We start from the raw sequence: 144,179 nt of genomic DNA on the forward strand, positions 1-144,179 counted from the left end.
AATCAGCAGCAGCCATGGATGCGAGGAGGACAGTACTCAACACTAATAGTGGATGCTTTTGTTTTACTTTCAGACTACTCCAAATAAATCACAATGGAAGGATTTTACTTTTAGCAGAGGTTACAGTTGAGATCATCAGTTTATGAGGACTATCATTGGAATATTATATCTGTAATTCATTACGCTTCATGGTTCTTCCTGCATTCGGTTCACAAGTTGTTGCACTGTGCTTTGGCACTGCAGACAAACCAATTCAAGTTTTGTTTGGAACCTAACCAAGACCCTCATTTTTAAGTGAACTGAAAAGCTCTGGTTTGAATGCGAACTTTGACTCAATCTTCAGTTGTAATGTGGAGTCTTACGATGGTGTCTTGTTAACGGGACACACATTTGTTTGGACAATTTGTTGGGTGTTTTTGGATTGGAAGAGAGATAGAAGAGAAAAGAATTCAAGGAAATTCAGCAAAGGATGTTGTTTGGCTGTTGAAAGCTGCTAAGTTGTGGTAGCAGCTAATGTGCTCACGAGCTATCTTCAAGTTAACAGTGCTAATGTAAAGCTAAGTGCTGTTGTTTATATGTAATGTAGGCATATATTGTACAACTGACTGCATGTGTGTTTGGAAAAGCTCACAATTTTCATTTTGTGTATTTAGACAGCTCACACAAAGACAAATCAAAGGACGTCTTTCTGCCGTCATATTAAAGGATTGCAATAAGGAAAACGACCCTAAAGTCACGCATACTTTTTACAGAAACACAAATAAGCTCAGTGACATGAAAATATGGAAAAATGGTTCAAACTGCATCATGTCTAACCGAGATGACGAAGAGAAAAAGAAACTTCACTTCACGGGAGACCAGACAGTCTAAGTTTCTGTCTGATAACCTAATAAGATGCTAACGACTACAAACAACAGGATGAAACTGAAATTAGAGTCACAGGAAATCATCAAGAAGTTGTTTTTAGTTGCAGCCTGTCGATCTAACATGGTTCTGCTGCAAAGGAAAAAAAAATGCCTGGAAAGCAGAAGGGTTTTCAGCAGTTTTAGACACTGTACTGGATGGGAAAATGTGCTTTTCAATTGTTCAAATCCAAATCCTCCTCAGCATGATCCTTCAACTTCAAACAGCCAAGAGTCTCTCTGATCTGGGCCAGAAACCAAAGATCCTGACAGGGTCTAATGTCCTGTCTAAATCCCCTCCTCATTCATCCTCACATGGTGTCTCTCTCTGCAGGAGGTGTGAGAGTTTTAACCCTGTAGATTTGCAGGTTGAAAGTCAGCCCAACAGCCATGAAAACAGTATGGAACAAAGGGAAACATGCTTTTTTACTAAAACGTTCAAATGTTTTCCTTTTCTTTGGGGTTTGTTTTTAACATTTATTCTGTATTTGATGCTTATAGGTGAAAGTAGTTAATTACTTCTTAAAAACAGATTAGGAGTACTATTTATCGTGACCTATAAAGGAGAAAATCCCACATTCATATCGAAGGAAGCAAAGCCCTCAAAGACCCTCCTGTAAATATAAAATATCAATAGTAGTGTTTATTGACAAAATCTCAACATAATGGACCAACATACACTTTTTATTGATAAAAAATGTTTGTATAAACTATCTATTATTACAGTGGTGTATTAGGGTCATTATAAAAAAATAATAATAACACAGGACTGAAGGGCTGCACAGCACTATAGAGGTTAGCGTTGTTGCCTCAGAGCAAGAAGGTTCTTGGTTCGCATCCTGGTCAGGACCTTTACATGTTCTCCCTTTGCATGCATGGGTTCTCTCCAGGTACTCCGGCTTCCTCCCACCACCAAAAACATGCTCGTTAGGTTAATTGGTGACTCTAAAATTGGTCGTAGGTGTGAATGTGAGCGTGCCTGGTTGTCTGTCTCTATATGTCAATCCTGTGATTGATTGGCGACCAGTCCAAGGTGTGCCCCACCTCTCGCCCAATGACAGCTGGGGTCGGCTCCAGCCCCCTAGGATCCTGGAATGGCAGTTTTTGAAGGATACCACATCATCGACTGCCATCAGAGGGCTGTTCCAGTGTTGAGGATCCTCAAAATTGTTTGTTTTCCTTTTTTATGTTAGGAATAATCCCATTTCCACCTTAAAATATTGTCATAATTTGATGCCATCAAAGTAAAGCTGGATGGGGGAAAATAGCACCATTAAATAATAGAATTATTTAAGTAAATGTATTTATTCTGGGCATGTAAAAGGGAGAAAAATACCTTTGAAATAAGATCACCGAGGTCCTGCTGGTCCCTTAAATCCCTTCTCTCTCTTTACACTCTGTATACCTGTTAATTATTACCTTCTCCTTTGGAGTGGGAGGATGATGAACCTCCGACATGTCAGATCCTGGTTTCAAGACTCCCGCTGGGCTAAGATGCTTGCTCTGAATTAACAGCAGGAAGTGCCATCACATGAAAATGTCAAGGTGAGGCAGTGAGAATGATTAGATAATGTTACGGCCGTCTGAAGGGCTTAAGAGTTTGGATTTGACCAGGAAAGGCTAAGCTTATTTCTGCATTTTCATTAAAACCTGCAAAGTGAGATACATGAAAGGTCGTGATGAAACATGGACAGTGTTCTTCTTCTGAGCGGTATTGCAAAAGTCACGTTAATGTGGGAAAACCTTTGTCCAGAACATCACATTATAACTAAACAAGCCAGCTGTGGAGGTTTTATTAGACTGCATGAAAACATAAGCTTGATGTCTGAAAACATTTTTCTCCCTCCAACTAAAATGAAACTTTCCCCTCTCCTCGCTCTGCACCAATTACTTCTACTGGCACTATCAAAGCAGCTGGAGTTGCTTCAGTAGCATCCAATATTAACTTATAATAACGCCGAGCTGAATCTCCAAGATAGGACAACAATTTGCTCAGAAAAAGATTAGGGCTAGTTGTGCAGAATAAATATATGCATATAGCAGAGAGGAGACCATTAGACATGCTCAACATCGTCAGTGCAACAAACAAGCTGGGAGGGCTGCAGTGCCCCCGCTTCATTGTCTTCTCTTACTCCCTAAAGGTAAATTGCAGGGAAATTAGACTTAATTATTCTGTTTTAACATACTGTCATGGAGGGACAATAGCAGAGGGCCATGCTGGGTGGAGATCTGACTGCCACTAAAAGGCTGAAATGGTTCCTTTTTTCCGTGTGGCTTCACATGGGCTGCTTTTCTGTGACACTCTCATTTTGGCTTGTCACAGTTGTAACTGGGGAGCCTGCTAACAGAGCCGCGTTCACTCCAGAGCTGTCAGACACCTGCTCATTTGCCAAATGCTAAAATACAGGATGCCGTTTGTACAGCGCATCTGAAGAAAAATTAGAATATCATGAAAAATCTTTTTGATGTGATTTATTTCAAAAGTTAAAAGTTAAACCTCTAAATATATTCTAGATTCACCTCATACAAAGGGAAACATTTCAAGACTTTATTTTTGGTTTAATCTTGATGATTACAGCCAGAAACAGGGATTTATTATCTTCTGAAAAATAATGCTTATTTATGCACTCAGTAATTGGTTGAAGCTCCTTTTGTACAATTTACTCTAATTATGCAATGTGGCATGGAGGCGGTCAGTCTGTGGCACTGAAGCCCAGGTTGCTCCCCTTGTCTGCATAGTTGAGTCTCATTCTTATCTTGTCATTTCTTTTGAGATTCTCTATGGGGTTCAGGTTAGGCCAGTTGGTAGGCCAGTCAAGCACAGTAAAATCACGGTCAGTAAACCAGTTTCTGGGAGTTCTGGCTTCACTGTGACCAGGTGCCAAGTCCTGTTGGAAAAGGAAATCAGTGTCTTCATAAAGCTTCTCAGCAGATGGAAGCATGGCTCTAAATTTCCTGGTAGATAGCAGACAGCATTGACTCGGGACTTGATAAAGACCAGTGGACCAACAGCAGCAGATGACATGGCACCCCAAACCATCTGTGGGAACCAAAAACACTGGACTTCATGCATCTCAGATTCTGGGCCTCTCTGATCTTCCTCCAAACTGTGGGACTTTGATTTCAACATGAAATCCAAAATGTACTTTCATGTGAAAACAGGACCTTGGACCACTGAGCAACAGTCTGGATCTTTTTCTCCTTAGCCCAGGTGAGACGCTAACATTGCATGTGGTTCAGGAAGGGCTTGCCACTAAGAAGGTCAGGACTCTGTGCTGGCCAGTCAAGTTCATCCACACCAAACTCTCTCATCCATGTCTTTATGGACCTTGCTTTGTCCACTGGTGCACAGTCATGTTGGAACAGGAAGGGGCCATCCCCAAACTGTTCCCACAAAGTTGGGAGCATGGAATTGTCCAAAAGCTCTTGGTATGCTGAAGCATTCAGAGTTCCTTTCACTGGAACTAAGGGGCCAAGCCCAGCTCCTGAAAAACAAGCCCACACCATAATCCCCCCTCCACCAAACTTAACACTTGGCACAATGCAGTCAGACAAGTATCATTCTCCTGGCAACCGCCAAACCCAGACTTGTCCTTCAGATTGCCAGATGGGGAAGCGCGATTCATCACTCCAGAGAACGCGTCTCCACTGCTCTAGAGTCCAGTGGCGGCGTGCTTTACACCACTGCAATAGATGCGTTGCATTACACTCAGTGATGTATGGCTTGGATGAAGCTACTCGACCTTGGAAACCCATTCAGCTCTCTACACACTGTTCTAGAGCTAATCTGAAGGCCACATGAAGTTTGGAGGTCTGTAGTGATTGACTCTGCAGAAAGTTGGTGACCTCTGCACACTATGCGCCTCAGCATCCGCTAACCCTGCTCCATCAATTTACATGGCCTACCACTTTGTGGCTGAGTTGCTGTTGTTCCCAATCGCTTCCACGTTGTTATAATACCACTGACAGTTGACTGTGGAATATTTAGAAGCGAGGAAATTTCACCGCTGGTCTTGTTGCACAGGTAGCATCCTATCACAGTACCACGCTGGAATTCACTGAGCTCCTCAGAGCGACCCATTCTTTCACAAATGTTTATAGAAACAGTCTGCATGCCTAGGTGCTTGATTTTATACACCTGTGGCCGTGGAAGAGACTGGAACACCTGATTTCAATTATTTGGATGGGTGAGTGAATACTTTTGGCAATATAGTGTATCTAGCAGTACAGATACTCAGAACTACGCTGATCATATGAGGAATCAATCTGAAGGTCAGGGCCTTGCAGCCACCTTGCTATAAAGAAACGTAAATAAAAGAAACAGTATTACAGCAAAAACAGCCGACTCATCTGAGATTATACTACACCAGTCCATGGATCTTTATGAATGTAATCCTGTTTTTAAACTGAATATTTGACTACATTTGTTTAGATTTTTTAATGTCTTTATTCGCGGCTTAAGATAATTACCAGCCAGATTAAAAAGAAAGCACCAAAGCCATCCTTGGATCATTTGTCTGCAATAGAAGTTTAAGCCAAACTGATTTATGCAGGCTTGTGCAACTCCAGTACACTGAATTTGTAATCACAGTGAATAATTTAATATTGTTTGATGCTAAAGTCTAGGTTTGTAATGAAAATTCAAATGAAAAGAGGAGATTATATTGTTCATATATTGTTATTGACTTTATCTGTCGATACAACAAGCTCTGCTTTATTGCCTGCAGGATGCCAGGAGAATATATTTGATGCTTCCCTCCATATAATAACCTGGAAGCCTTTCTTTTATCTGGTCAGTGACTGAATTAGTTTATAAATATTTAACCCAATCTTTCTATTGACCTAAGCATAATTCTCAGGATTCACTGTCTGAGTAAAGGGGTCCCTCGGTGTTTCAGTGTCCCTGCTTCATATGGACTCCTCACCTGCGTCTGCAGAGCTCTGCAGTTTCACCTAAAATACCAGGGAAGAGCGTCTCGTCACCAGGGGGTGATTTTTGTTCCAGCACACACTTCCTCATCAGCGATGTCACCTCGTTGACAGCGAACAACTGAGCAGCTGGGGAGTATTAGTCGTCCGAAACACCTCCTGAGTCTCCTGTGACAGTCAGAGCTGCGGGCGTCTCTCAGGCTGAGCTTAGGGACCGTTGAACAATTACTGTACAGGGATAGAGCTGGCAATGTAAGATTTATAAAAACATTAGTTATTGATATTTAGAGTGATTTTTATATCCTCTGACTTTAAAAGATGACTGCAGGGAGGGGCAGGCTGAGAGGTCAGTATACATCCAAATCAACAGTAAAGATTCAAACATATTAACCCTTAATTATACTTCTGATTGAAGCTATGCTGTAGCATAGATAGAGCCGGCCTTAGCTGTTTTGACTCCTTAGGCAAAATAATGATTTGGTGCCCCCCACCACCCCACACACCCCCATTTGACTGACCTGATTTCATGATTTCAACTTTACAGTGTGCAAGGATAGGAGGACCTAATCACTGGGTTAATTAGGGCACAACCCAACGGAGCTCATTATCATCCCAGCCAGTCCCACTATGGAACCGCAGATCAGTATCCAGCTTGGATCAAATAATCTCTTGCCCACTAAGTCAGCCCGGAATCTGGGTGTCATGATTGATGACCAGCTAACCTTCAAGCTCCATGTGGCCTCGATTGCTCGGTCCTGCCGTTTCGCCCTCTACAACATCAAGAGGATCAGACCCTACTTGACAGAGCATGCTACACAACTCCTAGTACAGGCTTTTATAATATCACGTATTGACTACTGTAACTCATTACTGGCAGGCCTACCTGCATGCACAGTTATACCTCTGCAGTTGATCCAGAACGCAGCAGCACGTCTGGTCTTCAACCAACCCAAGAGAGCTCATGTCACGCCTCTTTTAATCTCTCTACACTGGCTTCCAGTTGCAGCTCGCATTAAATTCAAAACTCTAATCATTGCTTACAAAGCAGTAACTAAAACTGCTCCTGTTTACCTGGAGTCCCTCATCCAGGTCTACACCCCTTCTCGCCCACTACGCTCAGCCAGCGAAAGGCGCCTGGTACTTCCAGCACATCATGCTCCTAAGTCACTAGCTCGACTCTTCTCCTCTGTTGTCCCTAAATGGTGGAATGAATTACCCAACTCCATTCGATCTACAGACTCTCTGTCTACTTTCAAGAGAAGGCTAAAGACCCAGCTCTTCAGAGAACACTTTGCACTTAGCTAGGCAATTTTCTACTGTTGTCCCCAGTAGTAGATTGAGTCTCAGCCAGACTATTCTCCACTGCTGCCCCCAGTGGTTGAATGAGTTTCCCAACTATAATTAGCTCGCACTGTCCTGCTCTACTTCTGGGATTTCTTTGCCCAGCTCTTTGGGAATGATCCAGCACTTGGTACTTGGTAAATAGTTGTTGTTAAGTCTAATGAATGGCGATTAGTGATCCCACATTTTCCTTGATTCATTGTTGCTGTCTAATAACAAAAAAAAAACAAAAAAAAAAACAAACAAAACAAAACAAAACAAAACAAAACAAAAAAAAAAACTCCACAAACAACGTATATTTTAGGTACTCTGCCTTAAACTCTACATGGCAGCACTTACGTCCAATTGGACCTGAAGCACTTGATGGCACTTACTGATGTTGTTTCTTCTTGTCTAGATCATTGCTTGTGTTGTTCTTGCTCTCAAATGTACGTCGCTTTGGAGAAAAGTGTCTGCTAAATGACATTGTAACATTGTAACCCAGACCTCTATCAGGGGTCTGGAGGTTTCTCCCCAGGGTTTTTTGATAAAAGTGCTACTTTTATGCTGTTTTATGCGCTGAACACTTTATTTAACAACAATTTACCAGTGATCAAAGTGGCGCCTACTTTGAACTATTACTGAATGTCTGTGCTGTTTTCACAATTTAATCGCAAAACTTTATGATTACAAAAAATAATGATAATACAAGTAATAAAACTAAAACTAAAAATAATACAAATAACAATAATTATAAAAAATATGCAAATAATAATAACATAAAAAGTTATGTAAATAAAAAAGGAATAATAATTATGTTATAAATAACAATAATAATAATAAAGTTAATTATGTTGAAAATAGTTATGTTGAAAACAAACTGAAAGATGATCATGTTAATATTAGAAATAATAAAATTTATAATAACTTAGTGTTAACAATAATTATGTTTATAATAATAAAACAAAGTAAGATAAATAATAAGAGATTCAATTATGTTATTTACAATTATGTTATTAATGTTAATAATAATTATGTTAATAATTACAATCATAATACTTAGTCAAATATGTCAACAACAATTATGTTAGAAATTATAAGAAAACAATATATTAATATTGATAATAATAATAATAATAATAATAATAATAATAATAATAATAATAAAGTACATGATTTTAATAATAATTATATTCATAATAAATTTAACAACAACAACAACAACAACAATAATAATAATAATAATAAATAATAATAATAACAGAAATCTTAATCATAATAATTCTAATATTGCAAAATTATTTTTTTTAAATATAATAACTTTTTTAAAAAATAAATTATTATGATAAAGTTGATAATAATAGACAAATGACCTGAGCTGGAGAAAAAAGGGTAAATGTGTTACAGTATCATGACACCAACCCAAGGCTCATTAAAAATATTTCCTGGTTTTGACCTGGCTCTTTCTGTTTTGTGCGTGACAGTCTCACTGCAGACCGTCGATCTCATGAGCCTTCTTTTGCAGACCATCCCTGTGACATGTCGTCTTTGTCAGGAGAGAAGTGCCTGTGTCTTCTGATGATGTAACACGTGATTGGCTGGATGACGTATTGCATTTTTACTGGCTGGAAGCTTACGCGGTGGGACAGCGAATCTGTTAGCTTTCTATGAAGCTAACTTGGAAGGAGGACACATCTGGTACCTACATCGGTACAACACATTTTCTGCCCAGCAACAGCAGGGCCAGAAAATTCTGATAGGGAGAAAAGTGGTTCTCCTTCATTTTAACACTTTTTACATTATAACTCTACTGAAATGGCATGTTTGAGGGGTCTAGTTTCTGAGGAACCATTTTGTTTAGTTGCTGATTTTTAAATAATGAAATGATGTGCACTGATGACAGCATATAAACTAGTTTTTTAAAACACTTAGGTCTTCTGGGAGAGCCTGGTTCCTGTCAGGTTCTTACTCATCAGTTTTTATCTTCTGTAATTTGCGTGCAGTCCCTTGGATCTTCTGTTAAAGGAGATCTTGGGACTGACTCACTGTTATCCATTATCCTCCCTCACTTTAACAGTGAGGCAGGCTAACGTGTGGAGCAGAATCACTGCTGCTGTAAAACTGAAACACTCCCAGTTTCTTCCCTTGATGCCCGAGTCACGCAATGAATGAGAGTGTGATCATCCTCCCAGAGCCCTGTCTCTCTTCCTCCTCTCTCCATCCTGAATCCTCCGTCTCTGCTCTCTCATCTCAATCAATAAGTGTAACTTTGCCCACTGAGAGACCCTTAGGCTCCCCTCTGCCCATCTCAGGGAGTAAAGCCTCCAGGTCTGTCTGCCTGTGTGCAGGGTTCTCCCTGGTTTCAGTCCTCCTGCCTTCCTCTCCTTTGTTTCTGACTCTTTGTACTCGTCTTTAAAAATACATGTCCCTATCATCTGGCTACTCAGAGCCATCACAACAACCTCTGGCAGGTGCTTTGTTCCTCTAATTTTTTTAGCAACAGCACGCTCACTTTTCAGGGAGAACTCTTCCAAAGTGTTCATGCTTTGAATTCATAGACAGGTGCTGTGATTTCTGCTGCTGCCACTGGAAGAATAATCTCAGCTCCAGAGTGTAGACAGTACAGCAGAGGGGAAAGTAGCCTTTATGCTCCAAAGATAAAATAGATTATGAAGTTTCTCTAAACTGCTTTTATGACTGGGTGCCAAGAGAAGTTTGATTTCATAGAAGTCATAGAAGAAGAGGTTATGATTAACTTGATATTTAATTTGCTGTAAAATTATGTGTTATGACACACTTTTAATACATGCACGCTACCTGATGCTTTTGAAAATGAGTGCAGCACAAAGCCTGCTGGGATACAAGTGGACCAGGATTGCAGGGCACGTTTGATTAGGTCAAAGCATCTGCTATAACTAACTGCTAAATCAAAGAAAGATTTTTCACTGGGCAGAAGAAGTCTGGCTTTTTTTCAAGGTGAAACACAAAAGGAAATGTTGGTATAGTTCCATCCCAACAAAAGAAGTGGTTAAAGAGAATCAATATAGGCCCTAAAATTTATAGTTGGTGCATTTCTAATCATAACCATGCATCTAAAGAAAGCAGTGATGTCAATGAAATTTTACTCCATTCTCAGAACTGATCAAGCTCTGTCAGATTGCACAACGATCAGGTAAAAACAGGCTTTTTTTCAAATCCAGCCCAAGAGGCAACCTCCTGAAATAAAGCCAATGTGGAATTGCAAAAAATTGCTATATAGCGAGTGTCCACTTGAGGCCGGCTGCAAAATCACCGGACGTCACGTGCACAACACATGTTAAAAAGCCGTTTTTTTTTACCCTAGAATGAAACTAGTTTACAGCCTGGTTGAAAAAACAAAATATGTCTCATTAGCTAATGTCTTCATGAGCACACTGGGGAGTGTTGTGCTACAGTTGTTTCAATTATATTTAGGAAAAACCTCAACGATGCACTGATTGGCGCATCTCATTTGACTGACAGATAGCTTGACAGGAAGACACTACCTATCTGTCAGCCAGAAGGCTAGCTTTAGTGCTAGCTTAGCTGACAGGTAGTCAGCTCAATGGGTGGGCTCTTTCCTGCTGTCGTCAGTTAAGACAACAATTTCAATATGGAAGCCGCCACTGATTGGCTTCAAAGACTGTTTGAGTCTGCCTATAGTAAGAAAACAACTGACGCCATACAGGCTTTGTCCAATTATTTTTTCAGTCTGTGGTTTAGCCACAAATTCTCTATTGGGCTTTGGCTCAGCCACTCCTGAACATTCACCTTGTTTTATTTAAACCATTTCTGTGCAGCTTTCACTGTATGCTTTGAGTCATTGTCTTACTGGAAAATAAATCCACTCCCAAGCCATAGTTCTCTTGCAGACTAAATAACATTTTCCTCCAGGAGTTTCCTATGTTTTGCCACATTCATTTTACCCTCTACCTTTACAAGCCTTCTAGGGCCAACTGCTGAGGAGCATCCCAAAAGCATGATGCTGCTGCCACCGTGCTTCACAGTGGGAATGATGATAGGCTATGCAGTGTTTGGTGTCCGCCAAACCATCTTGTCCAATGGCCAACAAGCACATTTTTCTTCCACTTGACCATAGAGTCTACTACATGCCTTCTGATGAACCCTAGTCCAGGTTCAATCTGAGTTTTCTCCAACAGTGACTTTCTCTTTGCCATTCTCCCATAAAGCTTTGAGTGGTGATGAAGAACCAGGGTAATAGTTGTTTGTATCCATCACCTGACTTATACTTTTCAACAAGCTTTTCTCTGAGTATCTCGGGGTGTTCTTTTGCCTTCATGGTGTAATGGTAGCCAGGGATACTAATCAACCAGTGACTGGACCTTCCAGACACAGGTGTCTTTATACTACAATCACTTCAGACACATAAAAGTTATTGAACATTTTGTAACCTGTGTCTCTTCTTGATGTATCCAACATTGGTCTTAAATGGTTAATTTATAATAATTACATTATAATTTATATATAATGATAATTATAATAATAATTACCAACTGGCTCCACTAAGACTGAAGAATCATGGCTAGGTAGTTTACTCCTCTGCAGCAGTGCAGGCCTACTTCATCATACATTTTGTTGCTGTTATTGGCCTGTAATGAATTTGACAGACAGATCGTTGGTCCAATCCCCCTCTGGGGTCTTCATTTGAAAGGTTCTGTGAAATATCTACCGTAGATGTATAATATAGTCTATCTGGAGTGTCAGGTCAGTGAGAACAAGCACACACACTTTATCAAGCTATCGTAATATTCATCATAATATTTGGACAGAATAACAAACACAGCATAGTACAGTAAATACAGTCTAATTTGGTCCAGGTATTTGTTATCAGGTAAGAGGCATCTTTGAAAGACTTGTAAATTAAATAAGTAAGAGACAAATGTTTCCTGTGCGAATATGAATTATCTGTTCATCAGCCTGTGGAGATAACATGGCTGCAGTCACTCTCTAATAGGACGCTCCTCGCTCTGGGCCTTGATCTTGAATGAGGAAAAACTCTAAGTGGCTCCATTAGTCCATCATCATAATTGGCTCTTTATACAGAGCTCCTACAGGGAGAGAACCTCTGCTAATGAAGATCTCTACCAGCTTGTTTCATCTCACATTTGGCAACACCTGCATGGCAGTCGACTTGCCAACAGCACCTGTCAGAGCCAATCAGACCAAGCTGAGCGACGGGAGCCAAGGCAGACGGTAGCTTGAGGGCCTATGATTAATTTACACCTAGATTCACTTAACTCGTCTCCTCACTCTTTCTCTGTCTTAGCCTCTATCACGCTGTTGTTCCAGACTGAAATAACCTCAGAAACAAGCTTCTATGATCATTTATGGACAATAAAGATTTAGAGAAATAAAGATCTGGTTAGCGCTGTCACCGCACCAGAAGGAATTAAGGTTGGAAATTAAAAGTGTCAATCAACATGGAGGCTGTTTTACATAGTTTACCTCAGTCCAGGCTGCTGCATCCTCAGATAACCTGTTGAGTCAAGTCAGCCTACTTTTAAGTGATTGTTAAGGGATTGACTGTCAGCATAGCCCTTTCTAAGAAGCCAGAGTGTGGGCATGTAGATCAGATTAAGATCACCCCATGTAGTGAATTAAAAGTGCCCCTTATTGACATCTTTTATCGGAAAGAGTCCCAAAGCCATGTCTAAGGCTTTGGGGCTCCAGTTAACCAGGGTGAGAGCCATTATCCACAAATGGGAAAAACTTGGAACAGCTGTGAACCTTCCCAGGAATGGCTGACCTAACAAAAGTCCTACCAGAGTGCAAGGACAACTCATCCTGGAGGTCACAGAAGAAACCAGATCAACATCTAAAGACCTGCAGACCTGACTTGCCAAGCAACGTTTATGTCTACTGATTCTGGGGTTCCATGAGAGTCCATGGGGGGAGGGCTGGAGGTCATATTGCCGACAGCAGAGGGGAAGAAACTGTTATTGCGGCAGGAGGTTTTGGTCCGGATTGACCCTAACCTCCTTCCTTGAGGCCTCAAAAAGTTGGTGTTCGAGGCGAGTGGGATTGTAATGCTACCTGCATGCCACAGAGTCCTGGAGGTGTACAGGTCATGAAGAGATGGTAGGTTGCAGCCAATCACCCTCTCTGCAATGTACCAGACTGGAATCGCTGAAGTAAGCATGGTCTTGATGATGGCGGTGTAGAAGTGCACCATCATCGTTTTTGGCCGGTTGAACTTCCTCAACAGGAAGTACATCTTCTGTTGGGATTTCTTGATGATCTAGCTGATGTTGTGCTCTCCCTTGAAGTCCTGGGTGATGAGGGTCCCCAGGAAGTGGAAAGAGTCCACTATGGAAACTGGGATGTATCAGAGAGTTATGGTGTCAATCTACAACCATCTCCACTGTCTTCAGAGCGTTGAGCTCCAGGTTGTTCTGACGAAACCAGGTCACCAGATGGTCCACCTCCCACATGTAGGTGGACTCGTCCTCACTGGAGTTGAATCCGATGAGGGTCATGTTGTCCGTGACCTCAAGAGCTTGATGGACTGGTGACTGGAGGTGCAGCTGTTGGTGTACTGGGAGAAAAGCAGAGGAGGAAGAATGAAGCCTTGGAGGGAGCCGGTGCTGGTGGTTTTGCTGACATGTTTAACCAGCTTCACTTGCTGCTTCCTGTCAGACAGGAAGTCTGTGATCCACCTGCAGGTTGAGACAATCGAGATCCTGGTGTGGGTTCCTGATGAGTCCAGAGACTTAAGAGCAAACTGGGCTACGTCTACACACAAAGTAATGCCAACCTGTGAAATGCCTCTGTTACTGATGTCTAAATGATCTGTTTGAATACATCACAGATACCTTTTAAAAGCACTGCTCAGACCAGCAAAGAGCCGCCATGAAAGCCAAATGATCAAACTAATCTCACTGTTCTATTATAGAAATGATAATCAGTCTTCAGGCAGCTTATTGATCCCAGTATCATTTCAGAGTTCAATTAGCCTGGTTGAGTGCACTTAAAACAGTCAATTTATTCAGCAAATCAAAACAAAGCTCAAATGTATCAGCCACATTTATCCTCTTTATTTAAACTGCCTGTGTAATAATAAAGCCAAACATTTACAGGCTGGTCCTTTATCTCTTTGCAGAAACTGCAGAAGTCATAACTTTCCAGATGATCTTTAGACCTCAGTTTGCTTTGAACAACAATTATTGTTTTAATAGCTAATTATGAGATATGAATGGTATCATTCACTTACATTAATGATTTGATTTCCTGACACTTTCAATTTACACAAATGGACAAAATTGTTGGTACACTTCCATTAAAGAAATAAAAACCCACAATGCTTACGGAAACCTGAGACCGGCAAAAGTAATGATAGATTAAAAATGTACTGAAAATTAACTAAAGAATATCACACAGACTGATGTTGAGTCGCGGTTCAACAGAGCCATTCTAAAAACAAACTAGTAAAACTGGCCTGGATGAAAATGATGGTACCCCCATACAAGATGTAAAATAATGTGACCATAGGGGCGTGTTAAACTAAGGCAATTAGCATCACAGGTGTCTGCAAACTTTTAATCAGTCAGTCTGGCTATCTAAAGGGTGACCAGTAGTCACTGTGCTGTTGGCGTGTACAATGCTGATCATGGAGCACAGAAAGCTAAGGAGACAGTTGTCCCAGGAGATTAGAAAGAACCCCTTTCTTCAGTTTTGCCCATTTTCGCCATTGTTTGGTTCCTTTTTGACCAATTTTGTTACATCAACCCATTTTTCAAAATTTTACCCATTTGTTGGGTCTTTTTGAAATTATTCAGTTCTTCTAAATTAAAGTTGTTTCCATTTGTTCTGGCCCAGTTTTGCCATCTTTTTGCCACTTTTCGCCCAGTCTTAACCCCATTTTTTCCACCTTTCCCTATTTTTCCCGTTGTTTGGCTGCTCTTTGACCACTTTTGTTGCATCAACAAGTTTTTCAAATTTTCACCTATTTGTTATATCTTTTCCTAACTACTTATTTCATCTTGATTAAAGTTGTTTCAATTTCTTCTGGCCAAGTTTTGCCACTTAAAAAAAATCTCTTTTCACCCATTTTTGCCACTTTTTGACAAGTTTTGCTGCTTAAAAAACACTTTTAATCCATTTTTGCCACCATTTTGTTGCATTTTGCCAAGTTTTGCCACAATTTTTAATCACCCTTAACTCCTTTTCCACTTTTGCCCATTTTGTTTGTTTGGCCACTTTTTGACCAATTTTTCCACATCAACCAATTTTTCCAATTTTTCCCGATGCCTGCCTTCTTTATCACCTGTACTGCATTGTTTACTGATGTGTAAAATAAGGTTCAGAAGGAATTAAACTATTTGTACTAGGATTGTGTGATTTATGAGGAGCTGAGGGGTCTATGATAGGACGTTTTTAAGGAGTACTTTCTGGTGGCAACACCTAGAGGGCTTACTCTGAAAGTAGAAAAGGGGGATTTTGACAACAGCCCCCACATGTAACCTTTTTTGACTTCTTTTCTGAGGAGCTTGTCTACCACTGAGTTACTTTTGGAAGCCAACATAATCCTGCTAAGAAAACTTGCACTAAGCCAGGGATGAGGGAGTTTACAAAACATCTATTAGGATGAACAGACAAGGCTTTGGAAAGCGTGGAACATTCTCTGGGGTCGAGAGGTGCTTCATTTTTATTTGCCCGATTTTGCAGGACGGAGCCTCCTGGGACACACAGAGCAAGGATGGCTGTCTGCACACCAACTGCATGCATGCAGAAATTTGCAGTTAGCATAGGAACAAACACCTCCATTGAAATTAATACAGAGAGGATTTTAGCCAGGTTGATGTTTTACCTGTCGCCTTGAGGGGTAATTTTGCTGATTGGGTGCTGTCCATTTTCTGAGGGACTGAGATTTGGGGGTGGATAGTTCACCCATAGCTGTTCTTGGACATAATGAGGAAGTGTGGGAAAAGGATCCACAAATAGAGCATACCAGGGTCTTGTGACCAGGGAAGTGTCGGCTTATTAAGGCCAGATCAACAATAGCTACTACTCTTTGATTAAACTTTTGGATGTACATTGCAGCTTTTGCAGAGAAAGATTTATGATACTCATAGAAAAGAGAGCCACCGTAGGAGAGAGCCAGATCTGATATAATTGCCAAAAAAGTATCGAGCTCCTCGCTGTGATGTGGATGCACTTCGCATATAGTGTCTCTAAATACTCTGAAAGCAACATTAAATTCAGCAAGAGTTAGAGTTTTTGACAGTCTTGGATGGCTATCTTTTAAAACGACTGAAAAGTCTCCACAGTCCACAAATCTTTTGCAGGCTGGCTCAGTTCTGCAGAATCATCACTAGATGAATGTCTTAGCCCATCGAAATGAGAATAGAATTACTTGTATTCATTTATGCCAATGTTAATTTTATACATTTATTTATTTTTATTAATTTGAGTTATTTATTTGAGTCATATGTTATTTATTTTAATTTAAAAAGCTGTGAACTATAATTATTTTAGGTAATGACTTCATATAATTAAGTATGATTTAAATAAATCTTAAAGCTAAACGGGGTGACAATTCCTGCTAATACTAAGAAATGGATGAAAAAAAAACTTGGTTTTTAAAGACAACTGCACATTATTCATTTATTGTTTCAAATAATACCATTCCCCTTATACCCGCATAAATGAATCATTTCTACCAGGAAACAATAACAAGAAACCTTACGCTACTGAAACATTTACCTTAATTTATTAATTATTTCCATTTATCATGAATCATTTATCATGCATATTTTCATTTATCATGCATCATCATCATTTCAATTTTAATGCAGCATCATTATCATATATTAATATTGATTCCATTTTAACATGAATCATATTTACAGTGCTTAAAAAAATTTATTAGACCACCCTAACCCTAACCAAAGTAAGGTTTATGCCACAGCTGCCCTAAATTAACAGCATTGGTACTCTTTAGCTCTTTAACCCAAATGATATTTTTAATGCTAAAATATTATTATTATTGTTATCCATGAATTTTCAAATTTATCGATTTACAAAAAAACTGAAAAAATAGTAAAGCACATTAATATTTCTTGATTAATATGTCAAATTATAGTTATTTACTTGCATTCCTGAACAGAAAAATGAGTTTTAGTGGTTGAATGTTATGCTTGATTCATTTCTGACTTCTCAGAGAAGCCCAGTGAGCTGGCTCTAATTTGGGTGAATTCAGTTTGAAATTCCTCGTTCCTGTTCAAAATGGTAAAACGTGGAGAGCTCTGGGATTGCGGCTGCAGGTGTCAGGAACCGCGAGCCCATCGATGGCACCGGAACTGCAGTACCCAGTGTCCTATGGGGTGTGACGTTGATTGGATCAATCAATCAACTGGATCCGGGTTAGAGGATGAAGTGGATGGCCCTGTGTTGTTTTAAATAGAATCGATTCTGGCTTTCATGGTGTTCAGCACAGATTTCACCTCTAGGAGAGAGGACAGAATGGAGTCTTGAACTGACGAACCGCTGGTGGATGGCTTGGATCTTTTGGCTGGGGGCTCCGGAACTGCCGACTGGGACACTTGCTTTTTTGCCGGCATTTTCCCTTTGGATGGGACGTTCTTTGGATTGATGGTGGAAGAGGTGCACTGAGGGTTTTTCGTCAGAGCTTTGGTTTGTGAAGAAGTTGAAGAGTTGGTCATTCTGGATGGAACTGGAATATTTTTTGCGTAAAGCTCTTGAACTTTAGATGCGATGAACAGGACAGCTGGGCAGTCTCCTGCGGGACGCTCAGGGGGTGTTTCGGCTTTGCCGACCAGATGCAATATCGGGAGAATCTTCAGTGATTTGAGCTTGATTGTTGGGAATCAAATCCAACTCTCCCTCTTAAGGCTGGGACTCACTCCCTGAGTCTGAGACTGCGAGAGACATGGCGATCCACGCGATCAGCAGGTAAGAAACTATTTGCATTCTACGCTGGTAGCAGACTTACGACAGCAGCACTGACAAAGGCTGCATGGCAAGGGAGGCAGAGGAAGAGACTGGAAATTATTGAGTTTAAATAAGCCGCGGCATTAGGAGGAATGTTTGTGAGGAGAATGTGACAAGGATGTAAATGGATTTGATTGGCGCTTCTCAAGGTACTGACAGAACTAGCTTGCTTGCTTCGCTTTATTTCTTGTTAATTTAAGTTGTCTAATTTTCTTCTGGTTATTATTTTTTTGCATTGTTAGATTGGTTATTAATTGGCTTTGATCATGGTTTTGCTGACCTCCATGATCCCCCTGTTAGCTGGGACTTAGAAAGATCTTCCCTTTATTCCTTCTTATGGACGGCCTTGACTGTAACATTATTTAAATAGTCTATATTGTATCGATTTGAATGTGGTGTGCCTTTAGTTTTTTGTCTTAACCTTAGGAGTGCTGGACAAAATAAAAGGTTGAAAACCACTGATTTAGAGAGACACAATGAGTTTTAAAGTCTGGTTTAACAAGAAGTAACACGATACATCCTCTTTTTCTAGTTGCAAGTTTGAAAGCGTGTTTCTGAAAACATCTCAATGTTCTGACATTATAAAATATCAGCAGTCCAGCATGAAAAGGGTTAAATGCTGGGATTGGCCTGGGTGGTACACACAGTGGAGGCTTAACTTTCACACTCATACTCCCAAACACACACTCTGTAATAGAGGGCGGGGCAGTGGGAGGTTTTGAGAGCGTGTATGCAGACGGGTCGATCAGCACACCTCTGACTCTCCATCACTCTTGTGCGAGTCTCTGAGGCCCTGAGCAGCATCGAGAAGCCCCACGGGGTTTAGCTAAGAGCTGCCCATCAGTCAGAGATGACATCTGAGATGTACACCATACAAGCTGCTGAGAGCAAGGAGCTCTAAAGAGAAAGCATGGCCCGCCCAAGGTCAAGCATATGTACGACGGGATTGAGCCTGGCTGTCAGAGTGAGAGTATCACGCTCTTTTAAGGCAGAAAAAGTGTGCCGATTTTACATCAGAACAGTTTAGGAAAGTTTCAGGTTATGTTTTATTCATTTAGTCATTCTTAACACCTTATGAATCCAGCCTGTTGTAACCAAGCTCTTTAAATTAACAGATTCCCCTTCTTTTAGTCATGTGTGACAGCTGTAGAGCAGCCTGGAGGAAAGACGGCGCTTTAGAAGTAACGCAATCAAAAATGAACCGAGGCAGACTTCCAGCTGAGGAGAAAACCCATGATGCAGGCGTCTTCAGTCCTAAGTTTCCACAGTGGCTTTGGAATAATCGTTTCTTCCTACAGAGGAGCGGGAGTTTTTTCAAATGTGTCGACATATTCAATAATGACAAATCTGAATCAGGATAAAATCAAGTGAGTGGGATTTCACTTTCTATTGTAAGACTTTCAATCAATCTTTAAATTTTGACTACACTATCAGGATTTTGTGCTCCAGAAACAGAAACAGTCAGCTTTGACAGGGCCTGTATTTAGTGCTTGATAGCATGGCGGAGATGTTGGCGTGATTTGAAGCCCCTCAGGGGATTTAATGAAGGAGTAAAGCTGAAGTGAATTATAAAGTACTGATTGAGGAGTTTACATGCAACCACAGTATTTAGATGGTCCCTTATATACTCTATATGGGCAAAAGTATTCGGCCAGCCATTCCCAAGCTTCAGCGAGCTTCGGCCCACTTTGAGGCCTGAAACTATCCTGGGACCAACCAAAACCCTTATACCAGGGGTTCTCACCGTTGGGGTCAGGACCCCATTGGGGGGTTGTGAGACACTGAGTTAGAGTCTCCAGGTGCCTTAAAAACCTACATATATTTTTCAGATTACACTGTTGCCACTTACACCAATTTTGCCAAATATTAACACATTTTTGCCACTTAAAACCCATTTTTCTCAATTTTAATCCCCTTTCCACCACTTTTTTCTGCCTGTTTTTGCCACTTCTACACCAAATCTTGCCAATCTCTGTCTATTGTTGGCTCTGTTGTCCCATTATTTTCACTATTAACCCCTTTTACCACTTTTTACGCCATAGTTTACAATTTGATATGCACATTTTTGCCAGTTTAACCCATTTCTTCCAATTTCTGCCTAAGCTAACCCTTTTTTGCCAGTTTATATCATTTTTGTTAATCCCATTTCACCAAATTTCCACCTGTTTTTGGCACTTTAACACCATTTCAAGCACTTCTTAATCCCTTTTCACCACTTGATATGCTCGTTTTTCCACTTTAACCTATTTTTGCCATTTTTATCTAATTTTTGGCACTTCTAACCCATTTCTGCTACTTTTAAAATTAAATTTCACCACATTTTCCACCATTTTTGGCCATTATTAACCAATTTTAGCTATTCTGAATGTATTTTTATTCTGTTTATGACAAAGGGATTTACATTTTTAAGAGGGCTACTTACTACTAATGAATTAAAAAGATATTGTTTTTTGATAACAGTGGTTATTATTCAGGTTAAATATAAAATACCAGGACTTAACTTTAACATGGACCATGATTTTGCTGGCCCCCAGTTTGGCTGGGCCCCAGAAAGCCCTCCCATTTATCCCCCTTTATGGGCAGCCTTGTCTCCACATGACTATTCTTAATTGTTCATGGCTGTGTTCAACCATCTTCAGGTACAGTGGGGGTCCCCGGTCTCTGGAACCATTATTTTGAGGGTCACGGGCTGAAAAGGTTGAGAACCCCTGCCTTATACAACCATTTTTAAGACTGGATTTTGAAAATAGCAGGAATAGGTTAAAAGAGACAAAAATTTGAAAAAGTGGCAAAAAAATGAGAAAAAGGTGTCAAGGATGGGTTAAAGTGGCATAAACAGGCATATAAAGTAGTATATGGAATAAAAGGGGAAGAAAAGGGTGGACAATTTGGTGAAACAGGATTTAAAAGTGCGGAAAGAATAGTTAAAACAGCCAAAAATGAGATCACTGAGGCAGAAAAATAGAAATTGGCAGATATGTGTTAAACTTACAACAATGGGCATAACAACTTGTGGTTAAAATATGCAAAAATGGGAATAAACAGAGGTTAATAGTTGCAATAAAGGGTCAACAGAGGCATCAATAGGCAGAAACTCAAAAGAATTCATTTAGACGTGGCAAAACAGGCAGAAAAAACATGGTGGAGAAGGTTTAAAAGTGACAAAATGTCTTAAAGGAGGAAGAACTGTGCAGAAGAGGTGTTGAAATAGGATTAAAGTGGCAAAAATGTCAAAAAATGATGGGAAAAAGTGATGAAAACAGGTTCAAATGTGGCAAAATTGGTGTGAAGTGGCAAGAATTGGTAAAAAGTTGTCAAGAATTAATGAATGCTCCTTAGGGTCTTTTGTATATCTCTTTCAGTCTTTTATCCTGTAAGTCCTTTTAAGCCTAAGCTATATCAGTATTCACTTTTTTAGGTCTTACTGTGTGTTTTAGCTTACAATTACTGTTGTCGTCTTTGTCACTGTGTTTTTATCTATCTGAGATAGATAGATTTTATCTATCTGTGTTTTTATGTACTAGCTGCTCTGAACCAACTGCCCCTTGAGGGATAAATACACTGCGTTCCACATTATTATGCAAACGACGTTTTTCTCTGATTTTCTAAATATCAATGCAAATGACAGTCATAATATTTTTCAAGTCATCAGCAGTTACAGTATAATTCAAATGTTTTTGAACAAACTTCATAATGATAACTATTATTTTTTTAAAAATAAAAACCTCAAAATGCACTTTTCCACATGTTCCACATTATTAAGCAGGCCACAGGTTTCAGCAATATGGGAAAGAAAAAGGATCTCTCTGCTGCTGAAAAGTGTCAAATAGTGTAATGCCTTGGACAAGGAATGAAAACATTCGATATTTCAGGAAAAATTAAGCATGGTCATCGTACTTTGAAGAAATTTGTGTCTGATTCAGAGCACAGACAGGTTTGTGCAGATAAAGCCATAATGAGGAAGGTTTCTGACAGACAAATACATCAGATTAAGAGAGCAGATGCTAAAATGCCATTACAAAGCAGCAAACAGGTATTTGAAGCTGCTGGTGCCTCTGGAGTCCCACCAACCTCAAGGTGTAGGATCCTCCAGAGGCTTGCAGTCGTGTATAAACCTACTATTCAGCCACCCCTAACCAATGCTCACAAGCTGAAATGGTTGCAGTGGGCCCAGAAATACATGAAGACTCATTTTCAAACAGTCTTGTTGACTGATGGGTGCCATGCAACCCTGGATGGTCCAGATGGAGGAGTAGTGGATGGTTGGTGGATGGCCACCATGTCCCAATGAGGCCGGGACGTCAACAAGGAGGGGGCGGAGTCATGTTTGGGCCGGAATCATGAGGAGAGAGCTGGTAGGCCCCTTTAGGGTCCCTGAAGGTGTGAAAATGACCTCGGCAAAGTATATAGAGTTTCTGACTGACCACTTTCTTCCATGGTACAAAAAGAAGAACCATGCCTTCTGTAGCAAAATTTTCTTCAAGCATGACAATGCTCCATCTCATGCTGCAAAGAACACCTCTCTGTCATTGGCTGCTATGGGCATAAAAGGAGAGAAACTCATGGTGTGGCCCCCATCCTCCCCTGACCTCAACCCTACTGAGAATCTTTGGAGCATCCTCAAGCTAAAGATCTATGAGGGTGGGAGGCAGTTCACATCAAACCAGCAGCTCTGGGAGGATATTCTGACATCCTGCAAAAAAATTCTAGCAGAAACTCTCCAAAAACTCACAAGTTCAATGGATGCAAGAATAGTGAAGATGATATCAAAGAAGGGCTCCTATGTTAACATGGAACTTGGCCTGTTAAGATGTTTTTGATTGAAATAGCTTTGATTTCAGTCAATATGACCCCCTGATGCTGCAATTTCTTCAAATGAGCATTTTCAGTTCTTTACAACCTACGAAGATTTTTGCTTTAAAATTTCCCACTTTTGAGTAAATAATAGTGTGCACTTTATCCTGATGTAAAGAATGAGGCTCATTATGTCTTCCTTGTTTGCCTCTATAAGCCTGTGGAGTCGTTTCTCTGTGAAGAACTCGGGCCGAATTTTCCGCGAAATCTCAACGGAAGTGATGTCAGGTACTATATAATGCGCGCACCCCGTTGCTAGTAAATGACCCGCTAGCTCAGCCCAAACACCCACACAAACTCTGCGAAAACATAAAAACTAAGACAGTTTTATCTGCTGAAGCCTGTCAAGCTAAAAGAGAGTGTAACTGATGCAGGGGGAAATGGAGGATAAATATCGGTGGAGCATTTGAGAAATAGAGGGAGCTACGCTCAGCGCTCAGGATAAATACCGATCCAGAGATGGCCGTCTTTCTGTGGAAAAGGTAAAGCATCACTCCGGACCATGAAATACAATGTCGTGTTTAATGTTGTATAAACCATATGCTACATCACGTTAGCTTGCTTACAAAGATGCTATCCAAACAACGAGAATGTCACGTTACTCATTTAGTGTTTTCCGGTTAATATTTTATCTTTTTCTTGCTTCCTGGCACTGGACTCAACTTACTGAGTTTATGTTTTTGATACTTAGTTCGTAAAATATCTTCAACACATAATGTCAGCTATCTGATATCCGGGGTCGAGGCACCATTATCAGAGCTAAGCAATGTTGGCCCTGTTGCTTCTGCTCTAAAACGCGTCCCATTCAATACACATCACACATTACACACGTAAAAAGATGATAAAATTGGTCAGTGCTGCACTAAGTCGCTAAGTTGTTCATTAATAGTAATGGTTGCGACAATATCATCCTTTTTTAATAGCCTTTGTGCCGTGTCCGCACTAGAGGTTCAAATATGCTTTATTCATTTTCATTTTTAGTTGGTGGAACTTTTAAGTGTTACTTCACTTACCTCCTCTGTATACATGATGCTGGTAAATCACCTCGGTCTGTGTGTGTATCAGCTGATAAACTGGAGGCTCGTTCATGAGCAAAGAGCGTGCCGTCGTGGACGAGCAACACAATATTGTTGTAGTTCGCCTAATGGCCGGCGGTGTCACTACACTGATATTTTTCTAAATCTTGCATAGAGCCCCTTTAAAACATATTCTTAGTTATTTTAAGCTACCTGGCAACCCCCCTCTCAGTGCCTCATGACCCCCAAGGGGGTCCTGACTCCCACTTTGAGAACCACTGATTTAAAACATAATTTAACAACACAAATATTAGGTTATTTTAATGTAAGTAAATGACCTCCTGCGGCCAGCCCGCAGTAACTCTGGGGCCCACCAGGGGGACCTGGCGGGGGAGTTCTGCTGTAGAGCATTTTTGAGGTCAGGCACTGACGTTGGACAAGAAGGCGTGGCTCACTCACTCAGATGCTCAGCGGGGTTAAGGTCAGGGTTCCTCCAACCCAAACTCATCAAAGCAAGTCTTTACAGCAGAGAGAAAGCAGAGAGAGGTCCATGAAGCTGGCACAGACTCCAGCAGAAAGACTTGGTAAGGAAGTTGTTCCTTCTGTCTCCTCTGGTTTCCTTTTTTTCTTATCCAGTCAGGTATATCTATTCATCCCTATGCATGTTTAAATGGCTGTGTTTTGTTTTTTTAGTCAGGGCTCGAGATTACCGGTAGTTCTATTTTCAGTCTTTTTTAGTCTCTCTTATGTTTGTTCTGGTTTGGCTGTTTTAGGCAAAGACACTGAGTCCTACTGCTCACTGCCGGGACGGTTCTGTTATCTTCCAATCTTTTGGTCTGCCTGCCCAACAGCTCCAGCCCCTGTTGTTTTATTTTGTCAGGCTTGTTCATTGATTGCTTTATTGAGTGTATTTTGGAATAATGCTTTGACCTTATTTCCTGCCCTCGTGATCTTCTGTAGGTTCCCCTTTAGATGTTTCAGATGTCTTTGTGTTCAGAGCCTCAGTTATTTTGATTTATAAAGGCGGCAAAGGTTTTGAAACAAAGGAGGCAAACTGGATAACTCATGAGTCTGTGCATTCTTGTTTAAAGAGACAATTTCATCATGTCTACCTTTCCCTAACTCATCATAAATCTGCCTCTGTCATCCAAGAATGCGTGCCGAGTCTGTTACCTATCATCCATGTGTGTCTCACATTTGTTTTCTACTGGTGTTTTAGTTCCTTCAGCCAGAGACAAAAAGAGAGATGCAAAAAAGATTTGGAGAAAATAGGAAATATTAGATATGCAAGAGACTCTTCATCTGTAGCATCATGTAAAGTGACACCTGTCTGTGATGAGAGCTTCAGCTGTCTGTAAGGTCCAGTCAATGGTTAATCAGTATTCCTGGCTACTATTATGACATAAAGGGAAAAGAACACTCCAAGTCACTCAGAAAAAAAAGGTTACTTTAAAGTATGTCAGGGGATGGATACAAAAAAACTTCAAAGACACTGAACATCCCCCAGAGTTCTGTGAAATCCATCATCAAGAATGTTAGAAATATAGCACGTGTAAATCTGCCTAGATCAGACATCCTCACAAACTCAGAGACCGTGCAAAAAGGAGACTAGTGAGAGAGGCCACCAAGATACCAATGAATACTCTGAAGGAGTTACAAGCTGCAGCAGCTGGGATGGGAGAGACTCTGCATACAACAACTGCTGGCCAGGGTCTTCACCTGCAAAGCTTTATGTGGGGTGCTTCTCAGCAGCCAGTCCTGGGTCATAGGGGGGTGTCAAAGATCTTAGGGGGGGAGGGGGCTTTGTCTTCTCTGAGTCTGCTCAAATTAGATTTGCAAATAATGACTAAAACCATGATAAAGCAGTTGTATAGGAGTTTATACACAGGTATTTTGATAACAAACCCATGCACAGGCCTTTTTAAGGGTTTTATCAGTGAAACAATTAAAATCTATGTTGATTTCTGATTTCTGCAGTGTGTCACTGTTTCTTCTCTCTTGGGTCATGTGGGGCTCCGCTTCTTAGCTAATGTAGGAAGGGCTTCAAAGAAAAATGGTTGGGAAACACTGATTTAAAACCTAATATATGTGTTATTTTTTACTTCAACGATAAATCTAAAAAGAAATTAAAAAATATCAGGTACAACTCATGACTAGTATCCTGAAATCATAAAATGTATAGGCCTGTCATTATTATTTTTTTTATTTTTATTTTTATTATGTAAACACTTATTTTAAAATCCCAGTTTATCCCATACTGACTCATCCAAAACTGGCATATGCTTATAATCTGTCCATTCAGCACCTCTTTAAGGTGTTTTTTTCTCAGTTGTTGAACTCTGTGGGTGTTGTGAAGTTTGAGAAGGGCCTGCTGCAGTGTTCAATCAGTGATTAATATCAATATAATAAGGGGCCTTGTCTGTCAGTGGAAAGAGTTCTGAAAAATCTGATGTAGGACGCTTCATTTAAGAGATTTAGGGTGCCAGGCATGACTTCCATGACTGTTCCACGTGTGTGTCACATAACCACCATGATCATTTTCACTGCAAGGTCTGAGTAAAGCATTTGACTGGGTTAGTAGTGTCATGAGTGACAGGCTGGAGAAACCATGCAGTTCAGGCATGGTTACCTTAAAAGCATCAGTGTTTAAACTGGATTAAAACGGTGTCCAGACTCGGACCAGAGTCTGGCACCTCATGCTCCTCCTCTGTAATCATTACTAGCGCTTCAACAATTAACTTACCTTGGGTAAAGATGATGTTACCATGATTTAAGTTGCACCTCATGTTCGGAGAACTTAATGTTCTTGTTCTTATAAAAAGTGGCGACGCCCCCGCTGACATTCTCGGCTGTTCTCCAGAGGCTATCGGTGTCCAGCGTCTGTCTGCAGAAAGATAACACTCTGCGGCTGCTGATGCATCACTTCATATCCTCTGCTTGTCTATGAATCATACATTAATGGATGAGACGCCCATTATCTCCATACATGTCTGCTTCCTGATACTTCAACAGACAAAATGAGTATGCAGCACACTCTGCCTGCCTCTCTTTCACACCTTTACCTCGAACCTTTTCAACCCCCTAACACTCTGCTTCTCTTATCCAGGAGCTCAGCATCATACGTTGCTATATTTAAACTAAATTTGTTCTGTTGTCTTCCTCATCCTCTAATCCCTCTTCTTCTTTCTTAGCCTTAGAATCATCTCCAGAAACTTGTAGCTCTTCCAGAAACCCCGCTGAGCCGCTCCCGGGGCTACGTGCACAAAAACTGTGGAGATTCAAGACTAAAAAGGCAGAAACATAAATACTGACTCTGTTTGGTAAAATTAATAAAGTTTTGTGTATACATGGCTCTCTTTTATCCATCTCAGTGGTTTTTAAAACTTTCTGCATTTTAAAAAACTACACCCACACTTCGTTATAAATAGATATCACTCAGTTAGCATGCCGCCTTAAAATGATATTTTTCCTCTCTTTTAGCAATCTTGAAATCTTTTCCAGTTTTTGGCAAAGTGAAGCTGTCACATTTTATGTGCATGAGGCATCGTGTCTCAATGTCCAAACATTAAAAAGAAGGTGGCGTTTAGCCTGCATTTTCACAGGGCAGTTACAGGTTGTACCTACTGACAACCTGGAAGTGGGACAACCTGCAACCCAGAGCTAGGTCGCTAATGAAGATGACATGGATCTTTGCAGCTCGTGTACATTCTGTACATATGGCAAATTGGAGTCACCAGCATGTCCACTGTGCTTCAAGCATTGATCACGGGAGCACATCCAGGCTCTGGGGGAAAGGTGGTATCATTGGAGGTACAACCATGTCCAGAGGGCAACTGCAGAATCCATCAGCACACAAGCTGAATGGGCCATGTGTTTCTGCTTCTACAAGCATACTATCACCTTTGCAAGAGTGAGGGAGCATCCATGGCCCAGTGCAAATACATCTGCTCGTATCCTGACCTCAGCAAGGGACTGGGAGGTGTGAGTCCACGTTGGACAGCAACTTACGATCCTTAACCACATTGTGACCCCCACCTTGACACCAGACATTGTCATCATGTCTGAGTCTCCACAAGGTCAGGAACAGTCAACTCTAGCAGACAGTGACTTGGAAAGACCAATTTGAGGCCTTCTCACCAGGACTGGTCAGTGCTTGCTAACAAGCAGGATGCAAAGAGTAAGGTGCTACCTAGTAGAGGTTGGTTACAGGGGATTTTTCGCCAGTTCCCCTCCCAGTGCCTTCAATTCATTGGGCATTAAAGGAGTGAGGATTTGGAGAGCAATTCTCAAAACAACCAAACCAGCAGAAAACGCCTCAGGACGGCTGTGGCTCAAAGAGGAGAACCATGAGCAAAGCAGCTATAATTTGCTTGAAAGACCCGACCCGCAACACCAGATGATTCCAGGTACATCACTGAAGATGTGTCCAGAAACATCAGCAGATGTACTTGCACAGTCGGTGGGTTGAGATTTTGATCTTGAACTTGGGTGTGCCTTGGACAGAAAATGTCGAAAACCACTGGACAAGAAAGGTTTCTCAAGAGTGCGTGGCACAGATGGAAGAGTTAACAAGGTTAATAAGGACGCCGATGGTTATAGACTTGGAAAAGTGCTTTGACAGCATTTTAAGAGTATGCTCACAAATTACTTAATTTATATCTTTTTATCTGTATCGTCCAACCATGGATGCATCTCTGCTGTCTTAATTAAACTTAGCATAGGTTCAAGCAGAAGGACTGGTTCCATTCATGCTTTCATTTATGAATAGTCACTAATTCATGTCTCCTTCTGTTTTCCTTCTCTGCTGAACAGCTGGAATAGGTGTCCACTCACTTTCAAATTTCAAAATGTTTCCTCTCCTCTGCAGTCAAGCTGCTGTTCCAGTGTAAGTATTGCAACCCTCCTCCAGCCCAGCTACCTCCATTTCCTGCCATCAGTACCAAGGCTGCCCCTCATCTCTGTTTGGGATTTTCTTGGATAGGATCTTAGGGTGCAGCCAGCCAAAATTTCTTAATTGAAATCCTTGGAAACAAAATTCAAGTAGACAGCATGCTATCATGTTTTTTTTTTTAAATTCCATAAAATCCACCTGTTATGTTTCTAGCCTTACTCTGAATAAGTAAACCCCAATGGTTTAATTTTTATACAATGCCTCATCAGACCTGAAGCCCAAAAAAAGTTTTTTTCAGTTTAGGAACCTCAGTGTCACATCTCCAGGTTGACCTAGTTAAGTTACTTTTTCCCTCATGTTTCTAGTCTGTCATTTCCTGTTTTATTTTGGATACTTACCTTGTGTCTCTTTTCCAGATCACTCCTTCCTGCCCATCCCTACCTGTTTCCCTGTGTCCTGATCATCCTCATGTGTCTCACCTGTGTTGATTGTCGAGTGACTGCACCTGGTGATCCCCGGCTGAGTGTTCCCCTCCTCGTGTATTTAGCTCATTCACTCCCTGTCTGCTGTGCGAGATCGTCTTGTTTCCTTTGTGTCCAATTCCTTCGAGCCTTACTTCTGATTGACCTTCGTGATTTATTTGACCCAGTTTCCCGTCCTAGTTTCCGAGTTAGCCTGCCGTTTTTGTACCTCTGCCTGCTTGTTTTGGACCTCCCGTGTATCGAACCTTTTTCCTGATTAAACGGACTTGAAAGTGCTTGATTCCTGTGTCTGCTTTTGGGTCCTTTGGTCCGGCATATCGTTACACTCAGTGTTCACCTCTGCTTTTTGAAGATTTTTCTGTTGGCTTGCTCAGCTGGGGACCTCCAGCAGGCACTTGGGTGGTTTTGAGTTAGTTCAAAGTGGTTGGGATGAGGCCATGGTTTTCTGCTAAAAAAATGGTGGATTGCTCTCTCTGAGTGGGGAATGAGTCTCTGCCTCGGGTGAAGGAGTTCAAGTATATTGGGGTCTTGCTCACGAGTGAGGGTAAAAGGAAGCGTGAGATTGACAGGCAGATTGGTGCAGAGTCAGTGGTACTGTGGATGTTTTGCCAGTCTGTTGAGGTGAAGAAGGAACTGAACCGAAAGGCAAAGCTTTTGATTTCAAGCTACCTCCCAACCCTCCTTATGGTCACAAACTTTGGGAAATGACTTGAAGAATGAGACTGAGGATGCAGCATGGATGAAACTTGAAATTAAACTAGAATGTGAGCAATTTGCAGACTTCACTTCCACTGTGTTGATTTGTTGCACCGATTATTGTCATTAGGGAATAATGATCAGAGGTTCCCAGGTAATTCTGATCCCATTTGAATGGAGCTTATTGTTAATATCCACCATATGTGTCTGTGTTCACATTTTAAAGTGTCTGTCCGATGTGTCAAGGTCTGCAAGCAGATTTCTGTTGATGGTGCACCAACCTGCCAATCAGTTTTAGATCATTTCTGTGATTGAAAATCTGAGATTCTATACCCGTATGTATGATTCACAACATCACTCCCCTTAACCCAATAGAGTGAAAAGCTGTGATTAATCCATCCATCTTCTTTCACTTATCTAGGGTCAGGTCGCAGTGGCAGCAGGTGAAGTAAGTCAGCCCAGACATCCTTCTCCCTAGCAACGTTATCTAGTTTCTCCTTAGGGATTTCGAGCTCTCCCAGGCCAGATGGGATGTGTAGTCCCTCCAGTGAGTTCTGGATCTGCCTTGGGGTCTCCTCCCAGTTAGATGTGCCCAGAAAACCTCCACAGGAAGGCACCCAGGAGGCATTCTGATTGGAGGCCTGAACCACCTCAGCTGGCTCCTTTCGATGTGAAGGAGCAGCGGCTCTACCTCGAGATCCTTCCAGATGTCTGAGCTTGTCATCCTATCTCTAAGACTAAGCCCAGACACCCCCCGGAGGAATCCCATTTTCACCTGCTTCCCATTCTTTCCCATTCTTTCGGTCATGACCCAGAGTTCATGACCATAGGTGCTGTTATGGACATAGATTGACTGGTAAATTTGAAGCTTTGCCTTTCTGCTCAGCTCCCTCTTCACCATGACAGTACTGTACAGGCCCTGCAAAACTGCCGATGTTGCACCATCACGGTCCATTTTACCCTCACTTGTGAACAAGACCCTGAAATACTTGAACTCCCCCACTTGGGGCAAAGACTCACTCCCCACCTGGAGGGAGCAATCCACTGTTTTCCAGCACAGAACCATGGCCTTAGACTTTGACGTGCTTGTTCTCATACACTTAGTACTCAAACCGCCCCAGTGCCTGCTGGAGGTCCACGTCTGAGGAAGCCAACAGAACCAGATCGTCTGCAAACAGTAGAGATGAAATTTCGAGCACCCCAAACCGGAAACCCGTCTCCTCCCGACTGCAGCTTGGGCAGCGGCAGCCCTGGTGGAGGCCAACACGCACCAGGAACATGTCCAACTCTGTGCTGAGGATGCGGACACAACTCTCACTTTGGTTATACAGGGACCTGATGGCACGCCGCAGCAGCCCTGGGACCTCATATTCCCACAGTAACGCCCACGTGACCCTAAAAGTCCACAAAACACATTTAGACTGGATGAGCAATCTCTCATGCTCCCTCAAAGAGCCCTGCTTGAGCTAGTCCACTGTCCCACAACCAGGACAGAATCCGCAGTGTTTCTCTTAAATCTATGGTTCGACGATCGGCCTGAGCCTCCTCTCCAGCACCCTAGAGTGCACTGAGTAGTGTGATACCCCAATAACTCAAGCTTTGATGTACTTAATAAACGTTGAATTGATTGAAAACTTAATTTTGAACTGATGTAGAGTAGAACTCCCACAGCTTATTCATGGTTTGTCGACTCTGACTGGTACGTTCTTAAATTGTGGTGTTTACAATAGTTTATGCATGCTTTCTGTCTGTGCATACACACCTCTGCCCTCTGGCAAATTTTCATAAACAAGCTTCCACATTTTCCTCTCCCCTGTGTGCCTTTCTTCATATCTACCTTTTTTAATCTGTACCAGGGGGAGAGATGGATGACGCACCGGGAGGAAAGTCAGAATACTGATATGTGAAGTGAGAAACATCTGGTGGTTTAACTACCAAGACATTCTGGCAGAGAGACACAGAGACCCATGTAAAAGACTTTAAAACTCATCAAACGGTGCAATATCATGCAATTATGTTTTTTTTTTTAATGTTGTTTCAGCCTAATTTCATAGGCTTGTGCTGTTGAAAGCTTGAGTCAGTGAAAGGGTTTTATTACATGAAACATTATGCCTTTTTTTGCCCTGATTATTTCCTGCACAGAGACATATAATCAGTAGTTGCTGGTCTGACTCTGCCTCTGATTGTTAGCTTGTTTGTCATTGTGTGTAAATTGATAAAATAAATAAAACTATACATCAATGAAAGAGAACTGGGTCACAGAAATGTACATATGTATGAGCATTATGTCAGCTAATTGCATCAGTATTTACACTATAACCCTGTGGGGTGAACACATGGAGCCTTCTGAAGGACCAGGAAGCTTCTGCATCATATTGTGGACAAAGACATGCATGCTGAGAGTTTTTTCATCAACTAGGAGAGCAGCCATGCGCTTCACCCCACAGGCCCACGACGCTGTTTGTCTTTGTCAGCTGATACATGGCTGCAGCCTGCCAACCATCACTGTTACATGTTCAGAAATTGTGTTTTCAGCGTCAGCCGGGATCCTCCTGGAGACCAGGGACTCAAGAAAAAGGGATACTGCTTCATATGATTTTATCTGTGAAAGATTTAAAGAAGCAGAATCTGTGACATTGAGATAGACAAGGAAAGCATTCATTCATTAACATATGAGTCATGGATGATATAATTTGGCATTTTGAGGAAAAAATGACAACAAACTGTCTTCAATGTCAAAGTGGAAACATATATCTATAAAGAAATGATGATTAAATACAAATATGTACTATAAGATAAATGACTGCATACATATGCACCACCTTCAAGTCAGTATTTAGTAGCAGCACCTCTGGCTGCAATCTCAGCACTGAGTCTGTGTGGATAGGTCTCAATCAGGCTTGCACATCTGGACACTGAAATTTGACTCCATTCTTCTTTGCAAAACTGCTCAAGCTCTGTCATGTTGCACAGGGATCAGGCGTGAGCTGCCCTATTCAAGTCCAGCCACAAATTCTCTATCGGATTGAGGTCTGGGCTTTGAGTCGGCCAATCCAGAACATCCACCTTGTTGTCTGTGTCGATTTTGCCATATGCTTCAGGTCATTGTCTTGCTGGAAAATAATTCCTCTCCCAAACTGTAGTTCTCTGCAGACTGAATAAGATTATCCTCCAGGATTTTCCTATTTTTTTTGCTTGCCTCTACCTTTTCAAGCTTTCCAGGGCTGGCTGTTGGAAGCATCCCCACAACATGATGCTGCTACCACTGTCATTTACAGTGGGGATGGTGTGTTTTTAATGATCTACAGTGTTTGGTGTCCACCAAACGTAGCTCTTGTCTGATGGCCAAAAGCTTTACTTTGGTCTCATCAGACTGAAGTACTTCCTTCCGCTTGACCACGGAGTCTCCCACATGCCTTTTTTAGTTGAGATTTAATCTGAATTTTCCTCAGCAGTGGTTTTCTCTTTGACTGGTGAAGAACCTGGGCAGCAGTTGTTGTCTGCAGAGTCTCTCCTTTCTCAGCTGCTTGTAACTCCTTCAGAGTTTAAACTGGCATACATTTGTAGAAATCTGTTTTAACCTTTTCATTAAAAGTTATTTAAATTAAAAAAAAGCCTGATTGATTTATAAAATCAATACAACGGTAAAACATTGAAGCAGGTGAATACTTTCTACTGATACTGTAAAAGTGCCTACAGAAAGAAAACTGTAGTTTCAAAGCCTCTTTCCCTTATTAGAAGACATTTTGCCACCACTCCTGGTATGTTAAGTGCCTATGTTGAAGTGCATGGTGAAGAATACTTCACTGACAAATTACAGCAAAACACTTTTCAATAAAGTGTTGAAATTTCACTACGACACCTGCCTGCTTCAGTGCTGTACGTATAGTGAAAATTTACTCATGAGAACAATGCCAAGGACTGTTGTAAAGGTCTGTGTCTCTGTGCTCTAACAGATGTGATAAACAATCAGAAAAATACTTTAGTGCTCAGTATATAAGCTTATCCTTGTATGAAAGCATAGTGGAGATTCTCTTTTCTAAATTAACACCCATGTTGTTTTATACAGTCCATGTGATTTCATAAATAAGATTTTACTTGGGTAACACTTTATTTTAGTGGGTCCTAATAATCTTGTGATTTAAAGTAATAAGTGTCCAGTGGCGGCGTGCTTTACACCACTGCATCTGACGCTTTGCATTGCGCTTGGTGATGTATGGCTTGGATGCAGCTGCTCGGCCATGGAAACCCATTCCATGAAGCTCTCTACGCACTGTTCTTGAGCTAATCCGAAGGCCACATGAAGTTTGGAGGTCTGTAGCCATTGACTGCAGAAAGTTGGCGACCTCTGCACACTATGCGCCTCAGCATCCGCTGACCCCGCTCCATCATTTTACGAGGCCTACCACTTCGTGGCTGAGTTGCTGTCATTCCCAATCGCTTCCACTTTGTTCTAATACCACTGACAGCTGACTGTGGAATATTTAGGAGTGAGGAAATTTCACCACTGGTCTTGTTGCACAGGTGGCATCCTATCACAGTACCACGCTGGAATTCACTGAGCTCCTGAGAGCGACCCATTCTTTCACAAATGTTTGTAGCAACAGTCTGCATGCCTAGGTGCTTGATTTTATACACCTGTGGCCATGGAAGTGATTGGAGCACCTGATTTCAATTATTTGGATGGGTGAGTAAATACTTTTGGCAATATAGTGTATATTACTTAAAACTGTGTGTTTTTACCAAGGTGGACCCTTACACAGCACAGGAGAAATATTTAAATCACAATAATTCAAGAAGTTTTAGCCAGACTCTAGCTTCGGTGATGTTTTCATGCTGGTGTACCAAAGTTTATGTCTTCAGGAAGAGACAGAGATGAAAAACAACGGATCTGAAGATGGTTTTTAATGATGAGTGCCTGCAGACAACTGAGATTCCCACGTGCCTCCTCCTTATTAGGCATTCCTTATCACAAAGATTCCATTCAGCACAACTAACGATCGGCAAATTATACAGTACATTTTTCTCAACATCTGCATTTCAGCAGATTTTTTTTAGATCAAGGTGCATCATAAAACAATTCACAATGCATGTTTGTTTCCGTCGCAATGTCTTTTACAATGTTTGGTACTAGTTTAAGGATATATTGCACTTCCGTCCAATTATGGTGAAAAAGAGAAGATGCATACATGTGGAGTTGGGACATTTTAGTGATAAACAGCACTTTTCATATCTGGAATGCAATATCTCACATCAGCAGTAATTTTGTGTCACTAATATCTACAATAAACGAGAATCTTCTCCTTACAGCATCACCAGGATGAACGTCTACAAATATATGGACAGTCTGACGGATCTACAATGTGTTTGGGTCAACATTGCTGCTGTTTGGTCAGTGAAGGTCGACAAATTCATCATTAAAGCAAAGAGGTCTACGTTAATGATCGTATCAGCATCAGTGCCAGCTGTACATCAGTGTTCTGGTGATGTAATGTTAGCTAAAGACACTCATATTGTAATCAGATTATCACAATATCTGATGGTAAGGTTCAGAAAAGTCTGTGATCCAAGAACAATGTTCTTTCACTAAATAAGTGAAAATAAAACTCATGAAAACATGAAGGAGTATGAAGTGTTTCTTGACATCACGTGAAAGCTATGAATAGATGAAGGGGCTACACTGCTCCATGGGGAGTTACATTAACATTAGGAAATGTTGATTTAATGAGGCGCTATTAATGAACTAAAGAGGATATAGGTGAGAGGGCTTTTATATGTGAGAAACCAGCCTCATATAAAAGACTAAGTGCATTGTGAAATATTAAAGTATAATATAGAAGTAAAGTACCACCGTGTGTCTATTACCCCTAAAATCCCTGGAACCCAGTGCACTACTATTAGTCTGTGCCACGGTTGTGCTCTGTGTACGGTGCATGCCTTTGCAGACTGGTCTCTTTCTTTGTGCTGAGCCCAAAGCACCTGCATCGCAACCCAGAAGATCACATGGGAAAAAAGAGCTAACGTAAAAACAACATGCTAATTTACTTGTTCAATTAGTCAAATAGGGATCACCTATCTGGCTCAAGTGACTGTAGTATAAAGACACAAGAATCAGAAAAATCAATCCCCTCGCCCCCTTTCTTTCTCCACCTTTCAGAAAATGTGTGCTGAAACAAGCTGTTCTCAGGTTTTAGTTAGTACTGTTGTAACACTTGACCTTCCTCAAGTTAGCTTTAAACAGAGAGGATTTATTTTCCAGCAAGGCAATGATCCGAAGCGTACGGGTAAAGCTACACAGAAATGGTTTAAAGACAACAAGGTGAGTGTTCTGGAGTGGCTGAGTCAAAGCCTAGACCTCAATCCAATAGAGAATTTGTGGCTAGACTTGAAAAGGGCTGTTCACACCAGATCCCTTTGCAGCCTGACAGAGCTTGAGCGGTTTTGCAAAGAAGACTGGAGTCAAATTTCAGTGTCCAGAGGTGCAGCCAGAGGTGATTCTACATAATACTGACTTGAAGGGGGTAAATATTTAAACAATCACTTATTTTAGATTACTTATTTCTATTCAATCAACATTACTTTTTAGAAATCTGTTTCACTTTAAAATTGCAGTTTTGTTGTAATCTTTTTTTTTTCCAGCAACGCCTAATTATATTGACAATGATTGATTTATAAAATAAGTAAGAGGGCATAACATCTAAAGAGGTGAACTGTTTGGGCCCGGTTAAAAAGTGTCAGGACCAATCGGCGTTGAGGGGCAGTCCTTTTGGGTGTGGCGGAGTCGTGACGTAAACAAGCAGCAACAAGAGGCCGGTGTAATTATGGCGGAAGAGATTAGCGTGGATGCTGCTAAAGCGCCAGTTTTATCAGAACTTGACGACATTTCTTTGTTAAAAGAAGAACAACAGTGAGTTGTTTTCTCTTCAAAAACGTCAAAAGTCGAGTACTGACATGTCTACAGTCGCCATGGTTCCTGTTATGCAGCTCTGTATGGAGTTTATGCCTTTGGGAGGGGTGCAGCTTGGTAGCGGCTACGTCACATGTTTTGTTGTTCTGATTGGCCTGTAAAGATGTGACAGACAGAACGTTCATCCAATCACCCTCCGAGTTTGTTTTTCAAAGCCTCTGCCCTTTCCCAGACGCTGTCTATGGAAGGATTTCCAGATGGATGTGTGAAACACATCCATCTGGTGAGCCTCCACTAGTTTTCACTGCCAGTAATTTCATAAGTGTAATTACATGTTAAATAAAAATACCAAATTCAAACTTTTCCAATCGACTAGAGCAGATTTTTCTCCCCACTCCACTTTCCTCTCTATTTTGCTGCAGCAGTGTTAATTTGAATGCGTATGCACCGCTTTTCCGTGTACACGTCCATTTCTAGTTATAAAATCTTGCTCTGTTCTCATCAGAACTGAGTTTCCACTTTGTAAATTTTGGAAGTGGTGTTGTTCAGGTCTCATCATTTTGCATGTAACTGACAGATTCTCCTCATTTGCACTGAGCTGCACATGCAGCAGGAAAGAAATCTACCGATGGTTAATGAAAAGCACCCTTTAGCTGATTAATCCCTCACTTCATCAGAGGAATTACCTCGTGATTAATTCTGCTCTTCATCTCCTGACCCCTGTGAGCAGTCGAAGCCGTGATGACGAATGGACCATTGGAACTTTCCGTCTGTGGACTCTCCAGTGGCCAATCCTCCATTACATTACCTCCTGAGAGTCTGCTTTCTCATCTGTGAAGAGCCCTGTCTTTATCTAACCTCAGGCTGAGAGATGGGATGTTTTTTTTTTGGAGGAGGAGGGAGAGATGGAAAGGGGGAAGTTTCCAGCCTAAAAGACAGTTTTCTCTGTAATTCACAGTGAAGATAGTAATCAGCTGTGTCTCCAGGTATTTACTCAGACTCTACTTTTTTTATCAGTGCAGGACCGCCCCGTACACACGCTGACAGTGTTTATCTAAAATGCAATCTTTCTGAACTGTAAAGCACTGAATTTGTTGCCCCTGACTCAATGGGTCGAGCTCCGAGGGTCAAAATCAATAACAACTTACAAGATCCAGTGTGGCGGAGAGTTGGGTGGCGGCGCCTGCAGGGGGGCAGCAGAGGAAACCCAGTGTCTGGAAGTGTCCACAGCTGCACGGACAGATGCTCTTATCTTGTCACTGCTGGGAATGGAATCAGAGATTGGACGTCACGACAACTCCCAAAAGATTTCTAAACTCTCCAGTGATCAGAAAGTCTTTCTGCAGAGGTTTATCCTGAAGCTGGACATCCGTGTAGACTCTCCAGTCAGATATATGGACAGAATAATCAAATGTGTTGAACAAAAAGGTCAGAATTATTGTTCACATTTGTAATGACTCTTTATAGGAGAGTAAAGCTGACAGATTCTATTACTTGCAGTGATTTTCAACACGTATACCCCTTTATGAGTGCAAAGAAATAAAAATATGGCAGAAAATCCAAAAATCATGAGTTTAAAAGGTCAAAATATGAGATTGAAGTCAAAATCATGAGATTCATAGGTCAAAATGTGAGATTAAAGTCTATATCATGAGTTTTAAAGGTGAAAATATGAGATTAAATTCAAAATCTTGAGTTTAAAGTTCATTATAAAGGATATAATTCAAATCATGACTTTTAAAGGTCAAAGTATGAGATTAAAATGGAAACGCTCAGATTCAAAACTCAAAATACGAGATTAAACTCAAAATCATGACTTTTAAAGATCAAAATATCAGATTAAAGTCAAAATTATGGGTTTAAAAGGTCAAAACATGAGATTAAAATCAAAATCTTGAGTTTTAAAGGTCAAAATATGAGATTAAAGTTAAAATCATGAGTTTAAAGTTCATTATAAAGGATACAATTCTAATCATGACTTTTAAAGGTCAAAGTATGAGATTAAAATGGAAACGCTCAGATTCAAACTCAAAATACGAGATTAAACTCAAAATCATGAGTATTTAAGGTCATAAAACCTGATTAAATTTGAAATCTTGATTTTTAAAGCTCAAAAAATAAGTGAAAACCTAAATTCATGAGTTCATCTTAATAGTCAAAATATGGCATTAATTATGTATACATAATTTTTTTTAACTCCAATGTCAAGACCATAATTTACTTCAGAAAAGTCAGATGCAAAATTTAAAATTTGAAACAAAAACAAAAAATAATTCATTTTCCCTCAGTCCTGACTTTTTAACTCATTATTTTTACTCTTTACTTTTTCACGTCTATGACGTAACGAGGATAATTTAAATCATTGAGCTTAAGTTTACATTTTTTCATGAAGAAATCTGCAGACCTCACACCGGTGGGCCTGTTAGAATAAAATTATCATATGATCTCGGAGGCTGGGTATAAATGTACCACCCGGGCCTTGAGTTTGACCAGAGGAGACATGGAGAGACTTCTGTGGTGGAGGAGAGAGGACTAAGAAATATGTTTTTAGTGCAGCTAACCCTAAAACCTGAACATGAAGAGAAACCTGCACTTCATAAACATACAGACCATTTCTAATGCTTCAATATAAAATCATCTATTAATAATTTGATGTGAATATTATTTCATGTTAACTGTATATACATGGATCTCCTTATAGGGATGGATTTTTATAAATTATTTTATTATGAGTTGTTGAAATCATAAAGCAATGTTTTTTTTAATGGAATCTTAAACTGTCCTGATAATGTTCAAAGGTAAGAATAATCTGACTTTTACTTTACAGGTTTTTTTTTTTTTTTATTAATCTTACCGAATACTTAGACTTAAAACATTTTTTACTCTGGAAGAGAGTCAAAAACTCATTACCCAAAAAATATACAGCACTCAGAATGCAGCCCTGGGGGAGCGGAGCTGGATGCACCCGCTAATGGACTCCCTTTTCTCTGCTGCATGCTGTTGGTGTCAATTGATTCGTTAAGAAAACCCGTGGGTGTGTTGCTTTTTTAATCAGGAGCCATCAATTCATAAATTAAGACTGATTAAGTGATCAATTTACCTTTGTCATAGCTCTGTCATCATCAGTTAATGGGCGTCTGCGGGGAATAAATGAGGAGATAAGTGGGATTGAAGGCTGGAGGAGGCGGTGGGAGGACTCTGCTGGGAGGATTACTGCCTCACATATCAGATCATCATGACTCACTTTCTCTTATCTCCAACAATACAAGCCTTTCTGATTCAAAGTCTCAGAGATGATTTGTTTTCTAAGCAGCAGGCTGTTTGGCAGTTTAAGCATTTGTTCTACACTTCATGGTTGAGTTTTTATCACAGATCTGCTTTGATTTCCCAAAGCCTGCAGCAAGTACCTGCTGCTTATACGCTCGGCTGAATCTGTTAGAGCCATGTCAACAAGTGGAGAATATTCTAAGTACAAGAAATGATCCTGAAACTGAAGACTGTATTATCAGCAAACAGTAAATGTTGTCGTTAGGTTTTTTAGGGATTTGAAACGAGTAATTTTTACATAAATATCCTCAGCCTCATCACTGGAACAGCAGAGTGATTATTTGACCTGATGGGTCAACACATAATCATGTAGGGACCCTATCGCTGTCCTCTTGCTTGTATTTCTGAAAGTTTCCCAGGGATAAAGGCTGCCCATAAGGAGGAGGAAAGGAGGAGCTTTCTGAGGCCCAGCAAAAATGGGGGCCCATGGAGGTCAGCTAAATCAAAGTCCATTGTAAAGTTACACTGTGATAACCATTCAATAACCACTTTTATTTAAAGGCAGAGCTATTTTATTTAAAACAGCTTCCATTTCAAATGTTAAACTCATTTTCTTTAAACAGAATTAAAATTGGGTAAAAGCGGATAAATGGGGCAGAAAAGGTGGTCAATGAAGTAGCAGGAATGGTCTTAAAAGTGTAAAAAACGTGTCCAAAGTTGTAAAAATGGGTTAACAGAGGTACAAATAGGCAGATATATGCAAAAATGAGTTAAAAGTGGCAGGTCAAAAGGGGTTTAAAGTTGCATAAATTGGCATAAAAATTATTGAAATGCAGTTAAATTTGACAAATATGGGCATTAAGTGGTGAAAATGGGCTTAAAGTAGCAAAATGTGTGGAAAAGGCAGTGAAATGTAATTTTAACAGTTTAGGAGAAATGGGTTAAAAGTGGGAACAATGTTTTTGAAGAAGCAGCAATGGGTTAACAAAGGCATAAAAGAGGAAAAAGTGGCTAAAACCAGCAGAAAAATGGTCAAAAAGGGTTACCAGTTTGCAAAAATGTGTGTAATAAATAGTGAACTTGGCTTAGAATTTGGTGTAAAATCGTGGAAAGTGGCAACTCTGGGTTGATATGGCAAAAAAGTGTTGTAAATGTTTAGAAGTGGTGCAGAAGTGCACTGAATGGTTGGAAATGGGTCAAAAGTGGCAAAAATTGGTTAAAAGTGGCAAAAATGGGTTTAACGAACAGATGTAGTTAAAATGGTAAAAATGGGTGCAAAGTTATAAAGAATTATTAGTGACAAAAACTGATCAACAGAGGAAACAAAAAAGTGGCAAAAATGGGTAGAAAAAGTGGTGTAAAAGGTTAGAAATGGCTAAAAAGATGTAAAAGTGGCACAAATGGTTGAAAAAAAATGGTAAAAATTAGATTGTAAAATAGCAAAAAATGTGTTAAAGTGGCAAAAATCACAAACAAGTGATGGGCAGGGTTCCAAAGTGGTAAAAATGGTTTAAATGTGGCAGAAATGGGCAAATTCATTCATTCATTCATTCATTCATTCATTCATTCAACCTTTATTTAATCTAGAAAAATTCATTGAGGGTGTTCCCTCATTTTCAATGCTGTCGAGAGTACAACCAATAAAATGCATCAAGAAAATTGATACAATTGATTGAAATTGATTGAACAAAACAATTAAAAAACAGTATATATAACAGTATATAACAGTATATATAACAGTATATAACAGTATAATTAACAGTATATAACAGTATATATAACAGTATATAACAGTATATATAACAGTATATATAACAGTATATAACAGTATATATAACAGTATATATATTACAGTATATAACAGTATATATAACAGTATATAAAAGTATATATAACAGTATATAACAGTATATCTAACAGTATATATAACAGTATATAACAGTATATATAACAGTATATATAACAGTATATAACAGTATATATAACAGTATATATAACAGTATATAACAGTATATATAACAGTATATAACAGTATATATAACAGTATATATAACAGTATATAACAGTATATATAACAGTATATATAACAGTATATAAAAGTGTATACAACAGTATATAACAGTATATATAACAGTATATATAACAGTATATAACAGTATATATAACATTATATAACAGTATATATAACAGAATACAACAGTATATAACAGTATATATAACAGTATATAACAGTAAACATAACAGTATATAACAGTATACATAACAGTATATATAACAGTATATAACAGTATATCTAACAGTATATATAACAGTATATAACAGTATATATAACAGTATATAACAGTATATAACAGTATATCTAACAGTATATATAACAGTATATAACAGTATATATAACAGTATATATATTACAGTATATAACAGTATATATAACAGTATATAACAGTATATCTAACAGTATATATAACAGTATATAACAGTATATAACAGTATATATAACAGTATATATATTACAGTATATAACAGTATATATAACAGTATATAACAGTATATATAACAGTATATAACAGTATATATAACAGTATATATATTACAGTATATAACAGTATATAACAGTATATCTAACAGTATATATAACAGTATATAACAGTATATAACAGTATATATAACAGTATATATATTACAGTATATAACAGTATATATAACAGTATATAACAGTATATCTAACAGTATATATAACAGTATATATAACAGTATATATATTACAGTATATAACAGTATATCTAACAGTATATAACAGTATATCTAACAGTATATATAACAGTATATAACAGTATATATAACAGTATATATAACAGTATATATATTACAGTATATAACAGTATATATAACAGTATATAACAGTATATCTAACAGTATATATAACAGTATATAACAGTATATATAACAGTATATAACAGTATATATAACAGTATATAACAGTATATAACAGTATATAACAGTATATCTAACAGTATATATAACAGTATATATATTACAGTATATAACAGTATATATAACAGTATATAACAGTATATAACAGTATATATAACAGTATATAACAGTATATAACAGTATATAACAGTATATCTAACAGTATATATAAAACAGTATATAACAGTATATATAACAGTATATATAACAGTATATAACAGTATATATAACAGTATATAACAGTATATATAACAGTATATAACAGTATATATATTACAGTATATAACAGTATATATAACAGTATATATACCAGTATATAACAGTATATAACAGTATATAACAGTATATCTAACAGTATATATAACAGTATATAACAGTATATATAACAGTATATATAACAGTATATATAACAGTATATAACAGTATATATAACAGTATATAACAGTATATAACAGTATATATAACAGTATATAACAGTATATAACAGTATATAACAGTATATCTAACAGTATATATAAAACAGTATATAACAGTATATATAACAGTATATATAACAGTATATAACAGTATATATAACAGTATATAACAGTATATATAACAGTATATAACAGTATATAACAGTATATCTAACAGTATATATAACAGTATATAACAGTATATATATTACAGTATATAACAGTATATATAACAGTATATATAACAGTATATAACAGTATATAACAGTATATAACAGTATATCTAACAGTATATATAACAGTATATAACAGTATATATAACAGTATATATAACAGTATATATAACAGTATATAACAGTATATATAACAGTATATAACAGTATATAACAGTATATATAACAGTATATAACAGTATATAACAGTATATTTAACAGTATATAACAGTATATATAAATATTGTCACGGTTTTGAGTTTTGTTGTGTTGGTTTTTAGTTACTCAGGTTTCTTGTTCTCCTTGTGTTTGATTTCTACCTCCTGTGTTCCCTGGTCCTTGTGTTTCTCAGTTTAGTTTCTAGTTGTGTGTCATTTTGTAATCCTTGTTCTCCTGTTCAGTGTTTCCTGTTTTATTTTGTAGTTTTCTTTCTTGTGTGTGTTCTCTGGTTCTCTTCCTGCCCTTGTGTTTTTCCCTCCACCCTGGTTGCCTTCCCCTGTGTCTCATTGTCCTCAGCTCTCTCCCTGTGTCTGATCAGTCCCTGTGTATTTAGTTTCTGTGTTTTCCTGTGTCTTTGTCAGTTCGTCTCTTTATGCTTCCTGTGAATCCTCTTGAGAATTCTCAGCGTGTTAACCTCTTCAGTATTTGTCTCCAGTGATTGTTTTTTGGGATTTGAGATTTAGGTTTTGTATTTTTTAGCCTTTAGTGCATTTTGATTTAATTTCGTTGTATTTCTGCCTTTTTGGGGTTATTAAACCTTTTTGCTTCAGTGCCTTACATTTAGGTCCTACTTTTGTTTGCCTTTGTTGCTAATCCTCACAAAATATAACTTGTATCATTGTTTAACTGTTAAAAATAACAAACTGCCAAGTAGAAGGTGACAAATATCTGATTGACTGCTAGATAACCAGGGAATGAATAAGTATTTGACTGCTATATAACCTGAGAAATGGATAGCTACTCTCTAGTTCAGGGGTTCTCAACCTTGGGGTTGGGATCCCCTTTGAGGTCATGAGACACTAAAAGGGGGTCTCCAGATTCCTCTAAAAATAAATAAGATTTTTTTTTAATTCCACTGTTGCCACTTTACACCAATTTTGCCTAATGTTAACCAGTTTTAATTATTTTTTTCCACAATTCGTAAAACCTTTTTGCCATTTAACACTTATTTTTGCCATTTTAAACCCTTTCCAACACTTTTTTCTGCCTGTTTTTTGCCTCTTCTAAACAAATTCTTGCCATATAAGCCAAATGTTGCCTCTGTTGACCCATTATTGCCACTATTAACCCCATTTTACCACTTTTTATGCCCAATTTTACCCATTTCAACCACAGTTCAATATCTGATATGCCCATTTTTGCCAGTTTGACCACTTTCTGCCAATATCTGCCTATTTTTTATTTGTCATTTAGCACTATTTTACCAGTTTATATTGATTTTCTTCCCATTTCACCAAATTTAAAGTCTTTTCAGCCACTTTTTACTTCCCTTTTACCACTATTTATGCCCATTTTTTTTGCCCATTTCTGCTATTTTTAAGATCCAACTTCACCACCTTTTCCATCTTTTTTGCCATTATTAACTAATTTAAGCTATTTTTAACCCATTTTATTTGTTTATTTATTTTTTTTAACAAAATAGATTTACATTTTTTAGAAGGCTATATACTACACAAATGATTTAAAAAGAGATTTCTTTCATTGATAACAGTGGTTATTTTTTCAGGTTAAATCTAAAATATGGGTTTCACAGCCTAACTTTACAACAGACCACGGTTTTGTTGACCTCCATGGGCCTCTAGTTTGGCTAGGCCCCAGAAAGCTCTCCCATTTTTTCTCGTCAGTGGGCAGCCTTGTCTCCACATGACTATTCTTTAATGTGCATGGCTGCGTTCAACCATCTCCAGGTACAGTGGGGGTCCTCACACCTTTATTTTGGGGGTCGCGGGCTGAAAAGGTTGAGAACCTCTGCTCCAGTTAACCAGGGATCAACTGAGAATTTAACTGCTGGAAAATTAAAGATAGTTAATCGTATGACAGCCGTTTAACCAGGAAGAAATGGTTACCCAACTATAATTTAACCAAGGAACAAACAACATTTAAATAAAAACACCAAACTAGGTGAAAACTGCATTGATTAAAGCCCCAATGTTGACATGAGCTCATCACTCTGACTCACTAGTAGGCAGTGGACATCAGAACTATAGGAGCCATGTATGAAACATAACTATAAAACTATATTTCTATGCTTTTCTGATAGATAATCCTCATACATGGTACTGCAGGGATTAGGGCTGGTGCCTCACAGCAAAAACGTTCCAGATTCTCAGTTGCACAGTTTGTTTCCTGCTTGTTTGCTTGTTCTCCCTGTCTCATTGGTTCTCTTTGGTTCCTCCCATGGGTGTGAGGATGAACGTGGCGACTCTTTTCCTCTTTAGCTCTGATTGACTGGCGACCAGTGTTACCCCACCTGTCGCACCATAATAGCTGGATCAGCTACAGCCTACACCACTCTGAACGTGACAAGAGGCATACAAGATGATGGATGGATGTGAAGCAATGCTTCAGTCTAATTTTACCCAGAAATACTTTTGAATATTTCTCTTTTATATGTTTAATTTCCAGTCATTCTGACATGACCATGCTGTTGAGGTGAGTGTTCTTCATCATTCTGCCGTGTCTGTTTTTAACACTGTTAGAGATGACAGGCTCTAAAGAAAACAGAAGCTTTCTTCTGAGAGGTTTTGGCTCTAATGTAGAATTACTACCCCGGTATCGTCCATCTCACTGCCGTGGGCCCATCACCGCCTGTCAGAGGATCTAAATGTGGCTTAGCTCGAGGGTTAAAAAGGGGGAAGAGGTTAATTTGACTTTGTGCAAATAACTTCCCCCTACTCACTAAACAGGGGAAATCTGCCTTCTCTCTTGTCTTTACCTCTATTGATTCTCTTTATTAGGCAGATTCTCCATGTTAAGTAGAAACCTCATGACCTGCAAAGCAGCGCTGCCATCAGATGTGGGTTAGCTTGAACAGAAGGTTAATCACAGGAAATCATTAACATGACTCCTCCATTTAGACGCTGTCCCTGAGCCCACAAGCCTGATCCTGCAGCAGCTTTATGTCAGATTAGATGTCTGTAGACAGCGGGGAGGAAGTGGGGGCGGGATAGAGTCTGGCTTAATAGATGATATGTCTACAGGCTTAATCTTTTCTTCACATCACACCATTTAGATTGAAAATTCACAATAATATACAGAAAACAGAAAAACAGTCTTACATGTTAACCTTACTGTGAGATAAAAATTTACCATTAAAGCAGCATGCAGCGATAAAGAGCCCCTCGCACACTACTGGCAGGCTGTAGAGTGTGCCTCCACATAGCAGAGACATGTCAGAGATCTGCCATCAGATGTCAGAACATGTGCACATTGAGCGTAGCGTATGAGGTAGAAGCTGCCATTAACAGAGGGTGGTAGTATGAAAAACAGCAGCAGGGAGCCCATTAGCAAATGCAAAGAATCGGCATTCAAATGTGTATGAGGGAAGACGATGAGCTTATATGTAAAATATAAACAAAATCAGATGTTTATATGAGATTTATACCATTTTCTGTTAAATGGCGAGGTATTGAAATGGTTGCTATCGTCACAAAGGCATCCTGAAATGACAGGTGTCAGTGTTATGGACAGGTATAGGTTCCCAGTAGTGGAGAATTCCCCTTGAGTGGCAAGAAGTGATTTATGCATAGAGAAACGCTACCAAAAAGGCCATGTTTTAAACTGTTAAGGACAGTGCCAAGCCTTCAAAGTGCAATACAAAAAAAAATCTTCAGCGACTTTTGTGCCCTGAAAGTGAAACATTCAGCCAATATACAAAGCATGATAATAAAACTTATTGTGAACAGTAGGCTGAGTGGTATCACACCCCACTAATGTGTAGTCTGTTTCATTTGTCACCAGTCTGGTTTTTACACGAGGATTAAATAACGACAAAGAATGAAGGAAAGGAAACTGACACTCAAATGGGTGTTAGCTAGTCTGGTTCACATTAAGGAGCCATTTCATCGCACAGGCTCATTCAAGTACGGCCATCGCCACTTGATCGCTTACCCCACAAGGTTTATTTGGTTGATAGTATATATCGCTGTTTGAATTAAAAGCATGTTAGGGAGAAGATGAGGAACTCTTACATGTTAAATGGAATCAGACAGCCTCTTAGCTCAGTACAAGACTCCTGAAGACTATTGTCTCCCTTCATCTGGCCGGATGACGGTACATGCCAGGAAGCCTGCAGGACTGGCCACCTCCATGCCAGGTTTATCAGTTAAACTGTTGGAAAAAAACTTTTTTTGCAAAGAGTACGGATTGTACTCAAGACATGAGGGAATTTTCTGATAATTGCTGCATGATTTAAAGCTTTAAGTTCAAACTTTCCTGTTTCAATTCAGTCCTTATGGCTGTCCCCACTTCCTGACCCCTGATAGTCATTTGTACCATATCAGAATCCTGTGATTGCAAAGATCCTATCATGCCACTGCTGAGGCCTTTGTCAAAAAAATCTGAGGCCAATATGTTCAACAGTGTGAGAGGAATTAACAAAATGTCTCACTTTATAATTTCAAGAGGAAGTACGGGCTGCTTTGATGAGAAGTTTGCAAGTCGGTGGGTTCAGTCTGATGGAGTTTTGTCACCAGAAAATGTTAAAGACCACAGAATAGTTGCATAAAAAGTTGCAACAAGGTTTAGTCATTTAGCACCATGAATAAAGCCTTATTTTGAAATTGAGATGAAGCTGGTGGACTTCCTGTTGGGATTTTGGTATGGATCCATGAGGGTTTTTTGTAGGTGTCATGATGATGCATTTGCAGACCAAAAGCCATCAGCCTTGTTTTAATGGTCTGCAGGGGCTGAATGTTTGAAATCATTTGGGAGTAAAAAATCATTATTCAGACAAGGATATTTTTATTTAACAGAAGGGGGCACTATGACAAAGTGATGACATGGGTGCATGATTGGTTTCAGGATCAATGAGCGATCATCCCAGTGAAGTCAGGTGATAAACCACAAAACACTGAAGAATGGAATTGAATTATAGGTGTAATTACACTGCAAAAAAAAGTAGCAAAAAACAGTCCAACTTTAGGCTCGGATTATTACTCCACCCTATGGCGAAAACTCACGGAAAACACAAATTTAAAAGCCCATCAAGTCTAGGATGAGTAAAGAAAATCTGGAGCCAATGAGATAAAATCCCCAGGACGAGTTCAAAAAATTGTAAAACCTGTCCTTTCGGAAAACGTGAAATTTGACCTTTCCCTGTTTTCAGTGCACTTCCTGTACATTTAAGGAGGATGGTCCAAAGACACTTTTTTTTTTTTGTCTAGACCAGATAAATGTGCGTGTTGACTTTCATGCGCTTAGCTCTTGTTAGTCCCTAGACTGTGCGATGGACTTGCACAGTTCCACCACCACATATGAATTTCCACTGGAGGCCATTTTTTGGAAAGTTTGAGAGTTTTTGAGTCTGTTAACACCTCCAAATTTATTTCATGATATGATAATCATAAAGAACAGCTGCAGTCTTAATAAGAACCTTGCTCCATGGTTAGTGGTCGGGCCATGATAAGTTCTAAAAAGTTGGCAGAATTACCCTTTACCACCAGAGTTTGTGGATGCCAAAGCAGATCACACCAAATTTCTCTGTAGTTTTGCTTTAAACAGGTATTTTGGACTTATATTTTTGGCCACAATATCCAACATTCAATCCAAAAAACAAACAAACAAAAAGTGATCTAAAGTGTTGACATGTTGTTCCAACAGCAGCATCAGACAAAACTTTTTCTCTTGGCTGCCTGATCTTTCTCCAAGAATTATGTGCTTTTCTTGTCAGTGCTCTCTAACCACCATAAATTGTTCAAAGTGGCTGATGGCACACTCTTCGTGCCGTTTTATCCTTGAAGATTTTTATGGTTTCTTATCAGCTGTACACAAGAAAAGTATTTGTGAAGAATAACAAAAGAGAGGGACACACACAAGCAGCACAATCCCAGAACCGTCCCGGCTAAAGATGGTGTCAGACTCGATTGGACGGGCCTGCAGGCATCTCATTTGAACAAGACCTTGAAACCTTATCCTATCCAGTGTCCCTATAGTATTGAGTTCTGACATTGTGTTGGTTTTCACTGACCTTAAACTCCTGACTGAAACCTTTTCCCATTTTCAAACCAATGTACTCCATGGTTACCGTGGAGGAGAATCAATGGCCTTTACACACTTGGCCACAGCGCTCCCTCAGATTCGTCACACATTTCTGAGTGCTCAAGTAGTCATGAATGACACGGCGCCGTGTTGTCTGAAACCATCTGATGAGCTATTCAGTGTGGTTAACAGATAATCAATGGTACATGTCTTTAAATGTTCAGAGGCAGCGACTGCTTAAACAAAGCTGGCACTGATGAAATGCTGCTTTTCTTGTCACGTTATACCTGAACACAAGATGCTAGGCAATGAGTGATTTATTTGAGATTCATGCTCAAGTCAAGGTTTCAAAGGTACTGAAATAAAGGCTTTTCTTTTCAGATTATGAAATAAAAATAAAGCTGCTCTCAACATTTTCAGACAAGCAGGCAGACCAAACAGTGAAAGACATAATGGGGTCCTGATAAGGTAGTCGGTTTATTCAGTCCAGAAGTTTGCACACAAAAATGCAAAAACTTGTCAGACAAAACCAAAGGTTAAAACAGGCAGAAAACTGAAAACAAGAGCAGACGTAGGGTCAATCCCATTTCTACCCCTTAGCCCTTATCTTGGCGTTCACATCAGGTGGAGGGGTGTCCCAATTCTCTTTTGAACTAAAGGCTAGGGCTAGGGCATCGCTGGAGGTCTGCGGGCCACTGCTAGCCGCTCTATGCCTCACCCATGAGACATAACCCACCCATGGTCCATTCTTGGCCAAAATTATGTAACAAAATTTTGTAACAAAGCAAACGTGTGTGGTGGTGTGTGAATAGACTTATGTGCAAGTCTGTCTGTAAGTAGACATAGTATTATTATGTTTTTCTAAATTCTATTCATTATTTAATTTACTGTTACTCTTTGTCTACTATTACTATTACTGTTGTTATGTTTGTTCTTTGTAATCATTGTTCCTGATTTGATTAGCTGTCTAGTAATCCCCCCAACCCTACCTTTTTTTTTTTGTTTGTTTGTTTTGTTATTCTCACAGTAGGATAATTATAATTTCTTTATAGCCATCTCCCTTTCTCCGTAACCTGCAACATTGGAATAATTGAATTTTGGTTGTCCGTTTTTGTTCTGTCTTCTTGTTACTGTATGTATGTACACTTCATCACCAATTAAAAAAAAAAAAAGGCTAGGGCTAAGGGTAGAGATTTTGATTAATTTCCCACAATGCACTGCATTCACTTCTGAAATGGCACAATGGACAATGGAAACATGTAAATGTAAATATTTTCAGTATTTATAAATGATTATAGAAAATACAACAGTTGTGTTTTCTCATATATTCAATCTTTAGCTAATAGGGATGGGAGTTTATTGTATTTTTATTAAGGGAAGATTATTTTATTAAGGGAAGATTTTCACCCCAATCTCTTACAACTCTGTTTCTTTTTATTTATTTTGGGCCTTTTCGTGTCTTTATTAGATGGAGGAGGATGGTGGATAGACTCAGAACCAGGGAAGAGAGTAAGGAGAGACATGTGGGAAATGGTGCCACGGGCCGGATTCGAACCCGGGCCGCCACACGCACACGGTGCGCGCCTTGACCACTCGACCACCAGCGCGCCCCACCACTCTGTTTCAAGGGGAAGGAGTAGACGAAAGGGAAGGGCTAAGGGGAAGGGTTAAGAGGTAGAAATGGGATCGGCCCTTAGTGTGAGAACAAGTGATGCCAAAGCTGAGCTTAGTGATCTGGGTCATTTGGCTCAGCTCAGCAAGAAGCACCAGCTCTTTCAGTTCCCAAATGGCTCTTCATTTTGTGCCACTTTAGCTCTGTCCAATACCACTTCAAATTCTGGGGGCAGATTTGTCCCATCATGCCCTTGAGTGAAGTATTTTTTTGTGTTTAAGATGATTTTAGATGTATTAATATTTGGGCTGTCAGACAATAAATTGTTTTTAACACAATTAATCTAAGTATTTCTGTAGTTATCGTGATTTATTTATTAGTTTGTTTATATGTTTATTTATTTATTTATTATTATGTTTTAAAATTTATTTATTTAGTCATTTTTACATTTGTCTACTGTCTTAACCTAAGGGTGGCTGACTTCCTGTTTGAATACAAACCTGCTTCTACAGGTAGACTGAGATTCAACTACAGAAAAAGGAACTTTTTATGGATTGTATAGGAAATACATGGTGCAGATGTCTTTTGACTCGTCCACTGAGCTGACAGAGTGAAATGAGTCATTCATGCTGCAGAGAGACAATCACATGGCTTAATCAAGGTGCTGAAAGGCCCAATAAACACGAGATGAATTGCAAATGTGTGTAATATGGGCTTTGATTAATTTTGCTTAATGTGATTCATCTTGACAGCCCGCACTGATATGTGTTTAAAAGTGTTTGGATGTCTGTTGTACAGTGATCACTTTTGGGATTCCTTTGTTCATGTTTCTGGTGGATTATTGTTGTTTTCAGTCTTAGACACTTCTGCACCATGAGTGAAGTTATCCACTGAGTTAGTGACTCCCCCGTCTGTGACATGGGGTGGTCTACAGGGGAGCCTGGTTTTCTGATTCTCATCATCGTGTTTGTCTCTTTGCCTATGGAGTAAATAAAACAATTACTGCAGGGGACACGTTTTAATGGAACACACCACAAACTGAGGAAACCCCTAAAAGGGTCAGATTTAGGCACCCAACCCCTAAAGGTTAGGGCCAGGTTTAGGGGGACGGGAATACAATTAAAAATAACAGACTGCAAACTAAGGATTAATCCAACAAAAGTTAGTACGTCAATTCCTGACCCACGGACAAAGTTATCAAGATGTAGAGGTCTAAAACAGATGAGCCCAAACGCCCCACCACAGAGGTCTGCAGGCATACTTCTTGTTGTTAAAGTGCTTTTGTAAGGATTACTGAGCTTTTTTTAAACCTGTGGACCTCCTGCAGAGTCTCTTCATGTCTTCACCTATCAGAGAGGAGAATCTGTCTTCTCAGTAGGTGCAGCAAAGGCTCCTGGGATGATGAGTCTCTCAGTTGTCTGAAATATTCCTCTAAAACTACAAAAACGGGCATTGTTGGCTAGGTCCTAGTGTTTTCTCACATGGCTGATTCCCTACACATTGTATACATGCTTTAAAATCCTAATCTGCTGATAGTGTTTTTAGGTTTATTGTCCGATTAGAGTATTTTTGGTGTTTCTGTGAACTATGCGGGATAGAATTTGTTGGTATTATACGCATACTTTGGTGGTTTTGGGATTATTAGTCTCTAAAAAACGTCCAGAGATTAAAGTGGAGAAACTGAGGTAAAATTTCAATCAGCAGAGGGAAAATTATGCACTAAACCAAAGATTTAAAAAGTTTTAATGAGCTAGTCGACCCAAAAGAGCACGTATTATCACTTTTAAATGATCAAGGGAAGTTTAAGCTGTTATCAAGCCAAAGTGAGATTTTTTTTCCATTGCTTTTCTTGTGTGTGTAACTGCAGCAGTCAAAGTGATGTTGTTTGCTTTTTTAATTATAATCCAAATGTTAGACGACTGAAACACAGTAAGATACAAACACGCAACATGCATCTACATTATCTTGCAGGGATTTCCCCTCAGAGACAATAATGAACGGTGCAGTGACAGCTGTGACTGGAACAACTTTGTCAGCACTGCTGCAAAGCCAACCAATCACAGCCGAGGAAAAGAAGACTTGAAAAAAAGCCTCAATGAAGGCAGTACATGAAAGGAGAAAGTGGACACACAAGTAGCAGTCCTTTCAGACCTCTCTGAGTCTGGCTGCATTGTTGTGGACTGAAATGACCATGAACCACTTCAAATTGACGTAATGGTTGGTGTCAGAGCCAAACAGAACAAACAGAACACTTGGATGTAGGTCTTTCTTGAGGCTCTCTCTTTTGACTTATGCTTCTCAATAACCGTTTCTCTGAGTTGCTTGGAGTGTTCTTTTGTCTTCATGGTGTAATGGTAGCCAGAAATTCTGATTAACCAGTGACTGGACCTTCCAGAAACAGGAGTCTTTATACTGTAATCACCCGAGAAACTTTCACTGCACTCAGGTGATCCTAATTTCCCTAAATGTGAGACTACTAGTGCCTATCGGATGGACCTCTTAGAAATAGGGTGAATATTTATGGAATAATTTATTCCAATTTACATATTTTTATGTAATTGAAATTACTCTGTCTGAAATCTGTTTTACTTTGACACTGAAGAGGTCCTTTTGTAATATTTCTGATGAAAAAAAAAGCCTAATTACATCAACCATGATGGATTTATAAGATCAATTAAAGGGTGAACATTTTTTAAGGCTCTGCATATCCTTAATTTTGTTGTTTATTGGGCTCAGTTAAAGAACATTATACATTTAGATTATCAACAGCATGGTTTTCAACTATAATACTGGATGCTTTTCATCAACATGTAACTTTGTAACAGTTTCCCACAATTTTACATGAAATAGAATGTCTCATGAAATGCCATGTTTCTCTAGTTTTATTGTTGTTATTCACAGCATTACCATCTCACCTACTTCTTGTACTTTTTATGTATTTCTTCCTTTTTTAAATCCTTGTCTTCCTCTTTTTGGACTAATTTTTTACTCTTCTTATACTCCACTGCCTTCTTCATTTTCTTCTTATTTTCCCTAATAACTACTCCTGTGTTCATGAAGTTTGGGTAAAATGTAATTTAATACAAATGTAAGTGAATGCAAAATGAAGCAAACTAAACTAAGGATTAGATCAATTATTGATCTGTCACAAAACTGATAATTATTAGCTACATTCTGCATTAAAAAAATACAGTTAAACATGCTGAGGAACTCATTTTTTTCAGCACCATGGACAGCGCCAGTGCTGAGCTCCTATCAGTCCTCTCTCTGGACAAACATGCAAAAATATCAGACTGTTCATAGAAATGTTTGCTTAAAAGCTACACGATGGAGCGTTCAGAAGACTACTTTTTTTTTTTTTTTTGGAGGTTGTTTGACCATTATTTGCCACCTTGAACTTATCTTTATAGACACTTCAATCAGTTTTTGCCAGTGTTCACCACTTACATTGTGGCTCTTGTGAAGGCATTTTTCAGCAATTTGGCTCTTTGGTGGAGCAGGGTTGAGTAACGCTGCTCTGTACATACAGCAGTCATTGGTTTGGAAAACATGCAGAGATATATGACTGGTCAAAGAAAATTTTGTTTAAAAACTATCAGATTGGGCTTTCAAAATATGACTTTTTTATTTTTTAAAGGAGGTTTGGTTAGCCATGCTAAAGTAGATATGTCCCTGTAGACATACAGTTTAACTGTAATTTTTCTGCATTGAATAATATCATTAAACATGTGAAGATACTCAGTATTTTCTTTCAGCACCATGGACAGAGACAGTGCTGAGCTCCTATCAGTCCTCTCTCTGGACCAGTGATACTCAAAGCGTGGCTCTTTAGTGATGATTTGTGGCTCTTTCATGCCTTAACTTGAAATATTATTCCCCCAGAAAACCTTTATAAAGGGAAACTATGACCTCAGAAATTATCTATTGCAAGTCACATTAATCAGTTTGAATCCCCACATTAATACAGTTGGCTGTAATTTTCAACTATCATCATTTTTTGTCTGTTCATTTCCATTGCCCTTATTTGCAATTTTTTGCCCCTTTTAATCTACTTTTAATTCATTTTTCTTTAAGCCCACTTTTGCCATTTCTTTTGCCGGACTTCAGATGATCCCATTGACACTCAAAAGTCAATCAGTTTTACTTTGGCTGGTTCACGTGGTTGACTAGCATGACATTGTCCGGTTTGATGTCAGTGTGCAGAACACAAAGACCCTTCAAGGTGTCTAAGGCCAGCAGCAGCTGTAGAGAGAAACAAAGTCAGGGTCAGGGTTTCTTCATTTAAGAGCAGGAGAGACAAAGAGCAACAATAATGAGTCCCCTCTAATAAAGGCAGTTTCCTCATTATAACACAGCCAGCTGAAGAGAGTAGGGATGTTGAAGTGAATCATTTCTACCAAATATCCTGATGCAGAAAATTCTGTATCCATGCAGTGACAGAGTCTAAACCTATTGTAGCTTACTCACGTTGCCTCTGCTGCACATTCTCTTTTAAAGTGAGTTTCTATCCCAACAGTCTGACTTTTTGTCCCCAAATTAAAACTTTTTAGGTCACAATTTTGACTTATTACCTCCTGATTTTGACTTTTTTCTTTAAATAATGACTTTTTATATCAAATGTTTTACTATCACCTCATGATTAGGACTCTTTAAGTCATCATTTGAATTTTATTTTATTATTTTGACTTGAGGTCATAACTAGAATGTCTATTTCATTAATTCAACTTTAAAAATCAAAAGTATTACTTTTATCTCATATTTTTTACTTTCAGCCTTATAATTTGAATTGTTTCTTTTAATTTGGCTTTTAATCTCGTAATTAAAAATTAAAATTATCTTAAAATTTTTTATTAAGAATTATCTCTTAAAATTATGACTTTTAATCCCACAGCTTTCATTATAATTACAATTAATCATTTTTTATGTAAGTTGTTACCCCATAATTTCTACTTTTTCCAATAATTGTGAATTTTCATACAATAACTAATGACTTCTGATGTCATAAAACAGCTTTATATCTTGTAAATTTACGTTTTTTATTCAGAATTTTGACATTATTAAAACTTTTTATGATAAAGTTTTGACTTGAAGTCATAATAATAACCTTCTTTTACATAGATTGGACTTTATATTTCACAAGTTTCCATTTTATTTCATTATTTTGAATCTTAATACCAAAATTATAACTTTTAAATGCATAGGTTAAAATTGTTATTGCATAATTACAATCAGAGCCGCCTGAGGCATAAGCGACATAAGCGGCTTCTTAGGGCCCTGTCGCAACCAGGGGGCCCCAAGAGCGAGGAAATGAATGTTCACAAGCAGCTCAGAAGCAAACTGGAGTGAGATCAGCCAGGCTGTGAAGGGGACTGAGGTGCTGAGAGTACAGGTCAGGAAGAATCAGAGCCCCACCTCAGATTCAATAGTTTAAGTCGATGTTTTACATCGGGGGGTTCATATAACGCTGTTTTAGGCTGTTTCTAAAGTTTGTTGATTAAAACGAATATTTACGTAATGTTCTTGAACGCACCACACAACAGTCAAACAGCGTCTCTGCACTGGTTACAGACATGCTAAACACGAACAAGAGTCCAGTCAAACTCCTGGTTTTCTTAAGTTTCTGTTACCAAATGACTCCACACACATTTTGGTCTTTTCTTAGCGGGAAGCTGAGCTGTGTAGTCTAATTGTTTTTGTACGGACCGGGAGAAAGGACATAAAGAGGATAAAAGTTAGCAGACTCATGTCCCCATGCACACAGACAGCTTCTGCAGACCACAGGGATAGAAAAACACGATCACAGGTAAGACACGGTTTAATGAATTTATCCAGATCAACATAATGAGAGAGTAATGACGGGACTTTATTGATCTGTAGCCTGTTATTTTTGTGTTTAATGAAGAAAACGAAGCTTGCGTCAAGTCATACTATCTGACTATAGGAGGGGATTTCATGTTAATACTGATCATCAAAGAGCTGCAGAGTAAAGGCTTATTATATAATATTCTATATAAAACTAGCTGACTGTTACTGTAGTAGAGTTTATGGTTGAGGTTAAAAGCATGTAAAATAAATGGACTACTAGCCTTCTGTATTATGTTTTATGGCTCTAAATCCTTCTAAAATGTGATGTTATTTCAGAAAGAGGAGGATGTGTTTTAAAAGGGAGGGTGTGGGACATCAGCAGGCTTATTTCTGACTGAGGCGGAGAAAGTACTATATTATGGTACTGAAGTAAAAGTAAAGTTACTTTGGATAAAATATACTTAAGTAAAAGTAGAAATCTGTAAATCTATTCAAGAAAAAGTAAAAAGGAAGTCATTTGAAATTGACTCAAAGTACTGAGTAGCTATTTTTGATACCTGAGGGCGGTTTAAAGTCAAACTTCAGCCCATTTTCTTGTTGGCTGAAAGCTAAAATTGCCTCATTTTGGCTTTTAATGTTTCTTTTTTTACTCAGTACTTAATAGTGTTTAAATGTAGTGAGGTACAATACTTCTCAAAACAGTACAAGTACACAAAATGCTACTCATTTACAATAACGTGAGTAAATGTACTTAATAAATTTCCACCCCTGATTGCTGTGTTTTGTACATAAATGTAAGTTACTACCATTAACACATTAAAAAGATTGATTTTATTTTTTTTAGTTAGGATGCATGCTGATGAGGAGGGTCTCCAAAAGAATGACTGACAGATAAGAAAAAGAGAAAGAAGTCCATCTCCTTCACTCGTGTCCACTCCTACAGACTTCAGGACCTTAAGGGGCTCCAACACAGCCGTCTCCTAACAGAAAAAAGAGGGGAGGCAGGAAACTTTCTTCATCTGTGTGCATAAAGGTAAAACCCAGAACATCCCAGCAGACAGAGGAGTGGAGGACTTCCTGATCTCCCAGAGACATAAAATAAATAAATGTTCTTATAATTTTGACTTTTATCCTAAAATGACATTGTTTTATTTTAGAATTGTAGCTTTTTTAATCCAAAATTTGGCGGTTCATACCTGCTGAGCGACTGGTCGTATCTTTGTCACGCTGACAGGCTGATAGTAGTAGCTGCCAGTGTTTCATAGATGACCAGACAGGTCCGCTCCAGACACTTGAGGCTCTCATAGAAGCTGACCACTTTAGAGCGGTCTGCATCCGGCACAGATAACATGAACAGCTGGGAAAAAGGAGGAACATGACCACGGTTTATAGTTGTGTTCATTCCGTCAGTCTACCTAAAATTACATTTAATCAGAGTCAGAACTTTTTAAATCAGATTATCTGTCCACTTTCTGGGAAGAATATCTAACTGCACCAACCATCAGCCACATTCCACTGACAAGTCTGGATTCACATTCAAACTCAAGACACACAGATTAGAAATCTATGGAAGTCCTGAGTCTTATGTGGCAGGATTTTCATTTTTATCTTTTCAAATTGTCATCTAACTTCCTTAAATAAGTCTAAAATGGCTAAGCTACACTAAAACTCTCACATTTGCTCCTAGAGACAAAAGTGTCCCATTGGAAACCACTGAAAATGACATTTTTGACCCCACATTTATCTTATCATTAACTAATGCATTCCTTTGTGCTAAGATTTTATTTTTGACTAACAGCTTTCAGTTTTCAATTTTGATATTTGCTTACCAGATGGCGCTACTTTTTCCCATTTAAAATACACACGAAATGTCACACTTTTTACTGTTTCCTGTAAGGGTGCCTTGCTACTGAAATGATAAGTGTGTCGCTATTGATGTTTGATAATAGAGTGTGTGTGAAAAAAAGAGTGAGCGTGTATTTGGTCTGTGAGGTTTTGTGATTTTGCTCTAACAGAACAGTGGAGTTGTGTAAACACTGTCATTAAAGGGTTAAACCCCAAAAATTAATCAGTGTTTGAAATGTGTTTTTCAGGCTGTAGTAGTTTTAAAGATTTACTTGTTTAAAGTGGAAAAAACATGAATGTAGAATATTTTTACAGCAGTTTTTTGTAAGTGGACATTTTTTGTCCTAAAGACTCAGATTGAGTATTTGTTTTGAAACTGACACCGAAGAAACATTGATGATACATCAAAATCAATGTTGCTGGGGATTATAGACCCAACCCAGGCCCTTATAATAATAATATTAATAATAATAATAACAATAACAATAACAATAATAATAATAATAATGATAACAATAATAATCATAACAATAATAATAACATTTATAACAAAAATAATAACATCAACAACAACAACAACAACAACAATAGTAATAATGACAATAATAACAAAGATAATAACATCAATAATAATAATATTATAATAATAATAATAACATTTATAACAAAAATAATAACATCAACAACAACAACAACAATAATAATTATAATAATAATCAAAAGCTCCTTGAAATGTATTTTATGGAAACTGTTTGATTTTTTTCTTTATCAAAATTTTGTTGTTTCTGAAAATTGATAACATTTACATAAAAAAGGGGGTGGGGTGGGGGTGTGGCCAGTTTTTTAACATACTGGCTTTTAAAGGGTTTAAATTCCCCAAATTTTAATTAGTGTCTGATATGTATGTTTGAGGCTGTAGTAGATTTTTAAAGATTGACTTAAACATGAATATATTGAATATTTTCATGTCCATTATGGACATTTTTGTCCTAAGGGACAAATGCATTAGGATACTGATGGAACTCTAATTTGGCAACCACACAACCATAACAGCTCTGATATCAGAGTATGTGTGTTTGTTGCTGCTCTTTCATTAACAGAATTGTTTAGTTTAAAGATCAGGTCACAGGGAGTCAAAGACCTCCTGTCAGAACATTACAGAAACAAGGCAATTCAAAGTGACTCACAGAAGACGTCAGAAACACAATGACTAAAGCAAAAAGACAACAGAAACATCTGCATTAAAAAAAAAAGTGATTAAAAGAGCCAATGAAACCTCACAGAAGATAAAAACAGCGATTACAACATGATGTCCGTGGTGGGTCTCTCGACCTAACTGCTACCTGACCCCATCTCTGCCTTAATACAGATGTTCAGGAATGAGAGAAACACAGAGACATCAAGGTTTTAGTGATTAAAGTCAATGTTACAGAGCAGAGTGGGAGTTAGAATGGAAAATTTAAAGTGTTTTAGTCAACAGCACCAGTGTTACCAGTTTCACTGATGTCTTCTGGGGGTTTGTTCCAGATATACGGAGCATAGAAACTGAGCGCTTGCTCCTGACTCTGGGGACACAGAGCAGATGACCTGAGCAGCCTGGTTCTCACTGTATTAGAAGAACACTGATTTACTGTATTTACTGCATTATTGCTTTATAATAACAGCAGCATTTTAAAGTCTATTTTCTTAGAGATAGGGAGCCAGGGTAAAGACCTCAGACCAGGAGTGATGGGGTCCAGTCTCTTGGTCTTAGTGAGGACTAGGCCAGCAGGACTCTGAATCAACTGCAGCTGTCTGGTCGACTTTTTAGGCAAACCTGTAAAGCAGGGGTCATCAGGTACATCTGCACAAGGGCCAAGTTTAGTCTGGACAGACTCTGGGGGCCAGACCTTCAAACAAAAATCAAATCAATATTTCAGTTTGATTAACATATTATTGGATTAGTATTAGTATTTTTTCAAAATGCAGGATATTTTTAGGCATTACCGGTTCGATCTATCCCTATTATGTATAATACAGCAGGCCACAGGGAGACAGGCCTGACAGCAGCACTGGCAGGACCCCGAAAATCCCAGAGCATGGGCCCTGCCATCTGTGATTTAGAACCAATATTTACCCATTTTTTACACTTTTAACACCTTTTTAATCCCCTTTTATATTATTTTTGCCTCTTTAACCCAATTGTTGCCATTCTTTAACTCTTTACACCACTTTTCCTGCATCTTTTATCCCCTTTGTGGCACTGTTTTATCAATTGTTGTGGCTTTTCCTGTATTTTATGGCACTTTTCATTACTGTTTGCACCATTTTTGCCACTTTTCGCCCATTTTGCCACTCTTCAACCCCCTTTTAGCCACTTCCTGTCAATAATTGCCCCTGTGCCTCACTCTTCAACCCATTTTCACATTTCTGCCAGGTTATTTTTGCAATGTTTCTGCCACTTTTACCCCATTTTGACATGTTTTGCCCCTTTTTGCCTCTTTAACCCATTCCTGTCATTCTTTACCTCTTTTAAACCACTTTTCTTGTTTTATCCCCTTTTTGACACTCTTTTATCCATTTTTGCCACTTTTCCTCTATTTTTGCCACTTTTTTTTTTTTTTTTACCCCTTTTCATTACTTTTTGGACTATGTTTTGCCACTTTTACTTTTTTCTCCTTATTTCCTTTCACCTTTTTTTTTTTTTTTTTTTGCTACGTTTTATCCTCTTATCACCACTTTTCCTGCAAATGTTTGTCCCTTTGTGCCACCCCACCCTTTTCTGCTGCACTAACCACTTTTCACTACTCTATCCGGCCATTTTGGCGACATTTCTGCCAACCTTAACCCTTTTTTTTCACATTTACTAATTATGGCTGACAAGTAAATTTATAGTTTAGTAATTACTTTTTCAGTATTAATGGTTTGGGGTGGGTTTAACAGCTGCAGGCATTTAAAGTCAAAGGATATTCTTAAAACCACAACATCTTCTTTTCTGGATTTTATGATCTTTTGGGGGGCAGACAGGAAGCTTTGGGGGGCCTGATATGGCCCCCGTGCTGCCAGTTGATCATCAGTGCTGTAAAGATACTGTTAGTCAACTCTTTATCATTAAGGCCCAGCATGCAGGAATTTGGCCAGAGTTGTGGACAGGAGTGGACTCCATTAAGAGTGCAGCTGTGCACGGCAGTTAAATTCTCCATTCTTGATCAGATCTTTGCTTGTTGGAACAAAATTAGACTAAATAAATACTTCTCCTTCAGTCTTGAAAAGCATGCAGTTTGTATCAGCCTCTCCTTTGGACAGTTGTTGAACTAAGGTGATGAAGCAGCTGTGCTTGATTAATTATAAAATCACTAAAAGGGTGAGCATCCTTATCCAAGCTGCACAGTTAGAGGTTTAGCATGTCAACACTGTGATGTTTTTTTTTTTTTCGTTCATGACCAGTATATACACCATCCCATCATGCACAGCAGCTCTGATCAGAATTATTTTCCGTCATAATTTTTCATAGCCTTCAACCTGCTGATGAAAGCCACACCCATTCATCCTATTTCTCCTTTCTTTGATGGTTAATCAGCTCTTTATCCGACTCTGCACTCCTGCTGTCTGATATAAGAAACCCCAGCAGCACCTCTGCCTCCTGACGCCTGTTCTCACAAGTCTCCTCCTCACGTCTCTTCAAAGCCGAGTACACACTCACAGTTAGCCGGACGATCAATAATCCTCCACAGCACCGTTCTCTCATACACCGACCTGATTTCATGCACTTTAAACAAAGAGGAGGTAATGTTTCCATCACAGCCAGGCAGGGAAACAGCATAATCCCATTAGAGTCTATAAATATTAATCACATGTATTATACATCATTACACATGAAAACAATATGACACAGAACATGTTCTCAATAAAATGCTTCACATAACTACTCAAAAATACTCAGCTCATATCTAAAAATAGCTTAACTACACCGATACACTGTACACTACTTTCTTCCATGCTGATGCAAATATATTTCATTTTATCACCTACTTACCATATAAATATGTATGTAGTTTTTTTTTTTTTTTTTTTTTTGCTCTTTTTAGCCTACCTTAGCGTGGCCATTGGGGCAAAGGAGGGAGTCTGGAGTTTCATTCTGAGTCGAACTGGCTGGTGGTCACACAGTTTCTATTTTTCAGGTCTCTGGTGCCAGGAGGTCGCTGTAAACACGTGAAAACACTGGAGTAAAACAGCTAACCCTAACACTACAATGATATATAATCACCAAGCACTTCATCCAAATACAGTCTGTTGTTAGCCGATGCCACTGCATACACTGAAATTTAACAGCTAGCTGAATGCTTTTTTTTTTTTTTTTTGTTCATTGTGAGGTAATTTTGCCAAATCTATCAGCCGTAATGGCCTACAGATTTTTGGAAGCATCCTAACGGAGACTTCTCAGACAGAGTTACTGTATGTCCCTCTGCTCTGGCACAGACCCAGCCTGCTACACTCTGATCATAGGTCATTGTAAGGTCAGGGGGCAGGCCAATTGCCAAAGTGCTTGTCTATTTTTCACTTAAACAAGGTGCAGCAGGAATAATCATCTTACCTGCTGAAGGTCTGTTTGAATCTATATTTTACCAGTGTTTAGTCCTGGATGTTTAAAAGAAGCAGACTGTGGCTTTGTCTCTCTCAAAGCAGGAAGGACTGATCCATCCTATCTGTTAGAACTGCAATGCTAAATTTCGTATATTCTCCAACAATAGACACAGTCAGTTCCTGCCAAGTCTTTCGCAATAAAAGCAACAAATTCTTATCATCATTGAAGCCTCCCTCTCAGGAAGTGGATGTAGCTGAATGGAGGTGGGCGGAACTTTCTTACAAGCAGAGAGGGCCAATCAAACCTGGGGGCAGGGCTAACTCCCCACATGACATCATGGGGGGAAAATCTGAACACGGCTTGTTTTGGCACATATTTTCTGAAAGGTGGAGAAAGAAAGGGGGCGGGGGATGGATTTTTCTGGTACTTAAGGGGATTGTGAAAAGGCCAGGGGCACATATTTTTGCTAGAAAGGCATGAAAAAGTGATTTTTGAGTAATATGTCCCCTTTAAAAAAGCGGTGTAGACCGGGATTTCAAGCTCATGTTGAACAAATTATAGGCAATTAGGTTTATCAACTCTAAATCCCAAGCCAGCTAATTCAATAAAAAAAATGAACTGTTTTACAGTCAACCACATGCATCTCTGTATCATATTACCACCAACTTTTAGTTGCACTCTTTCAACAACCCCATGCTACATGAAACAGTGTCGGCCCCCACATGGTGGTAGGGTTAATGGTTTAAGGGGGTGGGATCCACTCCCTATGAAAAATCCTATTTGAAACATGTTTGAGCCTTTGAGTGAACCATTAACAAGCTACAGGAAGAGGAATCTCATTAGTGTGAGCACAGAGCTGAGAACAACAAACCCAGAGGGAATTTGGCCTCCCTCCAGTCATTACTCTATGATACATTTACACAGAGTTTATTGATTTTGGCTATTTTTACGTTCAGGATGTTGCATTTACAGTCATTATGCGTTGCTTTTCATTAGACTGTATGTAGAAAGACATTTAAGCTTTAAGCGACTGCTAATTAGCCAACATCCTAATGAGCTGTACAGCTGTGTGCAAGGAGCTGCACTATTAGCACATTCAAAGTATTGTTTGCACATCATCTGTGAGTCTTGCAACAACATCAGGCCCACTTTTATGTGCCACTGATCAGAAGCATGAGTGGCATGAGGACGCAGCAGCAGCAGATGGCACTGCTTAATGCCTGCGACTCTCTTCTTTGCTCCTCTTCCATTTATTCGCTCTGTTTCGATAAACAATGATTGGTGTCTGGCCGCCCTGTGCGAGGCAAATCAGCTCTCATCTCCACTGATGAAAAGTGACATGAATAGATTTGGTCTGAAAGGTTTCCTTTCCCATGATAAAGAGCCTCGCAGGATGCAGAGAGAATCTTGATTCTAATAAATTTGCTTTCCATATGCAAACCAGCCGCAAAACAAACTCATCAATTTCACATCAGCTTTCATTTTGCTTAATGGGCAGCCATTAACAAAACCAATCGCCTCACTCCTACTTCTCCCCCTCCCTTGTGTTTCTTTGAGTTATCAGAGTACATGAAATCATATTTACACACTCACTCGCACGCTGCTCTGTGTTTGCTGTGGTACCAGATGGCAGAGAATGTAACCAGCACTCACTCCGGGGCGAGAAGCACCAGGAATTTACAGTGCATCTCTGAGTCTGCTATAATACATCTCAATGCATTTCAGTAATGTCGCTCCTCTGAGACGCTGCAGCGAGCAGCCAAGCAAAGGAGGCCATCATGAATAAACACATTTTTAATGCAGTTTTAACAGAACAGGGCAGCTCCTTAAGGGATTGCAGGCTGTAAGCTGCAGGATTGCTCTGTTCTGAAATTGTTTTAAAGTGTCACAGGGATGGAGGGAGACTGAGAGGGGCTAGTTTTGTTTTATGATGGTCATCTGTACTGGTTTTAAATGTTTTTATTGCATTTTTGTTGTTATTGGCCATAAAAGAGGAAGAGTGACAGGAAATATGAGCAGAGAAACTTCAGTGTTGTGTCTGAAACAGCATGAGGCGACCCACTCCCAACCAATCCTCTCATCATAAATCAGAGCCGGACATGTGACACAATAATTTTCCCCTCAGCAAATGAATAATGAAAGTGTAGGAAAGAAGACGAGATATTGACTTTTGTTATTTGAGCTAATCTTGAGACTGTAGTCTTTGATAATAGAGTGAATAACACTGAATATCTAAGATTTGTCTGTCTGTGGCTACTGTGCAACAGAAAAGAGCTCTACTGATGCTGGCTATTCTCACCAACTTTCCCTTTTTCCATTTGGTCATTATTGTCCCCTTAAAACGCATCATAAAGGCAGGCATGTTGCTGCTGGGGGATTTTTCTCGTACTTGGGGCCAGGGGCACATGTTTCTGTTAGAAAAGCCTGAAAAGTGATTTTTGCGTAATGTGTCCCCTTTAATGATTTTAAATTGTATACCATTTTTAATAAAAATATATGCATTAGATTAGTTAAATGTAAAAAAAAACATGAATTATGCTGAACTGAAATCTAAATAAAGTCTGCACATAGTGAATGCCCCCACCCCTCCGTGATTTATTGATGGTATAAATGTGTGTGTGTTTTATCAGTAGCATTGGTGCTAGCATCCTGAATGACAGTTACCTTTTTTAGGAGCTGAAAAGTGTATCAAACACTGTTGGGTTCTAGTGTTGAAAGGGTTTATTTATACCACTTTCTCACCCAATTTTGCCACTTCTCATCAGTTTTGGCCACATTTTAACCTGTTTTCATCCCTTTTTCCAGCATTTTTTGACACATTTTTGCCACTTTAATCCCACTTCACCAACTCTTCTGATCATATCTTCCACTTTTAAGATTTTTTTGTCACTTTTAAACTCTTTCCACCACTTTTAATTCCTGTTTTTGGCACTTCTAAACTAATTATTGCTACTTTCTGCCTGTTTTTGCTTCTGTTGACCCATTACTGTCAATAATAACCCCCCTTTCTTTTACCATCTTTTATGCCCATTTCTGCCCATTTTAATCAGATTTCACTGTGTTTTTTGGCACTTTAACTCATTTCTGATAACTTCCGCATATATTTTTGCCTCTTTTAACCTATTTCTGCCACATCGAAAATGCCATTTCACCACCTTTTACACAGTTTTTGACATTTTTAACCCATTTAAATGTGACATATTTTACCCCTTTAAGACAAGTTTATATTTGTAAGCATGCCTGTGGAGTCGGCTGTTGAAAAAACTATCCAGTATAGGATATTTGTATGTCTAAAGACCCCTCTGTTTCAGGCCTGCTCAGAACAAACTGTTTCTGTGTCTGTGGCTTTAAATGTTGCTGACCTGTCTGACTCCGCCTCTGACTCCGCCCCTCTCTTAGGAAATGGATGTAGCTGAATGGATGTGGCTCTCCTGATCCTCCTCTCAGCTGCCAGAGGAGGGCGGAACTTTCTTCCAAGCAGGGAGGGTCAACCGTACCTTGCGGCTGTGCTGACTCCCCACGTGACATCATGAGGGGAAAATCTGGGACCGGCTTGTTTCAGTACACATTTCCTGACAGGAGGAGAAAGAAAGGTGGGGGTTGGTTTCTGGTACTTCAGGGGATTGTGGACAGGCCAGGGGCACATATTTTTGTTAAAAAACCTGAAAAAGGGATTTTTGCATAATATGTCCCCTTTTAGCAATCTATAACCCAGTTTAATTCTGTTTTTGTTTTTTTAGAAAAGTTAATTACAGTTTTTAAGAAAGCTTCATACTACAGCACAAATAAATCCAAAAATAAATTTCTTGCTTTGATAAGAGTGGTAATTATTCAGGTTGAATATAACATATGGATATCACAGCGTATCTTTACAATTGACCATAACTGTACTGACTCCATGAGCCCCCAGTTTGACTGGGTCCCAGAATGCTGTCCCCTTTATCCCCCCTTATGGACGGCCTTGTCTGCACATGAAGCAGGGGAACCCTCCACAGAGAAGACGACTAGAGGCAAAAATTCTGTCAACATGGAGAGAAGTTAGCCTTCTTTCAGAATTGCAGAAAGGTGTGAAAGTGAAGAAAGAACTACCCAAGAAGTACAGTCGTCTGTCCACAGCTGAGGCCCTGGATACTGCAAAGCAAAGGCTCACAGCCCTGGCTACCCACCTAAAGGGGAACAGCAGAGAAGCAGAGGCTGAGAGAAGAAGCAGGATGTTCTCTGTGCAGCAACACAGAGAAATAGCATCATCAGAGAGAAGGAACTTGAGAAGCTCGAGAAATACCAAGGGCTGAAGGCAGAGCTAAAGATGTGTGTGAAGGCGACTGTGGTGCCAGTAGTGACTGGGACACTGTGGGCTGGGACCCCCAGGCTGGGTGGATGGCTCTAGCAGATACCGGGGAACAACATCTGAGATCTCCGTCCAGAATGGCACACTCCTAGGAACGGCTAAGCTCCTCAGCAGAAGTATGAAGTGCAAAGTAACAATAATAATGACCACAATGAAAATAATAATATGACTACCTTTAATAATAACAATAATAATACTACCAGCTGCAATCATAATAGGAAGAAGAATGAGAATAATTTTTCCATTAGCACTCCACGAGGTCTATTGACCTACCAGTACCATCACTTTCTCTAAATGCTCTATAATGGCCTAATGAGGAAGAAAAGATGGAGTTAGCAAACATGGACACTGAATATAAAAATAATCAAACATTGTTGTCTTCAATTTATAGAGTTTTCCATTTCCACTCCTTTTCCTCTGAGATATATAATAAAGGCAGTCCGTTACATCTCCTACTGTGATTTGAACAACAGTGAACCAGAGCTCATTTGTGTTTGAAGTGCAAATTGACAGAAACAAAAACACCTTTGAGGGTTTTTTTTTCAAATCCTGTCTTCTGTCAGGTAAAACCAAAGAGTGCTTCCACTTCTCAGTTACATTAAAACATGTGAACTTGCTCTGCAGTGCATTGTGGGGATATTTTTATAGCTTGTTTTGCAGACAGAAGGTCCAGTGCCAGAAGCTAACGGCAGCAGCTTCATGCATGTACGGCAGCGTTTGATAAATCACCTGCTCACTGATCTGAGTGACCTGATTCACAGAGGGAGGGGTCAGACAGCGGGGGCTCCTCATGCTGCTGCTGGGTAATGTATCTCATGAGGGCTTTGTGCAGAAAAAAACATCTAAAATAGCTTGAAAATGTTTCTCCTAAAGGGGATGCTTTTTTCTATATCTGTCCAAGTTCTGTCAGAGACATTCTTTCCTGGCGGACTTTTGTCTCCATAACATGCTGTGATAAGTGAAACCAAAGTAGAAAAATACAGCTAGTTAAAGTCCTTTAGTCTAAGGTTACCTACAACTGTCTTAAATCACCAAGGTACCTCCTATAATTGCCCAAAATCTCTGTTTCAGAGCACGAGCCCACTCAGGTTTGAACAAAGCTTCATGTTCTGTTTGTTCCTTGAAATCGGTGCAAGCTTTACATCAGATAGTGTAAAGAACAAAAGAGAACAAACCCACTTCTTCCAATTATGTTTCCAAACACCTGCCTCCGTTGAGTTTACGAGCTTTCATGTTGTGTTTGTGTGAGTGTAGGCCGCAGCCAGCAGAGCCGAGGTCCGGCTCTCCGACGGCTCTCTGCAGGGTCGGTTCTGTGGGGGAGGCCGCCCTCCTCAGGTATCCTGCTGAGATGTGGGTGGATCAGCTGACAGTTTCTGAGGGGAAAATTGTTGCTCAACATGCTTCAAAACTGGGTGACCTTTTCATAGTGAGGAGAAACATGACGGAGAAAATCATATGCCTCTACTTCTTTCAATTTTTAAGTACAGGGTAATAGAAATAGTTAAATACCCCTGCTGCACAAACTGCTGTTAAGCTCAAAATGTGTGGGCTAGAAATGTTGTGGTCCACATGGAGATGCAGATTTTGTACACAGGGGTTGTGATTTTTACTATGGCAGTGTTCTGGTTTCCCTTCATAGATGATTTTTAGTCAAGCTGTATTGACTGATGGCGTAGCAGACTTTGGTGCACAGTACCCATAAAAATATTTACCCCCTTGTATATTTTACCCTTTTATTGGTTTTATAAATCAACTATGGTCAATATAATTTGGGTTTTATGACAAAAAAAAAAAAAATACAAAAAAGGTTTCTTTAATGTCAAAGTGATGATAGATTTCCACAAAGTAATGTAAAATAAATAAAAATATGTAAGATTTATAAAAAATATTAATTCCCTTTAAAGTGACTGATCTAAATCAGTAGAGGCCCAGCCAACTGATGCTAGCAGTCAAGATCACCTGAGTCCAGTCAATGTGTCTCAAATGAATGTAGTATAAAGACACCTGTGTCAGTCCAGTCACTGGTTAATCAGTATTCATGGCTACCATTACACTATGAAGACAAAAGAACACTCCAAGCAACTCAGAGAAAATGTTTTTGAAAGATAAAGTCTGGGGATAGATGCAAAAAAAAAATTACACAACATTGAACACCCCCTGAACTTCAGTTAAATCCATCATGAAAAAATGGAAGGAGTATGGCACATGTGTAAATCTGCCTAGATCAGACCGTCCTCACAAACTGAGTGACTGTGCAAGAAGGAGACTAGTGAGAGAGGCTACTCAGACACCTATGACTACTTTGAAGGAGTTACAAGCTTTAGCAGCTGAGATGAGAGAGACTCTGAATACAACAACTGTTGCCTGGGTTCTTCACCAGTCTAAGCTTTAGGGGAGAGCAGCAAAAATAAAGAAACTGTTGGAGAAAACTCATTAAATCTGGACGAGAGTTCAAAAAAGGCATGTGGAAGAAAGTTCTTTTGTCTGATGAGACCAAAATGCTGCCTGCTGGCCATCAGACAAGACCTCAAACACTGCACATCACCATAAACACGTTATTCCCACTGTGGTGGCAGCATCATGCTGTGGGGATGCTTCTTGGCAGCCAGCGCTAGAAGGCTTGTAAGGGTAAAGGGTAAAATGAATATGGTAAAATATAAGAGGACAATCATAAGCAGTCTGCAAGAGAACTATAGCTTAGGAGAAGATTTATTTTCCTGCAAGACAATGACCTGAAACAGCTATGTATGTAGCAACACTGTAAAAGTCCCCTCTTGGATGTTCCTATGAAGGGTGAAACAGGATATAGTGCCCTCTAGGGTGCCCTTGCAGTGGACAAAATGTGCCCACTATGGTGTCTTTCCAGTGAGGAAAAAGTTATAAAGTGTCCTCAAGGATGCCCTTCCAGACAACAAAAGAAAAATATCCCCCCAGAGGATGTCAAATTGCCCCCAGACACGCCCTGCTGATAATAAAACATGAATAAACATGTTTTAATGTTCTCCCAGGAAGCAAAAATGTGATAAAGCTCACTTCAGGGCAGCGTTACTCAACCCTGCTCAACCAAAGAGCCAAACTGTTGACAAAATGCTTTAGCAAGAGCCACAATCTAAATGGTGAAAGTGGCAAAAATGGGTTAAAGTGGCATTGTAATTAAGTGAAAGGTGGCAAGTATGGTCAAAAATTTGGCAAAAAGTGGGGAAAAGGGGCAAAATAGGTATACCATGGAGAAAACTGGGTAAAAAGTGGCAAAAAAATGGGTGCAGATTCACAAAAAATAGATTTCCAGTTGGTCAAAAACCTGCAAAAAATAAGTGAAAAGTGAAGGCTGTAAAAAGGTGAGAAAAATGTGGAACAATTGGCATTTAATGTCAAAAGGCAGCTGAAATGGGTGAAAAATTGCAAAGAAGCAGGATAAAATTGACTAAAACTGATGAAAAATGGCAAAAATGGGACAAAAGTGGCAATAATGGTCAAACAGTTGTTAAAAAAAAGGGATATAACTGGGCTAAAAGCAGCAGAAATTGATTAAAAGTGGCAAAAAAAATGTAAAAAAGGGACCAAAAAAATTACAAATAAGGGCAATGAAAATAGAGAAACAATAATGGTGGACAATTAAGTTTGACCATTAAACCCTACTGTATAAGTGTGGGAAACAACTGATTGATGTGATGTTTAATGAGTTATTTCTGAGGTAAAAGTTTCCATTTCTAAGGTTTTCTAGGGAATAATATTTCAAATGAAGACATAAAAGACCCAAAAATCATCACAAAAGAGCCACATGTGGCTCAAGAGTCACGCGTTAAGTATCACTGCTGTAGGCTGTCCCTCCAGTGCACTAGAGGTGATAAAGTGACCTCCAGGATGTCGTGTCAGTTGACGAAACATAATAAAGTTCAAACTGGGGTGTCCTTCAAGTGAATAAGTGCCTTCCATAGTGCCCTTCCAGTTTGGTAAAGGGCTCTCCAGGGCACCCTCCCAGAGCACAAAAATGATCAAGCGCCATAAAGGCTGTGCTCACATTAGTCAAAACTAAGTAAAAGGCCTTCTAGGCCTTCGCACTTATGATGTTCAAAGTGCCAAAGGGAACCATGTGTGGGCAAAATTGAATGGTGTCCCTCCATGGTGCACTTTCAGGGGACAAAATGTGATAAAGTGCCCTGTAGGATGCACACTAATTGCGAAAGAACATGTTTAAATGTCCTTGCTGGAAATGTAAATATGTAATAAAGCTCACTCTGGGGTGATAAAGTGACCTCCAGGATGCGTAGTAAAAATCACTGTAAAGGGCATTCTAAGGTGCCCTCCTGATTGACAAAACATCCATGTCCATGGTAAATAAATGGTTAAACTATCCATAATTCCTTATCTGTTTATAAAAAAAAAGCCCACTGAAGCATTGTGAGACGAAATGCCTCTCTTGGCCTGTTATGAGCTCTTGAGGCTAATTTATATAAAAGTACCTCATCTAGCAGCTTTTCTCAGAGCTCTATGAGTCGATACTCTACTAACTGACTTTAATGACTCTTCGCCTTCCTTTGTTTTTGATTATTTTCTCTTCAAAGTCCTCTTTCATGATTTGTTTCTAATATATTGTTCGCCCTCTGCACATTTTCCATCATTGCCTCCATCTCCGCTGGCCCCCTTGCATCCTGGTATTATGTGTGTGTACTCAGGCCCATCATCATCACGCCGGAGTGAAACTGACATGATCGCATTTATGATCCTCACCTAACTTCATCACATCTCGCCCACCAGAGCATCACCGCTAATGGAGTCTTCTAAGAGGCGGCGAGGTGGGGGAGGGGTGGGCTGCGGGCACTCGCGGGGATAAGGATTGATGCATAAATGAAGAATAAATAAAAACAACAGTGGAAAGCTTCTGCCCACGTGCCGTCAGAACACTCTGAATGCCGGGCTGCTGAATTGATTTCTAAAAAGGACGGGTCAGAGGGGAATAACAATAATAAACAGAGCTTTTGGAAGAACAGCTAATTGAAAATCCCCACATGCTGTCCCCAGTTTGAGCACGCTTTGATGAATACAGAGATGGTGCAGAAAGCTGACAGACATGAAGCCTCGTAAAAGGGAGCTGTAAAGTCGCTTTATAGCTTGTAAATCTCAGACCTTTGGGGGGGGCTGCAGAGATTTGTCTATAACACGGCCATGTTGATCCTAAATAATTTGTAATAAATTATACAGCAGACATTAGGAGCTATTTCCATCATCTCTGCTGACTCTGTAAAAGCTTTTTTTTAGTCAAGCGAGTCTTCCATCACATGGTTTAGTGTCTTTATTAAAGGTCACTGGAAAAAAGTTCAGAGCAAGTGAAGGTGTCCCACAGGGATCCATTCTGGGTCCTCCTTTGTGTGCTATGTATTTGGGCTGTAAAATGCTGTTAAATATATATATTTATTTATTATTGGGTGTTAATATTTATTCATTTATTTATTTATTTTTGCACTGGACACATATTGTGCATATTATATTCCATATAGGACATACTGTAGGTGTGGGAGTGTATAGGTATTTGAGTGTATGCATGGTATACACACTCACTGACCACTTTATTAGGTACACCTTGCTGGTACCAGGTTGGACCCCTTTTTCCTTCAGAATTGCCTTAATTCTTCATGGCATAGTATCAACAAGGTGTTGGAAACATTCCTCTGAGATGTTGGTCCGTTTTGACATGATAGCATCAGCAGTTGCTGCAGATTTGTCGGCAGCTCCCGTTCCACCACATCCCTAAGGTGCTCTATTAAATTGGGATCTGGTACCTGTGGAGGCTACTGGAGAACAGTGAAGTCATTGTCATGCTGAAGAAACCAGTTTGAGATGACTGGTGACATGGTGCATTATCCTGCTGGAAGTAGCCATCTTAGATGGGTACACTGTGGGCATAAAGGGATGGACATAGTCAGCAACCATACATTCAAAGCCTGAACCGTAGATACAAGGCAGGATGGATCCATGCTTTTGTAACCCACTCCTGGATAGTGGCATGTCACTCTAGGTTCTAAGGTGTATGCATGGAGAGTATAATCACCGTAACCACACACAAGGTGGTGTTAGAACTTTTGTGCAGTTTACTAAAACTTGTGAACAAGTAAATTTGGCATTTAAGTGAAAAACAAAGATAACACAATGGACCCTTCAAAATAAAAGAAACTGTCCTTTGTTTTTCCTGTTCTGGTAAGGTCAGTGAAAGTCAAAGTTTGGATTAGTCAGGCAGAGGCCTGCTCTGCTCAGGGAGATATAGTCTGGTCTGAGTGCAGTCAAGGTCAGAGTGTTCAAGTTGGCACCAATCCAGCGCAATCCTACCACAAGCAGATCGCTCATCCGTCTGTTCACTGGACGTGTAGATCTGGATCCTGGACATCAGCTGGAAGGCTCGCCATCAAAAGGATCAAATCTCAAGGTCTTTTATTCTACCTTAGTGTTGAACACTATCAACAATATACTAGATCATGACACCATCAAGATGAGTTATTAGTTCAACTTCAAATATTCTTAACATTAGAATCATTTTGTTCAAACAAAAAAGCTCAGCAAATATTTACATATTGCAAATATCAGAAAATTAAATCAAAACTAAACAGTTCAACCAGTGTTAATTAACAGAATAAACATATAGTTTTTACACATTAAACATAAAACAATCACTTGCTGGAATAATTTCTGTTTTTTCTGTAAAACATTTCAATAGTTTAATGATTAAGTGAACAATGGGTTTTGGAAGCATTTTTATCATAGTGAACGTAAACCAAATTCCTTAATTCTTGTCAGAATGAATGTTTAGTAACTCAAAGAACCTTCTAGTCACTAGAGCTGCTCTAAAACTCCACACTCGAAGAAAATTTCCAATTTTCACTTTTTCAGTAAAATGAGGACTTTCACCACAAAAGTAAAATCAAAAGCATCAAATACATTCACATTCTAGTATTAGATAGTCACAGCAGCACCCGCCCGAGGCATAAGCTTCGTAAGCGGCTTCTTAGGGCCCTGTCGCAACCAGGAGGCCCCCAAGAACGAGGAAGTAAATGTTCACAAGCAGTTCGGAAGCAAACTGGTGAGATCAGCCAGGCTGTGAAGAGGAATGAGGTGCTGGGAGTTAAAGTCAGGAAGAAACAGAGCCCCACCCTGAGTTGCTGTTGACTGGTTTCAAGAGCGGATGTCCGGCAGATAAAAATATTGCTGGTCAAAATGTCCAGCAGAAAACATGCCAATGACCAGTTAAGTACTGAATACTGGCATACTATATTTTGTGTTACCTAGATGATGTGTTTCAAGAATCCTTTAATATAAACTTAAAGCATCCTGATCTTACTACACCTACTGTCCTGTGGTGCTGGGCTGTTTATCTCCTCAAACAGCAAGCACATGGCTAATTAAGTTGCATATGTATGCAAGATGACCTGAATGACATCAAACCAAGCCTATCTCTGAGCGTGCTCAGCACTGCTGAAGACTATTCAGGGAAAGTTTGACCAGAACATTCTCAGAAAGCATAATTTTAATCCAAGAGAGGTTTTCCTGGCTTAATATCATCAGTGGTAACAGTCTAATTTAAAAAATATTGTTAGTTTTCAAGGCATCTTATGACCCTCTCTCAGTGTTTCACAACCCCAAAGGGGTCCCGACCCCAAGGTTGAGACTCACTGCTTTAGAGGGATTTTATGTAGCCTGGGTTCCTTCAGGAGGAGCTAAAAAGCGCTGATGGAAATAGGGACATCAGGGTCATCTTTCTGACACCGCTGCCAGTGCGATGCCATCCCAGGTAAGGGGAAGAAGATGGCTGCATGGATTGCACTTTGACATGCCACTTGAGAATCTACTGCAAAGCTGAAACTCTGCCAACCAAACCTGAAAAGTTTTCCTGTTAAATAGAGGCTTGGCTCACTAAAACTGCCTGCACAGGCACAGTTCTCTTTCCCTCTCTGAGAGAAGAAGTAGAAAAAGAAATAAGACAGGTGGCTTTCATATTTTGGGGCCACATGTCCAAGAGCCAAACTGCAGAGGAGCAGTCTGAGTGATGCAGATGTTGTCTGACATGGGATCACACAAGGGAACCCGCCCAAACACGGAGCCACCGTCAGATAGCGGTGCAGCACAGCGCTGGTTTCCTGGGTGTACTCACAGCGGTTTATGTCCTCACCACAACAGTGTTTTATCTTGTCAGGATGCATCTCCTCTGGCTGCTGAATATAGTTTCTGTGTTATGGGCTCTGACAGAGGCTGCAGAAGAAAGCCGGCTGAGTGGTTTGTTTATGTGTGCTGAAGTGTGTTTGTGCACACAGACGCCCGGTTGAATGAAACTCATCACGGCTGTGCGGCTGCCCGCTCCGATCTCAGAGTTTATTCTTAAAATGAACATCTGCCGTGTTATAAATCTGTGTGGCCGGAGGGAATCCTGCGAGTGTGGGTTTGTTGTTGTTGTTGAGCCTCACAAAAAGATGGTGTGCGTCCTTCAGAGCGGCTGAGGCTTTCTCAACGTGACAGGGCGTCCTGTAGGGACAGTAATCTTTCAACTTTTCAGAAGGTTCCTGGAAGTACTTGCGCTGTCCTCATGTAGCCTTTCTGCACAAACCCACACCTGTCCTCTTCACAAAATCACATGTAGGCACAGCTGGAGTAGGAGACATGGCTCTGCTGGTCTTCTTTTTCTCCTGAATGTCCTTTTGTGAGATACTTTCCCATTAAAAGGTGAGACTTTGATCATTCGTGCAGTTAATTTGCTTCTTCGGTTGTGTAGAGCAGAGGTTCTCAACATTGGGGTTGGGACCTCATTGGGGGTCGCAAGACACTAAGAGGGGGGTCCCCAGATTCTCTAAAAAAACTACAAATATTTTTTGAATTACACTGTTGCCACTTTACATCAATTTTAACACATTTTCATCAATTTTCCCACCAATTTTAACACATTTTTGCCATTTAACACCTATTTTTATCCATTTCAAACCTTTTCCACCTCTTTTTTCTGCCTGTTTTTGCCACTTCTAAGATGGATTCACCAGTATGAAACACGGACACGGGCGAATCCATCTGCTTTGCAAGGTTCCCGCTTTTTCTGCCACTTCTAAACAAATTCTTTCCACTTTCACACCTATTGATGCTTCTGTTGAACTATTATATTGCCAATATTACCTCCTTTTATGTCCACGTTTAAGTATTTGTTATGCCCACTGTTGCCAGTTGAACACATTTCTGCCAATTCTTGTCTTTTTTTTTTGCCCCAGTTAACCTATTTTTGGCAGTTTAAACCACTTTCCCTCACTTTTAAACCCCGTTTTACCAAATTTTCCACCAATTTTTCCCACTTCAAACCAACTTCTGTTCCTTTTTGTTTCTCTTTTACCTATTTACATAACAGTCTTTGCCACTGTAAACCATTCTTGCCACTTTTTTCCCTATTTTTGCCACTTTTATTCAAGTTCAAGTTTGGTCTCTGGATCCTTTATTTTGGGGGTTTCAGACTGAAAAGTTAGAGAACCCCTGTTTTAGACCAATATTAATTTCATTCAGGTGTATTTTAATGTTTCACCTCCAGAGTACTGACTGGATTAAGTGACCCCTGGTTGAAATGAGCCTTTCATGACTGATTCTTAAGTGACGATTGCCACCAATTCCTAAAACCATCTTTATCCATCAAGTCAAAGCAAACAGCAGGTGTTGAGGGTCTAGTGCAGCAGCAGATATTCTCCTCATAATTAGGCGTCATTAATTGTAACAAAACACCCTGTTCTACTCTCAAATTCTACATAATTTAGTTGAAGTTTAAAAAAAAAAACATAACTGGGCCTTGAGGGAGAGCAGCGATGATGACATTTCTCACTTTAGAACTACAGCCTGAAACTAGCGGCCAAAACTCTTCTTCACTTTGGCCTCAGACTGAAGGGTATCCTCGTCTTCTACCTGCCATTAAAAAGCAGCAGCACTGATAAGACAATTAGCCTGCTAATTTCAATAAGAGGGCCTTAATAAGCCATTAAAGGCTGTCGGTTCCTAATGATCACCGCAGGCGAGCAAACCAACCCGTGTAAATGCCACAGTAGAGGGCTGTAATTTCAAGGCAGCTCTCGCTGCCTTATAATTAATGAGAGCTGAGGTGATTTTTATTACATGACACTAAATTACAATTCTGGAGTGACCCAGGATTGATTTGTTAATAGGGTAAGGGCTCGGTTTTTCTAGCAGCCTGGGAGGCCGTTTCTTTAACTTTCCGATAATCTGGTAATCATGCTGCAGCTCCTTCAGCTCCTCTGGAATCCAACAGTTCAACATTGACTATAATTGAATATCGATTTGTTTGTCTCACTTTTTTTTCTATCTCTTTCTGCAGTCTCTTAAAAATGTAATTAGATATTTGACCCTGAATGGAACATTATTAATGTAATGTTCATCGAACTACTGACTGGTAACTACTGAACAAATGGAAGAAACAAAGAAGAAATGAATGAACTCTGGTGTGAACTATTAACGGATAAATGTGAACCAAAACTCACTGCATCAAGGGGTGAAAGAGTTTAAAACAAGATGGATTTTCTTGAGGGAAAAAACAAAATAGAGTCTGAAAATGTTAGACTTACCAGTGAAAATAAATTCAGAGATAACCCACAGTGGCACAAAAAAACCCACAGATTTAAGCAGCTGTTCTTTCTAGTTTTGTTGCTTTGAATACAAGGGTCTCTCTGACTTGAAACAAAAATCTTATTTTGAAGATTTAGATAGACAGATGGATCAATAGGTTAGTACCCCTTAAATGAAATTCAAGAATCCTTACACAGGGATGTCCAAACTTTTTCCACTGAGGGCCACATACAGAAATATAAACTGCTAGAAAAAATGAAAGTGGAAAAATCAGATCACAAGCTAATGCAAAGTATGTTTAATTGCTAGTTAATAACTGACAAGGAAACTAGTCAATCATTTTAAGGCTTTTGGGGAGGCCGGTCAAGTTTTAGGGGGGCCCTGTTCAGCCCTGGCCACCACTGGCTCCGCCTCTAAAATGTTACTGGTGCTGCTGTTTGCTACTGTAAACCATCAGGGAGTTATAAATCAAGATATTATTATTATATTGGTTGGAAATGTGTCCACTAACAGGGTTTAAATACGGCTTAAATACATTTTTGTCAGAATGTTTGTTTACAGAACTTACATGGTGACACCAGAATGTGATGAAACTACAAAGTTCAATACAGTCAAGCACAATGTTCATGTTCAAATGTGGGCCATGTTTCATTTAAGATCAAGAATTTCTTGAGGGCCAATCAAAAATGGACTTCATTTGGACCCCCCAACACCCCTGGCCTAACACTTCCACACATGTGGTGTTTTTTTGTGTTGCTGTTTCATAATTCTGTCACTCTGTCGGTGCATAAAGAGCCACCACACACAGCCCGGTCCAGGAAATGGACTACCAGTGTGGTCTTCCTAGTACTGAGCAACTCCTGAACCATAGACGTCAAAAGCATCTCACCTGGGCTAAGGAGACAAAGAGGTGGTTCATAGAGGTACAGAATCAAAGGTTCTCGAAGTGCAGAGAATAACTGTGACGAACACGGTCAGTGGTGGTTTGAGGTGCCATGTCACGCGCTGCTATTGGTCAAGTCTAGAAAAGACGCTGTCAGCTGTCTACCAGGAGATTTAGAGCCCTGTCATCCTTTTCCAGCAGGACGTGGCACCTTCCCACAGGTGCACAAACTGGTTTGCTGATCATGGATTGGACAGCTAACTGGTCTGATGTGAACCTCATAAAGAAAATATGAAGAGGAAGATGAGAAACACCAGACTCAACAATCCCACAAACACCCCGGCAGGGACACAGACTGATTGGCCATCTCATTCACAAACTCTGGCCCTAACAATCACACAGGGTTAAAGTGGGGTCTGGAGCACATCCCATCTATGACTGGGCGAGAGGCCAGTCACCAGTCAATCACAGAGAAATGACTCAGCATACCATCACCAGTTAACTTTCTGAGCTTGTCTTGGATGATGGGAGGAGGCCAGAGTACCTGCAGGGAAACCATGCATGCATTGGGAGCAAGCAGCCTCCACACAAGCACACATTTCTTGAGAACAGGAAACCATTTTTGCCTCTTTATGACCTCAAAATTAGTCAGCAGCTACACACTTCATCTGTGTATGACATTCATCGTCTTACATGACAGCAGAACTGAGCTCCGTCAGCATTAGCTCAGCTCTGTGCAGAGGAAAGGTGCAGATTCTTTTCTTAATTCTGATGCAGAAGCAAAGACAAATGACACTGAAAACATCAGTTTTATTTGGCTGAATCTCCCTTTATGGTGACTCAGATGGTTTCACAATAAAAGCATAGCATAACCCTGGAAGTTTAATGTATTTCATGTACAAACAGCTTGATTAGGTAAGATGATGTTTTCAGTGGTTGCTGATGTTAACATCCATGTTCACATTAACCTGTTAATTTACATGCCGTAACATGACACATGGAGCCGAGCTGGCAGCATGAAAGTTAATATGATGGTGGAAATAATGGCTCTGCAGCTTTTAATGGCTTTTATGCGTAATGGAGCCAATTAGAGTGCAGGTTGAATCCCAGTTGTGCTAACAGAGCTAGAGAGCTAGTCAACATCATCAGCTCAAGTTTTTGACGTGTTTTTCCTCCTCTGTCATCACAGATACGCTGGTGTGAACAGACAAAAGCTAGAGGACACAGAATCTCACTTAAAGGGTTGTCCCGTTTCTTTAAAGTCATGAGTGATGCTTGCAAGGGGAAATGTTGTGGACAAAAAACTGTAGCCAGAGATGGGAAGAGTTCTCAGATATTTAACTTTATTCACAATGTATATACTGTACACCATGTGCTCTGAGAAAGGCTGTGTAGAGCAGGTTTATCTAGGGTCAAAAATCTCCTCTAGTGTTGTATTCATGTTATATTTTGACCAAAGCACATACAGTGCCTTCTACCCTTTTACTGATTTTACAAATTCTCAATATGATTGAAGTCTGGGCTTTGACTCGGCCCCTCCAGAACATTCACCTTGTTGTCTTCAAACAATTTCTGTGTAGCTTTCGCTGTATGCTTCAGGTCATTGTCTTGCAGGGAAATAAATCTTCTCCAAAGCTGTACTTCTCTGCAGATTGAATAAAATTGTCCTTTTGGGATGTTCCTATATTTTGCTGCATTCATTTTACCCTCTAGCTGGAAGACTGTCAGGACAAGCTGCAGAGAAGCATCCCCACAGCATGATGCTTCACCACTGTGCTTCACATGTGGGGATGGTGTATTTGTGGTGATGTGCAGTGTTTGGTGCCAAACATAGCTTCTTTTCTGATGGCCAAAAAACACCATTTTGGTCTCATAAGACCCAAGAACTTTCATCCACTTGACCATGGAGTCTTCCATGTCTTATGACGAACTCTCGTCCAGATTTAATGAGTTTTCTGCAACAGTGGCTTTCTCTTTGCCACTCTCCCATAAAGCTTTGACTGGTATAGTACCCGGGCAACAGCTGTGGTATGCAGAGTCTCTCCCATCTCAGCTGCTGAAGCTTGAAACTCCTTCAGAGTAGTCACAGGTGTCTTGGTGGCCTCTCTCACTAGGCTCCTTCTTGCACGCCCACTCAGTCCGTGAGGATGGTCTGGTCTAGGCAGATTTACTCATGCACCATATTCCTCCCATTTCTTGATGATGAATTTAACTGAACTCTGGGGGATGTTCAGTACCTTGGAACTGTTTTTTTGTATCCATCCCTTAAGTTGTACTTTTCAATAACCTTTTCTCTGAGTTGGTTAAAGTGTTCTTTTGTCTTCATGGTGTAATGGTAGCCAGGAATACTGATTAACTAGTAACTGGACCCTCCAGTCACAGGTGTCTTTATATTACCATCAGTTGAGACACATTAACTACACTCAGGTGATCCCCATTTCACTAACTGTGAGACTACTAGCACCAATCGGTTGGACAGCTTTTCTTTGTAATTTTGTTTTTGTTCAAAAAAGGCCAAATAACATCAACCATGATTGATTTACAAAATTACTTAGATGGTTAAGCATCTTAGAGGGTAAATCTAAAACTAGGAGAAGGAAATATTATAGTCATTATCTCAGGAAGTGATAAATTGATGTTTTCCCTCAGAATTGAAGGGAAATCATCTAATCATTGCATCTGTTTTCTTTTTTATCTATCTTCTGCACACAGTCTTAAGAATTTGTCACAACTGCATGCCTCATTAGTGTATCTTCTCATTTTTCTTAACATTATAGCTAGTGTTTGAAACCTACAACCTATTCATAATGTATAAGAAGCATTTCTAATGTTGATAATGAGTGGTTAATTTTTCTAAAAGTCTAAAGAGAGCAGAGAGAGTGAATTTTTTCTATCCCACTCATAAATGCAGAGAAAAACACCTCCTGTTGTGCTACATAATTGCAGTATATAGTGATCATTTCTATATTTTCTCAAAAGCCAGGTTTGGCTATTTTAGCTCAGGCATGAAAACACTCAACTCAAAATGCCTTGAATGTATTTTACTGGCTCTAACATGACCTAGAATATTCTGGATGCATTCTTAAATGGAGAAATCAATTGTTGCTTTGCTTACTTACAAATACAGTGACATGTTGAAGGTCTTATGGTTGTTTTTTGTTAGACTTTAACACATTTTACCATGTTCAATCTCCAACTCACTGATTAAACAGTAAGGAAGTCTGGGTGACTGCAGACAGCGGGCTTTATCATGCAACAGCTAGAGAACACTCTGATAATACCTGAACTATTATATATGAATATTACACAAACGCAACTAGTCTCTTCTTACAGCCATTTTTCTATCTTAAAGTGATGGTCCCAAATCATTCAGTGTCTTTTTCACCTGCTCTCAGATCCATGTGATTTTGGCAGTGGGCCGTGGTTCTTAGTGTGTATGGATTTACATCACTAGTTCACACACCAGCCTTCAGCTAAAAAGAAGCCAGTTAGCCAACTCAGTGTTTGGCACAAGGGCTGAGGCTAAGAGATGCAGGTGGCACTAAAACAGCACATAAAAATGAACATTAACTACTTTTGCTTTTAGCTCATTATTTCTTCATTGCAGTCTGTGATGTAATATTGTAGGGTCCTCTTGTGTAACTACACGGTGATTAAGACAACTGAATGTTTCACATACATGTTTATAAAAAATGTGCATAAATATTCAAATATAATTCAAAATCTGTAAAAAAAAAAAAAAAAAAAAAGAAAATGAAATTCAGATGGGACTGTAGATAAACATTGACAGCCTTAAACCAAACTGAAATTTAATCTCATAGAACTTTATCCACATCACACCCAGATCAACACTGACCGAGCCTTTTCACATCTGCATTTAGTTCCTACAGGCCTCATCTATCAGGAGAAACCTGCTGAAAAACACACAACAGAGACTATCACTTTCACTTATCACTGAAGAACCAAATCAGATTTGGCACACACGGTATTCCAGCACGTTAAAAGCGTATTTATTTGCGCCATAGAGGACTATTTTTCTCTTTTCTTTCCAGGCTTTCTTGTCCCTCGTTGATCTTTGGTGGGCTGTCTTTGGTCGCTACCGCCAAGAAAACAATAGAAGAAGAAACTGCAGCATCATAACTGTCCATAAGGCTAACAGGAAGTTGTTGTCTATTACTTCTGGTGTCAAAATGGAGGACTGATAGCAAGACTGCTAAGTTTTTAACTGCAGAAACATCATAAATAGTCCTATTATGATGGATGTAATAATGTAGACTGGTAGTATCAAGGCTCTGAACAAACACTTGGCTTTGCACCTGGATAAAAAATGTTCTGGAAGGGATATAAATGTCAGGAGCGGTTGGAAAAAAGGTACGCTTAAGATCACAGTTTACTCCATAGCGATCCATCTTAAGCTTTCTGAGAAACCATAAACCACGTATGCGCTGTTCAGAAGAAGAGGTTTGTTTTACAAGTTGGCCAGAGCCTCTTGAGGCAGTAGGCAGCAAGTTTGACACTGAGCTGGTTATGTTGCTGTTGGATGGTTGCAAACAGGTTACACTTGCACTAGCAGACAGCGGGCTGTAGACACTAGCACAGTGGTTTTCAACCTTGGGGTCAGGACCCCCCTGGGGGTCAGGAGACACTGACAGACGGTCTCCAGATGGCCTTAAAAAAATCTAGGAATATTGTACAAATTACACCGTTGCCATTTTACACCAAGTTTGTCAGTTTTTTTTACCCCTTTTCGTATTTTTCCCTCACAAATTTTAACACCTTTTTGCCATTTAACACTTATTTTTGTCAGTTTTAAACTTTTTCCACCACTTTTTTCTGCCTGTTTTTGCAACTTGTAAACCAAATTCTTGCCACTTGAGCTTAATGTTGCATCTACTCACCCATTATCGCCACTATTTACTCCTTTTTACCACTTTTTACACCCAGTTTTTCCCATTTTAACCCCAATTTAACCATTTGATATGGACAGTTTAGGTAGTTTAACCAAATCCTGCCAATATCTGCCATTTTTTTTCTTTCTCAGTTAACTCTTTTTTTTTTTGCCAATCTATATCAATTTTTCATCCATTTTTACCAAATTCCCACCCATTTTTGTGAATTTGAAGCTGTTTTGGCCACACTTTAATTCCCTTTCACAACTATTTATGCCCATTTTTGCTACTTTAACCCTTTTTTTTTGCCATCTTTGTCTAATTTTTCCCCATTTCTAACCCATTTCTGCTACTTTTAAAATCCAACTTCACCACCCTTTCCTCCATTTTTTTTTTTGTGTGCCATTATTAACCCATTTTAGCATTTTTAAACCATTTTAATCCTTTTTGAACAAAAGGGATTTACATTTTTAAGAATGCTTTTTACTACACAAAAGACACACATTTGTTTCTTTGACAAGAGTGGTTAGTTTTTCAGGATAAAATATGGATGAAATATGAAATATGAAATATGGATGAAATATGGATATCACAGCTTAACTTTACAGTGGACCATGGTTTTGCTGACCTCCATGGGCCCCCAGTTTAGCTGGGTGCTAGAAAGCTCCTTTTATGGATGGCCTTGTCTGCACATGACTGTTCTTAATATTGCATGGCTGTGTTCAACTACCTTCAGGTGCAGTGGAGGTCCCCGGTCTTCGGCACCTTTATTGGGGGGATCGCGGGCTGAACAGGTTTGAGAACCACTGCACTAGCAGAGTCCAGTTACAGCACTATGGGGGTTTCATGACGATGCTGCTGCATTTATAGCAATGCTAATTTCAGTGACGAAAAGTCTGACAACAAAAGCTTTTGGTCTGACCGGCTTTGGCATGAGTTCCATCACCAATATCATGGGTATGTGGAACAGTCTATCTGGTGAGTCAGGTTGAAGTTGTCTTTTTTTTGTCGTTTGATCTATCACTCAAACAACGAAAACAGAATCACATCCCTGAAACTGCATCCTCTTTGATTCAGTTTTTTAATGTGGAGTGAAACCAATGTGGTGCACTCCCAGAGTGAGCATTGAGAGAACTGTTAGCCTAATGAAATGTTACAAAAGATCAGTAAAAACCTTTTAAAATAATTTCATGTCAGACAAATTTAATATTCACAGCAGGAAGTCAGACATCATGGTGACAATCAGGCCCCTGGAGGACTGTAATCAACTAATTATGCCGATTGTGGGGCACAATTGGAGAGGAAATAATAACAACCCACAAAGCAAATATGCTCCATTCTTATAAATGCTCCCGGCCAGTAATTACTGGTCCTGCTTATAAATGACTTGCATCCTTGTTAATTCTTTGTAAGGGCAAGGAGCTGAGATAATGTTTTGAAAAGCAAAAAGGCAATTACGACGGATGGGTTGTTGAAGGACAGAGACGGCAGGTGGTCGTATAAAAAGCCGGGCATCCACGTGGAAAATGTCTTCAGACGGCGAGCTGGAGAAAAGTGAGCTGGCTTTTGTCAAATGGATAATTTTAGACTTTTTTTGGGAGGCTTTATGAAAGATGCAAGGCAGTGTGACAAGTGAGAAATCTTTTCTGACTTAATCTCCGAGCTGAGACGTCTGATATCTGCTTGAAAGAAGCTGTTATACAAGCCCTGAAAGCTTCAGCGATACATGTAAACACAGAGTCCTTCTCAGGAGCCTTCAGGTGTTTCAGCTTGCAAATCTGACTGGGAGTGGAGGAGGGGAAGGATCTCCTCTTACCTTTCAAAGACCTCAGATCAAGCAGATGAAGAGTTGACAGTGTTTACTGGAAAGTTCAGGTGGGACATATGAAATTGCTGGATATACACCATATGGACAAAAGTGTTTGGCCACACCTGTTAAGTATTGAAATCAGGTGTTTCAATCAGACCAGGTGTATAAACCAGCACCTAACCATGCAGTCTCCTTTTGTAAATATTAGTCTTATAAGGGGGTCGTTCTGAAGAGATCAGTGACTTCAAGCATGGTACTGTGATGAATGCCACCTTTGCAAATGTGAAATCAGTCATTAGTCAAATATATTTTACTCTGCTGACATGTGTGCCTCTCATCTTCAGTCAGAAAGCAATATTATTCTATTTAAGAATCTGTGAGCTGAAGTATGCTAGGAGCAGTGGTGAGTTTGAAATGTCATTTTATATTTCACAGTATTTGATTAAATGTCAGACAGCACATCTTAATGCTGGACACCACCAGAAAAAGACAGACTCATAATTATGGGGAAAAAAGGGCAAAATTTGATTAAAAGTGGCAACACAGGGCAAAAAGAAGCAGCACAAATGTGTGAAAGTCTTAAAGTAGTTAAAATTGTTACGAATATGGGGCAAAAATGAACACAACAACAACTGGTAAAATGTGGCAAAGATCACCTAAAGAGGGGCAAGAATGGGTTAGAAGTAGCATAAAGAAGTGGCAAATTAAAGGAAAAGCAACTAAAATGGGTTAAAAGTGGCAACAAGTGGAAAGCAATGGTAAAAAAGCAAAAGAAAAGTGAGTTAAATGTGGCAAAAAATGTGGCAAAAGGGGTGTAAACTATGAGGTTAAAGGTGCAAAATATGGTGGAAACAAGAAAAACTGGTCAAATGTGGCAAAATTAAGGAAAACAATGGCAAAGAATGGGTTGAATATAGAATAATGATGTAACAAAAATGAGAAGAAGCAGGGAAATCGGTTAAAAGCGTTAACAAGTGGAAAATGATAGCAAAAAGAAAAAAAAATAGGCTCAAAGAGGTGAAAATGTGGTAAAAGTGGTTATACAGTTGCAAATATGGAACAAAAGTTGCACAACAGGGTAAAAAAAAAAAAAAAAAAAAAAAAAACTCAAAAAGGTGGTTAAAAATAACCAAAAGTTGTAGTAAAAGGGGCACGACTGGGTTCAAAGTAAAATAAAGTGACAAAAAAATTAGAAAAAAGCAGGCAAATGGGTTAAAAGTGGCATAAAGTGGAGAACAAGGACAGAAAGCAACAAAAAAAAGGCCAAATTACAACAAAACAAAACAAAAAACAATCAAACAAAAATTTAAAAAATGAGGTCAATGGGCAAAAATGTGGCAAAAGGAATGTAAAGTAGAAGGTAAAGGTGCGAAATAGGTTGGAAAAAAACACAAAAAATTTGGAGAATGTGGCAAAAATGAACAAAAATGATGGTAAAGATTGGGCTGTATGTCGAATAAAGACGTGGAAAAAATGAGAAGTAGCAGGGAAATGGGTTAAAAGCGACAAAGAGTGGGAAATGATGGCAAAACTAAAAACAAGATGAGCTAAAAGAGGTACAAATGTGGCAAAAAGTGGTTATACTGTAGCAAATATTGAACAGAAGCTGCTAACAGGGTAAAAAAAAAAAAAAAAAAACACTGAGAAAATTGGTTAAAAATGACCAAAAGTTGTAATAAAAGGGGCAAGAATGGGTTCAAAGCAAAATAAAGAAGTGGCAAAAAAATTAGAAAAAAGCAGACAAATGGGTTAAAAGGGGCATAAAGTGGAGAACAAGGACAGAAAGCAACCAAAAAATGGCTACAAGAAGCAAAAAAATGTGGCAAAAATGAGTGAAAAGCAGCAAAATGTCTTATAAGTGGCAAAAAGGGGCCAGACTGCGGGCAGGCCTGCTGTTATGGATGTTTGTGAAAATATTACTTCTGCAGAGAGGCTCACTTGAATTGAGAAGACCCATTTTTTTGACAGATGACTGCATAATGATTATACGCACATGGCACTAATGCACAGAGATGCTCTCTCTGCTTTCATATTTTAGTGTATTTATTCTTTGTTTAAGCCTCCTGGTTTGGTCTCGTCATGGAACTACCTTGTTAGGGTCAGAAAAAGGTCAAGATGTGGGATGATTTAGTAATCCTCTTGTTATGGATGAATATTTGGAGTGAAACAGATGATGTGAAGCAGCACAGCACTGACAAACATGCTCTGTGTTCTGTCCATGCTGCAGCATCAAGTCTGACATGTCCTGCATCATTTCTTTGTTCTCCTGATCTCACTGAATGATGCACAGAGCTCAGACTCTCCCTCACCACCACCTCCAAGCTGCTGTCTGACATCAGAGCCATGCAGACGGCTCAGTCCTCAACATCCCTTCATAAAATCACAACACATTTTCTTCCTGTCGATCACTGAATGGTAAACTATTCATACAAAAAGGGGAATGTCTCCGTGTTGAAATGTGTGTAACATTACATAAATATGTTACTGCATCCATCCTCGGCCCTGCTGGCAGGCACAGCAGCAGGGCCGGGCTCTGGTTTCGGCCAATTAACAGCGGCAGACAAAGTCCCAAGCAGTGAAGAGTTTCATGTTGTGATCGGGGCCATGAATTGTTAAACAGTCTCGGCGCTTTCACAATCTAGAGGAGCTGACAAATGCAACTGCTGCATCTGCCAGACATGCTCTAATTTGAACGTCCACAATCAGGGGAGCTCATATTATTGCCTTATCGATCCGAGGGAGGAGAGAAATGAGCACTCGCGCCCGACTCTGTTAGGCTCTGTCGACTGCTCTAATGGGGAGGAGCGGTGGCAGAGGAGAAAACTGAGGAGGACATCCAGTGATCGTGAACCCCAGGCTGCACTGCAGTTAGATGTATGTCAGAAAATGTTCCTCTTTCAATGATAGACGTGTAAAAGTTCACTGTATCAAGTCAGAAAGGGTCAAATTTTAAAAAAGAGCTCCAATGTTTGCATCCAGGACTGTATAATTAGAGCAGCACAGAGCAACATGAGGCCCACAACCACCCATACGTCATTTCTGTGGTTTGGTCTCCCTACATGCTGAAGCTGCGGGAGATAAGAATGAATGCAGGTGAAATAGCCACAAACTAAGAGGCTAGTGGCACCTCTTTAACAGCTTTTCTCCCTCAAGTCGTTACAACCATGCTTTCAAGGCACACAGTGCTATACTATTTGAATCTTGCAGGGTATTGGTCAGATTGAAATGATGACTCAAAAAAGAGTGGCAAATCAACTTCAGAAAGTTGAATCCACACGTTTATTCTCGTGTGGACTCACAGTTCTCCTGAGATCTCCAGTCTTAAGCTGCTCAGGCCAGCGCAGGTGCAGCACTCCAGGTAGTCATTATGACAGATGGCCCTCTATCGGAGCAAAACTGCTGTGCATTGAATCACAGCACAGCCATTGTATGTGTAAATTTAAGGTAAGGCAACAGAAGCCAGCGCCTGTTTGAAAGGAGGTTTCTTTATTGACAGTTTCACTGTTGTTTAAAACCATAAAAAGGGGAAATGGTGTCAAAAAAAGAGCCATTCACGAGGAGAAGGACTGAGCTGAGACACAGAAAATCTAGATTAATAAAAAAAACAACACAAAAAAAGGAAAGATAAACTTCCTGACCTTAACATGCATGAAGAGTAGCAATATTTAGTTGTGCTTCATTTCAGTGGTCCTTAATTATCTAGTACTTTAGTAGAGTTAAATGTAATTATCTTATTTTTCATTAAGGTGTTTATTACCAAGTAATAGGTTGACATTGTACCACATAGTGACTCCATTATATGGTAATATTACGGAAATATTTATCTAGAAATAATGTATAAATTATCAAGTAATTACTTGTAATATTGTTACAACGTTAATATCATCGACTAAAACTATGACTAAAACTATTCATCGACAGCCTTTTTCTCCATGAAAAAAACTAGAGTAAGACTAACAATAATAGATCTGTGATGACTAAAACTAGACTAAAATGTGATGTAGTTTTCGTCAAAGATTCAAAATCCATGATATTTCTCCACGGTGGGTCAATCTGTCAAAAAACAATGCATTGTGTTTCTATTCTGTCTCTCAGCTGTAGAAAGCAGGGACCCCAGGTTTGTCAGAGAACACATTACCATGATTTGGTACCAGATTTAAGCAAGAAAATAAATTCTTGGACTAAAATAAAGACTAAGGTCGTTTCCACACCTGATAGTCCGGGGGACTCGGTCCGTTTTGGAACGGAAATTGCAACATTGTTGCACTTTCCTTTGGTTTGGTTTGCATTCATACTGCTCTTTGTTAAATGGACCAAAGCGTCTGAACACCTACAACATCTGCCCACTAGGGGCGCTGTCATCACAAACAAACAGCGACCAAGAAGAAAAGCAAGCATAGAAGAAGACAAAGCGGGGAAATCCAGCTCCTTCCACCGGTCTTTTTTCCACTTAACAATGAAAAAAACAGAATTTACGCTGTCTTGGGGTTTCTGCGCTTGCTTTGGGGCATAAGGAGCAGCCAGCGAGGCGGTGAGCTGTCCAACATGTTCTTCACACGAGACGAATAAATAAGCACAGACTACGACGCGTCGCTATGGCTACAGACGCCAAGTGAGGTACTGACATGTATTTGATTGTATGAAATCACATATAAATCCTTATATCATTAAGCTTTATGCCACTTCCTGTCTTTGGTTCACGACTTGGTCCGCTTTGCTTTCACACCTCAAACGAACTGCGCCAGGGTTCGACTGGAAGCGGACCAAGACCCCCTGTTTTCAAGAGTCCAGAGTCCGCTGGTTTGGTCCGCACCACAGTTCGTGTGAGCTTTCACACCACTCCAAACGAACCGGACCATGTGGGAAAATGGACCAGAGTTCATTTAAAGCGGACCAAACAGCTCTGGTGTGAATGTGCCCTGAAATGTGAGGACTTTTAATGGGCTAAAACTAAAACGGATAGAAATGACTAAAATGTGACTAAAACTAAAGCGCATTTCATTTAAAAACCAAAAGTAAGACTAAAATTGAAACTAGCTGCCAAAATTAACACTGTATTGTTGCAGTTCTCTGGTAATTAGGTGGTATTTTACCCAATCCTGACCCCTCTAACCCTACCCCCTAACCCTAACCCTAACCTTCTTAAAAATGTGCAAATTCTCTGGAAATTAGGTGTTATTTTACCAAATAATTTCTCTGAAATAAGATGATGATTTTCTAGATAAGTTGCTTGATAATTCTTAGGCAATGTGTTTTTTTTTTCCCACTGAATTACAGTGAGTCAGGTCAGGTCAGGTATAGGGGAATATGCCGGTTTAGCACTTTGCCCATCAACCTTGATCCTGTACTGCTCTGGAAACCTGATAGCCATTCTCTAGGCCTGCAGCAGGCCCATGCCCCATCCCTCCAGTTATCCCACCCAGCTGCCCTTAGGGTTAGGGTCAGGGGTTAGGGTAAAATACAACCTAATAACAAGATGATTGCCTCAAGGAAATATGTGAAAATTAAGACATTAGAACTATGTAAATACTTCTCTATTATTACCAAGTTATTACTTGGTGAAGTGCCAGCTTATTACTTTGTAATTACTACCTTATTCTTTAGAAGTTGCCTGATAATTACACGTATTACAAGCTCATTTTAGATTTAGTTGTAGTTTCAGTCTTTAGACAAAAATAGTTTTAGTTTTGGTCACATTTTAGTCCTGTTCACCCTTCATAGTGTTATTCGTGAAAACTCTGAAAACATTTTAGTAAAAAACAAAAAAAGGCTTTCTATTTTGTCTCTACTTTCAGTCACATTGTATTTTCAACTTCAACTGATGAGAACACTAACAAACACGAGTACAAGGTTTTTGAGGTTTTTTTTATCACTGCTACTCCAACTAAGTCTGAGGAGGATTACTGTACAGCAGCAACAGAAGCTAATATCAGGAGTGTATGCTGCTGAACAGCTGATGGAGTTTTTTAATGATTCAAAGGTAGGCTGGCTGCATTTTAGTTTAATGTCTCCTAAAGACTTTAATCAACCTATCAGCTCCCCTCTCTGTCGCGCTGCTTCACACCCAGGCACGCCGCTCCTCTTCCTCTCTCTCCTCTAGTTGTTTTGACAGACACCAGGTCAGACACACAGAGGAGAAATGTTACAGGATCTGAATGTCCGTCAGTCCATCGAGGACATTTTAGTTTCGTCTCGTCTTTGTAACAAAAAGTAATCTACTTTCCATCAGAGTTTTTATCATCAGTAATCTATTTTTATCCTGTCCTTGTTCCCTCTTCCTCGTTGAAAAACGTCATTAATGAACATTTTCCTGTTTTTTGTTAACAAAATTAACACTGCTAGGTAATTAGGGTCCTTTTTTAAAAACTTTGGACTCATATTTGAATGTAATGACATTGCAAAAAGTGGATGTTTTTATGATTATGGTTTACAATAGCTTGATTTAATCATAGACAAATAATTGAGCTCTATCTTTAAATAAACAGATTAATTGTTAGCAAATCTAAATGACTGATAGCTATGCCTGTCTTTGGCAGTCAGCACCATTAGAAAATTTACTCAGAGCTGAGAAAGAGCAGTCAAAGACATCAGAAGAGACAACCAGAGCATTTATATTCTTAAAATATGATTTATTTTCAGCACAAACATTGAGTGAAATTAATCAATGAAACATCCACCCAGAACTAATCCATTAAAGGTCGTGAACCTGAAAGTGCTTTAGAAGTTCTGGGTCATCATGTTATGTCAGCAACAGCCTGTTTTTGGAGCTATTTGTCAAAATTATTCTGTAAACAGCATGACTAATGAACTCTGACAGGACAAAATAAAAAAAAACGGCTCCAGCTTCCACAAAAAATGAAAAAAAGTGTGCAGACATTCTCCTCGTCCTTGTGTTCTTGTTATAATAATGTAGTTTACTCTAAATGGAACCGCTTTAACCTCTGTAAAAACAGCTTTGTTCAGTCTGATCATGCACAACCTTTCATGTTTGAGATCTTTTGCCTTGAAACCTTTTTATCAGCGCAGGTTTTTGATCATTGCCAAAGCTTTCTGTGCTGAAAATGAAAGAATCAGCAGCAGCAATTAAGATGCAAATCAAACAAAAGTGCCGCTTTGCAACACAGTGAGTGTTGTCTGACAATGTGGGAAAAACAGAAACACCTCTAAACATGTTAAACAGAAGATTTACATGAACTAAATGAGCATTTTCACTGCAAGCCTGAATCATAAATCCGACAAAAACTGCCAGCTTTGCAAACATTGAAACCTTTCCTGCACATTGTGTTAATGTTTGTCTGTCTAAGTCTGTGACATGCACACATTTGACCTTGAGAAATCCTCTACCATGTTTCTATAATCACCCGACCACGCTCTGCAGGAATAAAGATTCTGAAATCATACGAGCCATCGACCAGCGCTGTGATGAAGAGCCAGACGCTGTAATAAGAGTTGCACGATGCTCGGCCCGTGGAGACCTCTGCTGGCTTTTTAAAAGGGAAACCTGAGCGCTTTATGGTGGCTTGACATCAAATATTTTTAAATCTTTTGTCCTTGTCCTTTATCAGTGTCAGAGCCAAAATAACCACAGCTTCCCCAAAGATAAATTCTTCATCACATGCTTTAAAAAGAACTTTTAGAGAGCTCTTACCATCTGACTTCGCTCTCAAAGTTTCCCCAAACTATCAGGTCTCTAAAAATACTTGTTTTTGTATCAGTTACAAACGAAGTTTAGGATGAAAAAATTAGGATTTTGTAACCATGCATAGGTGTGGTGTTATAATCTGTTATGAGATGTAAAAAATGTCTCTCTTAGTGCTAAAACAAGGAAAAAGAGGAGTAAAGTGCTGAGATTTATTTCTACATAGTACACACTACCTCCATCTAAAATGAGCTAAATTATACGGTATAACAAGCTTCATCTTCGTCGATGATGGCGAGTAAAGCCTAGCTTCTAAACCAAAAATACGTTTCTCCATAGAGATCACTGTTAGCGTCTACTGTGGCTGATACTCTCAGCTCATACCAGACTGTAAAGACCTGAACTAGCCCTTTAAAGTAAAGACCTCATGTTTTCATTCCCTACCTTCTGTCCTCCCTCCATCACTTCCTATTTCTTCCTTTCTTCTTCCCATCAGTGCACCCAGCCTTTCTCTCTCCCTTCCTTCAGCCCTTTTGTCTGTCCTTCCTTCCTTCCCTTTGCATCTTTCCTTTCTGAAGCCTCCTTTCTTTCTTTCATCCACCCTCCTATTTTCTCATGCTTTCTTCTTACCTTCCATCCTTTATTTCTATATCTTCTCTTCTGTCCGTCCATACTTCCTACTTCCTACTTCCTCCCTGTGTTCATCCTTCCATCCTTCCTTCCACCCTTCCATAATTTCTTCTTTCCATCCTTCCTTTCTTGCCTCTGTTCTTTCATTCATCCATCCCTCCCTCTTTCCTCCAGCCTTTCTGACTGTGCTATGTCCATCCTTCCTTCCTCTTTCCTTTCATCCGTCCTCACATCCCTCTTTTCTTATTTCTGTTTGTTTGTCCATCCTTCCTTCCTCTTTCCTTGTATTGTTCCTCCCATCCACCTTTTCTCCTTCCATCCTTTACATCCATGCATCCTTTTTGCTGCTTTTTTTTTCTCTTACAATCTTTTCATCCTTCCTATCATGCATCCTTCCCTACTTCCTTCCTCTGATCTTTCCATCCTTTCATCCATTGGCTCCCAACCTGGGGTCCATGACCCCCAGCGGGGGCGCAAAAGATCTTAGCAGGAGATGCAAGGAAAAAATGGTTGGGAAACACTGCTTTAATCTGTTCTTCCATGCTGCCTTCCCTACATCCTTCCATTACCCTCTCCACCCTTTCACCCTTCCTTCCATTTTTCCATGTTTACTTATTTCTTTTCCATCTTTTCATTCTACATCTGCTCTTCTGTCCAGTCATCCTTCCAACATTTCTTTCTCCCTTCCTGTGTTCATCCATCCATCCATCTCTCAATCCTTCCACCCTTCCATAATTTCTTCTTTCCATCCTTTCTTTCTTGCCTCTGTTCTTTCATCATCCTTCATTCCCTCCCTCTGTCCATCCTCCTATCCCTACTTTCTTACATCTGTTCTTCTGTCCATCCTCCCGCTTTCCTCCCTTCCTTTCCTTACTTTGTCTATCCTGTTGCTGTTCCTCCCATCCTTCTTTCAGTCTTTCCTTCTATCCTTCTGGCCCTTTTTCTCCCTTTCTACCGTCATTCCTTTTTTCTTTCCTTTCTTTGACAATTCTTTCGTCCTTCCTTCATTCTTTCCTCCTTTTATCCATCCTCCCATGCTTCCATCTTTACTCTCTTTCCATTCTTAAATCCTTCCTCCCATGCATCCTTCTTTACTGCTTTTCTTCCTCTGCACTTTCCATCCTTCTTCTGTCCTTCCATGCATCTTTTCTCCCTTCCTACACTCTTTCATTTTTTGATCGGTCTTTTCTGCATTTCATTCTTCATCTCACCCTCTCTCCATGCTTCCTTCCTACTTTCTTTCATTTCTTCTTTCCTTCCTTCCTTCCTTCCTTGTTTTGATCCTTTCTTACATGCTTCTATCCTTACTACCTTTGCTCTTTCTGTACCTCCTTTCTTTGCATGTTGCTTCCTTCTGTCCTTTATTCTCCTTTCCATGCTTCCAGCCTTTAAACCTTTGATCTTTTCATACTTTAGTCCTTTCCTCATGTCTCCTTCCTTACTTCTTTTTATCCTTTGCTCTTTCAACCCTTCCATCCATCAATTCACCCCTTAATGCTTCCCTGCTTTCCCCCTTCTCATAAATTCCTTTCTTCCTTTGCACTTTCCTTCCATCCATCCTTTCTTTCATCCCTCCAGTTTTATGTCTTCTTTTCTTCCTTTTTTGCCCTTACATACTTGCGTCCTTTTCTGTCCCTCTGTCTTTCTATCCATCTTTCCATCATTCTGTCTGTCATTACTTTCTTTCTTCCCTTCTCCTTTCCCCCCTTTGTTCTCTCCATCCTTCAACATCCATTAATTCCTTCAGAGCTCCCTTTTTTCTATCCTTCTTTCCTTCCTTCCCATCTTCCTTTTATCCATCCTTCCTCCATCGTTCCTTTTCTCTTTCCTTCTTCCTTCCCGCTTCCTTCACCTTATCCAGGGCCAGATCACAATAGCATTAGACAACAGATGTCAACATGGACATTCCTCTCCCCTAAAACGTTTCCCATCATCCCCCTGGGAGGGTTACAAGGACAACATGCTATCCCTCCAGTGAGCTGTCATGATACCCACGTCTTCTCTGGTTTCGTCTGATTCAAACACATGAGGATGTGTTTCTCCATCAGACTGACTGCTAATTAAGAAATCACTCTTTTGAGTCATTTAAGGGTTAAAGAACAAAAGACCTGCCTCAGGGCGATCCTGGTGTGTTTCTCCATGTTGCCCTGAGCATCAGTGATGCTTTAATGACTGAAGTCGCTCACCTGCTAGCCGACATACAAACACCTGCTCTGAGAGCTCTTGTCCTGCTCTTCTTCACCCTCAGCGTGGATCATACTATACTCCACATGGCTGCTTACCTACTAATGAGAATCCAATGCAGCCGGTCGATGCAGTGATAATGGTACTTTGCAGCTCTCTCTGGCTGTGTGAGGAGTGTACAGTATCCAGAGGAGCAGATCTGCCATTAAGAAATTAGAGAGCAACAATAAAGAGTGTGTGGGTGTGTGCTGGGGGAGGAATCCTTGTGTATGTTGTTTTGTTTGAAATCCCTTTAGGGAATTATAATTGTAAGAGCTTTACAAGCTGAACAATGCTCATGTTTCATCCAGAGAGAGCGGCTCACTTCCTCCTAACAGCTTTATAAGAAAAACAGATCTCATGCTCTCACCATTGACTTTACATCTCACACTGAAGAAACAGCATCCATCTCTGCACACGCATGGATGATCTTTTAATTTGCTGTTGCCGTTACTTACCTGTCCTTTTTTGCTCCTCTGCTCACACAGAGAAATTAAACTCTAGGCTTATGCCGTGTGAATTCATTATCATGTCAAAGCCCACTATATTTTTCTATTTTTGAGCCGCGGAGCTGTCATGTGGAGCCCTCATTGTGTAGGGCTTGAGAAAGAAGCCTTGCATAGTAAGAGTGAAGCCCTGTGAGATCTGTGTTGCTTAGCATTATGCCAAAACACTGCCAAAACATTTCAACATCCTCGTGTCACCCTTAAAAAGTAGAATCTTCAAGCTGCAGTCTCTCTGTGTTAGTTGGTAGTAAAGGATTCTGGAGGATAACTTCGGCTTATGTAAGAGTAATCCTGGCGCCCTTATTACCGCTCTTCGAAGGGGAGAGGGCAGTCGGTTGTTTTATGTCTCTAGAAAGTCAAGACAAGGAGAGGAGACGTGGAGGAGGCAGGGTCTGAGTCAACCTTGGACCACTCAGGAGCCAAATGGACAAATAAATATTTCTGCAAGTGCCACAATTCAATAACGTCCTGTTCTTCACAGACATTTCCTATTTGGGAACAGGGATATACAATATGGTTTATAAAGGTATTAAAAGCATGAGGAGGCCTGCACAAGACTCTTTTCTTAATCCCACTGGATTTCTGACCACACACTCCTGCCCACTGGGCAAGAGGTGTGTCCAATCCCGCCTGCATCCATGTTAAATGTACAGAATAACACAGTGGGTTCACTTACACAGTGGGTTCACCCACAACAGCTTCGTCTTTGTCATACGTAAAGGTGCCACACATCGGTTAAAGAGCTGCTCAGTTTCCTGATCTTAGGAAAGTTTGTTCCTCATAAAAACAACAGCATGAGCACTTCCAGCTCTTGCAGGCAGTAGCCCTTTTATGCTTTTAGTTCATTACAGTGGACAGATATTCAAAAGCTTTATTCTTGCATATGCATGAGTTTTGATGGCATAGTTGCACATCAGCCTCTACAGTAGTGGCGGCTGGTCAATAGGGGGCACTAGGGCGCCGCCCCCCTTTGACTCTACACAAAGAGAGGACAGATCTTAAGGTCATTAAATAATTTTTTAAACATTTACTTTGAATATCAATAAATTTATATGACTATAGATAAACTCCATAATGCACTGCATATAGATGATTTATTAAAAGATTTAAATGTATAATGTGCTATAAATCAGTAGATCAAGAATGTTCTAAGTTTTACTTCCTGTTCACTTATTTCCTCCCTGAGGCTCAGGCCTCTATTCACTGCCGTTTTAAGGCTGCGCGACTGCATTTGGTCCTCTTCTGTACAAGAGATAAGAGCCCTTTGGGCACAACATGATAGCGATCTGAAGGGATTATCACTAACCACTCGCCAGACGTCAACAGGTGGCAGCAGAGAGATACACTTCATAATTTAAGACACACAGAAGAAGTCATGCAACTCATGGAGAGATGCTAGTAAGACAGTGAAATGCAATAAGGAAACTCAGTGGAGTGTTAGAGAATAAGGCGTCTTGAGAGGAGGACAAAGAAGAGCTCGGATCTGACCGAACAGATATCAGGATGAAGCAACAAAGCCATGACTAATGTTAGGAAGTAAGTAAATCAATCAATCAATAAATAATAGTTTGTAGGTTTAAGCAATTTTGCTGCATTCAGATCTGGTATATATATTTTTTTTACTCAACCAGTCACTATTGAAACAGTGACTACTGGCACCGTATGCCTGATAAGTTAAAAATTTAAGTTGACTGTGATAAGAGTTAGTTACTTGTGGCTGCTGATGACCTTTATTATAGCCATCTTATTTTAATATTTGTTTACCAACCAAACACATGCAGATGTAAAAAGGGCATATTACTATAACTTAACTCTCAATGTAGTAACGTCTTTTGATGTACCTTACATACATGACATATCAAATTGGGATTTTGTTGTAGCCCCCCTGAAAAAAAATGCACCAGCCGCCACTGCACTACAGTAGACTCTAGTGCCAAGCTATTCACTTGGAGGCCTTGGGGCCAAATCAGGCCCCCAAGGTCCTTTTTTGGAGCCTCTAAAAGATACACTATGTGTAATTCCTGCACTTAATTATTGATATTAATTTAAAAATCGTTCATTTTGACATAGAAACCCCCCACACTCACCATTTACATTAAAACCAGCGCTGCTCAGTGCCACCCACTTCCACAGCCTCCTCAATACTCGTTCTGAACTGAGGACATCCCCTCAGAAGGCAAACTTACTAAGCAAAAAAATCAACATTTGGTTTTCACAATTAAATTTCTCATAATGAGGGTGAAACACATACTGTCAGGCCAGCATACTGTGAGCTGGATCAAGCCAGGTAAAGCACGCAGGTGGTCGAGTGGTTTAAGGCGCTACCCATGTACGCGGGCGGCCTGGGTTTGAATCCGGCCTGTAGCCCTTTACCACATGTCTCTCCCCACTCTTTTCCCTGTTTCTGAGTCTATCCACTGTTCTATCAAATAAAGGCATGAACAGGCCCAAAAATAAATTTTAACAAAAAAAAAAAAAAAAAGCGCAGCTGCCATTCCCATATCAGGCAGCTGACCGGAGTGGGTCAGCTTTAGACACATGGTCTTTCCAAAGTTATCCAAAGATGTGCTGAAGAGAAGTTGTCACAAAGGAGTCCAGCAGGCACCTCTGGCCATCGGTCAACATCCAGGACTTATACAGCCAGAGAGACCAAGGACCCAAAGACTCTGTTTTTCATCTGCATGCTCAGATACCGGGAACGCCACACTGTCTTGCTCAGCCAACTCATAACCCCATGACTCCCCCTGTCTTTATACAATGTAATTTTTTCCCCTTCCATGTATTCTTCTTGACAGACAAGAAGCGTTACCTCGACTTATTTTGATCACTGACTTCCTGCAGACTTCCCCAGAAGGGTCATGGGATGTTGCTGCCTTATCAGCTTATCTTATGCAGGTTTGTATGTCCCCTGCTGTTTGGCAGCTTCTAGAGGACAGCATCCCAGGTATGAGGCTCCTCATCCTGGTTCAGTCCTATGGGCCTGTATCTGGATCTTGATGCCCCCCTGATCCATCAATGGCACCTCTTTCTCTCAGAATGAATAACCCTGGTGTTTTCCCAGTTCATGATATGGTTTTCTCTTTTGCGGTGGTCTGATATGACTGATTTTAAAGATTACTTTTCTTTGATGGATCGTGTTTGCCTTCTAGATGTTTCCTGCCTCTGTTTCTCCTTGTCACATGGCATGCTGGATATCACATTCAGGACATAACATTTGTTGTCTAGAGTGATTCTTTCTTGGGGTGTACCAGTTGTTGCTGTAGTTTTGAATGTGGTTTCACTGGTGTGACTGGGAACATCAAGGTTGTTCATTCATAAATCAACAAGTTCTACTGATAGATCAGAGAGCTGCTGAGATTCAACCGGAACAGGAGGACCAAAGCTGCATGAAGGGTTGTGCAGCAGTGATTTGATTGGCTTATGGTTGCAAATGGAGACTGCATGTGTTTCATTTTGTATACCTGTGGCAATGGGTGTGGCCAAATACTTTTTTTTTTTTTTTTTTTTTTACATATAGCCTATGTCATATGTACCATTAGACCGGATAGATGGCAGTACTCATTGGCTCAAACTTCAGGGTTTGATGGATCAGCCAACAGAGCATGGTTTTCCTAATAGGACTCATAGAATTGTGGGTTGAGTATCACAGGCACAGACATACAGTATGTTTGAATAGCAATCATGTGGCCAGCCAAGAATGATTGATTTAAACATTTCTGAGTCATCAACAATGGAAAAGAGGACGAACAGCAAAAGAGGTTGGTAAATGAAGATGAATTTTTCCTTTGTTTAAATGTGTTGGACAGCATTGGCACCATTAACCAGGACTGAATCACGTCTAATGTCACATCTAATGAGTCAGGAGCCTGGAGACTGTCTCTATATGCTGGTGGAATTATCTCTGAGAGTGTTTTCTGATGGTAATGTGTGCATTTTAGTTTCTGTTGATGATCAGGTTGAACTAAGTTCAGTCAGGACCAGAAATGTCTCTTTGGCTTGGAATCAACGTGTTGATACAGGAGAGAGGCACTGCAGCAGCACAGATCAGGTCAATTTTTTTAGGTCAACTGATTTCTGAGGTCGAAGGTCAGAGTCATTGAGCCTCATGTTTCTCTTTTAATTGTGAGCGGGGTTTCTTAGGATTACTTTGAAGGCTTTTCTATAAACTTTTCATACATTTCTACTTGGACTTGATAATTAGCCTCAAGGTTCAGTGTGTAATGTTTAGCCTTGTAGCACTTAGCAGGACACACTTGATGAAACCAGAACATAAAATTGATAAATAGGCATATGTTTAAGTTTTTAATTACCTATTTACAGGAAACATATCCAGGTTGCACTGGGATGCATCACCAGTGATGTATCCTGGATTCATTTGGTGTTTCTAGTCTCACAACATCATAGACCCTTGCCCTGGTGACCCAGACAGGTTAGATAAGACCCCAACTTGTGTCCAAGCAGGAACCCATGGATCAGCCCTCTTCCATGGCCACTTTGTGGATGTCCCTATGACCTATTACAGTGCAAAGAAGGCAGGCAGGTGTCTCAGTCTTCCTCCAGGCATGGAGGTTAGCTGTTTATTTGCAGGGCATCGCAGACCGCCTGCACAAAGATTTGGATGTTATGGAGGTTTGCCTGCATGATGTTTACTCAGATGACCTTGCACTTTAGTGCGCTCTCCCACCTGGTCCAAGCCCCCTGCTGGAGTCCCATCTCCCTGCTCATTACTTGGAGTGTTCTTTTGTCTTCATGGTGTAATAGCAGCCAGGAATACTGACTATCCAGTGACCTTCCAGACAGAGGTGTCTTTATACCAGCGGTTCCCAGCCTTTTTTCCTTAGGGCCCCATTCTTGTACCTAAAAAAGCTAAGTACCTCCAGGACCCACTTTAAGTACACATCCCTTTTAATTGTTTGCAAAGACAAAATCCCAACGTAATAGGCCTATACTTGTTCTTGATGAAACATCTACGTGTAATCGTACATGTGAATTCTTGACCTTACTGTGGTTAATTTATGACTTTAAAACCTTGAGATTTTTGAAGTTCTAATGTTAAAAGTCAAGAATTTTTCAACTTAGAAATTTTATACTTTTTTTAGTAAATTTCTGATTTTTATCCTCTAAAATTTTTAGTTTATTTTCTTGTAAACATTCAATAACTGTGTAAAGCTGATGGGTTTGTCAGACTTCATGTCTGTCATCAGGCAAATCCGTCTTGAAAAGCTTCAATCCACAATGTTTGTGCTGAGCCGAGCACGGTTTGGACCAATCAGCATCATGTAAGGAGAAGAGGTGGTACTCGAAGCTGTTCTCATTGGTTGCCTTCAGTGCGGTTAGTAGCTTGGATGTATCTTTAGCATAAAGATTTAGCATTTAGCAGTTTTACTGGAACTGGAGCACATTTCTGTGTGAAATAAGGAATAAAACAACATTAAAAGCTTTTCATGATGTGAAAGATGTTTTCGCTCTTGCCCCGGTCTGCTTCAGCATGGGATTGCAGTGGGATTATGGGTGCGACTCACCTGTGCATCCATCAGCTGTTAGCTTGGATGAGTCATAGGAGAGCAGCAGTTAAATCAGAACTGGATCCCATTTCCTTTTAAAACAAGAGCAAAGAGCAACAAGGAAAGCTTATCTTGGAAGAAAAGGTGTTTATGCATGTCTTTCATGCAGTCTTGGCATCAGATTTATTCACCATAAGTTTTCCATTATCAATCTATGGCAGTAGTAGCCTGTCAGCTGTGTACGTCATTTTGTCTCGTCTCTCTGATTGGCCTATCATGAAAGTGACAGACAGAAAGTTCCTTGAATCACATTCTGAGAACTTTTTGAAAAGTCCTGCTCTTCCCAAAAACGCTCTGTTGGAGCTTTTCCAGATGAATGTGATATCTATTCATGCAATGGAGACATAAAACAGTCCATCTGGTGTGTCAGGTTAATTAAACACCTTTATATTCACTTATTTGACAGTGATATTTTTATTTAATTAACATTACTTTGTAGAAATCTGTTTCAACTTTGACATTACAGAGTGTTTTGTGTGTGTGTGTGTGTGGGGGGGGGGGGTGTTTGTGTGTGTGTGTGTGTCAAAAAAACAAAAAAACAAACAAACAAATAAAAAAATATATTGACCATGACTGATTTATAAAATCAATTGAAGGATAAAACATTCAAGGAGTGAATACTTTAATTGGTATTGTATGTTGAACTGTTAGGAATTCAGTTCCAACCACTTGTCCTCTCTCATTTTAACCACCTTTCCCACTTAAATTGGATACATGCAACAATATCAGGTAAATATGAAATCTAAAAAAATCTTTCAAAGCAAAACTGCAGAGATTATAAAGATTAGGGTGGGTAATCTTTGAACACGAAGGTTAAATCTGAAAGTTTCTAGAGCAGCGTTACTCAGCCCTGCTCAACCAAAGAGTGAAATTGTTGAAAAATACCTTTGCAAGAGCAACAATCTAAGTGGTAAAAGTGCCAAAAACAGCTTGAAGTAACAATAGAAATAAGTTAAAGTTGGCAAACAATGGTCCAAAAATGGCAAAAACGTAGCAAAAAATGAAAGAAAAGTGACTAAAATGGGCAAAAAGCAGTCAAGAGTGGCAAACGGTCAAAAAAGGAAACAAGTGGTATTTAATGGCAAAGGATGCCATAAGTAGGCAAAAAATTTGAGAAAAAGGCAAAAATGGGATGAAAGTAGCAAAAAGTAGTTGCAAACATGGGAAATAAGTGGTATTTCATGGCAAAGGGTGGCTTAAATGGCTAAAAATGGGTTAAAAATGGCTAAAAAAATGGGGAAACAGAAGTAAAAGAAGTTGCATAACTGAGTAAAAAGATGAAACAAGTGGTATTTAATGGCAAAAGGTAGCTTAAATGGGCAAAAAGTGGCAAAAAATGGTGAAAAATGGCAAAAATGGGATAAGGTGGCAAAAAGAATTGGCAAAATGGGGAAAAAACAGGAACAAGTGGTAACTTGAAAAGCAGACCTCCGCCATTAGCCCTATCTCCCAATAGGACAGAGTCCTTCAAAAATTCCTTGATCCAGGTGATCTGGATCACTCCCAAAATGTAATCAGTTCTTCCTTTTTGCCATTTCTGACATTTCCTGAAAATTTCATCAAAATCCTTTCATAACTTTTTGAGTTATGTTGCTAACAAACAAAATAACTAACAAACAAACCCTGCCGATCACATAACCTCCTTGGCGAGGTTATCAATGGCAAAAGGTAGCTTGAATGTCAAAAAGTGGTGAAAATGGGCAAAAATGGGATAAAAGTGGCAATAAGAATTGACAAAAATTGACAAAAAAAAGGGAAATAATTTGTATTTACTGACAAAAGGTAGCATAAATGGGCGAAAAATGGTAAAAAAAAAAGGGCAAAAATGGGATAAATGGGACAGTTAAGTTTGACAGTGAAAGCCTTCTGTATAAGCCTGGGAACAACTGATCAATGTGATTAATTTATGAGGTCAAAGTTTCCTTTATTAAGGTTTTCTGGGGAAATAATATTTAAAATTAAGACATAAGAGAGCCACAAATAACCACAAAAGAGCCACATGTTGAGTATCACTCTTCTGGAGCTTTCAGGCCCATCATGCATTCAGACAGCAGGTAAAGCAGCGTACCTGATGTGTTTGAAAAGAGCATTGTTGTTTGTATTTTATACCACTGGGAGCACAAAAGGAGAGCAGCAAAGTACTGGTACCAGCTCCAATATCACATAAATGATGCTGCTTTAAATGAAAATATGACATCAGGACAGAATTATTAGCCTCTCTTCAGGCTACAAAACAAACAGGTTCATAATGGTAAACAGTGTATCCCAACTACATCCCTTTGGTTTGAACACTAATCCACCCAGCGGGATTTAGGACTGTGTTCCTCCTCCAACTCTGACTGTTAAAGCTAACACCCTTCTCTCTCTTCCTCTCTTTGTCTCTGTAATTCCCCAAACATCATCATTATGTGTTATCTGTGGTGCTAATGAGTGATGATCAAAGTGTTGTAATCACAGGCCACAGAGCCGGGCCAAGTGGGCCAAACAACACGATTAATACCTACCAATTACACCAGCATGCAGGCCAACAGTCCTCACCATTTTAATTGAAATAATTGAGGTCTTGTGATCAAGGTTAGCAGATGTGGACATGGTTCAGGAGATAAGGAAAATATAGATGAGGCAGGAAGTTATTTTTAAAGCTTTTATCAGAGCCAGTTTTAATTTATCACCATTTCATCCTTCTTCTTTGATTTGAGTTTAATAAAAGCGAAGCTGACATCAAACAGATAGCTTCATTTATACTGCATAAAGGTGCCAAAAGTAAAAGTCAAGAGTCTGCTTATTAAAGAGGTGTAAATGTTCTGGATCAAAACAAACCAGCAGCTGTTTCCTCCTTTAAGAAATGCAGACACATCAGTGTTTGCATTAATAATGGTAGTGTTTTATGAAATTATGCACAGCACATTCAGAAAGTATTCAGACCCATCTTCACGTTTTTCTATTTTATGTTGCAACCAGTAAAAGCTACAGCAGTTTGTTTTTCATTAACCTACTCTCAGTGCCCCATAATGGTAACACGACAACAGAATTTTAGAGCTTTTAGCAAATAAAAAAAAAAGAAATGTCACTTTGATATAAGTATTCAAACCATTTGCAACTCTTGGAATTCAGATGCATTAATTTCTCTTGTTTCTTCTTTCTGAATGCACAGCCTGACATTGCAATTAAGATTGCTGTTAGATCAGCTGTACAGGACTTCTGCTCAGGGCCGCCCCTAGCCAAAGCGAGGCCCTCAGGAGACTCTCGTATGAGGCACCCCAACTTAACAATTTGCAATTAAGCTTGAGAGAGTTGCAAATAGGATGCAGTTCTTAATTTAAATAAAGTCACCATCGAGGATACCATACCAAAAACTACCACTGACTAAAATTAACTTTAATCTGAAAAACGTTCATGATCTCTAGATAAAGCACAGTTGGGCAAAGGAGCAGGACCTTAAACAGGTCATTCATGCTGGAAAACCCTCCAGTGTGGCTGAGTTAAAACAATTCTGCAAATAAAGAGTGGGACAAAATTCCTCCAGACTGGTGTGAAAGACTTTCTGTATTGACAGTTATCACAAATGCTTGCTTGCAGTTGTTGCCGCCAAGGGTGAAACAGGTCGTTGTTAGGTTTAGGTGTCGATGATTTTTTCATATAAGGCCAGGTAGGTTTGGATGGCTTTTTTCCTTTAATAAATTAAATCATCATTTATAAACTGCAATTTCCATTTATTCATGTTATCTTTGGAAAGTGTGGATGCTTTTTTACAGCGCTGGCTCTTCATATAGATGCTTTTTCAGGAAGTGGCCCCCATTACAAACTAACTGAATAGCCCTGTCTTTTGGTGCAACTGACGGTGTGTATAAGGAACCAATAACTGCACTTTTCATTTTGTTTTTTGTTCAAACAACTTGCACGGAGATAAATCAAATAGTCTTTCACAGTCATTTCTAAGGTGCAGTTGTGTTTTCTGTGAAAACAGCATGGTAATGACAACATGGGATTACTGTCGGGCTCGGTTACTGCTACATTATATTGCCAAAAGTATTTACTCACCTGCCTTGACTCATATTTGAACTTAAGTGACATCCCATTCTTAATCCATAGGGTTTAATAAGACGTCTGTCCATCCTTTGCAGCTATAACAGCTTCAACTCTTCTGGGAAGGCCTTCCACAAGGTTTAGGAGTGTGTTTATGGGAATTTTTGACCATTCTTCTAGAAGCGCATTTGTGAGGTCACACACTGATGTAGGACGAGAAGGCCTGGCTCTCAGTCTCCGCTCTAATTCATCCCAAAGGTGTTCTTTGGGGTTGAGGTCAGGACTCTGTGCAGGCCAGTCAAGTTGATCCACACCAAACTCTCTCATCCATGTCTTTATGGACCTTGCTTTGTGCACTGGTGCACAGTCATGTTGGAACAGGAAGGGGCCATCCCCAAACTGTTCCCACAAAGTTGGGAGCATAGAATTGTCCAAAATCTCTTGGTATGCTGAAGCATTCAGAGTTCCTTTCACTGGAACTAAGGGGCCAAGCCCAGCTCCTGAAAAACAAGCCCACACCATAATCCCCCCTCCACCAAACTTTACACTTGGCACAATGAAGTCAGACAAGTACCGTTCTCCTGGCAACCGCCAAACCCAGACTCGTCCATCAGATTGCCAGATGGAGAAGCGCGATTCGCCACTCCAGAGAACATGTCTCACTGCTCTAGAGTCCAGTGGCGGCGTGCTTTACACCACTGCAGCTGACACTTTGCATTACACTTGGTGATTAATGGCTTGGATCCAGCTGCTCAGCCATGGAAACCCATTCCATGAAGCTCTCTACACACTGTTCTTGAGCTAATCTGAAGGCCATATGAAGTTCAGAGGTCTGTAGCGATTGACTGTGCAGAAAGTTGGCGACCTCAGCATCCACTGACCCCGCTCCATCATTTTATGTGGCCTACCACTTCGTGGCTGTTGTTCCCAGTCACTTCCACTTGGTTATAATACTAGTAGTACTGACAGTTGACTGTGGAATATTTAGGAGCACGGAAATTTCACCACTGGACTTGTTGCACAGGTGGCAACCTATCACAGTCCCATGCTGGAATTCACTGAGCTCCTGAGAGCGACCCATTCTTTCACAAATGTTTGTAGAAACAGTCTGCATGCCTAGGTGCTTGATTTTATACACCTGCGGCCATGGAAGTGATTGGAACACCTGATTTCAATTATTTGGACAGGTGTGTGAACACTTTTGGCAATATAGTGTATCTCGGACTTGGGTCAGGTTCTGGCAGAAAAAACTGGCCCTAGCCCTCGTCTGGCACAGCCATGATTCTGGATCACATTTGGGTTTTTGTGAGTTTGATTGCTGTCAAATGCAGATTTTTAAACTAGTTCATGTTGACGAGTGTTACTTCAACCAAGTATGGCCTGACAGACACTGAAGAGGTTAAAGTAACTTACAGTCTAACTCCCCCAGGATTTTGTGTGTTTTAAAGAAAAGTCATCAACTTCCTACTTTAGCATTTAATGTAGCATAACTGAGAAATCACAGAAGCCACTTGTGTTCATCAATGACGTGATGTCCTCAGGTGTACAGAAAAGCTGCACTGACAACTGACTAAGGTCACTTTATTTCTCTGAAGTACTTTTTTCCCTCTCTGTAGAAAGAAAGACAACAAAAGCACCATCAACTCCTTTTCACAGCGGATGACCTTTACTCACTTCCAACCTCCAACTGAATTAGCTCTAAGTGGTCAAATCAGCGCTTGTCTGTCGGTTAATTGGAAGCATTTCCATACTGATCTTCATTTGAAAAACTCGTCAGCGGTCTTTTAAGTCCAATTAGCCGCTCACAGCCACAGCAGATCTGCAGGAAACTGTCTCTGCAGCAAAGGTGCACATGTTGTTTGAGCCCCAGTGGTGTCTCTGTGTTGAATTATAATTCACTGATAATAGATGGATAATTTTTCCCACAGACACAGGGCTAAAGCCAGTCAAACCTTTCATTAGTATTCATTTAATAGCAGCTGCTAGCTCATTAGAGCCTGAATCGGGAAAGGACTTCTCTAGGTTGTTTAAGGGATGGTAAAGACAACTCTTCAATCAAACCTAACTTTGTCCTAAACTGAAAAGTCTGGATAATTCATGGACAGACTGGCATGAAGATCTGCATGGTATTTATGGTCCCCGGAGCAGTGGTTCTCAACGTGACGGTCGGGACCCCTTTGAGGGTCGCAAGGCACTGAGAGGGGTTTGCCAGATGCCTTAAATAAATAAGAATATTTTTTAATTATTGTAGCTTGTGTATTTTACCTTTTTTAAGGAAAATACATGCATGAAATTATTGAAATGTAAAATAACATGTTCATTTAGTGATATTTATTCTGAAATAAAAACAATCTGTAAAAAGTCTGTAAACAGAACTATCTGGGCCCCTGACAAACCCAGGCTACTGGCCCTTTCCAGCTGTGATTTATTGATAGTATCAATGACTGTGCATTTTATCAGTAGCATCCTGAAAAACAGTCCCCTCATTTTGGACCTTAAAAGTGTGTCAAACTATTATTGGGTTCCACTGTTGAAGGTATTTATTTGTGCCACTTTTTCATAACTTTTCCCACCCAAATTTGCCCCAATTATTTTCCAGCTTTCATCAACTTTGCATTATTTGTGTCCATTTTTACCTTTTATTTTTTACCCATTTTTGCCACTTTATACCAATTTTTTCACATTTTAACCTGTTTTCATCGCTATTTTCTGACATTTTTAACATGTTTTTGCCCCTTTTCTGCCCATTTTTGCCCATTTCACTAATTGTTATGCCCATTTTTGCCAGTTTGACCAACTTCTGCCTATTTTTCTGCCTCAGTTAACACATTTTTGCTCGTTTGAATAATTTTAGAGGTTACAAATTGCAAAAATTAGTTTCAAGAGACAAAAATATAATTAACAAACTGCAAAATGTGTTTAAAATTGGCAAAAAAATTGAACTATATAGTGGAGAAAAGGGGTTTATAGTGGCAAGAATGCGTCAACAGATGCAACAATTGACAGAAAGTGGTAAAAATGTTTAAAGGGTTCAAAATGGTAAAAGGAGGGGTAAAAAAGTGGCAAATATGTGGCAAAAATGGGCAGAAAAGGTGGTAAAATAGGATTAAAAAGTGGTAAAAACTGGTTAAAACTGGCAGAAGAAATGGTGAGAGGTAAAAGTTCTCAAGATCTTTGTTGAAAGTGGCAAAAATTGGCGTAACAAATAGTGAAATGTGGTTAATACTGGCAAAAAAGGAAGTGAAAAGGATGTCATAGTGGCTAAAATGGGTCAACAGAGGAGACAATAGGCAGAAAGTGGCAAAATGGGTTAAAAGTGGCAAAAACCTCACAGAAAAAGCGAAAAGGGGTCACAAAAGCAAAACAACAGGTAGAAAAAGCAGTGGGAAGGGTTTAAAAGTGGCAGAATGGGCAGAAAATGAGGTGAGACGAGATTTATAATAGGTCCAAATGCATTAAAACTGGCAAAAGAAATGTTAAAAGAGGCTATCATGGGCAAAAATGAGGGCTCAAAAGTAGTGAAAATGGCTTCCTAGTAGCTAAAAGGGGTCAACAGACACAACAATAGACTGAAAGTGGCACAAATTGAAAATGAAGTGGTGGAAAGGATTGAAAAGTGGCAAAATGGCTTAAGTTGGCAGATATGGCCAAAAAAGGTAGAGAAATTGCATCAAAAATGGCAAAAAAAAAAAAAAAAAAAAAAAAAAAATGGGTTGAAAGAGGCAAAAAAAGGGCTAAGGAAAGTCAAGGATGGGTTAAAATATGCTAACAAATGTTTTAAAGTAGCAAAAAAGCTGTGCAAAACTGATAAAAAGGACCATGTGCTAGTGGCAAAAATGAGTGACAAGGCAGTTAAAAGGGGTCTTAAGGTGTCACTAATTAAAAATGTTAACATTTGACACAATTTTCAGCTCCAAAATTAAGTGTCTGTTAGCCAGGATGCTAGCACCAATGCTACTGATCCAACACAACTGTGTTGATGCTAACATTACATCACAAAGGGGATGGCCCATTCTCTGGGTTTGTCAGGTTGATCACCACAGCTCATCTGATGTTAATTCTGATGTTTAATATCTAAGAATTATCACCACTATCACTGTTACCATGTTTACAGTTTACATCTCACACATCAGGTAGTTGTATATGGTCTAAGCTCTCTTGTGTGTCCTCTAGAGGCTTCCTGCGATTTGACATGCTCAGCACTGGTGAGTATATTCACAAGAATGATGGAGACACAGCTGGACATGCGCACATACACATGTAAGATATCTGCAGCCTCGAAGCATGTCTATAGTAGCGGCACAGAGAGAGTAGAAGGATGATGTTTTAGTAGCTCATTCAGTCCATGACCTCTCTACAAAAGACACATTTCAGCTCAGTTTCATATTAAGGTCATCAGTGTTTTAACACAGTCTGGCTCAGAATTTCTCATCCACTGTGATGTAAACAGAGGAACTTAAAGTGTGTAGTAATCCATTAGGTTTAGCTCTAAGAAGAACGTAAGTGGTTTTATTTCCTGTGCAGACATTTTAAGAGAAGACATATTCTCTCTGTCCTGAAACAGATGAGAAGAAAAGCACTTATTCACCTCCTCTGAACAGACCCACTGTTCCATCTTGCCATTTTGCAGCCCTTTATTCAGAATCGATGGTGATTAAAACATTAAACAGATAATTATCCACTTTACAGCAGTAAATGAAGCCAAACTGCCACCATAAATGCCTCTTAGCTTGAGACAGCGTATGGGCAAAGCCTCAGTGAAGTGCTTTAAGCCGTTATGGTGTTACAATCTCAACTGAACTCGTCTTTAAGGCCAGAGGAATCATTTTAACATGGATATGGGGGTAGGATGAGGGCAATCAAACAGCAGTGTGTTCAGCTGAGCAGAATGTCAATTTGTCTTTCTCAGATAAGATATCCCGACACACTTTATTAGGTTAAGAGGACTTCTCGTGTTAATCTGCTGCAGTGTTTTATCTTGGAGCTTTCTGAGAAAAGATACTCCTGCTTTCTGCTCTGTCTTCTTTCACAGCTCAGAACATCCCCTATCTGTGGAAGATTTTTACAGCATCTCTGCATGAAAGTAGAGGGGAAACCAGGCCACAACATGGAGCTCATTTGCTCATTATTTTAAACCTGGAAAACTGGATAATAACACGCACACAGCTCTGCACTCGTGCCATGATTGATATGTTACAGGTCTGAGGTGTTTTGTTCAAACTTAAAGTCCCATTTGCACATCAGTTTACTTCCCTACTGTGATGCACAGCTACATCCCTGATCTTCTCGATGGGTGCCATCCAACTCTGACTCCCACACAATGGATAGAACATTATTGATGTACTTGTCTTGCCATATGGGTGAAAGAAATGCTTTCCCGTGTTTGATGTAGATAAACTTGACAAGCCTGCAGAAAGCCCTGACCTCCAACACATCCATCACCTCCATGATGAACTGGAGCTGAGACTGTGAGCAAGGCCAGCATCAGCGCTGGACCTCTGTAATGGAGTTGAACGAGGGCAATAGCCTGCAGCTAAATTTAAGATATACTAGAGAAGCCTGATGTTCTTCACATTTATATGTTTTATGTAACCTGCTTATCGATCGCCTATGGAGATCCATACTTTTGTGTTCAACACAGGCTGATCTTATTCACTGTTCCCACTGGTAACAATGCACTAAATATTCATTTAGAATCCTTTACCAAGTGGATTGTATTTCTATGCCCTCGACATCTTCAAGAGAGACCGGCTCCAGTGGCATCAACTCTTTGCTGGCAAAGGGTAAAGAGCTAATTTGGATTTAGGCCTGATGACCCCTCAACAGTCCCAGGGTGCCTCTGACGACCACTCAACAGTCAAAGAGTTCCTCTGAAGACCACTCAACAGTCACAGAGTACCTCTAAAGACCACTCAACAGTCTCAGAGTTCCTCTGATGAACACTCAACAGTCACAGTTACTCTGTTGAGTACGTCAGGAGTTGCCAGGGAAAATGAATTGTTGTTCGAGTAAATTTTTGTATTTTGATTGCAAAATCTATGATATGATAAATTGGTAGTTTAATTTTTTTCCACCCTGCACTGTGAATGTTTACATGTTTTGTTCAACAAAAACATAAAAACATCATTTTTTGTACAGTATTAGTTTAAACAGACTGTGTTTGTGTATTGTTGTGAATTAGATGAAGATCGGAGTACATTTGATGACCAATTTATGCAGAAATCCAAGAAATCTCAGGGGGTTCACATACTTTTTCTAGCGACTGTATTTTCTACCTGTGGGTGAATATTTTAATTGGTCAGTCATTAAGTACCTTCTGGTACCTGACCTGGTGCAGGATTCTTGGCTGAAACACACCAAGTACCATCCATGTACAAGGAGACCATGCAAACTCTGCACAGACAGGCCATGTCTGTACTTTATTTGAGGCAGCAGTGGCAATATGCAGCCCAAATTATAGAAATCTGCACAAAATTAATGTTGCATGATGCGGGTGTATTAATAGCAATTGCATAGGGTTGATTTGTTCTGGTGCTTAATATAATAGCCTTTCTTGGAGTCCACAGTTTCCTGCAACATCCTTGCCTGTGATATCTGGATGAATACCTTTGTTTTGGCTTGTTTTTTTTTTTCTTCTTTTTTTTTAGTAGAATTATTGTCAAGCCTTGTACTTCCTTCCCTGCTTTTGCTTTACATCATGTGAAGAATATAACGATTACAGTTTAACTTCAGGCACTAATATATTGATTTGTTCTGGTGCTTAATATAATAGCCTTTCTTGGAGTCCACAGTTTCCTGCAACATCCTTGCCTGTGATATCTGGATGAATACCTTTGTTTTGGCTTGTTTTTTTTTTTCTTCTTTTTTTTTAGTAGACTTATTGTCAAGCCTTGTACTTCCTTCCCTGCTTTTGCTTTTACATCATGTGAAGAATATAACAAAGAAAGATTACAGAACATTAACTTCAGGCACGGTGGAAGAATAATATAGGCCTAGCGGTATCATTACATACGTTACCATTACATATGACTCACATTACAGCCAAAAGACAAAGCGGCACCTTCATCCAAACACTGATGTATGCTTTGACAGAGATGCTGAAGTAGGTCATGATATAAACAAGTTTGGATGTTCTATTCTCCATACATTATGTTAAAAAAAAAACAAAAAAAAACACCATACCCCCTAAACATGCTAGAACTAGCTCAACTTGACATGTGTCAAAGGTACTGACTGATCAAGTGAACTGGACTTTGGGGGTCAGGTGTACTCAAATCTAAAAAATATCAAAGAACCTTCTGATTTTGGGCTCCTTGATCTAGATCTTAAGCCGCTGCTGCTTCCTTTGCTCTTCTTGTTCTCCACTAAACGTCTGTCTCACTGACATTTTCACGTCTCCTTCTATCCTCTCAGCATGCCGCCTTAAAGACCAACTTCTTTAAATAAACATGGCATTAATTTTTCCATCAGACTGCCACTTGGAGTCAGCAGTGCTTTTTTCCAGGTGTAGCTTTAAAAATTTAATGTTGTTGCAGTGACTCAACTTCCTAAAGTGGCTCCCACGCAGACAGGACAGCGGAGGTTGGCAGGGATAACGTGGGAGTCTCCATGAATTAGCTTCCACAACAGTGATCCCATTTAGCTTCTTCTTTACCATTTAATGAGATTAAGATGAGTTAAATCACCTTTTTATCCACTTGGGTTTCCCCTCTGCTGCTGGGTGGCACCACCAATCATCTCTGTGTGATGCCAGTCCACCCAGGATTTCACCCAGCAGCTTTCATGATGAGCCAGGGCTAATCAGCGGCAGTGCACAGCGTGTTTATGCAGTGAACTCGTGCTCATCGCGACGCCTTTTCATGCTCGTGTAATAAGTCCTCGCGTCGCCCTTGGCTGGGAGGAACTATGTGCGTCTTGAGACACTGCATGCTTTGTGTTATATGTTAAATGACTGCAGCAACAACAGAGGGAGAGATCAAAGAAGTCTCACAGTCATCCTGTTAATGGAGTCGTGTTTGCTATGTGTGAATAACAGACATAAATAAAGCCATGTGGGCGGCTCTGCCTGAAGGGTTTCATCCTTTGGGCAAGGCATCCATGCCCCGTGGCGAGGATTGAATAACTCAGCCTAATTTAGCTTGAAGTGACTCGACCGTGTGGAAATAAAGGGCCGTATCTAACATCTTCTGACACTCTGAATGACGCATACATTTTGCGCTGCAGAAAATAAACTGTTTCTACAAAAAGAATATAATCAAAGTCATTTCTGTAATGATGCTATTTCATTTCTCTGTGTGCGAGATTTACCCAAAGAAGATGCAACAATGATAGCGGAGGAAAACATATTAAGTAATGCAACATCTCATTTGGGCATCTGATGTGAGCAAGACCTTAAATCCAACAGTCAGTGTGTTTACATGCAATTAGAGTCAAGTACAATCATTAATCCCTCCAAACCTGGACTGATATAAACATGTTTAGTTAGTTCAAATCAAAGATTTGTGACAAAACAAATTGCAATTTCGGTGTCCTCGAAGTGCCGCTGCATCAATCCATGTAGAACAAATCAATTCAAACAGACGGAAAAACATGCAAAGTATCTGATCACCTTCAAAGTACAGCACAATGCACGTACATCACCACTAAAACAACACTATGTCTGATCCTGAAGCACAAGCTAAACGTCATTAGGAGGTCAGTGGGTCACCGAGCTACAACAGGGAAAAGTTAACTTTTGAGGTGGAAAACCACAGTATTTTAATGTAACCACACTCCATAATGTACTCACCTACAACAGAAGCAACAAAATCATGGAATCATGTCAAAATGAACACCAAATCATTCCTAAAGGCAAAAATAATCTGCTGTAGAAATACTGTTCCTGTGTAAACAGGGTGTAAACTCTTCTGTAATCCTGTGCTCTCTTGTCTCAGGCTGCCTCCAGCTGCTTTGAGCAGCACTCCAGTTTCACTTCCAGTGTGCGAGGTCGCTCGCCTTCAGTCAGAGCAAAACCATTGCAAAGCACGGTGCAGCCGCTGTATGTGGAAGAGAGCAGGCCGTGTCAACAGTGGCATATCCTTCAGTCATAGACAGCAACAATGTGCTTGACGTGCAAAATCTCCAAGAGGATCTGGCTACCGACCTCTACGGCAGGGCATTTTGTGCTCAACTGTTGCGGACCTCTATAAAAATATGACTTCAACCTTGGGGCTGGAAGTGACATACATCAGAATGATGCACTGCATTTGTTTATGTTCCACTCACTGTCAGAGGTTACATTAAGTAAATATTTTGAATTTTATGATTGAAAATCAAAAATTTACTGAGGGGGGAAAATTTTTTTCAATTTAACACAACACGAACTAAGGAATATTTAAAGAGGGTTAGGGTTAAGCAACTGAACCTGGAAAGGTTAGGGCTGTGGTTAGGATAAGGTAAGGTCACCATGTTACTGGCGAATCCATCTTGCAAAACTCCTGTCTGAACCATTTGGGCCGGGTTAGAAACTGACAGGACCAATCAGTGATGAGAGGCAGTACTTTCGGGCGTAAGCAGGCAGCAACAAGAGACCGCTGCAATTATGGCAGAAGAGATTAGTGTGGATGCTGCTAAAGCACCAGTTTTATCAGAACTTGACAACATTTCTTCATTTAAAGAACAAAGAAGAGCTCTGAGTTGTTTTCTTTTCCAAAACAACAAAAGTCGTGTACTGACATGTCTGCAGTTGCTATGTTTCACATCAGGCAGCTCTCTATAGAGTTTACTCCTCGGTAGCGGCTACGTACAGAGCCCCAGACATGACATGGTCAAAAAAAATTAAATTGTGGCCACAATACAGCTATAACATGCGCACAAAATACTAATTCATGGCCACAGAATACTTATTTCATGACCACAAAATACCAATTTGTGGCCAATAAGTAGGTTTAATATGTGCACGAAATACTAATTAATAATATTAATATAATTCCTGGACAGCTAGGTAAGCAAATCAAGCACACCTTCTCTAAGGTCTAAGGTAGAGGCAGTAGAGGGGCTAAGCTACATGATGAACAGGAATAGTATGACTGAATTTTATTTTAGGCTGGGAATGAGCTACAAAGACATTCTGAAAAGCCTGGCATTGCAAGGAACCACTATTACCGAGAGGCATTAAAACAGAATATGGAGAGCTGGCAGATGTACGACTGGGACACTGGGAGAGGACGATGCGCTCGATTTGCTTACCCAGCTGTCCAGGAATGATATTAATATTATTAATTAATATTTTATGCACACATTATAGCTGTATTGTGGTAACAATTTTTTTTTTTTTTTGACATGTCATGTCTTGGGCTCCGTAGCTACGTCATGTGTTTTGTTGCTCTGATTGGCCTGTAAAGATGTGACAGAACATTCATCCAATCAAACGTAGAAAAAAACCAACAAGGGTTAGTACGCCACCTCCCACTCCAGGTAGTCTCATTGTAGAGATCTGCACCAGTGACCTCTGTAGTCCATTCAGGTATGTTTTTTTTTTTTCATCATCATAGTGGGAGAGCAAATGTTCAAAACTAATTCAAAACTGTACAGCAGTAAGTTTGCCATGTCTGCCTGTCACCATGTGATATTACTGGTGATCAGAACTCTGGTTTCCCTGTATACACATAAATACTGGTAGTGGAGTTTATAAAAATCTGGAAGGAGTTTTACAAAGAGTGCAGTTATAGTGACCTAAAATGCCATTCTGTGTGTAGAACAGGCCAAAATGTACATAAAAGCAGTTTTTATTTTTTATTTTTTATTTTTACAAAGAAAGCCTAATAAGTGGGGAAAAGGTAGAAAAAAGGGCTGCTTGAGACTGTAAACATACTGAGTGCTGAAACAAAGGGAGTCAAACAGAGGTAAAGTTTTTTCTTTATTATTGAGGGCTCTAAACTGGCGTTTTGAAATAATACCCAGGGATGTTTTTTGGAATTGTTTGTAAATTACTTGTTGATTCAAACCTTGAAGACCTGCTCTTCTAAATTGCTTCGACCCTCAGCTACACCTGAGAGTGTGTGGTAATGTGGTGCAGATAAACGGCCTTCTTCAAAATGCTTTCAATAAAGTCTGTTTTTGTTGAAGAATATTTGTAGAAATCTTTCTCTCGTTTTTTTAAAGATATATATGTGTTACAAGCTTTATTTGTCATAATTTTTAGAGCAGAATTGTGAAACTGGTTTGCTTTTGCATCAAAAGAATCTCAGAGTGCAAGCATGCATTGTTCTCAGTTTAACATGGATATCTTTTAATGGATGTTAGATACATACAAACTCACAATGTCACTGTAGAATTTCTTTGGATTGTAAATAACAAAAAAAAAATGATATAAATGAAGATTATTCTCTTGATTCAAGTAAAGGGTTTGCATTAAAGATATCCTCTTTTGAATAGGCTTTATTGATTGCTATAAGCCTTGAATTAGGCCTCACTCAACATCATCACTGGCTATTTCTAAATTTAAATCTCTTTCAGAGCTGCTAATTATGTATTTTGTTCAAGCTCTGCAGCAGTAAAAGCTTTAATTAGCCCATATGAGGCACTAACTTGACAAAATCAATTAAATTTACAGCCTTAGTGCTATGCTGTGACCTTGTCATTTCATATTTGAATGAATAAAGCGTACCTGGCTGCACAGAAAACAATCGATCTTGCTTTGAAGTAAACTCACCAGTCAAAGCTCTCACTCCTGCTAAGCTAACTTTGAATTCTTAATGAAGCAGAACAGCTCGTGAAATTAAACCTCCCTCCAAAAAAAAGCAATCATCTTTCAGACGCCAGAGGACCTTGGTACCCTTCTTTTATCATCACAGTAACTGATTTGGCCCCGCAGCGCTGCAGGTAACAAGGCCGCCGAGTGTCAGCCTCTGATCGAGGGGTCGCCATTTATTCAGACGGGCCTGGCAGGCAGCTTGTCTGACAGACACACGACTGGCTGTTTTTGTCTCAATAATTCAGATGGATTCTCCACAGCGTTCATCTGCACGCACACACCCATCTTTCTCAAGGCTTCAATATATTTCCCTTTGCTTTTCACTCTGCGGAATGATTCCAGCGGCTCTCCGTATTCTGTGAAATTGTAGTTTTGCATTGCAAATATGAGAATGATCTCGTGTGACAAGTGTCTGTGCTCAGAGTGACAGGGAGCAGGCAATATATTTTCATCAGCATGAAGAGAGGGGGTCAATTCAGCCTGCTGGAAATCATAAACCAGCTCCGAAATGAGCCTGCAGAACTTCGGATTATGTTAGAGAGTAAACCTGGCAGACAAGAGGCTAGAGTTAAAGTATGATACAGCACCATACCAGCTGAGTTCAGAAATACTCTGGCCAACAAACTTTAACTACACAAAAACAAGATCTTTCCCGAGATGTTTGATAGGGTTCAAGTCAGGGCTCTAGCTTGGCCACTGTAGGACATTCACAGTCATCCCTAAGTCACTCCTGTGTTGTCTTGGCCTTGTGCTTCGGTTAATTGTCATGTTGGGAGGTGAACCATCAGCTCAGTCTGAGGCCCTGAGTGCTATGGAACAGGTTTTCATCGAGGATATATCTGTACTTTGATCCATTCAGCTCCCAGTCCTTGCTGCTGAGAAAAAAAGCCCCACAGCATGAGGCTGCAACCACCATGCTTTACCGCTGGGATGGTTTTGGGCAGATGATAAGCAGTGCCTGGTTTCCTTCTGACAAAAAATTTAAGTCCAGACAATTCAGTCTGTGTTTCATCATACCAGAAAATCTTGTTCCTCACAGTCTGAGAGTCCTTCAGGCCTTTTTTGCAGCACTCCAAGTGGGCTTTTATGTGTTTTTCACTGCATCAAGTAGAGGCTTCCATCTAGCTACGCCGCCATAAAACCCAGATAAGTGGGGGTGGTGCAGTGATGGTTGACCTTCTGTAACCTTGTCCCATCTCCACACAGGATCTCTGAAGCTCAGTCAGAGTGATCATTGAGATTTGAAAAAACCCTTTTCTTCTGATTGCTCAGTTTTGTTTGAAGACTCTTGAAGAGTCCTGGTTGTGCCAAACTTCTTCTGTTTGAGAATTATGGAAGCCGCTCTGCTCTCGGGAACCTTCAGGGCAGAAGACAAGACCTTCCCCAGATTTGTGCCATGCAACAATTCTGTCTCCGAGCTCTGCAGGCAGCTCCTCTGACCTCATGGTTTGGTCTTTGCTGTTATATGTATTGACAGCTGTGAAGCCTTCTATAACAAAGCTGTGTGCCTTTCCAAATCACGTCCAATTAATTTACATTTACCACAGGAGGACTCTAATCAAGGTGTAGAAACATCTAAGATCAAGATAAATGCGGGGCAAACTGTTGTTGCAAAGGGTCTGAAAGACTTATGTCAATGTGATATTTCAGTTTTTATTATTTTAATAAACTTGGCAAAAAAAAAAAAAAAAATCTTTTTACACTTTGTCATTATTGGGTACTGAGTATATCAATGTGGCATCAGGCTGCAAAATTGAAAGGATTCAGGGAAGTCTGAATGTACTGTCAATGCATTTAATGTATACTGTACAAATTCCAAAAAAGTTGTGATGGACTGTAAAATGTAATCAAAAATATAACATTTCTTTTTTTTTATTTGGTTGTGTTCAAAATAAGTGAGGGGATACCTGCAACATGTTCCAAAAAAAGTTGGGAGCAAGGCTGGAGCAAGAAATATTATGTTGTGTCAACACCAGACATGAACGATCGCCTGTTCGCCCATATCTGAACAGCGAGTGGCAATAGGATGGAAAAACTAAAAAATGTACCAAAACAGGGTTCAAAGTGTCAATAAGTGGCAAAAAAGGTTAAAAGTGGAAAAGAAAACAAAGGTGAAAGTGTATTTCAAGTAGAAAAAATGGCCAAAATGGGTTAAATATGGCATAAAAGTGGCCAGAATTCGTTAACAATTTTTAATAAGTGGCAAAAAGAGGTGGTTAAAAAGTGGCTAAAATTGGTTAGGAGTGATATACACATGACATATATGGACTTTAGGTGGCAATGGTATTAGAAAGTCATAGATGTGTCAAAAAGGGATTCAAAGTGTCTCTAAGTTGCAAAAAGGTTAAAAAAAATGGTGAAAGTACATTTACAGTGACAAAAATGGGCAAAAATGGGTTAAAAGTGTAGATAAGTGGCAAAATGAGGTTGTTACAAAAATGGAAAAAGTGGATGAAAGGGGCAAAAAACGTGGTTAATATTGGATAAAAGTGGTATTAAAAGGTGATATATGGATTTCTAGTGGCAATAGGAAAAAAGTAAGAAGTGTGGCAAAAAGGGGTTCAAAGGGTCAATAAGTGGCAAACAACAGATACAAATGGTTAAAAAAAACAAAGGTGGAAGTGCGTTCAACGTGGCAAAAAAGTGGCCAAAATGGGTCAAAAGTGTAAATAAGTGGCAAAAAGTGGGTTAAAAGTGGTAAAAAAATTACATTGAAATGTAATTAATTCACTGCAGTGGTCTTACTTGTGTCTGGTGTGAACACAACATTAGGAATGAAAAACAGGTTCCACAGGTAAGTATTAGCGATAACAGGTGATCAAATCATGATTGAGTGTAGTTCCTGAAAAGGAAGTCATTCACATCATTGACCGTATGAGGTCCTTCACTTTGTAAAAACATGGATGAGAACACTGTTGATGAAGGAGAACTGCTGGGATCGGATTTGCAGTCACAGAAGGCAGGAACTATGAAGACGAGTGTGAGGAAAAGCACGTTTCTCTGGAAGCTGGGTTGTCCTGGAGAGATCTCATTAAACCTCTGCAGGCTGAAAGACCATTTTTCTAAATAATCATTTTAAAAATGAATTAAAATTGAAAAATTGAAAAGATAAAATAAATCACAGCTCACTGCTGTTACATTTAAAAAACACCATCCCTGATGAAGCAACCACTTGTATGCTTGATTTTTCTGTCGGTGCAGTGATCATCTCTGCTCAACAGTGAGTGAAACATAATCTGCATGGAGATTTTCTTCCACACGAGTTCACTCATTCACTTGTATAATATTGTGGGATTAATTGATTTACTTCTATTAATAATAAACAACTTGCTGTTTGTTCTGTCCTTCTCTGACCTTTGGTGTAAAACAGCATGACTGCATACAATAAAATAAGTGGTAGATGTAATGCTTGAGCTTCTAGACCAAATTTTACCAAGCAACATATCTCAAAAAGTAGGGACATGCTTATCATTGTTTAGCACCCCTTTTCATTTAGCAATTGTCTGTAAAAGTGAGGAGACCAGCTACTGGAGCTTTTTAGGAGAGGAATGTTGTCCCATTCTTGTCTGATGTAGGATTCTAGTAGTTCAACAGTCCTTCTTTGCCAGAGTTTTCAGAGTTTTTATTATGCTCTAAACGTTTCCCATTGGTAAACAGTCTCAGGCCAGTTCAACAGCTGAACTCTTCTACTGTGAAGCCATGCTGTTGTGATGTGATTCCCTGAAAGAGACATTGTCTGGGTGGGAGCACATTAAGGCTGGGAAATTCAATGAAATTTAGTCTAAATTGCAATATGTCCTATTGCAATAGTCAGAATAGCAGAAGGCGCAATATTTCTTTACCCTAAAATGTGTCAAAATGCTGCTTTAAACAGTTTATTGAGGCAGAGATGTTATGCTCTCCACAACATGCAAACAGGGTCATTTTTTTTTTTTTTTTTTTAGTTTTCCTATGGTCCTTAATTTTGTAAACGTTTGTTTTATTAAAAATGAGAAAGGCATATATCGTCATTCTCCTTAATATAAAAGTTCATACATTTATTTTTTTATCTGTTTTGCAATTTTTAGACACAATTGTTTATAGATTGGTGAACTCATGCACTCCCGAGAGACTGTTTCTCTAAAATGCTCCTTTTATACCCAGTCAGGTCAGTCTGTCTTGTTGCCAATTATCTGTTAAAAAAATGCTCTCCCAATGGTTTTTTTGTTTCCACATACCGTGGCTACGCCGCGATCCGCAGGTGAATCGTACTGTGGAGCAAATCACTCCCTCTATCAGAGCAGTTCCACTGCCCGTGTTCGCTGCGCAGCACTCTAGACACGCTTCCAGTGGGCTCCCCTTCAGTCTGAGCAAATCCGGGGACGCTGCAGAGTGTGGTGCAGATATTGCATATGGAATTGGGGGTTACTTTTCCAGCCTTTTGTTGCCCTGTTCAAACAGAAGAGATAAAGTTTGATGTGTGTTAACGTAGCTAATAGAATCTGTATAAACATGTAGAATTTTATTTATGGTTCTGGGGTTCAGCGAGAGTCTGTGAGGAGTACTGTTCACAAGACTGGCAGCAGAGGGGTCTCCTGATGGACCTCGGCCTCCTGCCAGAGGGGAGGGCCTCAAAAAGTCCGTGTCCAGGTCGAGAGTGGTCAGCTGTAATCTTACCTGCATGTCTCAGAGTCCTGGAGAGATGGTAGGTTGAAGCCAGTTTCCCTCTCTGCAGAGTGAATGATATGCTGCAGCCTGTTTCCGTCCTTTGCTGTGGCTGCAGCGTGCCGGGTGGCAATTGATGATGTGAGGATGGACCCGATGATGGCGGTGCAGATGTGCAACACCCATTGTCTTTAGGAGGAAGTACATCCTTTGTTGGTGTTTTTGATGAGGGAGTTGGTGTTCAGCTCAGTCCTGTGTGATGAGGGTCCTCAGGAAGTGTAAAGAATCCATGGTGGAAATTGGGGAGTCAGAGAGGGTTATGGCCCTCCCTGAGATCTACAACCACCTCCACTGTCTTTAGAGCAATTAGCTCCAGGTTCTGCCTCAGGACACCAGACGGTCCACCTTACACCTGTAGACTGATGAGTCCAATGAAGGTCTTGCCATCTGCAAATTTCAGGAGCTTGACAGACTGGAGGTGCAGCTCTTGGTGTACAGAGAAGAAAGAACGCTGTCTTACTGATGGTTGTGCAGTCAGGGGCATGTTTCTCTAGCTTCACCTGCTGCTTCCTGTCAAACAGGAAGTCTGTGATCCAGGTGGAGTTAGCCTGGTTCAGCTGAGAGAGCTTGTCATGTAGCAGATTAGCTTTCTTTTTTCTTTCTTAGCTGTGAAAACACCCTAAAGTAATCTTGAATGAAAACCCTGATAGCTGGAGATAAACTTGCAAAAGTTACAAAACTTTAACTCATATAAGCCTTTCAGATCCTGATTCAAAATTTGCTAAAACATCATTGGTTGGCACAGGAAAGTCATTTCTTCTGCATGGTCCACAGGGTTTAAAACACTTGATGTGAAGTTGAGGGTTAAAAGTTCACCCAAAATGTTTTCTATGATCCCACAGGTTTGCTCAGGTTTGGCTGAAAGCAGAGTGCGGTTCTGACTTGTTCAGTATTAATAATGCATTTACAACAGAGGCGGTGTTAGAAGCAGGTACGCCCTGAGGTTTAGCTGTAATGAGACGTACTTCTGATCTGTTGACAGTATGAGAACCTCGGGGAAGGAGCTCCACAACAACCGACTCCTTTGCATCTTTTTAATGTGTTTGCACGGTGCACAGTGTGGATTAGGTTCAGTGAGTGGGTGCACGAGAGAACACAGTGTACACAGTCCCGTATACATCGTAGGGCAGGTGTTGAATAAATTAGCTGAGGTCAGGATTACTGATTGAAGTTTTGAGCGTGGGCGATGACTCCTAGGTCAAATATACAACATGCAAAGACTTCAGTTTCAGCGGACACTAAAAATAAAGAAACGCACCGTCTGTGTGGAGGTTATTGGAAAATCCTGACAGCTTCAAGTCCTCGGGGAAATAATTAGAGTAAACAGAGGGAGAGGTTGGTGATAATCACTATTTTTCAGCGTCATTACTTCATAATCAAATGTTTTCTCAGAAGGAGTCCTTGACAGCGTGACGGTAATCTGTCAATCATACACTTACAGGTCAGACCCACACAGAGAGGAGGTATTTAAAGCTGTTGTTGGTGTGTTTGAAGGAGAAAAGGAGAACATTCAAACCACTACTGTTCATCACTTCCCAAAGCAAATGCAACTGACGGATCAATGGGAGAGAGAACAAGCTCCTGAAAAGGAGACATCAGCCGGTCTGATGCCAGAGCCAGAAACTTTAAATAGAAGCTCAGAGGCACAGGAGGAACTGATCAGACTGAGAAAACACAACGTAGAAGAGTGTCCTTGTTAAATGATGCTGTGAACATGACATTGGAAGGGTGTAAGATAGTTAGTAATGAGTACCTAGACCGAGTTTCAGATGTGCATTTACCTTCAAAAAAAAACAGCCTGAAGGGCCCTCAGTCATAAAATCGTTCAGTCTAGTCTGCTTTTCAGATCTGATTCTTACATGAGAGAGTGTCAGCTACAAATGAAGCTTAGCACAAGTTCAAGCAGGGTGGCTGTTCCATTTCCATTCATCCTTTCATTCATTAGTAATCACTCACTCACCTGTCTCCCTTCCATTTCCTGCTGTGGTAATCATCACTTAAGCTCTGAGCCATTCCCTTTCAGCCATGACCCCTCTCAATCCAATCATCCTGCAGCTGTCACATTTTAAAATTTGTTCTCTTTCCTTCACAGTCGTTTTAGTGCGACTGCTACAACCCTCCTCCTCCCCAGCCATCTCCATAACAACTCCATGCAATCTGCATCCATTCATCTTCACCACCAAGATGTCGCATTGGTGTCCAGGTCAAGCTTATTCGTGCATCATGCATCCCTTCATTGCTACCTCCAAGCATCTCATCAGTGTCTGGGTCTGGAAATCTGCTCCTCAGCAGTCTCTTAGTCATACTCCTTCCATCACCACCACCAGTGTCTAGATGCCATAGGGGGGTATCCTCTCCTACTGTCTGCCTCACTACCCCTTTAAGTTCACAAAGACATCACGAAGTCTATTCGCCAAGACATTTCACAGTTTCAGTCACTTCTGAACTTGTAAATAAATCACTGTTAAACTTGTATTAAGTCTCTCCTGACTGAACTCTGTATGTCAACCCTATGATTGACTGGTGGCCAGACCAGGGTATGAATGCACACAATTAGCCAGCTAAATGGTTAAATTCAGATCCCTTTGTTGTTGGCACCTAAAATAAAAGCAATTAAAACTTAGTAACATGAATCTCAATACGAGGGTGCAACAAGCTTCATGCTATAAAGGAGGAGGCTGGGGTGGAGGAGGTTAGGCTTTGCCAGCAGCAGCAGCGTGGTGCATCAGCAGTAATGCAAACAGGAATCAGTGAGAGGTATGAAATATCTAAATGCACTGCTGTGTTGATAGAAAGAGCTGTGATTGGCTGTGGGAGCTGGGTGGCAATAATTGGGGTCAGGTGTTTTCTGATCACAGCTGGCCTATGACTACGGTGTCCTGCATGAACTAACACTGAGCTTCATTTCTAGAAAAACCAACGCTGTCAAAATAGCTTTAAGCAATATGAGCTTTAGCAAGCATAACTAAAGCTAACTAAGTTACTCAACTAGATAATATAGCTATGCAGTTTATGTAGCTGCTTTGTAAGCCCCTCTCAATAAACATCCCATCAGTGTGTTGTACATTGCCTTTTTGAGGTTGATTTGCCCCCTATTTCAATGTCATGCTGATACATTGATGACACAAGTCAGGGGTGTCCAAACTTTCTCCATTGGGGGCCACAAACAGAAATACGTATATAAAAATTGTGGGACCACTTTCATACACCTCACCTTGATATCAAAGTACGTAAAACCAATCTAATGTAGGTTAAGATATGCTCAGTGATTGAGTATGCTTAAATAGCTAGTTGATGGCTCACAAGGTAGAAAGCCAATCATTTTTAAGGATTTTTGGGAGGACCATGAGGTTTCAGGGGGTCCTGGTCGACTCTAGCTATCACTAGCTCCGCCCCTTGAACATCATTGTTGCTGCTGTATTCAACTAGAGCTATATAAATCAAGATATCAGTATTATTCTGGTTGCCAATATGTTTACTTCTTATAGTGTAGTCTCTATTTAGTCCTTAAAGAAACCTCATAAAAACATGTTGTCAAAGTTTTTGTTTACAGTGTTAGTATGGTAGCACTGCCTTGTGCTGAAACTAAGAACAATTATACAGTCTAGCACAAACTTCATGCTCTGTTGAGGGCCATATTTCAATTAATTTTGGGGGGGCTAATCAAAAATGGGCCGCGGGACACAATTTTGCCCCTGGGCCACAGTTTGGACATCCCTAACATAAGTGATGGTCAGTCTGTAGTTTTTATTTGAAACTGATCAGATACTGCTCTGCTAACATTAATCCATACTGGTGGAGGGTGCAGACTCACTATAATAATAATAATAATAATAATAATAATACATTTTATTTAGATTGCACTTTACATTTCAGCAATCTCAAAGTGCTAGCTGTCATTAGAGGCACCTTAAGTTTTATCTGTGAAGAACTCAAAGATTGGGTAGGTTGGATGAAAAGGTTTTAACCCTAAAGAACCCAGCGTAGCACCGGCGCTATGATTTGCATCTGAATATTGAATTGGCGGTATATTTGAAACCAGATTAGATAGATTGATCATTCTTTTTGTATATAACATCTAGGGAGTTACACGAACATTTCACACATTTACCATCTTTCAGAGCGATTTTTTGTTGCGGTGACGGTTTGAAAAAAATACGGGTATTTGCAGCACTTCCTACGTTGAAATAAACGTGACCATGTTGTGGGCATGACCTGTCACATAATTCTTACGTGTCCCTACCCTTTCGAGTCACTTGGCGTTGTCCTTAATGACTCAAAAGGGTAGTAAATTTTAAATTAGATGCTACACAAAAACTAAAAACGCATAAAAGTCAATATTTTGTCTAATCATTGACATATCCAAGCTGGATTTAGGCCTCATCCACATGGAGACGAATTCAGGAGTATACGCAAAAGTTTTTGGTCCTATTGGTGTTTCGTCCACACGGAAACAGCATTTTGGGTGACTGTAAATGATACTTTACGAAAACGGGTCTGCTGTTTCGTCTCCGCGTGGACGGCTATCTGCATCTTTCTTGAAACGATTACATCACACACAGCGTAGCGCCCTTAAGGCGCCTGCGCGGGTCCAACCAAAACAAACATGGCGGACTACAGGGATGTGTTCGTGCTGCAGAAGCGACTGAGCGTATCATGGCTTTTACACAAAATCTGATGCTCCTTTACCACCACCGCGAAACGCACACACCATATGTTTTTAAATCCAACACGGAGAACAACCAGGAAGGCAGCTAGAAGAAAGTTTGGGGCAGTTTTCTTCTTCTCTCTTTTAATGCATTTCCGTGGCAGCGTAACAGCACCACGTACAGGCTTGGCATATGCGCTACAGCGTTTTCAGTGGTTCCGTGGTTGAGCGGATATTTCCTGAAACGATCCCGTCTGTACAGAACACTTTTAAAAATGAAACGGCAATATATTGTTTTTGTCGCTGTGTGGACAGGGCCTGAGAAATAAAGCCCCAGCCATCCAAAATTGGGTTTAAGGAAGATATCAAATTTTTTCACTTTTTCATCAAAAAACATTGACTTTAAGTAATCAAACTGGTATTTAAAGGGTTAAAATCCTCAAAATGATTGAATGTTTGGAAGTTTTGAGCACAGATGAAGTTGTTTAAGAGCTTTATGCAAAAAAAAAAAAAAAAAATTTAATCTGTTAAGTTTTTATAGCAGTTTTTGGAAATAGACATTTTTGTCCTTAATGGCTTTAAAGGGTAGTAAATTTGTGTCAGTGTGCCCCTGATCTACAGCAATTTAAATTTCAATTAAAAAAATTGCCTAGAAAGAAACTTTGTTGCAAGAAATTAGACCACATGCACTAACACAGCCAAAATGGTGAGCAGATAAAGACGAAAAATTTGCCTAAATGGACAAAAATGTCCCCAGCGATGCCTGAGGGTTAAAGCAGATAATCAGAAATGTGTTTTATTTTGTCCTTTAAAGTATTTTAAAACCTGAAACAACTTAAGATCCACCTGTAAAGCCTGGCAGAGCTCCAGGGGAGAAAATAACAGAAGGATATTTGCTCATTTGTAAGAACCAGCCCTTTTAGAGCTTTAGCGGTAATGTTTGTGTCTATTGTATTAAACCTGAGCTGAACAGTACACCGTGTTGTGATTTATTAGTACAATAATCCTACTGTGCAGTTGTTTTCCAGAACAATCCAATGACAACACAGTTACATGAAAAGAAGACATCAATAACTAAGTCACACTGCACAGGATTATGGATGCATGCAATTATGTTTGCAAGGAACAGAAAGGTATGTAATGTGTTTGCACGGCCTTTTAGCTGCTCTCTTTTAAGTCTTTGGATTCATTTGTTGCATGCAACTCTGGAACTATTCCGGTCACTTTGACTGAGAATGTGCATTACGCTGACAAAGAGGCATCCTGCTATTAATTCATCAACCACTCTTAGAGCTGAAAATCCCATTAGTTTCCTCGATGCAAATGCCGACTCAGTTCTTTAGACCGTAAATTCTCTTGATAAAAATCCATGGATTTAAATCTCTTTGTGTTTCATAAATGCACATTTGAGACAAATATTTGCTCAGCTGCATCATTTAGACAACAACGATCTGCACATTAAGTGAAAGTCACAACATATCTTTCCATTTGGATGCATTTAATGAATCTGTCTCTGTGATGTGCTTACTTTCATCGAATGTTTTGCTTATTAAATGAGTGGTAACCGAGTCTTGAAGTAAATTCAGCAACTTACTGTAAACACAGAGATTCTGCAGTTTTTAACACTCAGGTCAAGGGTTCTTAATTTTAACTATAAATAAAAGGTTGGAACAAAAGGTTGTGGTTGGAAATTGAGCAAAAGCGTCTTCACATGCAAGATTCAAACCAAAACATTCACTTTAAAAATCATGCTTGGGGGGAGAGAGGAAAAATCAGTGTTTTTTAGAAACAAACATCATGGATATTGATTCATAGCAAGTACCATGAATTAGTTGCTGCACATGGAACTTTTGGATAGTAGCAGGAACTTCTGAAAAGAACCAAAAATGCAAAAGTGGTGCAAAGAAACTGAAGTGCCCCACCCCGCCCCTCTAACACTAAAATATGAAATCCCAGAGCAGTTCATCTCAGTACAGTCTGTTGTTAGCTGATGTCACTGCTTTTATTGAAAGCTAACAGTTAAATGTTTTTTTTTTTGTTCATTGTGAGGTAAGTTTACCAAATCTATCAGCCACAGTGGTCTATGGATCGTTTAAGGCATCAGAACAGAGATTTGAGCCAGAAAATGGACTTAGTCTCTTCTTCTAAGGTCAACAAAAGGTCAAGAGGTGTGAATTCTTTCCTCAATTTAGATTGTAGCACTTTTTTTATTTGAGAGGATCATATTTCTCTTAAGTGGGCGTGGCTTCAGCTCATTCAACAGACGCGCCCACGCCATCCTGGAGCAGATTTTACTGCCTTATTTTTCATGATTTGGAAGCTTAATTTTATAAACCTAGATGTTTTATTTGGCTGAAATTTGACCTGGGGGCTGACAATACAGTGAGCTGTCATACAACAAAACTTTAATACAAATTTAGTTTCACTTTACAGGGTCTTTAAACCTGTGGCTCTTCTCTGTATTTCCATTTTCTGGTAATCTACCAGAAATCGAACTAAAATGTGGTAAGCCTACCTTTGAATCGCTGCAAATCTCCATCAGCTGCTCAGACTTGTCATATTAGCTGCTGTTGCTGCTGTACAGTAATCCTCCTCAGTCTTGGACGGAGAGATAAAAACTCTTAAACCTTGTAGTGAGTCCTGTTAGTTAAAAATACCAATCCAACGTTGAAATCTGCGTTAACATCGGCGAGATAACTGATTAAACAAGGTGACACAGTAGAATTATTATGTGTTTAATGACAACTCAGACTTTAGAGGATGGAAGGGGGGACGAAGTTAAGACCTTTTTATGATGTGTTTAAATGTCCCATGGAGAAAATTTGAATTTTAGGTTTTAGTGAGAAATCTGAATAAATCCAGTCATTTTACAGGAAGAATATTTAATATAGATGTAGAGCATAAGTGCAGTTAAAAACATGTCTCATTTTTCCACCCTAAATACACAAATAATCCTGTTAATATAACTAATATTATTGATGAAGAGTGTAACTGCTCCTCTGGCCCTTTAGAATAAAAGCTGAAGAAATTCATACATTAATGAAACACAGCAGTGTAACCCACCTGGAAAGCTGGAATGGCTTGAAAATAATTGATCATTTAATTTAATTTGGCTCTAGGTTTTAGGTACAGGGGACTCAACTAGGACTCGAACACGGGTAATGGGGACTCGACTCTGACTCGAGGTTTGGTGATTCGACTACCACACTGGTAGTTGACCAATTTATTATTTCCTAGTGTCCTTTCTTTTTTGGGCAGTAGTTTGCTGTGTTTGAGGCTTATTTTGTTTGTAATTTAGGGCGCTTTCACATTAGGCCCAGTTGTTTCGAACTGCGCCGCGGTGCGATTCCTCCCCCCTCCCCCCCAGCTTGCTTTCACACTAGCACCATTGAATCGTGCCAGGGCGCACTTGCGTATTTAATCTGTCTGAAACAGCAGGTGGCGGTATGCACGTAGCTGGTTTACAACCCAAAGGAGAAGAAAGAAGAAGAAGCTACCGTGGCAACGACTGGGGTCATGACCTGAGCGAAGGCTGTTTTTGTTTTGACCTGGCAAAAAGTCCGTCCTGCAGCCGTGGAGGATTTAAAATCACTTTTAAGATGCCAGTAACTTCGCTCTTCGTATCTGCACATCTTCGTGCAGCTCAGGGGATTAAATGGGCTTGCGCTGCGCTGATACAGCGGTTTTTGAGTTGACAGGAGACTTTTATTGCCTTTGCCCCTCCTCTCACTGACTTCAACTTGTGTTCATCTGAAGGTGAGTCGCAACAGACCATTTATTGACTGGATTCTGATGATTTCCGCCCTTTATTTAAGAAAAATGTGAACAAACTGCCGCGCTGTGGAAAGAAGTTTAGATTTGATGATGATGTCATAAAGCTGATACAACGCTCTGTCCTGTATCGGAGTGCGGCTGCATTCAAATCTCATCCGAACTGAGCCAGAGTCCACTTGAATTGCCGCTGAGATCACCTCCCCAAGTGGGCCCGGGCCTGGTGCCCGGGCGCGGTTAGTTTGCATTCACACAACCCGAACGAACCGGACTTTGGGCTCAAGTGCACTCGGATCTGGGACCAGGCCCCTGGTGTGAAAGCCACCTTATTTAAGAGGCCATAGCATTCATGGGGGCTTGTCTGGGATATAGTCAGTCTTTTGGTCTTTCCAGTCTTACTATAATCTTGTGAGGACTGGATGTTGACTGATGGAAAGAAGTGCCAACTGGACTCTTTTGTGACGACTTCTTTCCGGTGCATCTTTGGGTATTGTTAGAAAGACCATGTGTCAAATGTTGACATGCTAAGGCAAGGATGGGAATGGCAGCTGCCCTTTTATGGGGACCTGGGGTGCTTTCCTGAGCCTTTAACTCGGCAGATACTGGGTGCCTAGTGGGCTGGGCCAGATGCCTGGGGCGACTGCATGGGTTGTGGAGGGGACAGCTTGGAGAATACCTGGAGAGGGGCATGAAGATCTTTGTAAGATTTTTTTTTTTGTCACGATTGAATTCTAAAATCAATCAAAGGGTAAAACATTCAAGAGGCTGAAAACTTTTAACAGGCACTATATGACTGACCAAACAGAAGCTGATTTTGTTGTCAAATAGACTTAAATTCAGACCCAGGTCCCTGATGTGAAACCACTCTAAAAGTGAGGTACAAGTTTTATAATATCTTGAACAAACAACAAAGTAGACTAAACATCTACAATAACATTCCTGCAGATTCATGATGGACTGAAAATAGTCGCCTACATTTCGCTTTGCTTTTGTATTTTCATAAAGTTCTCTGAATTTCATTTAAGTACAGTTTTCTGCTCTCACAGAGGCACTGAACATATGTGTATGACAGCCATCCGCTGATATCCTTGCCGTGCGTTCAGCAGAAGAGGAGACATGAGGTGATGCAAAGTATTTGATCAGTGAGCCCCCGTCAGCAGCCAGTCTTTGAGGTGGGTTTGATGTGTCAGGACCCGGAGGGACGCTCTGACAAGGACGTCCTGTCACAGATCTCTGCTCATGATTGGTGGATTGGAAGCTGGAACTGTTTTCTCTTCATTAAATCAAAGTTCTCAGGATCCAAGACAATTAAATAACCTTCACATGATGTGCACACTATACGCAATGCAATATCTCCCACCTCCGGTCTGGGTCATTATTGATTGTTGAAGAGGGAATGCAAACATCATCTTTGAAAGGATTGTTTAACCTTCTCCTCTTAATCTCTCAGACTGTGTGCTGTAGTGTTGCAGATTTACTTCTGGTGCTGCTCAATTTAGACTCAGCTAAACTCAGTTGTTTAGTTTGGAGTCTAAAAATAAATGTAGCAAAAGTTGGACTGAAATAGGCGTCTCCATAAACAGCAGTGATCTTGAAACAAAAGTCTTGTTGCTTCATTAAGATGTCAAAATATGTTCATCAGACTACACAGAGAGGCTCTTTCTGTTTTTCACATTATTGTTTAAATGTTACTCCAGCAGTGTCATGTGATCCGTTGCACTGGTGTTTGCTAGATTTGCAGGTCTTTAATATAGTCATTTCTATCTTTCTAGGCTTTCCATGTACAAAGTGTGCACTACAAAGATTACCACAGGGATTTTGTAGACAACAGTATTTGTGAAGGCCTTGCTACCTTCCAATCCAACCAGCTAAACAGTCCCCAAAGAACTCCGCAACAAGATGCATGACTTGTCATAATGTATCGCACTGTGGGGCTAGCATACTAGCGTGTTAGCATTAGCTTATCTGTTAGCTGAACGCCACTTCAATTGGCATCAGTTAAACTTCAAAGAAACGTACACAGCATAGCAGGTAAGTCGACATACATATTCTGAACGTTGTTCTTATTTACCAATGTTGCTCTAGCATGCAGAAAGAAGAACAGCCGAATAACGCTACTTCCAGCTTAGGGTCAGGGTCAGATGTGGGTTTGTCCGTAAGTTCCATGGTGGCCCCACCAGTGATTTCCCGTGTTAACTGTAAGTGTGGATCAGCCCATAAAAGACCCATACAGGCCCCATCAAAAGATCCTTGCAATTGCCCATGTTTACTACAGTCTATCTTAGATCTCTGGATCAGGCCTATATGGGGCTCATATTGGCTGATCCACACCTGCTGTTCACATGGGCAATCACAGGTTGGGCCACCATGTAACCCATGGACAAGCCCACATGGGACCCATCCTGTAGCTCACATATAACCCATGTGGGGCCCACAAGGACATGCTGTCTGGGGTGGGGCAGAACAGCTTTTATTTCACACTGTACCAGGCAGAGGTGGACTTTACCATTAGGCAAAGGTCGGTAGTTGCCTGGGGCCCTGAACTGCTAGGGGCCCCCTGAACACAAAACTGGCCTTGTCTCCTGCATTGTGCTGTTTCAGTACCATTACGATTTTTAAGGGTTTAACACACTCATTAAGATTGAAAATAACAGGCATACTTGGTCATGTTATAGTGGCATTAATGCTTTAACAATAAATTGTAAATATGTGTGTATATTACTATATATTTTTTTCATTTGGTGTTATTTTACCTAATATTTCATAGTAAATATTATACAAATATATTAACAAAGAAATATAATAGTTTGAGAGTTTTTGGTTGGCAAACATGACCAAAAAAAGGGGGAAAAATCCCAAAGTGGAACTTTTGTTTTCTTTGATCAAATTGTCATTTGTTATTGAAATAATCATGCAGATTTAATATTACCTAACTCTGATGTCATTTGGTTACCAGATGTCCATTTAGAGTCTCCAAATGGACATTTTGAAATCTGCATGGACATTTTGGTACAGAAAACATTCCTAAATTTTCTTTTCTTTTTTTTTTTTTTTTTAAGATCAAGTTATAGGACTTTCTTTGATAAATAAGAATTTATAATGGGTAAGAACAATGGATGTGGACGTCCCAAAATCTGAGTCGGCCTAGGGCCCCGAAATTGCTTAATCCACCTTTGGTATCAAGTAAGAAAGAAAGAATCCTTTTGACTGTCCAGGATGGGTACTGGAGTATGTGATATCATTTGCTAAAGGTCTAAAATGGAGCTTTTCAGTTAGTTTGACCTGGGGACCATTTTCTGAAAAAGGAGCCCATATGAAGGAGCTGTATGCATGACATACAGTAGATATATTAATGTATACAGCTTCAAGCTGGTTTTATTTTCTCATCTTCTCTTTGCAGTTACATAAGGCTTCTTTTTTGGCCTTACAATCCATACCACTAGCAGCGATGCTGATTTAGCTCACTTTTGTTCTGTACAAGCCCAACAAAGGTATCATGTCTTTGCTTCTAACGTGAAGTCCAGCCCAAAATCATGTTGAGCCCAGTGGCATCAACAATAGCACAATGGTCTTAAAATGCCTTCTCAAGTTGCACACCAATATGCAATCATTGTAGAGTAAGCACACAGGCCTTGAACAAACAAACAAAAACTCATACTTCTCTGCCCCTTCACTGTTAAACCCTCTGTTCTCTGCATCTGCTTTTTTCAAGGGGGACATTTTGACTGGCGTACTGGCTTCTGCATTCGCAGGAGAACAGAGACTCTGGATGGGAGAGCAGTGCATGTGACATGCAGGAATAGTCAACGTGAGGTGATGCAAAGTATTCCTTAAAATAAGGAATCATTCCTGGAAGCTAAAGTCCATGTGTGTTACTGAACTGATAGGAAACACCTTTTGTTCCTTATTTTAACCTAATTAAAAAGCAATGGCATGGTAGTTTTTATTTTAATGAAATCATCACAGCTGCTATTGCCACAGTGTACAGTGCTTTAACTGACCCATGAGAAGAATCGAGTTTTCCCTATGCCAGTTCTTATTGACCAGTGAAAGACATTTTTAGTGTAGTTGCCCTTCGACTGCTAAGAGACAAGACGCAATGTTTTGAAAAAAAAACATGGCTGACAGGGAGACCACTGCACAGGTAGCAAAGTTGAGTTGGCAACTCTAGGCAGGAAAGAAAAATATGGTACAAACGAGGACAACAGCAACACCGCGAGTGACAAGCAAACTGGGACATGAATGTGACCTATGATTATCAGGCCTGCCTAAAGAACTGGGCCTCTGAAAAACCCAACAAATGGGCCCTTTCAGTTTGTGATTTATAGATGGTATCAGTGCGTTCGTGTTGGATTTCAAACATAGGTGCTGGCATCTTGGCTAACAGTAACCTCATTTTAGAGTGGAAAAATACATTCAACTCTTATTGGGTTTTAATGTTCAAATTACTCACTCGCGCAACATTTAGACCCCTTCATCACTGTTTAAGACATTTTTTCCCAACATTTTACCCATTTTTGCCTCTTTCTATAAATTCTTGTCACTTTTAACCTTCTTTGGCTGTTTTCTTAGCATCTTTTCAATTCTTAAGATGCCCTGTTTCGGACTTCTTTTGTCCATATTTTGTACATTTTTGCCTCTGCAACCCATAGTTGACACTTTTTAACCACTTTTCACCATGTTTATTTGGCCAATTTTTAGCCCCCTTTTTACCTTTTTCACCCCAATTTTTACAGTTGTTTTCAAATTTTTGCCACTTTTTAACTACTTTTCACCACTTTTCCATCTTTTTGCTAAATTTCAGCTGTTTTGCCCTTTTTTTCCTTTTTTGCATTTTTTAGATAATTTTCCTTTTTAAAAATATTTCAGTCCCTTCTACCTTATTCTCTGGCATCCTGCCATTTGTGGACATCAGCTAAGCTATGAAGTCTTACACATTTTAATGTTTGTTTAATCAGGGTCCCCATCCACAATGTTAATTACCAAAAAAAACTATTTTGTTTTAAAGCTTACATTTTGAATACAGGCTATACGTAACTACAAATCACATAAATGGATAAATAAGTTTCTTTTTTATTGTTTCTGTGGGACGACTGGCAGTTATACAGGTTAAATATAAAATATGGTTATCACAGACTAACTTTTCAATGGACCATCATTTCCAGACCTCCATGGGCCTCCTTGAATGATAATTGAAATATATATATATATATTTTTCACTATTGAAAACTAATGTGGATCATCTTTAAGCATAGGTAGTCACTAAGGGACACTAAAAATGACCTTGGGGACCCTTACTTTGCCCCAGGACCTCCAGTTGAATAGCCTGGGTCTACAGGGCGCTTCTTCAACTCTTCCTTCGATGTTTGATTTGGACTTTAACAGAGGCCTCATACATTTCATCCATCTCCGCATCTCAGAAGTACCACTGCTCTGCCTAGCTCAGTTGCACCAGGTTTATTTTCACAGAAGGTCAGTACATGCAGCATGCATGCAACTCTGTGGACATGAAGTATTTTGGGTTAGGAGGATGGGCAATAGTGCTTCAGATGTTATGGAGGGACTGGGCCTATAGTGAGAGCACTCTTACATTCATGTTTTAACACTTTTTAGGAATAAAGTGTCTTTACGAGACAAATAAAATGAATTAAATTCACAGTTTAGATCACATCATCTTCTGTTGCCATCTCTGAGAGAGTAGTTTTACATTTTCACCAGTAAGTATTAAGATATAAATGACGACGGCGTAGAGTGAACGTCTCTTTTGAGCTTCAAGGCTCAGCCGTGTAATGGTGTATCCAATGCTCAATACTGCTCTCTCTTCATTCCTCCCAGGCTTCAAAACAATCCCTTTTTCTTTGTGGAGATCTGCCAGCCTCTAATTAACACAGAAATGCCCCCCCCCACACACACACACGCACACACATTCCAACACAGCAGCATGAGCCGTTCTTCTGCCCTCATGCAGAACCAATCAGCCAAACACGAGTTAATCAGTGAGAAAAATGGGCTAATATTACTGTACCTGCAGCGTTGTGCACAGCGCGCTGAGGTGTCCCCACCTGATTACTGAGCGCCCCAGTAGCTAATTTGAGATGGTTGGCTGAGGCAGGATCAAAACAGCCCGGGGCAGCGAAGCGATGCAGAGGTAGCTGCGATCAAAGTGATCAGTGTTGTGGATCAAAACGTGTAATCCACCGATGCTTTCCTGATAAAGTGTGCTAAGACTTTTGTTCTTACTGCCTCAGCAGGCAGCCACTCCAAGAAATATCAGAGGGAAAAAGTGGAATATGTTGTCAGATTATTTTCTATAAAGAATGATTCAGAGTTTTGTTTCATCTCCATCGTTTACCGAGCAGTTTTCTTCCTCAGAACCATGGCAACAGGATTATATCTTAAGCTCAGGCAGCGACTTTCAAGGACATAGCAGCTTTGTGTTTGGCAGGCCCCGGGATGTACCTCAGATTGAATGAAAGCAACTTCAATGATTATTGATGCCAAGATGAACTCAGAACCAGGCAGAGAATAAACATCTAGACTCCTGTTCGCTCACATTTAACATAAGAGTGTACACCGGCGTCAGGTACGTCTGCAGCTACGAGGTTGTTTACAGCTTTTCATAACGTCTGAGGAGAGATCCCAAATGAAATAATCCAATAAATGAAGCTGTAAGTGTTTTCATCTCAGCGTGTTTGCCAAGACCCTCACTTGGCATCTTCTGCAGACATTTTATAGCATCATTTAAGCTCCTGTAAGGATTTTTGGTTTGGATTTTGCTCCCAATGTCCCTTAAGCTGTCTGCTTAACTTCTCCTGTATAGATGCAGTGACTATAAAAATAATTCACCCCCTTTGGATGTTTTTCAATTTTATTGATTTTATATATCAATTATGTTCAATATAATTTGACTTTTTTTTGCCAAAAATAATACAAAAAGGTCTCTTTAATGTCCAAGTGAAAACAGATTTCTAAAAAGGAATTTCAGTTAGATAAAAGTATGTCATTAATTTAAGTAACTGCCCATTCAAGTCAGTATTTAGTATGGATTAGTCTTAAACAGGCACACACATCAGGACACTGCAACTTTATTTTATTCTTCTTTGCAAAACTGCTAAGGTTCTGTCAGATTCATTTTACCCTCTACCTTTACAAGCCTTCCAGGGCAAGAAGCATCCCCGCAGCATGATGCTGCCACCACCGCACCTCTTAGTGGGGATGGTGTGTTTGTGGTTATGTGCAGTGTGTCTTGTCTGATGGCCAGAAAGAAACAGTGCCTGATCTAGACAGATTTACACGTTACCTATTTATTTCTTTATTTGATTAAGACATTGTAGTCAACACATCCACAAAACACATCAATGTAAATATGCCAGAATTAGCACTAACTAGCTAAATGTCATCTGTCGTCCTAAGGCAGGTAATTAAAACAGAAAGAAAGAAAAAAAAAACATAAAAATGATGGAAAATTACAGTTTTACAAACAGGATGGACACAATTTTGCACAACAAATAATACAAATACATAAGCTATTGGTACACAAAAGCCCTCAGCAGAGGAGACCAGAGATGTGGACTCGAGTCAGACTCGAGTCACAATTTTGACGACTTTGGACTCGACAATATCATCAAAGACTTGCAACTCGACTTGGAGTTTGACATCAATGACTCGGGACTTGACTCGGACTTTACTCTGATGACTTGAAAGTACTTGAGATTTTCAGTGAATGCGTTGAGTAAAATGTGCCTCCATTCAGAGTATTCAGCTAAAGCAGCGATACTCAATCCATGGCTCTCGAACTGCATGTGGCTCTTTAGTGACCGGTTGCGGCTCTTTTAAGGCTTACTTTAAAAAAATCTCCTCGAAATCCTCTATAAATATAAGTCCACACAAAGAAGACAGACATATAACTGCCACATTCAAATGAAAACTTGTGTATTATTACCGTTGGATGCTGGACGCTGGACGGAGGAACATGCGTAAAGCGCAGAGGAAGTCCGCTGGTGACGCGCCTTCATTAAGTTATTTCATAGAGGCGTGCTGTCTTGTGTTCAGTGAAGCTTCTAATGCCCTCATTTTAACACATTTCTTCAGTCACTTCCTGCTGATGCTCTCCTATACTCATATTTGATGATGACTATTACGATGTGCATCACACACTCACGGATCACATTTTGAAATAATGTAAAATTGAGTAAAACATGTCCAAACGTGGGTGTTTTAATTGATCTTAAACGTACCAATGATAAATACTGTCAAAAGGGCAGAAACAGAAAAATGAAAGCAACAAACTGGCAGGACAGAAAGATCTGTGAGGGGGAGCTGCAGGTGTGAGGCAGGGCCGGTTTAAGCCATTTGGAGGCCCAGGGCAAAGACCAATATGGGAACCCTCCCCCTTTAGCTAAAAGCAATAATAATGAGAGGAAAAAAAATGAACTGCATTACTTTAAGTTAACAGTCACAGAACTACAGTAAATGTCCAAATATTAAATATAAATACCCAAACAGACACCCATGATTCATCGTTTTTTTTTGTTTGTTTATTCACGAGGAAGCAGTCATTTTGTTCACATAACTTGAGGTTAAGAACTGGTTATAACACCTTAAACCTAATGCTGACCAGTCAAACATGTTCACTTACAAACACACACAAACCCTATATATCCACTCACACACCTATACATACACACACACTCACCACACAGACACACGCTTAGCACTGATTATATCCTGAATGCTATGGCAGCACTCTTTTTCTGTGTGATTAAGTTCTGTCACACTGGTCTTATTTAAAAAATAAAACAATTCAAAATGCATTCATTGTATTTGTCAAATTAAATAGATTGTAAATGCCATTTTTACATTGTAAAAATGGCATTTATTTGGAAAACAGCGCTTATGACTTGTAAGGATTCAAAAATTTCGAGCCTATGACTTCGGACTTGACGCGACTTGTCTTTACTTGAGACTTGACTCGGACTTGGGATTAAAGACTTGAGACTTACTTGAGACTTGCAAAACAGTGACTTTTTCCCACCTCTGGAGGAGACTAACATTATGAATAAGTGCATGACTGGTTTGTTCTAACCAGTTATTGGGCTTCTTCTTTAAACGTTGAATAGCGGCACTGTCTCTGATATGGGCTCTGTGCACAGCAGGGTGTGACGTATTTCCAGTGAAAAATTAGGCAGCCTGACAACTTCCACCCAACAACAGGCGCTGAGCCAAAACAGAATGTACCGACATCGTTCTCCAAAAGTAAACTGTCCTATTCTGTGTTTATTTGTCAGTTTTCTGTTTGTTTGTTTGTTTTTTTCGTGATGAGTGCGTAGAGCCCATTCCTTCCATTTCTTGATGATGGATTAAACTGAACCCCGGGGGATGATCAGTGCCTTGGAAGAGCAAATGTATTCATCCCTGACTTAAACTTTTCAGACACTTTTTTGCTGAGGTGCTTGGAGTGTTCTTTTATCTTCATGGTGTAAAGGTTGCCAGGAATACTGATTAACCAGTGACTAGACCTTTCTAGTCACAGGTGTCTTTATTCTACATTCACTTGAGACACATTTGCTGCAATCAGCTGATCCCCATTTCACTACTTGTGAGACTGCTAGCACCAATTAGCTGGACCTCTGCTAGGTCAGTCATTTTAAAGGAGATGAATATTTCTGCAGTCTCTTATTTTACGTTGCATAGTTTTATTTAATTGACATTCCTTTTTAGAAAGCTGCTTTCACTTTGATATTAAAGTTTTTATTGTATTTTTGTCAAAAAGCCAAGTTATATTGACCATGATTGATATATGAAATCAATAAAAGGGTAAAACTTCCATGGGGGTGTATTGTTTTTAGAGGCACTGTACCCATCTACAGGACAGGTTAAGCAAAGAGATTACAGCTTTGGGACATGGGGAACAAAATTCCAAACCAAAAAGCGTTACAGGAGCTTGAATGATGCTATAATATGTCTGCAGAAGATGCCAAGTGAGGGTCTTGGCAAACACGCTGAGATGAAAACACTTACAGCTTCATTTATTGGATTATTTCATTCGGGATCTCTCCTCAGACGTTATGAAAAGCTGTAAACAACCGCTTACATACCTGAGAGTGTGGAGTAATGTTAAATGTGAGTGAACAGGAGTCGAGATGTTTATTCTTACTGCTCATTTCTTCTTTAGCTGATGTAACCCTAAGACAGCATGGGACATGGTTAAGAGGGCAGATTGATCCAAGCAGAAAATGAAGCACAGGAACACAGAGGGCATCCAGGCCATCTCAGAATAAAACCCAATGTACAGACTGCCAATCCAAATCCCATCACATACAGTATAACAGGCATCAAATGAAAATGAAAGAAGCTGGTCTGTAAGTTATTTTTTTCACAAATATGTAATTGAGAAGGAAAAAAAGAAGAAAGAGTAATTCCATGTCTTTTTGTCAGAACCATCTAACCTTATCCTCCTCATAAATTTCAGGGCCTAACTTTTTTCTACAGAACTAAGAAACAGCCCGCCTCTCATCTTTACAGCTACAGACCAGCATTTGATCACAAAGACTGAAGAGAAGTGAAGTGAAGTAATACGGAGCCCTTTTACTGACCCGCACTGAAAAACATTCAAACTAAAGCTTTCATATCAAACGTGCAACATTAACCCAGTGGAAACTGTCCGTTTATTTTCATGAAATTCTGAGTTCACTACTTGTTCAGAAAAAGGTAGAAGGTTTTGATTGGTTTGGTCTTACATAAAGGCTTCTTTGTCTTCCCTGACCATTGTTTATCCATGTTCTAGTCCACTAATGCATCATCGTAGTGTTCAAGCCCACAGGATGAATAATCAGTGACTCAGTTTAGGTGGGTTCACTCTTGACTGGAGTCTTTATTTTGGAGAGAGAGCACAGCACTTCAGCCGGATAACTATGTCTGCTTTTTACTAGATTAAGGAAAGGAAAGTTTAACATTGTTAACAAGCTCTTAATACCCTTATATGTAAGCATTAGGATGATGGGCTGCCTCTGTTCACTAGAGGTTCAACTACACAGGCTGGATCAGCAGCATTAGAGCAGCATTAGTCCGGTCTATCAGTTACCTCAGTTAGGAGCTAAAAAGTTTGTTAAGCTCTTATTGGGTTTTTGATGTTGAAATAAGTCATTTATGGTTATTTTTTGAATTTTTGCAACCTATTTACCCATTTTTACCACCTTTAAACCCCTTTATCCCCACTATTTCAGTCAATTGTTGCCACTTTGAACCCACATTTAACCAAGTGTACCACTTTTAGCTCATTCTTGCCTTTTTAACCCATTCTTTCCACTTTTTAATCCCTTTCCACCAGTTTTCCATCCTTTTTTGCCACTCTAAACCTACATTTAACCAGTTTTGCTACTTATTCTTTCCTCTTGTAACACATTTTGACAACTTTTTAAAAACCCTTTTCACCCCTCTTTCATCCAATCTTTGTAACTTTTCACTCATTCTCGCCTCTTTCAACACATTTTTTTGCCACATTTTAACCTCTTCACCACTGTTTCATCCATTTTTTGCCTTTTTATTTTACCCATTTTCACCACATTTTTCACCCATTTTTGCCACTTTGAACAACATCTAAGCTGTTTTGCTTCTTTAAATTCATTCTTGCCTCATACAACCCATTTTTTACCACTTTTTCCCCTCTTCACCCTATTTTCATCAACTTTTGCCACTTTGAACCACAATCTAACCAGTTTTGCAACTTTTCACTCACTCTTGCTTCTTTAAACCCATTTATTGACACTTCACATTCACTCTTGCCACCCTCCATCATTTTGCTACCTTTTTAACCATTTTCACCACCATTTCGATCTATTTTACCACTTCCAACCATCTAACCATTTTTGCCTCTTTTAACCCATTTTTTTTGCCACCATTTAACCCTTTGATGACTGTTCCATTGATTTTTGCCCCATTTTCAATCTGTTTTTGCCACTTTAGAATGGGTGAAAAGAAAAAAAAATGGTTCTTTTCACTCATTCTTGCCTATTTCAACCTTTTTTTTTTTAACCACTTTTTAACCTATTTTCCAACTTTATTTAAATGTTTTTTACCCAATTTTTCCACATTTTTGCCATTTTCCATCCATTCTTGTCTCTTTTCACAGATGTTTGTCATTTCCATTAAAGTCGTCTTAGTCTTTTGTAATTTGTTTTCTTGCATTCTGATGTTTGTGGAGATTTTGGCTTAGTTTTGAGGTCTGACATTATCTTGTGAATTACATTGTGAACATCACCAAATCAAAGGCAATTCTGTTTGAAGAAAATTGTTTTA

Source organism: Cheilinus undulatus, linkage group 20 (assembly GCF_018320785.1).
Source record: "Cheilinus undulatus linkage group 20, ASM1832078v1, whole genome shotgun sequence".
NCBI lineage: Eukaryota > Metazoa > Chordata > Actinopteri > Labriformes > Labridae > Cheilinus > Cheilinus undulatus.